This window comes from Sitophilus oryzae, unplaced genomic scaffold (assembly GCF_002938485.1).
Source record: "Sitophilus oryzae breed Bouriz unplaced genomic scaffold, Soryzae_2.0 scaffold_1604_pilon_pilon, whole genome shotgun sequence".
Lineage (NCBI taxonomy): Eukaryota > Metazoa > Arthropoda > Insecta > Coleoptera > Curculionidae > Sitophilus > Sitophilus oryzae.
In genome coordinates this window covers 1687839-1832017 of record NW_022146286.1, presented here as the reverse complement: position 1 = coordinate 1832017, position 144179 = coordinate 1687839, and the positions used below count along the sequence as shown (strand labels likewise).

The following is a 144179-nucleotide window of genomic DNA, read 5'->3' as shown; positions in this document are numbered from 1 at the left end:
AGTACGTCGATCTAGGGTCGCATTAGGCCAAAGGGGCCCGGGTGGCAATGTAAGGAGGGGCCTGTGTGGATTTTTTTGCGTATTTTTTCGCTTTACGTTTTGGTCAATTTTTCTCTATTATATACAGGAAGAGTCTTAAATAAGTGCAAATATTTTTAGGGGTAGTATATTTCGACCCAAGAAACACGATTTGGAGGTTTTTTGCGCGATTTTTTTTGAGAATTTGGAATTAAAAAAAATATTTGGAAATTTTTTTAATTTTTGGTTTAAAAACATACTTTGTTTGTAATATGGCAACATAGGTAGTAGATTAAATTTACAAGAAGGAAAATCCAATGATTCTCAAAATTATAGCAAAAAATTGGAAAATTTAAAAGTGAAATAACTCGGTTGTTTTGGATTTATTTGAAAAAACGGTAAAGAGAAAATATTATGTTTCTTTTATCGAGATTTACCAGCCCTGAAGATGTTTGCACTTATTTAAGACTCACCCTGTATAGAAATCAGGGAACTAACCTAATGCAAGGTAAACCAATGCAATGCAAATGCCATAATGCAATGCAAAAGCAAATATTGTTAAGAATAAATAATGAATTACAAAGGGGGCCCGCGAAGGCTGGGGCCCCCCTAATAGTTATATGCGTATATAATGTGCCCAGTCCGACCCTGCATTGATCCGTTCTGTAAATACGGGATATCCGTAAAGGGTAAGGGGAAAAACGAAATTCTGTATACGAGCAATTCATCGGCGTGCTATAAATAGTTTAAATAACCATTACTTACTCGTACAAGAAGTTCCATAATACCTAATCAGTTTTATTTTTATCAACGTTTTTTTTAAGTATGTAAATGATATATAATTTTTATAAAAATTAAAAAAATAAGGAGAAAAGTAATAAAAATTTAATAAAATCCCGCACTGTTTTCCAAGCTCGGTCTACTACCGTTTTATAAAAAATAAGATAAGCATGGAAGGATTTTACCATATCTTCTAAGAATTATAGGTTTAATTTTTAAATTATTTTCATATTCATTAAGTTCAAAATGCTGCTACTTCAGTTATTTAAAAATGCTTTAAAAATTTGGACTTGTATGTTTTGCTTCTAGACCGACGATATTATAAGAAATATATGGTTATGGTTATGAATATCATATGTTTTAAATTTAATTGATTATTTCTAAATCTGTTTCGGTAATATTCAATTCCATTTTCAAACAATAAAGGTTGCTATCTCTAGAAGTATATTTTTATTTCTTATTTCTGCAAGACGCATATCTGCTAGCTCCCTATTGTGTCTGAAAAAAGTGATGTAACACGAAATATTGAGTTTTAGGGTTCCCCAGCAAATAAAAATCTTATCTTTTTATAATATTAACGCATGAAAATACTTCCTACATGTGTACATATTTTTTATACCGTTTTTTTGCTCTCCTGTATAATTAGAAATAATGGAGTTAGCAGTTTATCACATTTCACCGACGATATTTTTAACACAACGTAGATTTTTATTTATTAAATTAAATTGTTTTTTATATAGCTGGTCAAAATATTACCTCTTCAACTTTGTTTAACGAACATGGGTTGTTATACTACAAAAAATTTATTTAATATACTTAAATCCAAGTTAAATATTAAACAAGAGGCCACATTATCGATTTTTGAAGTTTGCCGTCGTAACCCTCCTCCTCGCCCCTATCACCTCGCCCTTCTTCCACACCACAAAACCCACCAGAGTAAACATAAATCGTAATTTGTCAAAAGTTAAGGAAGTTACTCGTCGGAGAAACTGGCGTCGGTAAAACCTACCAAGACGCGAACTTTAAATAAAGTTGCCGTTAATTCGAGATCGTCGAGTGTTTTAATAGAATTTGATTCGGGCGAGCGTCGAACAAGTTGTTTTCGGTTGATGTGCGTGTATTGTTTAGTTTGTTTGCGTTAAATCGTCGCGTCTTCAATTAAACTAACAAAAACACGAACAGAAAATAAACATACAACAACAAAGTTGTCAATTTTAGGATACACTTTAGTTTAATATATAAGAAATTAGCACTGAAAATAAAGTTTAAATTTTTTACTTAACTTTTGTGTACTGGGTTTCCAAAATTCAAGACTCAACGTTGGTATCTATCTACTAAGATATGCTGATTGAAATATCCCTTTAAAAGATTATAAATTTGGAATACTTCCATACATTTTTCCGAAAGACCGAATATTCGCAGTTTTTTAAATGCTTACGCCCTGGATTTTTCATTGCGCATTTTAAGGGCTAAGTTATGCATATTAATGGTATGTTCTATAGAACTTATGAGTTAAAAGAGAGACAAGAATATATTTTTTGTAAGATCTTACTAGAAAATAACTAATGTCCGAAATTATTTTAATATCTTTGTAACTAATGTCTTAATTTAATGATTTTTCGCAGGTAGTTAACTATATTATATACATAGAGTATGATATTATGTCTTTATATAATGATATATAACGCTTAGAATAATTTTGGAATATAATCGGGAACAATTCTGTAGTCATATAATCATTATAACAATGCAAAGTTGGGATGACCGCTAATAACTACGTAATTTTCTAATATATGATACACTTTTATTTGATTTTATAACTACATAATTTGATAATACAGGATTCACTTTTATTTGTTTACTTTGTGCAAAAGTTTGCACCACAGATAATTTTTTTTAATATAATAAATCATTAATATATTTACTGTATATTATTTTTTAAAACTCAAATATAAAAAAGGGGACAAATACTTATACAGGGTGAGTCTTAAATAAGTGCAAATATTTTCAGGGCTGGTAGATCTCGATAAAAGAAACAGATTTTTTTTGTATTTGCATCCCTTTTAGTGTCGTAACCATAGAGTAAAGCCGTAACTATGGTAAGATCAGAGATTAAGAAATTATACCGGGGGAAAATTTGCGGTGAACAGGCAGTTCTAAAAAGTTTTCGAAAAATATACAGGGAAATATAAAAGAAAGTGCACGATTTTTAACATCTTTTTTGCGAAAAAAATCTTATAGACGTGTTCTTGGGGTCGAAATATACCACCCTTGAAAATATTTGCATTTATTCAAGACTCAACCTGTATTAGTGTATAAAATTTAAAAAAATCAATAGATATACTATCTGCCAATTTTATTTATCTAAAGAAATCAGAAAAACAAAATGATATTGAAATTATTTCTCTTCCAGAGGAACAAAAAGTTAATTTATTCGATAAATAATGCATGGAAACGATTTTGTTTTTTGAAAGGACCGAAAAGGACAAATACAAGTAAACGATAAGCATACAAAAAATATTTGAAACAATATACGTAAACATATTCTTGCTATACCCTAAGAAAACCTTTTAGCGCGAGTAAACATTATGGTCCTAAAAAACGTGTATTATTTAAATTGGGCTTTCCTTTACTTACTAAAACAAATATTTTCTTATATTTATTGATATTGTAATAAAAATATGGTGATTTTATTCATTTTTATGTCCATTAATAATAAAGTATTAATTAAATATTTATAAAAGTAAGTATTTTGTAGACGGTTTATTATTGCATTTGCAACTAGTACCATGTAGTTTAATAGTAATCTTCAAAAAGTACTTTTAGATTTTAAGATTAATTTCTCCTAGCCGATATTTCAATGGTTTTTTTTGTTGGAGATATTCTATGTTAAAAAGACAGTAACGAATTATAAGCATTTTAGTATTAAAGGTATGCCTTTGCTTTTGTCCTAATGAACACACTTATAAAATAGTCTTCATTGTTTTTTTAATGTCACTGTGTCATTGAAGGTTATATTATAACAGTCTGTTATATTGGTATTTTATATTGAAGATGGTATTGATTTACAACCAAACTAATTCGAAAACCATATGAAAAGGCATTCTTTTAATACTAAAATTATTTTAAATTGTTACTGCCTTCTTTAAAAGCGAATATCTCCAATAAAATAAAGCTATTAAGGTGAATTGTTTACCAAACTATCCAGAAAAGTTGCACTTTGTTATAAAATTCATTTTAAATTTCATATTTTGTTGTAGAATTCCAGAGGATGTTTAAAACTTTTGTTCAAATTTCAACATTATGTTTTTCTTTGTATACTACATGGATGGGAAGTTTAATTTTTAATTTAAAAAGATGCTAAAACTTCAAATAATTTAGTTATAAAATGCTTAAAATATCAACAAAAGCGTCCAACTAGAACAAAATATATTCAACTTGAAAACATGTACGAAAATGTTAGGGTGCCCGGTTTTTAATTTTAATTTTAGGGTTCCAGTCAGTTTATGAGAATATAATATTTCTTGAACTCGTATTTTTTACCCAAAATGGTTTTATGTTTTGAAGATGGGCTCTGTAATAAGTAGTAATAATATAATTTTATTAATTTTTTGATAATTGGACTTTTAACTTATTATCAAAATATTTCTTTTAACCTAGTTATAAAAACTAATATTGAATCCAGTAAAACGATTTTTGTCCAAAACTAGACCCCTTATGTTAAAATACAAACAGAAATTATTTTACTTAGAGTCTGCTGTTTAAACATGAAATATATTATTTTGCGAGATATACAGGGTGGTCCGTACTGTATTCCGGAAACTTCGGCAGCATATTCTGCAGATAAAAATAAGTAAAAAAGTTCGTATAAATGTATGTCCTAAAATGTTAGTTTAGGAGATACAGGGTGTTAAGGTTTCATTTTTATTTCGATTTTTTCCAATTAATTTATTAAGTAACGTTATATTTGGATGAAAATTGATATCTGGGAGTTTTTTGACATGAGAAATTTGATATTTATGTTAATATGACTCCTACTAGTAGAGGGCGCCACCTGCATATTTTTTAACTAGTTTGAAGTGCAATAACTTTTCGTCCGTCTTTCGTCAAACCTGTGTAATACTACTGAGTAAAAAATATAAATTTACGACGCTTTTTACGTAAAAAAGGGATCTTGGTAAAAATCGCAACGAGTAATGGTTCTCGAGATATTTGGAATTCAAATTATCAATACCTGTCATCAATGACATAAATTAAACGTGTTGACTAAATAGTTATTAGACTAAAATAATAAATTTAAAATATTTTTGTACCAAAAATTCAATAGAAACAGTTTTATCATCATTATTTTCGCAGAAAAAATTATGATTAATTTAAAAAAAAAAGTTCTCAAATTAATCATTTCAGTCAAATAACTATTTACTCAACGTGTTTATTTTTTGTCAATAATGACATGTATCGACTATTTCCATTCTAAATATTTTGAGAACGGCTATTCGTAGCGATGTTTACCAAGAGACATTTTTTACGAAAAAAGTCACGAAAATGTATATTTTTTTGCTTGGTAGTTTTATACAGGTACGGACGAAAAGTTATTACTCTTCTAAGCAGTTAAAACACATGTAGGGGGCACCACTCCCTACAAAGAGGAGTCATATTGACATCAAAATCACATTTCTCATCATTTCTCTCTCAAAAAACTCACAACAATTTTCATCCAAATATTGACGTTACCTACTTCATAAATTATTTAGAAAAAATTGAAATAAAAATGAAACTTCCACACCCTGTATCTCCAAAACTAAGCATTTTAGAACCATTTATACAAACTTTTTTACTTATTTTTATCTGCAGAATATGTTGCCGAAGTTTTGGAAATACACTTTGGATCATCCTGTATAAAATTTAAAACATTGAATTACGAAACCTTTTAATATTATTATCCTCTTTTTATTCTAGAAACTACAGTATTTAAAATTTACCCTGTTGTAACATCTGAATTTACTACCAAATTATTATCAAAATCCTTTTTTAACCTTCTTCTAAAAGCTAATAATAAAACTGATTCAAGTAAAACGATTTTTAGCCCAAACTAGACCCTTTATATTAAAACACAAACAGAAATTATTTTACTTAGAGTTTACTGTATAAACATGAAATATGATATTATTTTGCGAGATATATATAATTTAGTCATGAGCTTCCAAAGGGAATTGAGAGGGATATTGCTTAGGAGAATTTCCAAACCAGTTAGGATAATTAGATTTAAGTACAGTTCAGTAGAAAACCGGTTTCGCATTGTTAATTGGGACGATGTAATTCCTCTAAGTGTTCACGACGATATCTAGCTGACTGATCCACTTCAGCAATAAATTTGATATTAGTTAAAATGGAAAATGAATATGCTAAAATTGGACTATATTAATACTTGTTGTACAGGACGAGTTTAATAGTGTGGTTGAAAATCATTTAAATTGTCATATACTAACATACTACATCTCGTTTTTTTATCTGAAAAAATAAAAAAAAGTGATAGGGGTGAGCCATTTGTGAGACGCACCCGTTATAACTTTCCATTATAAATTAGATTCCAAATTTTTCAAGTGCAATATTTGGTTTTCACAATTAGGTGGTATATGATACGTTCTTTCTTATGATCAAAATTTTATTATTTCCTCTTATTTAAGATGGACGGTAAAGTACTGATGTTATATTTCTTGTAAAAAAAATCTGGGAAAATAAACAGAAAGCTAAAAAATAAGAACGAAAACTTAAAAGTGTTCACGACGATATTTAGCTGACTGATCCACTTCAGCGATAAATTTGATATTAGTTAAACTGGAAAATGAATATGCTAAAATTGGACTATATTAATACTTGTACAGGACGAGTTTAATAATGTGGTCGAAAATCATTTAAAATTGTCATATAGTAACATACCAAATCTCGTTTTTTTATCTGAAAAAATAAAAAAAGTTATAGGGGTGAGCAACTTGTGAGACGCGTCCGATATAACTTTCCATTATAAATTAGATTCCAAATTTTTCAAGTGCAATATTTGATTTTCACAATTAGGTGGTATATGATACGTTCTTTCTTATGATCAAAATTTTATGATTTCCTCTTTGTTAAGATGGACGGTAAAGTACTGATGTTATATTTCTTGTAAAAAAATCTGGGAAAATAAACAGAAACCTAAAAAATAAGAACGAAAACTTAAAAGTGTTTACGACGATATTTAGCTGACTGATCCACTTCAGCAATAAATTTGATATTAGTTAAACTGGAAAATGAATATGCTAAAATTGGACTATATTAATACTTGTACAGGATGAGTTTAATAATGTGGTCGAAAATCATTTAAAATTGTCATATAGTAACATACCGAATCTCGTTTTTTTTTATCTGAAAAAATAAAAAAATTTATAGGGGTGAGCAACTTGTGAGACGCGCCCGATATAACTTTCCATTATAAACTAGATTCCAAATTTCTCAAGTGCAATATATGGTTTTCACAATTAGGTGGTCTATGATACGTTCTTTCTTATGATCAAAATTTTATGATTTCCTCTTTGTTAAGATGTACGGTAAGGTACTGATAGAAGAACAGAAACCTAAAAAATAAGAACGAAAACTAAAACGTGTTCACGACTATATTTAGCTGACTGATCCACTACAGCAATAAATTTGATATTAGTTAAACTGGAAAATGAGTATGCTAGAATTGGACTATATTAATACTTGTTATACAGAATGAGTTTAATAATGTGGTCGAAAATCATTTATAATTATTTTTTTTTAATTTCAGGATAATAAAAAAAATAGGTAAGGCTTATTTTACCATACATTTTATAAAAATGTCTATGCATCTGTGGCGGATTTATCTCTTAAAAAAAGTCCTATGGGTATTTCGCCACTGTAAGAAAATCTAAAAAATAAAATAGTTATTTTCGGTAAACACTGCTGTGTTAATCCAACGGAGACCAATTGTCAGCAGTGGTTTACTTATAAATAAATTTGCCTAGCGGACAAAAAAAATGCTTAACGTTTCGGGAAGTATATCTTTTCGCATCGTGGGAAGCAAAGAAATACAAAGAAAAAAGAAAAAACTATTTAAAATATTTAAATGCAACTATTTGAGAACACTGTACTTTCTTTCAAAACAGATACGTATATAAAAACCGTTGACGTTCTGCTAAAATGACACTATATCAAGTTAAACTTCAAAATTAATAAAAAAATTCCATACATTTTATATTTATATATCTTTACTTCAATATTTTAAATATAGTAATTTTGTATTAAATTAAAGCAATTCCAGAGATTAGATTACACTTTTTAAAGTAGCTGTTTTACTTCTTTCAATGGATGTCAATGGCTTATAGTTGCTCAATTATTATTAAAATACTTTTCCTAGGCTATTACTTGACAAAATGTGTTATGCTATTTCTTCTTTTGGTTGACACAATCTGTAGGTGGGGTCAAAGCCAAATTTTAAATTTTATAATAAACTGAGTTTACGAATTAAAGTTGATATATTTATATACAGGGTGGCGCCCCTCATACGCCGCGGAGGCTCCAAGGAGAACGACAATTTGTATTGCAATGAAACTTTGTGAGCATACGCAGGTTAATTCAGAGCACTTTTTAAAAATATAGAGTTCTACAGGGTGTCCCCAAAAAAAGTTATACATCATAGTTTTTTTTGTAATGGAACACCCTATATATTAATTGATTTTCGGATTCTGGGAGAAAAATAAAAGTGAGTTTTAATATATGATATAATATGATATATGACTAAAATGTAAGGTTATTGACATATTTAAAATTTTCTAGAAATAAATAACAATTTACAATAAAAGCTACCTAAATTGGAATTTCTCCGGTATAGTCTAACATGTAATACTGTAAATAAAATTAAAAATTGATCCTAAAAGTTATACAGGGTGAGATAAATTTAATATTGAACATTGGTCACCTTTAAATGCATGTTACTCTTTTATTTTAAATGAAACACTCAGTATATTATTCCGATATTCAATGGAGAATTCATGTCTCTTCAAAATACTATTAAGGTTGCCTACCCTTCAAACAAAGATTTTCCTATATATTTTCATTTACATGATTTGATCTGAGTAGATCTTTATTGCTTGATAAAATCTAGATGGCTGTGATATGTCTAACGTTACTTCGACATAGCTGCCAATAATTAGTCTAACTTTAACAACTAATTATTTTTTTGTGTCAGTTAAAACAACAAAAAATTTCAGAAATTTGCCGAAAATGCAAACTTATCTTAAATCAGTGAGAATTGATATGATTCTATTAGTTGGTGAATGCACTGTGCATTCACTAATTAACAGAATACTTAAATGCTTCTGATTTTATCTAGTCTGTTTTTTTTTTATTATGGGAATATGTTAAAGGACAGTGTTTAAAAAACTCGACCAACTATTATCGACAACATAAGAGATTTGTTATTCTAGTTGCTTTTCAAGGTAGAACTCCACATATATGCCTTTTAAAATGAAAAGATCCTTTTGAAAAGACAATTATTTTATGCTGTTAACAGGAAATGAAGCATTTTCAGCATTTTATTTCATCAAGCTAATTTTTGTCACATAATTGTAGGTTTATCTCTAGCTTTAATTGTGTAATAATTAAAATATGTTTTAAACGTGTATCTTTTTATTACCTTGCTTATTTCACTCTACAATCTTTAATTTTTGTTGAATTAACAAACGGTATATTACAGGCACTCTAGATTTTTTCAAATAATAAAGATCTACTGACGCAAAACCATAAAAATTAAAATATCTAGGAAAATCTTTGTGGGGTAGGCAACCTTAATAATATTTTGAAGATATATAGATTCCCCATTGAACACCGGAATAATATACTGAGTGTTCAGTATAAAATAAAGGAGTAACTTACTTTTAAATGTGACTAATGTTCCATATTAATTTTGTCTCACCCTGTATGACTGTTCGGGTCAAATTTCAATTTGGTTTAACTTAGAATGGTTACTGTAATTAAATATCAGGCTATACAAGGTCAACTAAAATTTAGGTAGCTGTTATCAAAATTTAAAAATTAGTCTTCATTTTCACAAAATGTGAAATATGTCAAAATCCTTATATTTTAGGTATATGCTTCTTTAATAAAAGTACTTTTTTTTCGAAAATCAATTAATATATAGGGTGTTTCACTAGAAAAAACATAACTTTGATGTGTGTGAACTTTTTTTTGAGGACACTCTATAATTCTATATATTTTTATAAAATGCTTTCAGTTAACCTACATATGTATGAGAGGCGCCACCCTGTACAGTTGGCTAAAAAATTCATGAAAGCATTGCTAAAAATAAAAAAATATAGCACTTTAAATTTGACGAAAATTATTTCCAATGCGTTTTTTTGCATCTGAATGTATTTAATTTTGTTCTTTGTAATTACTCTTGACAAAAATCTCCTTCATTTCATTTAATGTTTCGGTTATTTAAAACCCTATTCTGATTACCTTTGACGTAGCGAAACTTTCCGTGTACCACGATTAACTTAAATTTATATCGCCAATACGAAAAAGTTTTAAATGTTCCCCCTTTACAGGCCGCGCATACTAAAATACTGCTGCTCATTATGAGCGCGAGCTCAAACTTGTTACCGGACAGACAATGTAATGGAATTTGCATCGCGATGCACTTTCTGCAACGAAAATTGTTCCGACAAACACCGTTAGAGAAATAAAGCGGCAGCTCGAACATTTGCATATTAAAATTTCTATTAGGGTTATTATTATACGCGATGTTTCCCCGGCGCCTAACGAATTCAGGTTTTATAATATCCGAATAAATCTCGTATCGTTAGGGAGAAATTGCAACATGAACTAGACGAGGTTGCGTAGAATAAAAATGTCACGAAATATTTGTTTTAAAATAAAACTGTTGTGTCAAAGTTATTTATATCATTATCTGTATTTTCTGATTTACGAAACTATATGACGTTTCGGAGCATATTCTGCAGATAAAAATAAGTAAAAACAGTTGCAAATGTATGTCCCAAAATGCTTAGTTTCAGAGATACAGGGTGTAGAAATTTCATATTTATTTTGTTTTTTTTCTAAATAATTTCTGAAGTAACGTCAATATTTAGATGAAAATTGGTGTCTGGGAGTTCTTTTACATGAGAAATTTTATTTTGATATCAATATGACTTCTATTTGTAGGGGGTGCACCGACATGTGTTTTAACTGTTTTGAAGAGTAATAACTTTTCGTCCGTACCCGTATAAAATTACTGAAAGAATATACAATTCCAGGATTCTTTACGTAAAAAATGTTTCTTGGTAAGAATCGCTACGAACAACCTTTTTGAATGAAAATAGTCAATGCCTGTCATCATTGACATAAATTAAACAAGTTGAATAAATAATTATTAGACTGAAATCATAAACTTGAAATGTTTTTGTGCCAAAAGTTCAACAGAAACTCTTTTACCATCACTTTGTCAAAGAAAAATTCTTGATTAATTGAAAAAAATAAAAAGTTTCCAAATTTATCATTTCAGTCAAATATTTAACTGTCGACTTTATTTTTTGTTAATAATAAAAAAAAGAATTCTACTAATAAACATTCTAGATATCTTGAGAACGGTTCCTCGTAGCGATTTTTACCAAGATACATTTTTTATGTAAAAAATTATGAAACATATTTTACGTAAAAAATTATGGTACCTAATGTATATTTTTTCACTCATTAATTTTATACGGGTACGGACGAAAAGCTGTAGCGTTTTTTTTATAAAACATTACCACTGCGAACGGCAGCTTTTCGTTGGTAGAGCAGTCGTGGATAAGGTATTTCACTGGAAAGAAACTAACTAACAATAATAAATCGAAAATACAAATATTGGGCGCCAGGCATGAACAGAGAAAGAAAACACAGTTGTTTATTACTTAAAACTAGTGACTATATTCATTTATGACGTATCCTGATGGTAAATAGCATTGTACAATTTTAATAATTATTATAGTGGTTATATGTCGAGTAAAAGCTATGTATGTAAATAATATTAAATATGTTCTATGAAAAGACTATGGAAAAATACAATGCGTGTAAAGTTATAGAAAATATATGAAAGGTAGCATTACTTTATTTAATTTGTTAAATTTTATGCGGTGTTAAATCTGATATGTTGCAACCCGTATGTCTGGTTATTCATCTGTTAATATAGCACAATAATAATATCTATAGAAAGTAATACTATTACAAGACGTAATGTAATGAAACTTACTAAATTGACATAAATGTTCTTAATAATCTAACCACTAAATATAGTCTGTACGATATTATTTAAAATGTACGTTATTATGTTAAGACTGAAAATCGACTGAAAACCAGAACCTAAATCTACACTTAGTTGTTCTTGAGGCTATCCTGTTTCAAAGAGTAGCAGCGTGAGGTGGGCTCATATCTCTGTACTGTCTGTCGGCGATCCTGTTGGCCAATACAACAAAAGGGGCCAGGATGAGGATACCATGAATCAATACAACCGTAACTACTGACTAGGCTTAGAAATGGGAATGAGACAGCATGGGGCTTAGGCTACATCCATACTGTGGCAATATGGGGACACTACCCGTACCTTGAATACTGTCCGTAACTTGAACATCCGTCTATAAGATAATGTCCGTCCATAAGATAATGGTACAGGGGAACACTACCCGTACCGTGGACCCTAAAAATATGAAACTCTTGTTTAAAATCAAACAAGAACTAATAAACAAAATGAACCTACCTCGAAATACTTCCGAGGGCTCTTATAATAAACAAAGAAACTGTCCTTTTTCCATGTAACATTCTGGAGGACAAAAGCAAAAGAACACCAATGTGCCAGCAAAATACAAATACGAGTTAAGGTGGGTCAATCCAAAACTCTACCCTAAAAATATTCAATAATAATAACGAATCTAAAAAAATAATAACTCATCTTTACCTGTAGCTTCTAAATAGCAGTCGATTCAAATTATACAGCAAGATTTAAACAGTTGCAATTTCTCTAAGTCAGGACTATTGAGATGGCCGACGGCCAAACTCAAAGTGAAGTTAAGCGCGGAGAGACCTTGGAGCGAGGTTGACAGAGCCTCCACAGAAGAGTGAAACGATAGCAGGGTTGCTGACTAGAGAACGTAAAAATTACGCCAAGCGCGTCAAATAAATTATCCGGCCTGGACGAGAGGAAAGGACGTTATCACTCCCCGGTGATGAAACGCCAGACATCATATATCATATACAAAGACATGTAACGAACTAAAAACGTTACAAAGCTATTACTCTCAAAACAGTTAAAACACATGTAGGTGGCACCCCTACGAATAGGAGTGATATTGACATCAAAATCAGATTTCTTATGTAAGAAAACTATCAGACACAACTTTCTTTAAATATTAACGTTACTTCAGAAATTATTTGGAAAAAATCGAAATAAAAATGATATTTCTACACCCTGTATCTCCGAAACTAAGCATTTTAAAACATACATTTATACAAATGTTTTAACTTATTTTTCTCAACCATTCTGCAGAATATTCTGCCGAAGTTTCCGGAAAACAGTTCGGACCACCCTGTATAACCTTCCATTGTCAACTAGATTCTAAATTTCCCAAAAGCAATATTTGGTATTCACAATTAGGTGGTACATGATACGTCCTTTATTTTGATTAGAATCTTCTCTTTGTTAAAAACAGACGGTAAAATGCAGGTTTGGGAGGGGGTATAATTACTGCGACTCTACGTGATCTAATCTGTGTCCCTCTTTCTTGAGTTATAACGAATTATAAGTCAATACATACGTATATCATGCGTTCAGCTTCACGATTTAATTACATCTCGTGATACTTTATTTGTTTATTTATTAACGAGTCGTTGTAATTTTCCCTATAGCTTGAAAATTTTTAAGTGCAAGCTAGAAACACTTGCATTTTTGGTAAAAATAAGTGGAATTGAGTCGGTGTTCGACAGTGGTCGCGCTATTAAAACTCCGCATTCAAAAATCGATATCTCGAAATTCAGTAGAAATAATCGATTGTAGTTTTTTTCAAAAACTTTCTGAATATTTCTGCTATTTTTTCTTCGCAGACAGTATGTGAACATCTTTATAAATAAAAAAGTTATATGATTGCCGAAAATTGATATGCACTAAAAGTAAATAGGTGGGTTTTTGAAATTTTTTGAATGTAAAAAACAAGTCTATCGATTCTTTTTATTTAAACATCTTGTGAAAGATCCAAACTTCAAAATAAAAAAAGGTTCAATATCTAAAGTGGTTCTTAAGTTATCGCGTGGTATGTGTTAAAAAGTTGAGTTTTTAAATTATCGCGATTACTGACATTTTCTCGTTATAAAAAAATGCACCCTGACGATATCTTTATAATTCAGATGCATTTCAGATGCTCAGAAACATATCTAATGATTTTATCTAGTTATCACTTCGAAAAAAAAGTTTTTTAAACATAAGCGGTTTACGATCGTGATTTTACTTTACTTTATCTTACTTTAAACTCTTTACTTTTTTTTATAAATTTGAAAATCTACAACTATGAAACTATAAACCCTGCCTGGATTCAAACGGTACATTGTGAGACAGGAAATTGTAGAAAGAAATAAGCCCCATAACATAGGATACAACATTTTAATGAACAGTGCTTTACATAAAATCAATAAAATGACAAATATACGAAAAATTCTGATTTCTTTTGAAAATCGACAACTATGAAACTATGAACCATTCCTGGACACAAACGGTACATTGTGAGACAGGAAATTGTAGAGAGAAACAAGCCCTATACCATAGGATACAACATTTTAATGGACAGTGATTTACATAAAATCAATAAAATGAAAAATATACGAAAAATTCTGATTTCTTTCAAAAATCGACAACTATGAAACTGTGAACCCTTCCTGGATACAAACAGTACATTGTGAGGCAGGAAATTGTAGAGAGAAATAAGCCCTATAACATAGGATAAAATATTTTAATGAACAGTGCTTTACATAAAATCAATAAAATGAAAAATATACGAAATAATTCTGATTTCTTTCAAAAATCGACAACTATGAAACTATGAACCCTTCCCGGATACAAACAGTACATTGTGAGACAGGAAATTGTAGAGAGAAACAAGCCCTATAACATAGGATACAATGTTTTAATGAACAGTGCTTTACATAAAATCAATAAAATGAAAAATATACGAAATAATTCTGATTTCTTTCGAAAATCGACAACTATGAAACTAGGAACCCTTCCTGGATACAAACGGTACATTGTGAGACAGGAAATTGTAGAGAGAAACAAGCCCTATAACATAGGATACAACATTTTAATGAACAGTGCTTTACATAAAATCAATAAAATGAAAAATATACGAAATAATTCTGATTTCTTTCGAAAATCGACAACTATGAAACTAGGAACCCTTCCTGGATACAAACGGTACATTGTGAGACAGGAAATTGTAGAGAGAAACAAGCCCTATAACATAGGATACAACATTTTAATGAACAGTGCTTTACATTAAAATCAATAAAATGTAAAATATACGAAATAATTCTGATTTCTTTCGAAAATCGACAACTATGAAACTAGGAACCCTTCCTGGATACAAACGGTACATTGTGAGACAAGATTGTAGAGAGAAACAAGCCCTATAACATAGGATACAACATTTTAATAAAAAATGAATGTGAGAAAAACGCCGCAACAGCACACCGTCGCATTTCTCTCACTCCGACTTAATAAGATCCCTATGCGATTTATTTCCACACGTGTAAATACCGAGCCAAAAGTAAGAGTTCCTACCTTAATACTCTACAAATACCATAATTCAATTAAAACCATTCCGATTCCGAAGAAACCACTTCTCCCAGGATTAAAGACACCTTTAAACTGTTTTATTTGTCACTGCGTCAATCCAAATTGTCCACGACAGCCGACAGACTAACACGACGCTGAAATTTCGAGATGAGAGAATGAAAAGCGAAAGACACGGCCAGCGATCAAGGGCCATTACGTCCTGTCACCTGGACACGGTCTTCGTCGTAAATGGCCGGAAATAGACTTTTTTCCAGCTGGTTTAAATCCTACTTCCGCTGACGTACAGTCTTTCGAGATTAAATCGGAACTTATGTCGCAAAAGTGGAAAGTGAAAACCTTTTCTTTTTTAAAGGAAATGTGAGTTAAATGGTTATAAATTACCAATGTAGATAACATATTTTAAGTTTGTAAATAGTTATTTTTTATACAAGCCCAAAAATATTTCGACCGAAAAATTAATTCACGAGCGATGAAATCGCGAGTGAATTAATTCAATATTTTTTGTATAGCGAATTGTAACAGTCAAATTTCCTCGCAACGACCTCTGTGTGCTAGCTCATAAATTATCGCAAATAACTCTTATTTTTGCATTATGTTTACTATAATTTTATTGTTAAATATTATTTTATTTAGTATTTTACCATTATGCAACCGGATATACACCGCGATATTATACATATATTGTCACTGATGCCGACCAGCAGTAGGCTTTTTGTCCATCTCTCTATATCTTTGATCATCACCTCCGTCACTTGTCACTGTCAGATCAAATCAAATGTTTTTGGATTTATTTATCCTTTGTTTTGGTTATTGAAATTTTATAATTATCAGATAAAATTTCGTAGTTAAATTGGTTATTTTTGATATGGATCGCAGTGTGCAATTCGTTCTTTTAATTGTGGAATTTCTGAGTTTAGTTCGTTCATTGACCGGATATGGAATATGGCTGAGGAGAAAACATAATTTTTTATTTATGCCTTTTTGTGAGTTGGACTAGTCAAGATATATAGTTCTCTATCTATATCCTAGAGGGAGATTTCCGGTTGAAATCTGATTTTGTGAAGGAAATCGAATCCTTGCATCACTTCTTGTGTACCCACCGTCCGAATGTCGTCGTGAAGAACTGGCTGCCGTTTCGTGAAGCATTACCTGTTGGTGAATAGCAGGTCTTCGTAAAGAAGGATTAAGACTTCCGAAACACATTTGGTCAGAGACGTGGTTGGATTTTGTTGAGTTTACATGGACCACCGACCAATTTCCGTAAGGGATTAAATCCAAATTTTTCCGACCGATATCCCGATTCCACGTGCCCAAGAAGTCCCCGAACAGTTCCAAGGTATGCTATAATTCTTCTGCCTATTCTAAGTCAATGCTCAACTGATTTTTGTTCATATTGTTGTCTGGTTTTCGACTTTTCCACGCCCATTTGGGCATAATCAAGAGGGCTACTGATACCGTGTTGTAAAAATAACGTAATTAAAGGCTTATTTTTTCGTATTTATTATAATTTTGCTGATATCTTCGGCTTGAAAGAAGATATCAAGATGCTGTTTTCGCTGACCTTTTTAGCTTTTACTACTCTTTACAATCAGCCAAAATTACATATACTATTGCATTTAATTTTTTTGAAAAAACGCGCAATGTTTGTTAATTTGTAAGACAACGCCCCCTAGCGTCTACGTTCAAAAGCTTATTATTATTATTTATATGGTATAATATAGAGTAAGAAACGCTCTTTTAAACGGGCCCTCGCTTGTTGGATTCAGATCATCGAGTCCAGAGTTATTAATATTTAAATAAAAACAGATCTAACCTTCCCCCACCACTTTATTTTGGTAGATAGGGGAAAATGGGTCTAACAAAAAATATTCAAAATTTACTGAAGATTAAGAAGCTTTAACTTATAGGACACCTTATCTAGGCAAAATTGTGTAAAAACTCCATTTTCTTATTTTTTGTTGCAGTTGCGCCCCCTAGCGGTCGTTCTACAAACTTGAAAATAATTTCCAGCAATTTTTCATAGCCTCTTTAGTTATAAATATTTTTTTTCCGCAGGCCCTACGGCTAATACTTTCCGAGATACAGGCGAGAGCTATTCTTAGTGGGACACCCGGTACAATACTGGTCAATGAAAACATTGATATTTCAATGTTAAGTATAAGCTATACCGTTTAAATTTCCGTAGTAATATAGTAACATCTAAACTTTGTAGATACAGCAAGCTCATAGCTTTCTTGAAGCAGTCATGTAGCGGTTACAAACCGAAAAGGTCAAAAATTTTAAACCCAGAAGATGTGAAATTTATTTGCACTGCTTTTTTGCATTTTGTCTACCCTTGCGGTTAAAGTACTATTTTATATACTATTTTTGATAGATATAAGGCAATTTTAACAATTGCTATGGAAAAAGTATAAAAGATTATTGAAGTGACTCATCTTTACGCGCGATGGGAGTAAAAATTGAAGGTCGTGACACACGAGACGCGAGAGGAAAAGTGGTAACGATCTTGGAGGTCTCTAAGTGAGCCAGGGGGCTGAAACTCGGAATGTAGTACTGTATATTTTAACAACGTTTCGTGCACTACGAAACCCCATCACCAATGAATTAGATGAAAAAATCGTCCGATTTAAATGAAATTTGGTATGTCGATAGATTGAACCAAGGCCAACTTGACCGTGTACGACACGTGCCACTGTGACAGTTGTTTTGACGTAAGAAACGTCGAAAATTGATGTCGTCCGATCGGGACCAAATATTGTGGGTAGGCTATGCGAGCGACGGTGCACACAGTACCATCATGCAAAGTTGGATACGATATTTTGTTTGCATCTTCACCAAGGCGGGACTGATGATTTGACATTGAAGAAAAATGTGGGTCGATTTCGGCATAATTGGAGACCAGCTACAGGATGACGCTCTCAACGTTTCGAACCCATACCTCTAAATTGACGAAATCATCAGGATTTTTCTTAATTATGGGTCGATTGGAACCAAACTCAGCACGTGGATATAGGTACCAGAATGAAGTCCTCAGATGGACAGGTGGGCAGACGGACAGACACACAGAAGTAAGAGGTTTCACTTCAAATATGTGCATATAGTGTATAGGGTGGGTAAAATTGGAAGCTTTTAAAGGGAAACACCCTTTTCTATAGGAGATAGACGAAAACTAATATCGGTGTCTGAACTCAATTTTCATCAAAAACATGATGGTGAAAACCGCACATCGATATCTATTACCGTTTCGGAGTTACGGGGTTTCTCAAAAATATGCATTTTTAACAAATCGCTGTAACTTTTTTGGTATGGAAAATTTTGTATTTCTATGGAAATATTTTAGAGTAGAATTTAATGATTTAAGTATAATTTTTTTAGAGTTATCAACAGAAAAATTGACTTTTTATTTGGGACACCCTGTATATTTTTGATTAACTGAAAAGAAATTAAAGCACACTTGATATTTTGTTATAATCCCCTTCGAAATACAGAATTTTTAAAAGTTCGCCACTTTTAACTAGTAGGCTTTGAACCCCTAATGGAACTCAAAAATATATTTTTCCAGCAAGACGAGGCACCGCCTCAGTACTCTTAAGTTATCAGCAAATTTTTGTAGCAAATTTCAAGAATAATTTAACAGCTAACCAAGATCACAGCCGTTGGCCGTCGAGGCCGCCGGACTTAGTGCCTATGGATATATTTGCGGAAGAATAAAGGTTCTTATTTTTAAATTGCCCGTATAATCTAGATAAAAATTAGATATAATTAGCAGTTATGAGAGGGTATCTTTCACCCCCACTTTTTTAATGAATTCCGCGAGAAATGTTCATAAACGGCCCCGTCTGTCCATAACAGAAGACTGTCGATATGTCGAACACCTGTAACAAAATCTCATGTCTTGGTTTGCCATTTATTTTTATTGTTATTAGATATAGTTTAAATGTTTTGATGTTGGTTAAATATAGTTTAAATTGTTATAAAATTCTTCATGTCTCATAGCAAATATTATTTTCGTTTTAATTGATGCTCACAGCTATATTTTTTTTGCATTACAGCCTGCGCCGTTCAAAGCCTACTTATTTAAAGTGGGAGAATTTTTATAAACTCGATATCTCAAAGAGGAATCTTACAGAATATCTAGTCTGCTGTATTTTTGGAAAGGTAATTTTGAATTCTTTTCAATGAATTAAAAATATACAGGGTGTCCCATATAAAAAATAAAATTTTCTGTTCATAATTCTTAAATTATTAATTTTAAAAAAAGTATATTTAAACCATTAAATTCTACGTAAAAAGGTGCTTTGGAAATGTTTTCATAAAAATACAAAATTTTCCATAGAAAAAAAGTTACAGCGATTTGTTAAAAATGCATATTTTTGAAAAACACCCCGTAACTCCGTAACGGTAACAGATATCGATGTGCGGTTTTCACCATCATGTGTTTGACAAAAATTGAGCTCCAGACATCGATATTAGTTTTCGTCTATCTCCTATAGAAAAGGGTGTTTCCCTTTAAAAGCGTCCAATTTGACCCACCCTGTACACATATATTTTTAATTTTAATTTCAGTAGTGTCTACACTTTTATGTTGGGTTGTACCTCTATTTATCCTAGCTATCTTCTAAACATTTTTAGCCAATAAAAATTTAAAATATACGTATGAATAGATTGAATGTATTTTTACTATTAAAACTAATTTAGCATCAAGGAAAAACAAAAACGAATACAAATGATTACTTAAGTGGTCATAAATTCCTAAAATTAATTTAAAATAATGAAATGGAAATTTATATACGGATTTTTTTCTATGGAAAAGTTGAACGTTTTATATTAAACTGTTGATTCTACCAGACGGGTTTTTTGAGATTCAAAAAACTTTGAATTAAATCTTCATTGTAAGGCGCTAAAAGATATTGCTCAATTTTATCTTAAACACAAATATAACGCTTATTTAATATATCTTTTTTGTTCATATCTAACTTAATTAAATTTTTACTTAGTAAACTAAAAATAAAGCTGTAAAAGTAGAAAAATTATCATTTGTTTTTAGTCGTTATAGTTATGTTTCCAAACATATTTTTTTTCTGGAACATGAAATTAAATAATTTTAATAGTAATTAGACAGCAGAAAAGAAAGACCGTAATGTCATTAAGCTTCATCATTTTTCATGTTTTGTTTTTTGTATGTTGCCTAATCTTAGACTCACATATTATGCCAAAAGATATTTTTAAATACAAAAGTAGCATTGTTAATTTGAATTTATTATTTGTTGTCTTTCCTTTGTAGGGTACTTAAAAAAATTACCTACAACGAACAGCTTGTATTGAGTAGTGCTCAAATATAATATATATGACCATAGTCTTTGTTTTAAACGCTAAGTTCATTTTTATTTGTTTTGTATTCCATTTTCCGATTATTTCCTAGTCCTTTGATAAATTATTTTTAGAATTAAAAGAGCTGTGTCTTTTACTGTACTGGTATTCATTCTAAGCTATTAAAATGATTAATATATAAAAGGCACCAATTATAAAACAAATATCATCATTATCATCATCATCATCAATATCAGCTTATTTAACCATTTCAGATTATGATATAGCCTTCCTCGCATATTTAGATACTCTCTTTGTAGTTGGGCACATTGTTGTCTATTATTGGTTATGTGGGTCCAAGTTATCCCTGCTAATTTCCTCATATAATGGTCCCATCTCAGGTTCGGTCTTCCTCTAGGTCTCTTAATTTCTCTTGGGTACAATGTTCTAATTTTTGTTGTCTATTTGTTGGCCGTCCTTCTTGCCAGGTGTCCTGCCTATTGCCATTTGAGGGATTTGATTATGCGGATGATATCTATTATCTGAGTCTTTTATCGTGCGGTAGAGCCCGGTCAAAAATCGATGGAAATAATGGAATAACTTTTTCACTAGTAAGTGACTACATATGCGTGTAGTAAACCGATCATTTATGAAATTCACTTAAAATTAACTAATTATATATTTCTACTTTTATTTACTATTTGTCAAAGATTAGATGTCAAAGAATTTAGATAAGTCAGTTTGACTTATCTACTTCAGTAACGTATCGAATGTTTGTGTTAATAAATAATTATTATAACTTATCTATTTTTATTAGAATTATACAGGGTGAGTCTTACATAAGTGCAAATATTTTAGGGTTTGTAGATTTCGATAAAAGAAACATATTTTCTCTTTACCATTTTTCAGATAAGTCCAAAATAACCGAGTTATTTAAGTTTGAAAATTTTAAAAAAATGATTTTTTTTGGAAAAATTTTGAGAGCCACCGGATTTTTTCTGTACTTGCTTCCCTTTTAGTACCGTAGCGGTAACCATGGTACCATCAGATATTAACAAATTATACCGTGTGAAAATTTACGGTGAACACGTAGTTCTAAAAAGTGTTCGAAAAGTATACAGGGATATTTAAAAGAAAATGCACGATTTTCAACACCTTTTTTTGCGAAAAAAACCTCATAGATGTGTTTCTGGGGTCGAAATATACCACCTCTGAAAATATTTGCGCTTATTTAAGACTCATCCTGTATAATTTTATAACAATTTTAATAACTACCAACCTTTATTGACAACGTAAAATAAAACAACAAATTATTCAATCTACCCTACATAATATGTTTACACGTTTTAAATAACATTAAAACCATTTTAGGTCCCCGTCGTGTTTGATTTAAGTTTTTTCATATTATGTGCTCCTTACTTAATCTTTTTATTCAAAGGTACATTGTAATGATATTTGACATAAAACGAAAAAAAAATAGGAAATAAATTTAATTACAAAGGTTTTTTTTATTTTTGTTATATCGCCATTGGTATTTAACGGTCTAAATATCACTGTGACATTTGAAACTTTCCCAGTTTTTGTGTGACGTTATAATTTGAGGGATCTAAATCGATTGCCAAGAAAATTAAGTTAGAAACATGAATAACAACAATTATTAGAAGGAAAAAAATGCCTTATGCCGATTTATTTACCAGTAATGGAAATATACCGGGTGCGTCAACAGTGGCTCACTTTTGAGACTCAGTGGCTAGTTTTTATTTTTTCAGATAAAAAAACTAGATTTGGTATGTTAATATATGACATAAATTAGGATTGATTGACGTATTCAATTATTTTTGGTTACTTGACTTTAAATGACTACAACTGTTAATTTTTAAAAAAATATATTACTATATATACTATTCAGAGTATATTTCTACTTTATTCTAAATAGAATAACATATCATATATGTCAACTTTTGATATTTTTGCTTAAAAAATCGTGTTTTAAATTTCAAGCTAGAGTGCCACGGTTGTGTTAAAGACACTAATATTTAATCAAGGAGCCTTGGAAAAATATATTTGATCATCTAATGTTTTAACCTGGCCGGTTAAAAGATGCCCACAATTTTTAATCATATCTCAATTTTTTCAAACGGAACGAAGGTGGCTTCTGAAAAAGCATTTTTTACGAATAATTTGGTACCACACACTTGGTATTTGGGTCAAGTTTTTGTTGAACCGCATATTACAATTTCAAATAAAGCATATGCGAAAATGTCAAAAGTTGATTGTTGAGAAAGTTGAGAGTTCAGAGTGTCATTTTCTATCGAATAAAGTAAAAAAATACCGAGTTGTTTAAAAATCAAAAGTTGTAGTCATTTCCGATATTTCACCATTCAATCCTTACCGTCTAGAGATTGACTTCGCCAATTATCATCGATTTTCATTCCCCAGCCGTCTTCTGACGCCGTTTCTTTTCGATCATACGGTATTTAACTTTGCGTTAAATTTCTAAATAATAAAAGGAAAATAATATCTTCGAAATAGGAATAAAAAAGAAATGTATATAAAAATCAAAGGCATAAAATCATGACAAAAACGTGGCGAAAAGAAAAACATAACCAACAATTTAACCGCAAGAATTACTGAAATTAACTAACGCAGCGTAAAATAAAGTCTTCATAATCTTGGCCTGTCCGTAAAAAACTCGTAACACAAAGGATTTTTCTCGTTTTTTTCTACATTAAAACGGATGACGTGGGGCAAATTTTTCGATGATTTGAACTTTCGGAAGAGGGGTCTCAAAAACGTATAAAACAAACTTTTTAAATCTGATGGAATGCCTTTTTTCAACGCCTATAAGCATATCCTTACCGTAAATTAAATTTCTTCGTCGTGTTTCTTAAGAAACCAGCAAGCAAGATAACATTAATAAACATTAATGATAGTTAAAAATTTAAAATTAAAATTCGATGTTCTGTTTGCAATATTTTTCTAAATACTTACTTACTGCCATTACTCGCTGACGAGTATTTGACACGCATTAGAAGATGGTTACGCAGAGATCGAAAAGCCTGATACGTGATGTTATCTTTCTTCCACACTGCGGACATTCAAAAATATCTTTACTTCTTTGCCTCTTTACCTTTTGTTTGCCGCTGTTAACTGAGTTTACAACCCTTCTCCATTGAGTTCTATTGTGAGCTGCTTTTTCCCACTCATTCTCCATGTTAATTCCCTTTAAATTTAAATTTTCGTGGAAAATGTCCTTGTTCTTATCCAATTTTTATAGCATTGTTGTGATTTTCCGGGGGAGTGCACATGATTTTAGTTTTATCGATATTCAGCCTAAAATCCAGAGTATATGTGTTCAGAATTTCTTAAGGCTTCTTTCGCTAAGGCACATCTCTGCCTAACTCCTGTATTTGTTATTGGAAGGGATCGCTCAGTGATCCATGATGTGACACTCTAGACTTGTTATTGTTATGGAGGCTTTTACATACTGTAAGAAATTTGTTGGGTACTCCGAACTTTTGCATAATTGCCCAAAGTGCAACCTTCAAGTCGAGCACAATATTTCCATCCTTGTCTCGAAGCAACTTATGGCACTTTTGACCCCCCTGTAACATTTTTGTGAGTAAAGCAGGAATCATAATTTTTAGTAACTGTATACAAGTTCAGTCTTAAATAACTGCAAATATTTTCAGGGCTGGTAGATCACGATAAAAGAAACATATTTTCTCTTTATCGTTTTTCAAATAAGTCCAAAATAACCAGGTTATTTTACATTGAAAATTTCCAAAAAAATGATTGTTGCTAAAATTTTAAGAACCACTGGATCCTTTCTAGGTTTTCTTTCTTGTACATTCAATCTACTATGTTGCCATATTATCAAGAAATTATCTTTTTTTATCTAAAAATTAAAAAAAAAATCCATTTTTTTTTCAAAAAATCCCGAATTTTCCAAAAAAAAATTTGTGAAAAAAAAACTTCATAATTGTATTTCTGAGGTCGAAATATACTACTCCTAAAAATATTTGAACTTATTTAAGACTCACCCTGTATAAATACTATAATTATATTGCCAATATACAATATCATTGTATAGCGGCGTTAGCGGTGGCAATATGTAAAATTATATGAAGAATGTCAATGATGTTCATTTTCAAGCCAACTGGACGCCGTTTTTTCTTTCGATCATACCGTATCTAATAATTATTATACCATACATAGTTTATGAATTGTCGCTATAGTCAAAAGTTTTTTAATTTCCGACTGTGACTCACTGACAATAAGTCTTACAAACTCCAAATCATTATTATTTGAATTACAGTAACGTATTAACTTAACGAGAAACTATACCATTTTCATCAAAAACATCAAATGGCCGGCATGATTTATTGTGCATTCCAGATAAGGGGAACCATAAGTTCTGACGGTTGTCTGAAAAAAAAAAGATTCTTTAGCCAACTCATCAAAGAAAACGAGAATTATTGTGCGAGACAGCCGTATAATATTCAATCAGATGAAAAGGTTCGGAATACCATATACGGCTATTGTTTTCTGTGGCTTAATAACTAACGGAATTTTAGCATTGAAGCATTGATATTGGTTGGTCAGTTGATTTTTGAGTTACACCTTGAGGGCACCTTAGAATTTTCGTGTATTCAAAAATTTAATATATTTTGTTCAAGTGGGCCGATTTTGATGATTTTTTAAGCAATATATAGCTAAATTATTTGACTTTTTAGTATATATATTTCTAAATTAAAAATGAAAGTTTACATCTGTCAATTATACGAGGGAAAACAAATGTTGATATTTTGGTAAAAGTTTGAAATACAATGATTTTAAAACAGTTGTTTTAAAATCATGTTATCATTTAGAATTCAACATTTTAATGAACGGTGCTTTCCAAAAATCAATAAAATGAAAAATATACGAAATAATATACGTGTACTGATTTCTTTTCGAAAATCGACAACTATGAAACTATTATCCCTTCCCGGACACAAACGGTACATTGTGAGACAGGAAATTGTAGAGAGAAACAAGCCCTATAACATAGGGTACAACATTTTAATGAACAGTGCTTTCCATAAAATCAATAAAATGAAAAATATACGAAAAGGTTCATAAAATGTTGCATCTTTTCTCGATAGTTTATTTTTTGGTTCATTTCAATAGCTTTATTTTTGTTGGAGATATCCTCTTCCGAAGAAGACAGACATGTACATTTTTTCGTAATTTTTACCATGCCTCTGCCCTTTTGGTCCTAATCAACAGTCTTGAAGCAGGCCTTCTTGACACAAGATTTGCTTCGTTTAATTAATCAATTCTTCTACAAAATATATTATTTTCTAATTAGTAAATTTAACCAATTCCTTTGTCCAGATACCATCACACAGCGCTTCAAAAATTAAAACTACCGCTTACACGGTTTTTTCTTTTAAAAACGAAACAGCCGAACATAGAGGAACATGACGCCTGCGATTTTTTTCTGAAATTACAGCCTCGGGCTGTAATCATTAAAACTGTACTGTTTTTTTTTAACGCAAATGCTTTTTTACTCAAAGCCGAGTCTGATGGGAATCTGAACTAGACGAAGCCAAAATTAGGCGTCTTATTTGTCAAATCTAATGACTAAATAGTTTGTTTAAAATTAACCTAGTTCTTTTAACAATGTAATAGAGTTTTAGCAAAAGGATTCATTAAAGTTCAATATATTTTGTTCTAGTTGGCCGATTTTGGTGTTTTTTAGGCAATTTGTAGCTAAATTTTTCGAGTTTTTAGTCTCTTTTTAAGTTAATGAATAATGTTCCCATCTGACTGTTATACGGGGTAAAACAAAATGTTGATATTTTAACAAAAGTTGGAAACGTCCTGTAGAATCGTTTAACAAAGTAAATAATTTATAAACAACTGTACCATCAAGACGCATCTTTCCTCGATAGTTTGTTTTGTGCTTCATCTCAATAGTTTTTTAAATGCTGGAAATACTTCCTTTTGACGTTTTAGCATTAAAAATATGACTTTGCTTTTAGGAGGCAATAAAGAAAGAGAGATGTAATATTATATTAGATTATAAATCCGGGACAACACCAGTATCAGGTCTAAGGAGAGACCAAGTTAAAGAGGTGGAGAAAATGGAGACCGGCCTCCACATCAAGGGTACCTCAGTCGGAGACTAGCTCCTCATCTGAAAAAGGGCACGGAGGGCTAAACCCCAACCATGGAAGGGTGTATACCCTCGTAGGAGGTAGATGCCCACTCCTCGGGGTCTATATCCCGGAAATATATTTTTCCAATGCTCTTCGATTAAAATTTAAAATACGATTTTTTTTAAGCGAGAATATCAAAGTCAACATATGATATGTCATTCTGTACAGGTTATCGAGTGATGTAAAAAGTACCAATGGTGTCATTTAAAAATCAAAACTTGTAGTCATTTTCGGTGAAACAGGAAGTGACCGAAAATAGTTGAATACGTCAATCCATCCTAATTTATGTCATATACTAACATACCAAACTAAATACTCCGAACAAATGAACACCTACCCCACTATCCTTCAGGCAGAAATTTACGCTATCGAAAGATGCGTACAATTTATCTTAGATAGGAACTATCGAAAACAGGAAATTGTCATCCTATCCGATAGTCAAGCAGCACTCAACGCGATCAACTCAGTAACCATCAATTCGAAGTTGGTCAAAGAATGCCTAGAGAAGCTCATAAATTAGGCAAAGAAAATAAAGTCCTCGTACTCTGGCTACCTGCTCACCAAGGGATAGAAGGCAATGAAAAATCAAATGATCTAGCTAGGAAAGGGGCGAACACTCCACTAACTGGACCAGAACCGTTCTGTTTTCCAAACGGGAACCACCTGAAAGCGGAACTGAAGAATCTGGAAGACTACATCCGTAACTTGGAATGGGTATCCTCCAACGATCTAAGACACTCGAAAAGTTCCTCAGAACTTATGACCCAGAAAACCAAAGGTTTTTCTTGATTTAAGTAAAACAATCTTCGGATTGTCACGGGGTTTCTAACAGGACACTGTCTCCTCAACGAACACCTCAGTAGGCTGAAGCTGAGAAACAACGGCGAATGCAGATTCTGTGGGGAAAATGGGGAAACACCAGAACACCTTATCACTGAGTGCGCCGAGACGACACCCATTCGTGCCATGAACTTTGGTACGGCTGATGTCGAGGATGGAGAGCTGGCCTCTGTGGAGCCGTCTCGGATACTGGCTTTTGTTAAAGCGCTGAGACTGTATGATGAGTTATAACTCGTTATAACTCAAGAAAGGGGAACACACAATAGATCTATAAGGTCGCGGTGATTAACTCCCCTCCTAAACGTTCTACATTCTACAACATACCAAATCTGGTTTTTTTAACTGAAAAAAATAAAAAGTTAAGGGTGAACCACTTTTGAGAAACACCCGGTATTATTAAACTTTAAAGTAGATGAAAATGTATTACTAGTTCTATTATGGGGCGATAACTATTCTTTATGCAATAATAAAAAACTATTATTATTTGAACGTACCAAAGTACGAAACTCTTAATTTGGTTGAGTTTCAGGATGTTATAAAAAAAAGAACGCGAATAGCTGGCTTAACAATAAGCGATGGGTGAGGCATATTCGGCAAACCGTTTAAGAATTTAATTTCTTTTTGAATAAAACTCGACACTTAAATTTAGCGCTGATATAACACCTTTTTTTTTAAATTTACCGTAACATTCCACTGACCCACATATTGTCACAATATACCGAAATTCACTTTAGTCAGAATTGCTGTTTAATGTTTGATTTTTGTTAGTGATTTTGAGTTACTCTAAACTTTATGGTGTAATCTTAGAGAGTGATATTTAACTATTTTTTTATAAAACTGAGAGTTTATATTAATGCAATATGATCGAAAAAAACGGCGTCAAAGAAGGTTGCGGAATGACAATCAATGATAATTTTGGCGAGGTCAATCTCTAGACGTCATTTACTAAAAACTGACATAAAACTTGTTAAAAAATACTATAGAAAGATTTAAAAAGTTTAACGTTTTTCTTGTGTTTTGCTTTTGTGCCCGGCTGTCTTTGACGCTGATTTTCTTTTCGATCGAAAGTATTTTTTAGAAAATTTTACCACCCTGTAGATCAACAGTTAAGCTGTTTAGGACACATATGATATTTTTTCGATCGAAAGTATTTTTTAGAAAATTTTACCACCCTGTAGATCAAAAGTTAAGATGTTTAGGACATACATATATGATTTTTTAAGAATCATTAGTATGTCGTTAAGGAACACCCTGTACATACATATAGCAGTTTTTTTTCTGCTTGGTATTTACTAAAATGATTTCGAAAAAAGATTAACAAATATCTACATAATTTGGAAAAAATAGCATAAAAAGATAATTACAAAAATACATCAAAAAGTAATTTAGAGACTAAATTAATTCAATTTTATAAAATCTAAAATAACGTAATCCTCATTTCACGCCATAGTGGCTCCGCCAAAAAAAAATCACACATGCTTGCTTATCAAAATATGTAATTATATAAAAAAAAATAAATTAGGAGAACATATTGATTTTAAGTAATATGTTTTTTTTTTCTGTGTTGATCTATATTAGGTTGGGCTGATTGTGCTTTCATATTAAAAATTAGGAAATATTCACGCTACTAGTATCTATTTTGTAAGTTTTAAAAATAGCCTTGATCAGCTATGATTGTAATATAGCTTTACGATTTTCGTTTGTTATTATTGCGTATATTTACTACCAGAAATCAACAGGATAATTAAGTTAACATGGAGTACTTATGGAAGAAATTCAATTAGAGTCTAAAGAAGAAAACATGTGACCAATGTGTACTACCAGTCATGACCTATGCATGCGAAGCTTGGACACTTAAAACGAACATTATAAGGAAACTGCAGGTCGCACAACGCTCAATGGAATGAAATATGCTGGGAATAACCAAGAGAGAGATATTCAATCAATTGCGTATTACCTATGTTCTAACGTATGGTGCGGACCCCCAACATTAACCAAGAAAACAGTAAGCAAAATCAGAATAACGCAAAGGGCAATGGAAAGATCAATGTTGGGGCTATCTCTGAGAGACCAAGTACCGAATATCGAAGTACAAGACAGAAAAAAAGTCATGGATTCCATAGAGAAAATAACTCGTTTGAAATGGAATTGGGCAGGGCGCATTGCAAAGCTAAACGATGACCTATGGACAAAGAAAATAAGAGAATGGAGACCAAGACATGATGCATTCAGGAGCAGAGGCCGTCCTCCAACCAGATGGCATGACGACTTAAGGCTTATCCACAGTAACTGGATGCAAATAGCTCAAGATAGGGGGTTATGGAAGCAAACGAGGGAGGCCTACGTCCAGCAATAGACTTTAGTGGCTGGTTGTTGATAATGATGATGAACCAAGACAGACCGTAAAAGAATAGAGTGGACACGACATAAGACCCAGTTAATAGATGTCATCCACAGAATCAAATCCCTCAAATGGCAATAGGCAGGACACCTGGCAAGAAAAATGGACCACAAAAATGACAACATGGTACCCACGAGGAATTAAGATATCTAGAAGAAGACTGAACCTGACAGGGGACCATGATCTTAGGAAATTAGCAGGGATAACTTGGACCCAAATACAAAGAGAGTATCTAAATATGTGAGGGAGGCTACACCATAAATGAAAATGGTTGAATAAGCTGAAAATGATGATATATGAGAGGTGCAGAAGCAAAATCGGCGATCTCTACTTTTTAATTCATAATTATACCTTAAAAATTGCACACAAGTAATATAAACATCAGATTTCATAAGAATCATTAAAAGTCGTCAGCTTTCATTATTGCATTATTAGAAATTTGTCTCTCCCGAAAAAAGGGTGAGTTGAGATAGCCGGTTTTAAATAAACGTTATCTCCGTATTATCTAAAAGTGGTTTTCTTCAAACTTATAGAGGGAATAAGAGAAAACAAATTATTTTTAACCTATCAACGACAGAAATCGGCCGTATATATGATAAAAATTCCAACAAACCTCTTTACATTATCGTTCCTTTCCCAGCCTCACAGCAGTACCCTTCTTCGTCTTCCCAAATCAATTAATCATTTTTTATGCGTCCCTTTTCAAAGCGCCTACTATCTCTCTCCCTCCTTATTCCAAATTACACAGTCTTTTGTCTCTCCATCTTTCGGTTTTCTTTTGTTTTCGTTATATTTTCGTTACCAGAGGCTACTAGACGTGGCTGCTCCTCTCCTAAACAAGCCAACAGACGTTCGAATATGTGTTGCGTTCTTTCTCCGTCTCGTTCCGATCTTTACGACGTATAGGGAGTTGTCTCTGTCGCTCTCGCGTACGAAAACGAATACGAATATACTTGGAAATAAAATATTAATCAAGTAGGGCCCGGCTTCATTTGTTTCTGAATATACATAAAATGATAAATGGACTTGAGGAATTGGTGTTTTTTAGAACGTTTTTTTTTCTTCTTCGGCCGGGCTGCGGCTTTATCGTTTATAAGTAATACTGGAATATAAAAAAGCCTAATATAAACAGTGTGCCATATACAGGGTGTCCCACTTAAGATGGATACAAGCCAATATCTTGGTTGTTTGTTGAGCGATCTTTTTCATTTTTGGCAGGAGGCTGTATGGCTATAAGACGTACATTTTGCCCAGGGTAAGAAATGTGATACCTACGTTTTAATGGGGTTTGATATTTTTCGAGTCAAGAGTAAACTACCCTTAGGACAGTATTTATTTCAAATCAAAGGAGGGGGTTAAAATTTTAAAAAACCTAACTCCAAAATTACAGTAGCTAGCGAAACGCGATTTTCAATTTAAGATTAGGAATAATATTTCCAACAAAATTTGTAATATGAAAATCAGTCAAAGTCGCAGTTTTTGAGATATTCCGTGTTTCCGTAGTCCGTTTTTGAGAAAATCCGTGTGGAGAACTCCAAACTCCCATCGGACGCGACCCCAGGTGGTGGATAGGGGAAATAACCGCGGACCAAAATTGGAAAAATTCCTTTACTTTGAAACTTCCTTTAAACTGAAACGACTGCCTACCATCTTTTTATTAACATATTTTAGTACGGGCGGCTATACGTGCCTCCCGGCGCCAATTTTTTCTAAGGTTGTGCACCCATAAAGTATTGAACCACGCGCCGCTACTGGTTATAATATGTACATATATTACTGCTTTATACCGAAAGTATGTTAAATATCTTCTAGTGTATGTTATTTATTTAAACTCCGATGGTGAGCGATTTTCACTCGAGAACCAAAACACACACAAAGCGAGAATTTACGCTGAAGTGGTTCCGTCAAGTGTTTTATTAAAAATTTTATTCGTTTCAAGTGGTTTCGAGACGCTGAACAGACTGAAATTCTTGTGTTTACTTTTCAGTTCCGTTTTATTGGTCTGGTACAGTTATTAACACAATATTTCGTTTGGTTAAATTTTCGAAATAAATAAATTAAAACGTATATTCATTTTGTTTTTGTTTATTCAGCGTATTTAAGAAATTTTCACCCATAATATGTGGGAAATAGTTATACAGGGTGGTCCGAACTGTATTCCGGAAACTTCGGCGGCATATTCTGCAGATAAAAATAAGTAAAAAAGTTCGTATAAATGTATGTCCTAAAATGCTTAGTTTCGGAGATACAGGGTGTAGAAGTTTCATTTTTATTTTGATTTTTTCCAAATAATCTCTGAAGTAACGTCAATATTTGCATGAAAATTGGTGTCTGCGAGTTTTTTGACATGAGAAATTTGATTTTGACGTCAATATGACTCCTATTTGTAGGGGGCGCCACTTACATGTGTTTTAACTGTTTTGAAGAGTAAAAACTTTTCGTCCGTATCTGTATAAAACTACTGTGCAAAAAATATACATTTACGACGTTTTTTACGTAAAAATGGTCTCTTGGTAAAAATCGCTACGAATAATGGTTCTCAAGATATTTGGAATCTAAATTATCAATACCTGTTATCACTCACATAAATTAAACATGTTGACTAAATAGTTAGTTAATTAGACTGAAACCATATATTTGAAATGTTTTTTGTACCAAAAGTTCAACAGAAACTGTTTTATCATCATTTTTTCGAAGAAAAAATTATTTATGATCAATTTATGATTAAATGATTAAAAAAGTAAAAAGTTCAAAGTTCAAATTTATCATTTCAGTCAAATAAATATCTACTCAACATATTTGTTTTTGTCAATAATCAATAATGACCTGTATTGACTATTTCTCCTCCAAATATCTTGAGAACGGTTGCTCGTAGCGATTTTTACTAAGAGACATTATTTACGTAAAAAGTCACGGAAATATATATATTTTCACTCAGTAGTTTCCTACAGGTACGGACGAAAAGCTATTACTCTTTAAAACAGTTAAAACACATGTAGGTGGCGCCCCCTACAAATACGAGACCCATTGACATCAAAATCAAATTTCTGTTGTCAAAAAACTTCCAGACACCATTTTTCATCCAAATATTGATGTTACTTCAGAAATTATTTGGAAAAAAACGAAATAAAAATGAAATTTCTACAACCTATATCTCCGAAACTAAGCATTTTAGGACATATATTTTTATACGCACTTTTTTACTTGTTTTTATCTGCAGAATATGCTGCCGAAGTTTTCGAAATACAGTTCGGAGCACCCTGTATACGGTAGAATGATAATGTTACACAGAGTGAGTCTTAAATAAGTGCAAATATTTTCAGGGCTGGTAGATCTCGATAAAAGAAACATATTTTCTCTTTACCGTTTTTCAAACAAATCCAAAATAACCAAGTTACTTTGAAAATTTCCAAAAACATATTTTTTGCTAAAATTTTGAGAGCCACTGGATATTTTCTGGATTTTCTTTCTTGTAAAACTGTTTAACTAAAAACTAAAAAAAAAAAGGTTCTTTTCTTCGCGAAAAGAACCTCATACTCGTGTGTCAGGGGTCGAAATTTACTACCCCTAAAAATATTTGCACTTATTTAAAACTCGCCCTGTATAAAACCATCTTATAACAGTTGTATACAGTTTTTATAGAACTGTTTGTATAAGGATCATTTAATTGTTTTTAGCATGTTACAAGAATTTCTTTTACCAACTTGATGATTAGACAAATTAAATGATTATGATTATACAAACCTTATACATTTTATTTTGCTACTTGGGATATGTCCCAAATTTCTTGTACACGCTGTATAACAGAATCACGATAAATTCAAGTCTGTTAAAATAAATGTTTTACTATTTAATTAAACGAGTGATCGCTTCAAAATCAAGAAATGCTGCACTGGCTCTGGGTTTAATAATATACGAACGAACGAAACATGAAACTCGATATTTTAAGAGTATAAACGTTTCTGGAAGCCATATGTTTGTTTTACGTCAAAAAACATATTTCTGTTTTTGTTATTATTGGAAAAAATAGTTTCGGTTATCGTGCTGATTTAGTTCAACACATATCTAGAAGTTGGCGTAGTGAAAAACACGTGTTATGTAGTAAATAAAGTATTTTTTTAATTTTTAATTTTACCTACCGTCCCCAACAAAAAAAATTATACCACCCTAAATCTTTTGCCAGCTTTGATGTTTTATAACTTTGGGGGAGTTTATTAATTAAGTAAGGGAATCAAGGGGTGAGGGGATCAAGCCGAATCTCACTAAATCTCACGCAGTGTTGCCAGAATTAAAACATTTCCTTCAATATCAAGGATTTACAGTCAAATTTCGTCGATTGAAGGGCTGAAAAATTTGTATCCAAAAAGAAGACAATATGAAGGTTTCTGGCAGTTTCGCACAAGAAAAATTGTTAAAATAATGTAGTAGGACTATTTATTGTTTTTCCTACGTCTATATTTTCACTTTAACGGTGTTTAATTAAGGATGTCTCATTTTAAAGCAATGTTGCTGTCAAAATGTCATCCGCAATTTGTAAGATTTAAATATTTAACAAAAAATCAGGTTTGGAAAAAATCATGATTTTAAAAAAAAAATCAAAAATATCAGATTTTTTTTATTTAAATCAGATTTTTTTGATTTTAATTCAAAACAATATTTAAATGGGATTTACAAATGACTAGGACTTATTTCCAATTAAAGTCCTATCCTAAATGGCTAAATCTATACCCCCATACCGATAACATTAACAATTCTACGGAGCGTGTGATTTTTCCACATCGGTCACCAATATATTCCGCAAAAAAAGTCGTTCGCTTCAGATCAAAAGGATTTTTTTTCAAACGTCTCAAAAGTATTAAATTTTGTCATTTTAACCCTTAGACATAAAAGTAAAGCACTGTTACGCCTAAGCACAGAAGTACAAAAATATATTATTAAACCAAAGTATTAAACTGATATTAAGCGTCAAATTCAACTAGTGTACAAATTGTTGCTCGATTACTGTTTACATTATTTTTGTAAAGTTTGATTTTGATTAAAAAAATATTTGTAATGTTTTAAAAAAATAGTATGTTCTATTGGGAGTAAAAATGTAGGTACTTTTTATGCCTCCTTGTAACGTCGGAATAGCTTTTCGATGCTTCAAAGGTACAGCATCGTCAAAAAAAGTATAATTTTTACTCCTAATAAAACAATACACTATTGTTCGGAAATAGTCTTAAGTCGAGAATGAAATTAGTATGTATTATCTAATGTCAAAGTGTAAAGTACTTACTGCAGATCAAAATGTCGGTAATAAGTCAGCTGATCATGGCGTCTCTTGCACGATTAATTATTCTTGGTTTAAACTTGGTCATTGTAAGCAATGAATTTCTTGAAACATACTTTATAATACTGCTGTCGAGTATCAATCACTCAGGATTTTTGATCGTGTTATTTTTTTAATGAAAAGTTTATTTAAATACATTGGTGTCCAAAAATTACCAGAAATAAGTTTTTAAAAATTTTCTCCTCATTAGAAAATAGGCAAAATACACGAAATTTGGTAATTTTTAACAAGATCGGGATTTTTTTGTGAAGTTGAAGGAATATGAAGATTTTTTAAAGTAAAAAAGTAAACTTTGGTACTACTGATATCGGAGATGGAGAACTAACTGTAAAACTGTCTTAGAGACTGACTTTTGTCAAAGCACTTGGACTGTGTGATGACGAGTAATATTACTAGTTTTAATAAATATAATTTCAAACAGACATCATTAAGTTTAGAGATGTACATTCAATTGGTATTAAAAAATCGATCAAGTGTCAAAAAAAATAAACAGCCAATGTAATAAATTCATCATTTTTCAAAGAATTCTATCTTGTAACCTGTCCAACGCTTCGGACAAGTTATATTGATGAGACAAGGATCGACTGTAACACGTTCATCAAGAGGAAGAAAGATACAGTTGACAACGAACCACTATAAATTAATATTTGAATACTAAATAACATAAGGAAGCTTGAAATAGCGTACAGATAGGGAGATATCGCAAAGACTACGTTATATTTTAAATTAAATATAATTAATTAAATTATATACATTATATTTGTTTGATACGGAACGCTTTGGTAAAATACTGGAAACGTCAAACGTTGACGTTTTCTAAATTTCAATACCTCTTTTATAAAATGTATCTTTTATGCATTTTTAATGTACCTGCGTTCTCTGCTTTTACGTTTGCTTCTTCTTTTCAGTGGAGTTTAATATTGAAAAGTACTTTATTAATAAACTGTTAAACTCGTTAGACAGCTCAAGTGAAGATTTGCAGAGGTCCAATATTAAAATAGATCAATAATAAATATAAATAAACAAATCTAATCAATATTTATATTTTATATTTTTATAGCTTACAAAACATTCACGATTACTTGTTGTCTTGTTGTTCATATTTTCTTTAAATCTTCCTGATTTTAAGAAACCATGGCTGCATGATAAGTTTAAATGTCCTAAAAAATCATTCTATTTAGTTAAGGAAATTTATTTACCTTTACTACCTACCTCCATTGCTTTTGGATGTAAAAACAAAATATTATTACAAATTTTAGAAATTAAATGAGAATTTCACTCGAACTTCCATTATTTGCTTGATTTCTGTCACATAAATGACATTGATTGACAAACAAATCCAGAAAAACCAGCCTTCTCGCGCTGGTTAGTTTGGTGACAGTTATAACCGAATTTTTCAGGAACCGTATTCCGTAACAAGAAAACTTTCAAGAAACCGATAGAAACGAAACATAAAACCATAACCAAGGTATAAGCAACGGAATACACCCTAGCTTATAAAACAATCTTTGAATAAGAAGACTAAGGAAGGAGCATAATGCTATCCATATATTAATGCATGGTGGGCGGAAAAAGGACTCTAGGGTGGGGATCCGTGACAGTTCTGTTTGACGATTTATTTGACACATTTGAAGTTGATTTGAAATTTTGTGGATTTGTCAGTCTTTACGGAGCTTATTTTATGTTATTTATTATTTATTTTACTACTGATAGTTGTATAAAGGTAGTAAATCTAGATGGAAATTGTGGCAGAATTTAAATTAACAGTGACACTATAGCGATTTATCGAAAAAGACTCTAAAATAGTTGGTTGTGTAGCGTACGGTAGATCTCGGCAAAAATTGAGTGAAATAATGGAACAACTTTTCGCTAGTAAGTGACTATATAATATACATACGTATAGTAAACCGATCATTTATGAAATTCACTTAAATTAACTAAATTATATATTAAAGATTAGATGTCAAAGAATTTAGATACGTTAATTTGACTTACCTGCTTCAGTAGCGTATCGGATGTTTGTGGTAATAAATACTTATTATAACTTATCTACTTTTATTAGAATTATATATTTTTATAACAATTTTAATAACTACCAACATTTATTCACAACGTAAAATAAAACAACAAACAATTTATTTTACATTTTTTAAATAAAATTAGAACGACACTGATAAACCGGAATATTAAGTCGGCCATATTTGAGGCCCATTGCGGTGTACCTAAGATTTTTGATATGCTCCTACCTTAGTCTTCTTATTCAAAGAAAACAATAAACTTTTGACTTCTAACCTCAATTTCTCTTGGCGGATGATAATCAAAGGCGAAAATGACATTACTCGCAAGTTTTGAAATATAATTAGTTGAAAAAGTTGTTGAAATTTAAAATTATTACTACTAATTTTGACGTTCTGAATGCATACATTCAAATTACAGGAACTAACTTCTACTACGAATTTTTGAAAGACGTCACAAAGTTTTACTTCATACGTATTCACTAAACAAGTAAGACGTAAGGTAGAACGTTACATGTATACGGGGCCTAAGACTGGTTCTCGCGTGTCAATGCGAAAACTCCAGAATTTCATTTGGTCTATCTAAATGTCTTTAAAGTAGCTTTGTGAAACTTGAAATAGCTCTTGTAACTCGTTTATAACATTGTCTAGTCTGAGTCATAGAACTACTAGATTTTTACCAGAATGGCCACACCTAGCTTAATACAAATATCAGAGAAATTTAGTTAAAAGACATGTCGAACACATTAAGAGAATAGCTTATAATTCTGTTCCTAGATATTGTATGGAATTTTATATCTATTTTACATCCATTTAAAAAAAATTATTCCTAATTTTTATCTGGCAATAAATATAAAGAAATTAATAATTGATATTTTTTATATCATGTTATGTATTTTATATACAAAACAAAAACTTGAATTAACCTGAAAACTTAATGAAAATGAACGTTTTTAGGTTAAAATCTTACGGAACACAAATAAATACAGGGTGAGTCTTAATATAAGTACAAATATTTTCAGGACTGGTAGATCTCGATAAAAGAAGTATATTTTCTCTTTACCGTTTTTCAAATAAGGCTAAAATTACTGAGTTATTCATGTTTGAAAATTCAAAAAAAATTGATTTATTTTTAGAAAATTTTGAGAGCCACCGCAATTTTTCTGTAATTGCATCCATTTAGTATCGTAACCATGGTAATATCAGAGATTAAGAAATTGTACTGTGCGAAAATTTGGCGGTTAATAGGCAGTTCTAAAAAGGTTTCTAAAATATACAGGAAAATGTAAAAGAAAATGCAGAATTTTTAACATTTTTTGCGAAAAATCGGTTATGACGATCAGCGGTTTGAAGATCGTCGGTATACCTTCCTATTTATCTCTCTTGTTCTCATACTTGAATGCAGTTTTCTATTTCACGGTCTTGGCAGACCGAGTTGTGTTATGTATACCTATACGTTATGTGCAAGAAAACCGTCTATCGAAATCTCTTCTTTGCGGTGAGCTTGTAGACGGTAAGAGGAAACCGGGTGGATATCTCAAAAGGTCCAAGGATATTTCCCATGAAAACTTAAAGGGGATAAACTTGCTGTATCAATGGGAGGAAACAACGCACAATAGAGGGCAATGGAGGAGAATTGTAAACTTAGTTAACAACAACAACCAAAAAGTAAAGAGGCAACAAAGTAACGAGACTTTTGAATGTCCGGAGTGCGGAAGAGAGATAACATCACGTATCGGGTTTTTCAGTCACAGAAAAACTCATGAAAGAAAACTCCTTGCCTAACCATCTTCTGATGCGTGTCAAATGCTCGTCAACAAGTAGTGGCAGTAGTAATAGAATAGTAGTATACATTATGTATTTACTTATATGCAGTGGCGCATTTGGAGATTGACTCTGGAAGGTGTAATGTTAATATTTCAGAAAATTACTAGATTTAAATATTAAATTTATATACCTTGAAAGGTATTGGGACTTTTAAACAAATAAACTTGGATTAACCTGGATTTTCTGTTTTGATTGGTATTGGTATTATTAATTTCTTTCAAAACGATTTTACTTTATGTCACACATTTTATATGTATAAACTACTTTCTAGGAGGGATAATTACCCCTATTACTCCTCTTTTATATGCGTTCCAGCCTTTATAACAAACTTACATTTTCTTTTCTTTTGATTTCAGGCAAAATCTTCGAAAACCTCTCCTTAACCTCAACCCCCAATCCCCACCACCCCCTCAGCGAGCCCCCCACGCCCCCATCCACTCCTCTCTCCCCCAAAACCCCCGCGGAATCCTCTCGAAGCACTCCCTTCACCCCCTCATTGTTCTCTAGTCAATTCTCCTTAATGGGATCGAAACTACCTCAAGGCCAGGCCTCAGAACACGTTCCGACAAGTTTGAGTCATGCCTCGTCCAGTTTGTTCGGGCAGCAAAGCACGAAAGGGGCGAGACAAAGCTTGCTTCCGCTCAATTTGAATGTGAAGAAAGAAGAGAATTTGGATGGTGCGGATGTGATTAGTCGGAGAAGGAGTGAGGAGCTGGAGTATTCGTACTCTGAGGAGTATTACAGAGGGAAGAGTGATGAAGATAGCAGGCGTTCGGTAGGTTTTCGTAGAATGATTAATGCTGTACATTGCTTATACTAATGATTTGGATTGCTTAAATTGTCAATTGGTGCATTCTGAGGTAATCTGATGAGGTTATTCGTAATAAATAATACATTAACCGACGCGACGGCGACGGTTAAAAATGAATACCTTAAAATTTTTGTGTATTCTAAATTTCAATATACTCGTACTTACCATACGATCGAAAAAAACATCGCCAAAGACGGCTGGGGAATGAGAATCCATGATGATTTTGACGGAATCAATCTGTAGACGTCAAAAATTTGCATAAAGCTTTTTAAAAATTAACTTTAATTGTAGAAAGATTAAAACGAACCTTGCCAGACACACAAATCTATTTCCAAAAAAATATGTTTTCTCGAATTTTAAACTACACCATTTAAAAATAATTTTTACTCAATATAAAAATAAATTCTTCTTAAGGCCAACTAACACTAAGCGCCATTAAAAAATAAGGAAGAGTGGGGCCAAGTAAATGACGTCTAGGGCTTGACCTCGCCAGAATTATCGTGGATTGTCATTAAAAGCCTTCTTTGATGCCGTTTTTTTTTCAATCGTATCGTAGAATATATGCCTCGTAGGCACATATATTACATTCCTGGTTTCTGTAATGCCTGTCGGGGCTTAGCCTTTGACAGGCAATGTGTAGGGGAATGTGTAGCTTTTCCTGCTACGTATACAATGTACAGGGTGACTCGAATTCGACGCTCATCATTGGGATTTCGGAAACCGTACGAGATACAGGATCGGTTAAATGGAGGCAAAGTTGCGCAATTTGATGCTCAATAAAATGCCGTATTGCATTTTTATTTTTTTTGCATAAAATATTCTGGTGATGGAATTTTCTGTATGAAACGTCGGCAAATATCAAAGTGACTATATATAGTGTTTTAAGAGTGATGAAAAGATTTAATTAAATTAAAAAAAAATCAGGTCCGTGTTTAAAAAAATTAAGTTGATGATCGCCAGAAATCGAAACGTCAGAGTCAATCTTTAATCACACAGAGTTATAGAGTAGAAAAAGTGACCATGATGTGTTTTTCATTTTAAGTTATCTTAACAAATAAAGCCAGGAATCAAAAGAAAACAAAATTGAAAATCCCGGTTTTTTTTTTCGAATATCTTCGGAAGTATTCGGAATTTTTCAAAATGCAATACGGCATTTTATTGAGTATCAAATTAACAATAATGGAGGCAACTTTTCCTCCATTTAACCGATCCTGTACCTTTTACGGTTTCCGAAATCCCAATGATGAGCGTCGAATTCGAGCCACCCTGTACTGTTATTGCTGAAAACCTTATTTATTCATCTTTATTTTCACTCGTCTTATTTATTCTAACCACCTTTTTTCTTTCAGTGTGTTACTTTCATGTCTTTTTTTGTTTATTCATTAGAAACTAAACCTACATTAACGGTAAGTATTTTTGTCTATAGATCATACCAAATAAACTTTTAGTGACGTGATTAAGCTTGACCGGCACAGCGTTGCCCAGTTTTACATATTTTCGTTAATCAAAATATTTTAGGAAACAAAAATAAGTAAACTATAAATATATAAACAGTTATTATTTACATCAACAAAACTCACCTTCTTAATAGCTCTTAAGGGACATAAAGGTCCATTACTACCACTTTTCTGTTCAATATATTCTAATAAGGTTGCGCTGAGTTAAAAGAGTTTATAAAAAGAATAATGTTGACTGCAAGGTCTGCTACTAAATTTTTGTAAGCTTAAAGTATCACAACAAAATTGATTTAAACCAAAATATCATAATACAAAACTAAAGTGTCAAAACGAATAACAATGTCAGGAAATAAATAAATAAATGTGGCAACTTGACATTTTTTACAGTAGAGCTACCGCCTGAAACCCCAGCGGGAAATTTAAATTCTCGTTAGTCAACTTGGCGCCGAATATATCAATGGTTGGCAAAAATGAATTTAAAAATAGCGCCCTCGATTACGTGACTAAAAGTTTAATTGGTATCGAATATATGTAGGTAAGTAATCAACCCGTATTAAAATGGATTTCAAAACTTACACTAGATGTTTTATATTTTCCCATAAGTAAGTAAATGAATAACATTTTGTTTAAAATTTATACAATGATTGGCCTAATCATCGCATCTAGTGTAATCTGAAACAATTTTATTGTTCTGGATTTTCGCATCTATTAAAACTAAATAATAAAACAAAATAGTAAAATATGGTAGTACCGGAATAATTTAAAATTATGTTTCTCACGGTGAGTTCAAAATTTACTGTTTTCTAAAAAATGTTTTTCTTCCGCATTATTCTTGTATTTTTTATCTTAAGGCAATTTGTTTCGAATTAAATGCTGATGATAGATAAGAGATCTTATTGTTTTATAAAACAGAGAACAATAATATTTATTTTTTCTGTGTGTTTGAAAATCTCTAGTAACACATATAAGTACCATACGATCGAAAAAAAAATGGCGTCAAAGACGACTGGGGAATGACAATCGATGATAATTTTGGCGGGGTCAATCTCTAGGCGTCATTTACTAAAAAATGACATAAAATTTGTCAAAAATTAACACTAATTATAGAGAAATAAAAAAAATCACATATCTATTTCCAAATTTTTTTTTTCTCGACTGCACTACATATTTATTTAAATAATTTTTGCTCAACACAAAAATAAATTACAACTTAATACAAGCGCCATTAAAAAGTAACGAAGAGTATGGATCAAATAAATGACGCTTGACCTCGCCAAAATTATCATCCCAAGCCGTCTTTGACGCCGTTTTTTCGATCGTATGGTAGCTTTAGTAACAAATATAGTGAGAGAGATATTAATTTGACAGGGCCTATGATTTTCAATCTAGCATCGAACAAAAAAGATATATTTTATATTATTTGATATACAGGGTGTCCCAGAAATAAGTATAAGTTTTTTAAGGGGTGGTAGATCTGGTCAAAACAAACATTTTTTCTCTTTACCATTTTTCAAATAAGTCCAAAATAACCGAGTTATTTTACTTCGAAAATTTAAACAAAAAATGCTTTTTTGTTTAAATTTTGGGAACCACTGAATCTTTTCTGGATTTTCTTTCATGTAAATTTAATCTACTACCTGTGTTGCCATATTATCAAGAAATTATGTTTTTTAACTTAAAACTAATAAAATATCCAAAATTTTTTTCAAAAAATTCCACATTTTCAACAAACCTCATAGGCATGTTTCTGAGGCCGAAATATGCTACCAGTTAAAATACTTGCACTTATCTCTGGGACACCCTGTGTTTTGAATTATAACTATTTAAATAATTGATATCTTTTGTATTTTGAGACTATTTGACGATCTTATTACATGTTATGCAACTATGAGTATCATTAAATTTCTTGTTTCTTGCAGGGATTTTTTTCGGGAAATTCGTTTTCCCACTTGAATAAGACTGAAAATTCCTCCCCACCTCCAGCCGAATCTCCTTTGAACGGTAAGTGAAAATATATTTCGTCTTTCAATATGTTTAAATGTTTCCATATTTTTTTACTATTTTTACTTTTAATAAGAAAAAATAAACCTGAACAGTACAGACTACAATTATTTCATTCAAAACGTTATATGTTAAAGCATGTGACGTTTTCTGCGAATTTAGACAAAAGCTTGCGGTTTCCAGTATTCAGCCGAATTTTCTACAATAAAAATAACAATGTTGCTGTTATTCTTCGAACTACCGATTAGGGGAGAGTAGCCTATATCGTACGACAAAGGTTTAAAAAATTGCCAAATTTTTCGGACTGGTTGCGATTATTGCGAGTATTTAGTTTGATCTTTTTCACATTTTGTGTCATTTTCAGATTTTTATTAGCATTATGTCAACTTGCTGAATTCTTAACACTAAACTTCCTATCTCGTGCTTACCATCTATAATATATCTGAAACGTATCTGCTAATTATACAGGGTGTTCCAGAAACAAATGCAAGTATTTTAAGGAGTGGTAGATATCGATATAAGAAACATATTTTCTCTTTATTGTTTTTCAAATAAGTCGAAAATAACGGAGTTATTTTACTTTGAAAATTTCTAAAAAAAATGATTTTTTGTTCAAATTTTGAGAACCACTGGATCTTTTCTGGATTTTCTTTCTTGTAAATGTAATTTACTACCTATGTTGCCATATTATCAAGAAATTATGTTTTTTAACTAAAAACTAAAAAAAATCCAAAAAATTCCCAATTTTTAATTTTTTTTTCGCGAAAAATCCTCACAGGCGTGTTTCTGGGATTGAATTACACTACCAGTTAAACTTAACCACTTATTTCTGGGACATCTTGTATAATAAGCACCCAGAAATATCTATATAGAATGTTTGGGAGGGGGGTTAATCACCGCGACCTTACAGATCTATTGTGGGTCCCCCTTTCTTGAGTTATAACGAACTCTAACTCATCATACAGTCTCAACACTTTTACAAAAGCCAGTATTTGAGACGGCTTCACAGAGGCTAGTTTTCCATCTCTGATATCAGTCGTGCCAAAATTTATGGCACGAATGGTTGTCGTCTCGGCGCACTCAGTGACGAGGTGGTCTGGTTTAACTCTATTATAGGTGTTTCCCCATTTTCTCCACAGAATCTGTATTCGCCGTTGTTTCTTAGCTTCAAACTACAGAGGTCTTCATTGAGGAGACAATGTCCTGTTAAAAACCCCGTGACAATCCTAAAATTGTTAATACTTAAATCGATAAAAATTTTCGATTTTTCCCGGTCGTAAGTTCTGAGAAATTTCTTCGAGTGTCTTAGACCGTTGGAGGATTCCCATTTCAGATTACGGATGGAGTCTTCGAGGTTCTTGAGTTGGTTTCCACATGGGAAGCAGAACGGTTTTGGATTCTGGTCCAGTTAGTGGAGCACCTCTTCTAGCTATATCTATATGTAGATCGTTGCTTTTTATCGCTTGGTGTGCTAGGACCCAGAGTAGAAGGACTTTATTTTCTTTGCCTAATTTGTTGATGGTTACTGAGTTGATCACTTTTAGTACTGCTTGACTATCGACTATTTCCTGTTTCCGATAGTTCCTATCTAACATAAGTATTATGTTATCCATGTAAGATATATTCCATCCAAGATATATTATCCATGTAACTTCACATTTTATTTTTTACGGTGCAAATATACGACTTTCCCCTATATCGTAAATATCTATCTAAAAATAATCCCGAAAATGAATCTATTAAGCGCAAGAATGCGTGGTTCGGCCGAAGTCGTCACAAAAACCGACTAAATTGACTTAAATTGCCTGTGACATATTTGATTTAATTCGGTTAAAGTGACTCCCAATTTATTATTTAAATTTTTTATACACATTCGTTCTCTTCTTCGGGCCAGAGAACGACTCGAAAACACTTCAATTTGTGTTTATTGCTATAATTTTAAAAAGCTTTTTATTTTTTCTCGCTATCTTTCCGATCATAAACCTTAATTTATCAATCTGAATCAGTAGCGGTTCCTTAATAAGCACGCGAAGCGCCCTCTAAATAAACTAATAAAAAATACAATACATGTAGCTTATGAACATTACCTACCATTCAACATAATATTTAAAACAAATGCTAAGTAATGAGTAATAAAAATATGTGTAACAAGCCTAAATCATATACAGAGTGAGTCTTAAATAAGTGCAAATATTTTCAGGGCTGGTATATTATTTCGACCCCTGGAACACGTCTATGAGTTTTTTTTTCGCAAAAAAAAATGTTGAAAATTAATTAATCTTTCAATTAATCATTTTTTTTTAATTTCCAAACTGAAATAACTAGGTTATTTTGGTTTGGTCTTAATCTGAAAAATGGTAAAGAGAAAATATGTTTCTTTTATCGAGATCTACCAGCCCTGAAAATATTTGCACTTATTTAAGACTCACCCTGTATATACTTACGTGGATAAGTAAATCCCTATGGAAACTGTCGCAAACATATCAACGACTTCCATTTATGTTCTTTTCTTGTTGCACATGCGGTGCTTCTACTCTATCTATCCTTGTAGAGGACCTATCGTCCACGCACCAAATTTGAATATTAATTTTAAAAAAAATTGTAAAATGCATATATTTGAACAATAAATTGAATGTTTACTCTTACAAAAATTAAATGATATAAAAAATACATTTAGCCACTCCGTACGAGTATCAATATTCTTAGGAAATCTAACCAGAAAGTATATGCATGTGGTTTAATACTGTATGATCGAATAAAAACGGCGTCAGCGATGGCTATGAAATGAAGATCGCTGTCATTTTATATGTAATTGTTATTTATATGTTCATTTCATAGCCATCGCTGACGCCGTTTTTATTCGATCATACGGTATAAATAAAAGAACAACTAAATACTTTACTGGCCTATATGAAAAGATAATTCGAGGACCTTTATATTAGAACTTCCACAAACCAAACACTTTCTAGTCATATTTAGGAGTATTTAGAAAGTACAAAAAAAAAAGAAATATAATTGGATAAACTTAAAACTAACTTCTCACTGAACACACTTGCATCCTTGGCTGTATAAAAGCGGGCGACAAAAGAGTAATTAATACAATTTTTAAAATAAAAAACACAAAAAAACAAGCGTGGACTCAATGGAAATTAGATTATGACAATATGATGACAATGAAAAGTTGATTTCCATAACAATGTATAATTTGTACTTTCTAAACCGTATAAAATTGTGATTATTATGGAAATACTTGAAACTTTTAATGCGCATGCGCAAAGTAAGGTCCTCGGAAAAGACAAACCTATTGAACGTGTCATAAGTGCAAGAAAGAAGGTTTAAAATGGCATATCGTGATGCTGGAGACATATTTTTTAATGTTAAACTTATGGCGTTGATTTATCCACGTAAGTATATATTATGATCTAGGGTAACGAGATTTTAAGTACTTGAGTTCCGCTTTAAGTTCGTTTCCACTTGGGAAGCGGAACGGTTCTGGTTCAGTTAGTGGAGTGTTCACTCCTTTTCTAGTTAGATCTTTTGTTTTTTTATTGCCTTCTATCCCTTGGTGCTACAGAGTAGGAGGGCTTTATTTTCTTTGACTAATTTGTTTAGCTTCTATAGCCATTATTTGACCAGCTTCGAGTTGATGGTCATTGAGTTGGTCGCTATTTCTTATTTCCGATAGATCCAATCTAAGTTAGGCTTTACGCATCTTTCAATAGCGTAGATTTCTGCCTGCCTGATTATCCCTGTTCCTCCTTTGGTTTTAACAGCTTCAGTATATCACGGTGTGGTATGGTTTTCTATCTGCTGAGCAAACGTTACTCTCTTCAAATTCTTTTTGTTGCTTAATACTATAGTGAGGTGTTTCTCAAAGTTGTAAATTCTTGATATGTCATTTTCCTTTTGAGGGTGTTCCAAGGGCCTAAACTTTCCTTCCTTAAGAGTCTATTGCGCTGTGCTGTTCGGGTCGCTCTCAAGGGTCTGGTGAAGCGGGTGTGTGGTCGAAGGAAATATATATTATATTTCAGAAATCTGCCTAAGGCTTAGCCCGATCCTGTCGTGTTAAGACACACCCAAAATTCCAAACACACGTACTTTGATTAAGGCTTCATTAAGATTTGCAGAGCTTCAGCATTTGCCATAAAATAGCGAGCAATTTGTTACAAAACCATATAAATTATATATCACTGTAATCACAAAACTTCAATCTATTTCCGTATTGAAACGGAATTTTAAATTATGTCTTTATTTTCGAGAAGATTTAGTTCAAATATAAGGAATATTTTGGTGATTTTTGACCTTCAAAGTCTTAAAAATAAAGAAGTTATCTAAAAATGTGCTACAATACTGATATAGTGTAATCCTTTATCTTTAATTTCCTTCTTCATTTGTGTAAAAATACCTAGCCAGTTTTACATAAATCTGCTACTTTCTCCGACTAGTGAAATGGACTCTTAAAAGATACTAAAGTTTGTTTTTCATTAGATGTCTAAAAAATAGTTACAAATTCTACCAATATTACTTTTGATAATAACTAATAGCTGAAAGCACTAATCATGGTTATATTGGCCGTTTTAGATGCATGTTATCGTTTCGAGCGTATTATACGAAACGTTACAAAGTTTCAAACGAGGCAGGCAGAATTACAGCAATAATAAAACGTAGCACAGTCAGAAAAAGCAAGGAAATTTATGATAGGCCGGATTTTTGCCCTGGGTATATCCTGTAAATTAACCCGTTTTAAAAATTTCAGTCCTCCAACCTCGTAAAGTTAACCTGTAAAATGCGACGTTTATGGGCTAAGGCAATGTTGTTTCTTTGTATTCCACATATCCTTTCCCGAAAAAAATCGATTTATTGACCGTTTTATTACTCGGTATATGTTTACACGATTTCTGTTATATTGTTTGTAATACAAAATTCAAGCTTTAATTAAAATTGTTAAGAATTTTGTTTTCAAACTTCACAAAAGTATTAAGTTTTGCGACGTGATTGACAATATAAAAAAGTCATTTTAACGCCTAGGCATAAAAGTAAACTGACATAAAGTGTCATATTCAACAAGTGTAACCATAATTTCTCGATATATAATTACATACAAGGTATTACTTTTAAATCGTTTTATATACACTCACCGGCAGAAAAAAACGGCCACTAAAAACTAGTCGCAATTTCAAAGTTGGATTTCTCGCGAACCACTCATTAGATTTTGATATTTTTTTAACTGTAAATTAATTCCTTCTTAACGGATGCTACGTCCGAATTTATTTTGAGCATATACAGGGCACAACAATAAGACGAAGTTTTTTGCCCGAACTTTGTAACACCCTGTAGGGTGCAGCAGCTGTAGTAGCTATTGCTAAATCAAATCACATTGTAGTCTCATCTTTTGTGAGCATCTTGCTTTTTTAATCACGACATTATCTCTGTTTGTATTGGAGATATGCTGCTTTAAAACAAACGTTTCTGAAAAATGCTTCGCAGGCAACACCGCGATTCATCCCTGAAACGGACTTTAGTCCATTACTCAATATCCCAATTCACATGCAAACTTGCATTCCAGGCATCCTGGACTATTGTTCGAGGTATACTCTGGGTATCGGACACATAACATTGACTTCGGCCATCCTCGATTAAAGCCAAAATACGAGCAACATCCGTCACAGATGGCATTTTTTAATTTGACAACCGTTGTTGTCATATTGCAAATAGGTACTCATAAATCCGTTTTCGCCTATGTCGCCTTGATTATTTACACATAAAACTTTCTGTCTGCGAAGCATTTTTCCGAGACGTTCGTTTTAAGGCAGCGTATCTCCAATACAAACAGAGATAATGTCGTGATTAAAAAAACAAAATGCCCACAAAAGATGATGCTACAATGTGATTTGATTTAGCAATAGCCACTACAGCTACTGCACCCCACCGGGGTTACGCCCCACACGCTTTGATTAAGGCTTGATTAAAGGTACATTCAGGCTGAGAGCGTCGAGCGTCGCGTCCGCCCCATTGAACTCAAACCCCGACGCTCAGCGGACGCTAGCGCAACGCCAAACGCGACGCTGTCTGCCTGAACGGCCTAATTTAAGTTAATTGAATTGATTCCATTTCGACAGGCGGACGCGACGACGCTCTCTGCCTGAATGTACCTTAAGGCTTGCAGAGCTTCAGCATTTGCCATAAAATAGCGCGCAATTTGTTACAAAACCATATAAATTATATATCACTGTAATCACAAAACTTCAATATATTTCCGCATTGTAACGGAATTTTAAATTATGTCATTATTTTCGAGAAAATTTAGTCCAAACATAAGGAATATTTTGTTGATGTTGACCATCAAAATCTTAAAAATAAAGAAGTTGTCTAAAAATTCTGCCACAATACGGATATAGTATAATCCAATATCTTTAATTTTCTTCTTCATTTGTGTAAAAATACCTAGCCAGTTACATACATAAAACGTTAAATGCCGAACGCTTATTTTAAGAAATATTTATTCTAATGAAGCACAAATTAATAGTACCTAATTATAAACGTTTTTTATACATAAAAAAAAAACCGGGCAGTACCCTCGCTGCTACATCCATCGCCCGAAAGATTTCTTCCATTCTTCGGGTAAAAAAAGCTCGTCAGAGCTTTCAGAAACATCACCGCGACGTGCCGTCAAATAAAATATCGAGATTTCCAGCATAATAGCTATCCGAGCCATGTCCGCGTAGCGAGACCCGAACGCACACACTTGTCCAAATATAAAAGGCTTTCATGAAAAAACCGGTGAAAAGAGTTAAGATTTCATTGGATTTCGGTACTTATGCCCAGACTTGATAGGAACCCTTTGTGTCCCCTTTGGTCGGGCTTACGTAATTCAACGAATCGAATTAAAAATTTGACCCTTCGGGAAACATCTGGCAGAGCGCGCTGCAGCTTCGAAATTGTAAAGCCGAGGCTAGTAGACGGATGTCAGTATTCGAGTGATAAATAAATCTACGGAGCCAGTTTACATTGCACTCTTTCATTTTATTGATGTTTTATTTTGATTTTCATTAGGGCTTAGAATTAAGCAAATTTAATCTTTATTTTTTTCGTTGGACTCGCCTTTAAACAAAAACAACTCCTTTTATCAGGATTGCTTAAAGGATAGACATATATGTAGATTGTATGGGAGGGGGGGGGGAGTTAATCACAGCGACTTTATAGATCTGTTGTGTCCCCCTTTCTTGACTTATACAGGGTGGTCCGAACTGTCTTCCGGAAACTTCGGCAGCATATTTTGCAGATATAAATAAGTAAAAAAGTTCGTATAAATTTACGTCCTAAAATGCTTAGTTTTGGAGATACAAGGTGTAGAAATTTCATTTTTATTTCGATTTTTTCGAAATAATTTATGAAGTAACGTCAATATTTCGATGAGAATTGGTGTCTGGGAGTTTTTTGACATAAGAAATTTGATTTTGATGTCAATATTTGCTATTGACTCCTTCTTGTAGAGGGCGCCACCTACATATTTTTTTACTGTTTTGAAGAGTAATAACTTTTCGTATATACCTTTATAAAACTACTGAGTAAAAGAATATACATTTATGACGTTTTTTACATAAAAAAAGTATCTTGGTAAAAATCGCTATGAGTAATGGTTCTCGAGATATTTGGAATCGAAATTAGCAATACCTGTCATCATTGACATAAATTAAACATGTTGACTAAACTGTTATTAAACTGGCATCATAAATGTGAAAGGTTTTTGCCCCAAAAGTTCAACGGAAACAGTTTTATCGTTATTTTTTCGAAGAAAAAATTATGATTAATTTAAAAAAAAATAAAAAGTTTCCAAATTTATTATTTCAGTCAAATAACTATCTACTCAACATGTTTATTTTTTGTCAATAATGACATGTATTGACTATTTCCATTCTAAATATCTTGAGAACGGTTACTCGTAGCGATTTTTAGCAAGAGACATTCTTAACGTAAAAAATCACGTCATCTTATACAATTACAGAAGAAAAGTTATTACTCTTCAAAACAGTTAAAACGCATGTAGGTGGCGCTCCCTACAAATAGGAGTCATATTGACAACAAAATCAAATTTCTCATGTCAAAAACTCCAGGCACCAATTTTCATCGAAATATTGACGTTACTTCAGAAATTATTTGGAAAAAATCGAAATAAAAATTAAATTTCTACACCCTTTATCTCCGAAACTAGGCATTTTAGGACATACATTTATACGAACTTTTTCACTTATTTTTATCTGCAGAATAAGTTTTCGGAATACAGTTCGGGCCACCCTGTATATTATTTTGAATTTATTTTTTATTTTTAATATTTTACAGTAAGTTATTACAGGTATCTGCGTTTAGCTAACGAAAATTGATAATTTTATGGAAAACCATAGTATTTTTCCATCAAAATAGCCAGACGTACTTTGTAATTTAACAAGGCTAGTCTATAAACTAGCCAAGTAAACACTTTAACTTGTAATAACAGATGCAATAACAATATATATTTAATTGAAGCCTATACGATCTATATTGATTTCCTAAACTAATACAAATAATTTTTATTTTTTGAACGTCCCCAACAATTGTTTTTTTATCAACAATTGTTCAACTTTATCTAAATAGAATGATTTTCCTTTGAATGCGCGTATTCGATTACTGTAAATTGCCAGTAATTTAGGAAGATTCCATAGACCACCTCATAGCCGGAGGTTAAACAATTTTAACATTAAAATATTAAACGAAATAAAAACAGCTATAAATAACTATCCATATGCAAGTTTATCACCGCGACCGTGTAGATCTATTGTACCCCTCTTTCTAGAGTTATAGCTCATCATACAGTCTCAGGGCTTCGACAAAAGCCAGTATCTGAGAAGGTTTTACACAGCTTAGTTCTCCATCCCTGATATCAATCGTACCAATGTTTATGGCACAAATGGTTGTCGTTTCTGAGCACTCAGTGATGAGGTGTTCTGGTATTTCCCCACACAATCTGCATTCGCTGATGTAATGTTTCTTAGCTTCAATCTACTGAGGGTGTTCATTGAGTGTCCTGTTAAAAAACCCGTGACAATCCGAAGATTGTTCTCACCTAAATCAAGGAAAATCTTTGATTTTTCTCGGTCGTAAGTTCTGAGAAATTTCTTCGAGTGTCTTAGACCGTTGGAGGTTCTTGAGTTCTGCTTTAAGTTGGATTCTACTTGGGAAGCAGTATGGTTCTTGTCCAGTTAGTGAAGTGTTCGCTCCTTTCTAGCTAGATCGTTTGCTTTTTATTACTCTTGATCGGCTGGCACCCAGAGTAGGAGAACTTTGTTTTCTTTGCTTTATTTGTTGAGCTCTCTATATGCATTCTTTGACCAACTTCGAACTGGTGGCTACTGAGTTGATCGCTCTTAGGGCTGCTTGACTCTCGGATAAGATTACTGTTTCTTTTGTTTCTGATAGTTCCTATCTAAGATAAGTTATAGACATCTTTGATAGCGTAGATTTCCGCCTGAAGAATTCTAAGGTATAGGTGCCCATTGGTTCGGAGTATTTAGTTTTCGGTCCAAATACTTCTATCCCTGTTCCTGCTATGGTTTTGGAAGCATCAGTATACCTACCACACTATGATATGGTCTAACTGCTGAACCAAACATTTCTCTTTTCCAATCTTTTTGTTTCTCGATACTACAGTGAGGTGTTTTTCAAAGTTGTACATTGTTGGTATGTCTTTTGAGGGTGTTCCAAGCCACTATAAAAAATATAAACAGATACATATTAATAATAAATATTTAAAAAAAAATCTATAAAAATTTCATTATTTGTATCATTACTTGGCTTTTAAAACATGTGTCATTACTTGATTTGACAAACTTTATATGCTATATTATTAAATAGCGTTTGACAATTTTCTATTACATATAAAATAACAAACGATCGCATAATAAAAAGTTAATACTTACGTTTTAACTATTTTGTATCATAAAGGAAAAAAACAGTACCAGTAACAGTACATTTGCATCTGATTAATAGATATATTTATGATTGAATTTTACGTGCGTTGAATACAAGTGAGCAATTGTAGATATTAACTGGCTTTAAATTATGATTTTCCGTACCACTACAATGTATATTGACGAGACATAAAATTATTATACAGATAGTTAGTTTGTCAATATGACTTTTAGGCTAAGCTTCTGGCTCACAGATGGCGACTGAGAAATATTTTCTACGCTTTACGATCTATAGGTACTTAATGGTACCTATAACAAGATATAAAGCTTATAACTTCTATGAAACATTAAAAAATATATCCTTTTTATAATATGTTTAATGTATTAATAAATTAATAAATAATACAGTGCCACTTTTACATATTTCCTTTTAATCAAAATATGAGCAATGGCCTAGCTACGTTGAAACACCGGTTCCCATTAGAACAGCGAAGTTAAGCTACGTAAGGCGATACTGGAGGATGGACGGGTGACCGGTTCGAAACTCTGTATCGTGCTGTTGTCCAAGGGAAAAGTGTAAAATCTATTGATACACAATGCTCATTCACGCCGGTTCGAGGCCTGATGAGATCGGATATCTCGTGAGTAAGAGTTAATTTAGACACTTCCTAAGTCGGTAGGCCACTGACCATGATATGGCCGAGGACCGTGGGTCGGATTCCGCGTAAACAAAGTAGGCCCCGTCCAGATTAGCCCTGGCAACAAAAAGGAGACGTTAACTGAAATCTTTACTTTACTTTTTAATCAAAATATTTTAGGAAACAAAAATAAATTAATTATAAATATATTACCAGTTATTATTTATATCAACAAAACTCACCTTCTTAACAGCACTTAAGGGACATAAAGAGCCATTACTACCGCTGTCCTGTTCAAAATATTCTAATAAAGTTGCGATGAGTTTTTTACGGCTATTAAGATATCTTGTACACTTCGCACCAAAAGAGGTTCTAAAAAGAACAATGTTCGACAACAAGGTCTGCTAGTAAACATTTTTAAGTTTGAAGTATCACAACACTATTTATATAAACTAAAACTCGTAATACAACACTAAAGTGTCAAAACGAATGACAATGTCAGGAAATAAATAAATAAATGCGACACAACTTGACATATTTTATAGCAGAGCTGCCGGTTAGTCAACAGGGCGCCCAATAGTCCATGGTTAGCAACAATTAATTTAAAAATCGCGCCCTCAATGACGTAACTAAAAGTTTATTTGATATGAACCGTATCTATACAGGGTGGCCCATCGAAAACGTTCCGCAAGGTATAACGGCCAGGGTATTTTTTTTTCATAAAATTCATAAACACGTCAATTTTGTTGGTGAGGGGGACAACTTTTATCCCAAAAATGATTGCAAAATCTTCAACCCTCTAAGCGGGGGTGTCATCCTCCAACTTTTTTCAAATGGGAAGGGGGTAAAATGGCGCCGCAATGAAAAGAGCTTTTATTCTCTATATTTCCCCGCTTTGTTTTTGAAAATCGGTGAAGTCATTGAGAAAATATGAACGATTGAAATTTGAAAAGTTTAAACATTTATCAGAGTAAATGAGAATGATAAATTCCTCCGACCAATTTGCTGTTTTTTCTTATTATTTCTAGATGTTTACGCATTTTTTCACTTGCCACAAGGTTGAACGATCAGTTGCGATAGTTGCTAGATAGCTGTTCTGTGACTTGTGTGTTGAAGTTCTTCTCAATATCGTTCAACTGACCTACAATAGAATTTCCAAAAATACCAGCCCACACGTTCAATTTCTGAGGGTTTTGTGTGTGCACCTCGTGAAAAACCCTGGGGTTGTCCTCAGCCCAGTACCGATAGTTGTGCCGATTAACTACACTGTTCAAAAAGAAGGTACACTCATCCGAAAAATACATATTAAATAGGAAATTATTATCATTCGCCACTCGTTCACTCATGGTTTCACAAAATTGCAAGCAACGATCAAAATCGTCTTCGTTGAGTTCTTGTACCAACTGAATTTTGTACGGGTGGAACTTTGTTTTTGTACGGGTGGAACTGTTTTTTTAATATCCTATGGACACTTGTACGATTCACGCCGGTCTCATTGGTTAATTTTCTTGTACTCAGCGTACTATCCATGACAACTTGGCCCAATACAAATACCTCCATAGCTTCATTTACTACAGGATTTTCCCTCTGCCTCTTTTTATTCATAACGGAACCAGTTTCGCGAAATTTTGTTACTAACTCGCGAACAATTATGCCATAAAAGTGTTTGTCAGGATGGCGTTCGTTGAATATCTGCGCAACCCGATTGCCACATTCATTATTTTTAAAATAAAGTTCGATTATTTCCACTTTTTCTGCAAGTGAGTACACCATAATTGTTAAAAAGTTTAACGATATTGAGAAGAACTGCAACGCACAAGTCACAGAACAGCTATCTAGCAACTACCGCACCTGATCGTTCAACCTTGTGGCAAGTGAAAAAATGCGTAAACATCTAGAAATAATAAGAAAAAACAACAAATTGGTTGAAGGAATTTATCCTTATCATTATTTACTCTGATAAATGTTTAAATAAACTTTTCAAATTTCAATCCTTCATATTTTCTCAATGACCCGATCGATTTTCAAAAACGAAGCGGGAAAGTATAGAGAATAGAAAGCCCTTTTTACTGCGGTACTACTTGACCCCCCTTCCCATTTGAAAAAACTGGGTGATAACACCCCCGCTTAGAGGGTTGAAGAATTTGCAATCATTATTGGGACAAAAGTTGTCCGCCTCACCAACAAAATTGACGTGTTTTTGAATTTTATGAAAAAAAAATTACCCTGGACGTTATCCCTTGCGGAACGTTTTCGATGGGTCACCCTGTATAATATATATACATGGTGGTTTTATTGGGATCTAGTAATTATGTCACTATTACATGATTATTGTTTATTTGTAATCTGTCCCCTGTAAACAAATAAATGCCAATGTCGGATTTATGAAGTTCATTATTCTCAAATTGAAAATATTCTTCTGGATTCCTTTTTATTTATGTATCTTTTAACTACCAGTACATATCTAAATATAAATATATAAAAGCTTAAACAGATATCTTTATATTGCGAAGAGATAGCTTAGCCTTTGCTTTTTACAGTGCTTAAACCCTGTGTGTCTGGTCTTTGAACATGAACATACTAAAAGCAATTAAATGTCAATTTTTAGCCATAAAAAGTTATAGAGAAAAGCCATAAAATCTTTCCGCAAAACCAGTTTTTATTGGCGCAACGATCATTTTCCGTTTTATAGATCGTTTGCCATTGTTACGTGTTAAAGGTTTTACCGAGAACGGTGATTTCTGCTAGTGGGAGCGAACGTTATAACGTAAACTTGTAGAAGAACAAGCGTGATAATATATACTTGTGTAGAATAATTATGAAAACGGCAAAATTATTTATTGGATATGCAGTCCAACCCCTTCATCTATTCCGATTAGCGAATATACAGGGTGGTCGATTAGTGCGAGGAAGTCCAATATCGTCGTTGTCGAAGATATGAAAAAAAGTTTTATACAGATGGTATATGGTTTATTCCGTATCCTAAAAATATTTTGTTATATATAAGGTATCCCAAAAAAAGTTATGATAAGTTTTTCTTAACTGAAAGGGGGTGTTCTTTAATTTTTCTGTACACAATTTGATTGGATTTTTGTTTAGTTTTTAGTTAAAAACATAATTCCTTCACAATATGTCAACATAGTAGATTAAATTTACAAGACAGAAAACCCAGAAAAGACTCAGTGGTTCTCAAAATGTAACCAAGAAATATACCTGGTGCGTCTCGAAAGTGGCTCACCCCTATTACTTCTTTATTTCTTCAGATAAGAAAACGAGATTTGGTATGTTAGTATATGACATAAATTAGGATTGATTGACGTATTCAGTTGTTTTCGGTCACTTCCTGTTTCACCGGAAATGACTACAACTTTTGATTTTTAAATTGCGTCCTCGGTATGTTTTTAGTTTGTTTTTACTTGTGTCTGAATAGAATGACATATCATATGTCAACTTTTGACATTTTCTTCTTTTGACAGTTGCGTCATCGAGAGCGCGATTTTTAAATTCATTGTTGCCAACCATGATCATATTCGGCGCTAAACTGACTAACTGAAATTGAAATTTCTCGCTGGCGATTCAGGAGGTAGCTCTGCTGTAAAAAATATCAAGTTGGCCAAGTGGCCATATTTATTTACTGAAATTCAAATTCAATGCAATTTGACAATTTAATTTTGTATTATGAGTTTTTCGTTTAAGAGAGTTGCGCTGTTACATGTGATATTTTAAGGTTTAAATATCTTACTTACCACATGTCACTGAGAGAGTTTTGACGTAAAAAACGTCAAAAGGTCATGTCGTCCGATCGCGACCAAATTTGGTGGGTAGGCTATGAGCGACGGTGCACACGGTCCCACACTGCAAAAAACTGCAAAGTTGGATAGGACGTTTCGTTTACATCTTCATCAGGGTGGTTTGGGTTGGGTTGGTTATAAGGATTTGATATTGAAGAAAAATGTGGCTCGATTAGGCTTAATTGGGGACGGGCTACAGGATGACGTCCGACGTTTTGCCGAACCTCTAAATGGACGAAATCATAAAGATTTTAAAAAAATCGTATTTTAAATTTCAATCTAGAGTGTCATGGCTGTATTATAAACTCTAATTTTTAATTAAGGAGTCGTGGAAAAATAAAAAATAGATTTGATCGTCTAATGTCTTGTCCTGGCCGGTTAAAAGATGGCCAAATCGTATTTTTATTCATATCTAAATGTTTTCAAATGGAACGAGGGTGGCTCATTAGCATACTTGGAAAAAGCATTTTTTTACGAATAATTTCATACCACACACTTGGTATTTCGAGTCAAAATATCCTTTTGAAACGCATGTTACAATTTTAAATAAACCATATGCGAAAATGTCAAAAGTTGATATGTCATTCCATTCAGAGTGTCATTTTCTATCGAGTAAAGTAAAAAAATACCGAGGGTGCCATTTAAAAATCAAAAATTGTAGTCATTTCCGGGGGAACAGGAAGCGACTGAAAACAATTGGATACGTCAATCAATCCTAATTTATGTCATATACTCACATACCAAATCTCGTTTTTTAATCTGATAAAATTAAAAAGTTATAGGGGTGAGCCACTTTTGAGACGCACCAGGTATATATTATTTTTAAATTTTAAAATAATATAACTCGGTTATTTTAGACTTATTTGAAAAACGGTTAAGAGAAAATATATGTTTCTTTTACCGAGATCTACCAGCCCAGAAAATATTTGTACTCATTTAAGACTCACCCTGTATAACCTTTATAACCGCGAATATCTGCGAAACCGTTCAAAATTTAGGGACATTTTAAATACAAAAAATGCTCATTTACATAAAAAAATAATACACAGGGTATTGCATTTAAAACAATTGAAATATAGCATTGTAAATATTGCGATGTTGGCGACGCCAAAAAAATCCTCTTTTTTTTGTTTAAAAAAAAGATGATGTAAATGTTTCTTCGCGAATTTATTTTGCTATCCTGTGTGTTAAGTTTACCAAAGCTTCAGTAAATACGAAATAGAATGTCAACACCGCATAGAGCTTCAAATAAAAATAGTGTGCTATATGCAGACTTTTATCTTGAATCCAAATCTGTATAGAAAAATGTGGGGTGCTTTTAAAAAAAACTTCAAACTTTATAATAACTTTTATTTGGGACCCTCCGTATACAACAAAGTATTTTTAGGAAATGCACCTTATTAACCTTACAACATTTTTATAAAGCTTTTTTCATATTTCTGACAACAATGACGATATTGGACTTACTCGTACTAATGGGCCACCTTGTATTCGCACTATGCGTATTCAATTATATTGTGTACTAAATTACGTAATCAAGGGCGCGATTTTTAAATTCATTGTTGCCAACTATGGACATGTTCGGTGCCGGGCTGACTAACTGGAATTTAAATTTCGCGCTGGTGATTCAGGTGGTAGCTCTGCTGTAAAAAAAGTCAAGTTGCAACATTTATTTATTTATTTCCTGACATTGTCAATTGTTTTGACACTTTATTTTTTTTATTACGAGTTTTTGTTTTAAATAAATAGTGTTGGGATACTTTAAGCTTAAAAAGGTTTACTAGCGGCCCATGCAGTCGAACATTGTTCTTTTTAGAACCTCTTTTAGTGCGAAGTGTGCAAGATAGCTGCTTTGGTCTTGGAAGCATCAGTATACCACGTTATGGTATGGTCTTTTACCTGCTAAGTAAACATTTCTCTCTTCCAATTATTTTTATTGCGTGAGGTGTTTCTCGAAGTTGTACATTCCAACAAAATCCCTACTTTACATGGTCATAAATAATTTAATTATTAAGGAACTACCTCGGATTGTATTAACTAAACAAGATATTGGCCGTCGAGCGTAAAACCGTTCGTTCTTAACGGAGTACGGAGCCCAGACGCTTGAGGTCGCTGTTGGCGTTTTGCCGAAAAGTCGTAAAGCGGGAGATATAATTTAAAAAACAAAGGATCGCTTTTGAAATAGATTCCTCATGGGTCTTAAAAAGTGGTTGGTCGCGTATGAGCGTGAACGCAGCAGTGGCACGTTTTCTTAAGATTCTCAGAAAAATGTGATATTTTTTAAGGTTTTTCATTTACTTCTTGATGGAAGCGGCAGCGATGCGAGTCGAGATATTTACTTGTATTTCACGCTGTTTTGAAAAGTATTCACGCTGTTTCTGTAAAGCAACTAAATTCAATATTATTATTAGTAATTTTATACCTTAAAAGTTGATTAATGAACTTTAATATTATTTTTTTAAACAAGTACATTTAACCATAAACAAGAAGTAGTACAACAACCGTAAACAAGAACAGAAATAATGTTCTCTTGTCGAAGTCAGAATAAAATCTTTCAAAATTTAAACTGCCGTCATTGAAAAAATACCGAAAAGTGTTTAAAGCGTCCATTTTCAAAGTAATTATTGCTATTTCGTGAGTTTAATTCAAATTTTATTTACTTAAACCCGTGATAATTGTGAAAAAGTGGCATTAACAACTTAAAAAGCTGTGTGAACTGTGAACTGCAAAAACCATCGTGGATCGTGGCATAACGTCGGTTTCCAATGTTTCATACATGGTAGAGGTATTTCATACATGTCCTTATGTAAAATAAAATTTCTTATAAATATGCAAAACAGTGTATTTTTTTTGGAAAAATTAAAAGAAAATAATAAATTTGAATTAATAATATTTGGCGACATAATTCCGGAACCGATCCGAAATTATCAAAAGCTTTGGGTCGCAACCGTTGCAAGAATTGCGCCAAATAGTGTTTACATTGTCCTTTTGGACCCTTTCCAATCTAAACTTGTTTCATTTATCTATGGTATGTCTTAAGTCGAATTCATACTCATCTGCGTCCGTGTGTCGTTCATCGTTCCGTCACTCCAATCATATTAAAATATGATCTGTTACTTTTAGAATAAACCAATAAATTCTACATTGTATAGGAGGGAAGAAGTTTAATCACCGCGGTATTATACATCTATAGTGTCCCCCATTTTTCAATTATAACTCATCATACAGTCCAATAAGGGCTTTGAGACGATTTAACAGAGGTTAGTTCTCCATCTCCCATATCAGTCGTAGCAAAGTTTACGGCAAAAATGGATGTCAAACTCAATGATGAAGTGTTCCGGTATTTCCTCATTTTCCTCACAGAATCTGCATTCGCCGCTGTTGCTTAGTTTCAATCGTGGCTAACGTCATATTCAAGGCCTGACTGTTTTGACAGTTCTACCGAAGTGGCCGAGAATTAGTAGTCGTAAACAAACCAATTGTTTTCATTAGTTTCGCAACAAATCTGTGTTTTTTACGCTTTTCTATGCTAATAAAATTATACTAAATAATTTTGAGTGAATAGTGAACTATCTAGATCCGATTCATAACATCGTACCCGTGAAAAAAACCATACTTTCGGTAAAAATTATTGTAACACCGGCGATGCCGGCTTGGTGTCCGGACTAGGAAATAGTTGGGGAATTTATATAAAAACATAATTAATAGCGTTAGTGTTAGTGTATAGTGTTAAACCAACGTAAGTGACGTGTATTTTTAGGTAAAACAGTTGTCGTTTCTTTATTTTTACTTTGTAAAATAAAAAATGCCGCGACATTGTTCTGTGCCTGTGCCTTGTAGCAGCAATTATAATAAGTACTCAGGATCTGTCTACATTCTCTTTCCCAACAATATTAACTGTAACTAAGTCACGTTCAAAACCTACAGAAGATGCTGTGCCTACAATTTTTCCAAATCAACCCTCTCATATGACTGTGCATGTTCCCATAAAGAGAAAACATCCCGATGAAAGAAAACAAGATTTGGAAATTCAGGATGAAATAAATATCGAAAATTATTATTGTTATTATGAAAAGGCAATATATTTTAAAGAAATTAAATGAATTGTACTTTATTTCAGTATTTTATATAAAAAAAATATGTTTATCTTTTTATTTACGATTTATGGAAATGGTTACTTGAGAGAGAACATCGAACTACAAATTACTTACTGATAATAGTTAATTCTACCTGATATCCACATTTTTTAAATATGTTAGGCAAATTTTTACAATTATTTTTAATTAAACTTTAAAATGTATTCTGCCCATATCATATACAATACATTTTCTTAACTTGTCGATAAAGTATAGTTTTCAAATTTTTTTAATATTTGGAAACTTTATCACAATATATATTATTACTAGCTGCTAAATACTCGCTAACGCAATTTTAGAACATGCTTTTTAATATCTGGATTTTATTCTGTTCATCTTATGCTGTTGTTTATTTCATATTAATATTCGTGTTTTAGATCTAAATTTTAATGCTTTTCAATTACTTTAACGCGATAAAAAGTTAATGTTATTTTTTAATACCTTTGTGTAAAATATTTTTCATATTTATATCTGGCAAAACTATCAATAAATACTATTATTTATGCAAAAACTATATGCAGTACCATATGGCACAATACAAAAGCCCGACTATTGCGGTGACGTCACAAATCGATGTCTCTGGTCTGTATCTCATGTTGGTTATGCTTCAATCTATTGAGACGTTCATTGAGAAGACAGTGTCCTATTAAAAACCCCGATATAATCCGAAGATTGTTCTTACTTAAATCAAGGGAAATATTTGGTTTTTCTCTGTCGTAAGTTCTGAAAAATGTCTTCGAGGTGTCTTAGACTGTTGGAGGATTTCCATTCCAGGTTACGGAGGGAGTCTTCCAGTTTTTGAGTTCCGCTTTAAGTTGGTTTCCACTTGGAAAGCAGAACGGCTCTGGTCAAGTTAGTAGTGTGTTCGCTCCTTTTCCAGCTAGATCGTTTGCTTTTAATTGCCTTCTATCTTTTGGTGAGCTGGCTAAAAATATATTACAACTAAAATAGGTAAATGAGACAGACCAATAAACCTACTACCAGTAACATACCTACAAAATATTCACAAAAATAATTGACAACAGAATACAAAACACTGCTGCATAAGCACGAGAACAAGCAGGCTTTAGAAGCTGCTTCAGCACGATTAATCAAAACAGTAAGAGAAACTTCATCAGCCGAACAAAAGAATACCAACTTCCACTGGCCATAGCCTTTAGAGACTTTGAGAAGGCTTTCGACTCAATATATCCAAAGGCCAATATCCAATATAAAAGAATCCCTAGCGAAACAAGGTATCGACAGGCCTTATATACAAACTCTCACCAATATATAGAAAGAAGCCCAAAGGCGAGAAATAAAACGATTAAAGAATTTAAAATCTGCGTAGAACGTCAATTGAAAAGTCCGCTTATAGTTGCGCTGTTATCAAAAAGGGGGAGCTAAGTACGCTGTATCAGGCGAAACCACGGCCGCCCTCCCGATATATACTCGAAAACAATTGCCTCGAAAAGGAAACGTCAAATAAACACAGGCGGCTCGTCCGATTCGCCGTCCGCCGTCTTTTTTTTGCTCTATTTGTCTCCGTTCTCGCTCGTTTTTGCTCTCGCCACCCGTCTTGCCCGTAATTCGTTTGTTTCCACGGCCTGCCTGTGCGACCGACCGACGTTTAGACGTAATCACGACAAATTGGATCCAATCGAGTGGCCGTAGAGAATCCGTATCTCACGACAATTGCCTGCCGCTCAATTCATCCAATTTAAGCTTTTTAACTATTCATAAAATTTCGTATTTATAAAGGTTATGAAGTGATGCATCTGCATACGCGTCACTAGCGAAGGGGAAATAGGTCGTTTTGAAACTCGTAGCTCGTAGTTACAGGGTGATTCAAAACAAATGATAAAAATTTTAAGAGTTGATTTGTTGCTCTGTTTTACGACTAAAGCTTGATTTTCATGCGTCCGTTATCCGTTGATACGATGGTCCGATTAGTTGAATTTAAAGATTTTGATTGGTTAGAAACGGTTAACCAATCGCCTTTAAATTCAACCAATAAAATTAATATCGGACCATCGTATCAACGGATAACGGACGCATAAAAATCAAGCTTAATACCGAAAATGGAGAAGTAGCATCTGTAACAGCGTCTCAGATACTGGCTTTCGTCGATGTCCTGAGACTGTATGACAAGTTATAATTCAAAAAAGGGGGACACAATATATATATATATATATATATATATATATATATATATATATATATATATATATATATATATATATATATATATATATATATATATATACCGGGTGTTGCATCGTCGAACGGGACATAGGAAATCCCATGTAAATTTTAATGGGATGAATTATTTTAGAGAATAATTCTATTTAGGTTTATTGAAGAGCACTAAAACCCGCATTCAAAAGAATAACTTTAGTTATATTTGATTAGTTCGTTTACGAGTTATCGACGATTTCTTTTTAAATATTTCTCCTTTCTTATGGTCCTGTATTTACTTATGAGCACCAGTCAAGGTAAAAGATAACTGTCAAATGAAGTTGTCATTTCAGAAATTTACCTATTTAGTGCTTTATATTATTATTGAAAACTCATTTCTACATCGGAAATCTTAAAGATGTATTTATAAATACAAATTAATATGAATTAAAGTAAAATAAAGTAATCAATTACAAGGTTAATTATAGTATTATTACAATATTCAATAACTTATTAATTTAGGTACTATTAAATGGTTGGAACTTTAGGATTTAATAAGATGTTCAAATATTCCTCCATCGACTGCTAGACAATAACCCAGGCGATCATAAAATTCTCTTCTTACATTCGCTAGTTGGTAAACTGAAATTCTATTGCATTCGGCAGAAATAGCATATTTTTTAACTCGTCTAGATTTGGGTATTTTTTATCCTTGTATATCCTGTTTTTTAAATGGCCCCAGAGAAAGAAATCATTTGGCGAAATATCAGCAGACCTTGCTGGCCAATTTATTTTTAATTTTTATTTTTTCCGTTAAAACTATTGTCTAACTATTCCCGAACAGCCAGGGTACTATGTGCCGGGCAGCCATCCATTTCGTACCTACCAAACTTCCTGATTTTCCCTAGCGGCATCATGTAAAGCAGGTCCATAGGCCCAACTACAAAGAGAGTATCTAAATATGAAAATATGTGAAGGATGCTACACCATAATTGGAAATGGTTGAATAAGCTGAAAGATAATGATGATAGTTCAATAAGGTCATATATAAATATAAAATTATATATAAAACAAGCAAAGAGGAATTTAGATTCGCCAGACAACTACAGCTATTACCAAGCCCCGGACAAAAGGCGACCAGAAGAGAGTCTCCTCTGCTGTTTTATTTGCGTCTAGGCGAAGCGTTTTCTAACCTTTTGCTGATATATTTCTAATTAGATTTCCAGCTAGCGGCGTCTTTCTAATTAAAGACGCCGCGGATTCAAAATAATAGCGTAGCCATTTGCCAAGTTTCACCGATTTTTTCCCAAATCGAAATGTTAAATTTTTGGCTTACACACAGAAATCCAGCTGATCGAAAAATAACTTTAACCAGCGGCAAGCGGGCCCGTTCACAGAATCGTTCCGTATGCCGATAGCGTCGGCTATTTTTACGGTTTTGTCACGTTTTGGTATCGCAAATTTATTGAAATTGAACTCAAGTAGGTACCAAGTAATGGCACGAAGCAGTACCCCAACGTCTTGCTTGTTTTAATAATTTTTATTTAAATTTTTTAAATCTTTTATAACTTTAAAATTGTCTTACTTTTAGTTCTTGAAGTTGTTTTGATCTATTCTTTATTATTATTGAGTTGATCTATTCTTTATTATTATTTTCTTTTAATTTTTTAAATAAAACACAGTATTTTGCATATAAGAAACTTTATTTTATATAAGGATATGTATGAAATACCTATCAAATATTGGAAACCGACGTTATGCCACGATCCACGATGGCTTTTGCAGTTCAAAGTTCACACAGCTTTTTAAGTTTTTAATGCCACTTGTTCCCAATTATCACGGGTTTAAGTAAATAAAAATTAAATTAAACTCACAAGATAGCAATAATTAGTTTGAGAATGGACGATTTAAACACTTTTATATTATTTATTTGGTATTTTTTCAATGAGGGCAGTTTAAATTTTAAAAAAAATTATAATTTTTGAAGATTCTACTGACTTTGACAAGAGAAAATTATTTCTGTTATGTTTCTGTTCGTGTTTGCGGTTGTTCTTAGCAACCGCTGTAGCAACCGCTATAGCAGCGCCCTACAACTTGTGCGCTCCAAAACAATTATAAGTTTTGGCGGCAAGCCGAGTATTCCAATGTAAACTTGCTTCCTTTATCTAGGCTTTCCCTGTAATTGAATACCAAATACCGTATGATCGAATAAAAACGGCGTCCAGTTGGCTGGGAGATGACGATCGATGACATTTCCCATATAAATTTACATATAAAATGACAGCGATCTTCATTTCATAGCCATCGCTGACGCCGTTTTTATTCGATCATACTGTACTTAAATGGCACAAAAAAATGGGTTAGACTTCAATGCTTCAAAAAATGTATCAATGTCAATGTCATAAAGTTTAATAAATTACTGGTGGACGGAGTATTTTACCGTTGTACAAATTACTATTTTTAAGGGCTTCATTTTGGAAATAACTTAAGAACGGTTTAGGGAGTGAATTTAAAAATTGATAGGTACTAGCCATATCTAACAAAACAAAGTAAATTTCAATCTTTAAATCTAACGGAAAGCAAAGCGTTTTTTTAGTTATAGAGACTATATTATATCCCTCAAAAAAATCATATTCCTCATGCCCATTAGGTACTAAAAATACAGTCAATGTTTTTAAGTCTTTTAAAGGCACATTTTCGCAAAAATAAATCCATTTTTATATAATTATATTCTGTAAACACTTGTTTTACGTAAAAATGTAAAAAATACGACAAAAATAAAATTAATGGTAATTTGATAGAAAAAAACGCGATTAAATAGTTCCTATATGAAATAAATCAAAATAAAATAATTATAGTATCCATTTAACAAGAAAACGAGCAATTAGTTTTTTTTATAGACACATTAACGATGTTTGTTATTAAAACTAAAATTTTTCCAATTACGGGAATGTAATTTATATGTTTTTTACGTAAACTATCGGGCAAAAACAGGCTAATGTAGTTATTGTAATAGACAAGTTAAAAAGTGCTACGTCCGAATATGACATGTGATATAATTATTGTACATATTATTTTCATTTATTTAATTATATTCTAAATTAGATATAATGTAATTAATATTAAAACCAGGGATATACATACCGGGGATTAATACTAAAAATATTCTTTTTGTATACAGGGTGTGCAAAAAAAAAGTTATGATAAAGTTTTAAGTTTTTTTAAAATGCACCCCGCATTTTTCTGTACAGATCTGGATTTAGCACGATATTTTGCAAACAGTATGCTGTGTAGTGTTACCATTCTGTATTTCTTCTTTTTGTCTAATTTGAAGTTTTAAATTACAAAAATGCATATCGGACACCCTTAACCGTATTTACTGTAACATAGTAGCGTAGACAGCATAATAAATTGCATTCAGTCATATCTTTGAGTCATATATTAACAACTTAAGGTATGTTGACATTTACCTGGTTTTGAATTGTTACCTGTTCAGTTTTAATTAAAAATAAATGAATTTTTTCTTAATTTATTCAAGAAGTTTTCAGTCGCTTTGCATAATTCCTAATCGGAATTAAAGACTGTCTTTTGCGACATATACAGGGTGCTACAAATTCGAGGTACGAGCATTGGTATCTCGGAAACCGTAATAGATACGAAGATGGTTAAATTGGGGCAAAGTTGCCTCCTTGGGATGTTCACCAAGATGCCATCAACAAAGTTTTAAAAATTTCAAGGATTGCTGAGTTTTTTGGGAAAACGGATTTTTTGGAAAATCAATTTTATTTTTTCCTGTCGTTACTTTTTAGAAAATTAAAAAACTAATTACACATTCTCATAGCCACTTTAATACGGCTATCTGATAGTATTTTTAGATTTTCAAATTAGCTGATAGTTTGTGAGATACAGAGGCCAACTTATTTTTTTAAAATACGGACCTGCATTTTTTATTTGAAGTTTTGAAAGAACTCGGTCTCCTGAGTAGAATGATATGCCACACTTGATACTTTTCTTTTATTTTGGGTACCTTAACAACAAGAAAACTATTTAATTATTTTTTAAAATAAATCCGACTCTGGTTTTTAAATTATTTAATCTGATTATATTGCTCGCAATAATATTGATCAGCGCTAATTAAAATTGAATAAGGAAAATCGAGAAAAATTGAAAGATTCAAATAAATAATATCCAGGTCAGCAATTTTAAAGATATTATTTTTAACTTTTCTCAATTTTTCAATGAATTTGAAATCGAGCATCGTAGTTATTATAAATAAATCAACTTCTACAAACTAGTTTCTAATGCTCTACATGTTCGAAAGGGTTACAACTTACAACCCTCCCTAATGCACAAATTTATTTTTTGTTCAATCTTATTTAAAGCTCTTTTACACATATCTTCTTCTTATGAAGGACAGGAACCTCCTGGCATATTATACTGTTCTACCATTTCCAATCCATCTTCCGGCGAAATGATTTGATTGTTTGTATTATATTTATATTATTTATATTATATCATTTTTTATTATTTTATTGCATTTGATTTTCCGTATTTAATGTTTTACCCCACGTTGTTTAGTTTGAAAGATTATCAGTATTGTAACGATGAATAGATTTAATATTAGAAGAAAACAGAGCCGGACTTGAAATTAGTTTAAATAAATTGTATTCAAATGTCCGAAACATAAAAAATATTAAGTGTGGCATATCATTGTACTCAGGAGACCGAGTTATTTCAAAACCTCAAATAAAAAATGCAAGTCCGTATTTAATAAAATCAAGTTGAGCTCTGTATCTTACAAATTATCAGCTAATTTGAAAATCTAAAAATAGTATCAGATAGCCCTAATAAAGTGGCTATGAGAATGTGCAATTAGTTTTTTAATTTTCTAAAAAGTAACGACAGGAAAAAATAAAATTGATTTTCAAAAAAATCCGTTTTTCTGAAAAAGCTCAGTAATCAGTGAAATTTTTGAAACTTCTTTGATAGCATGTTGGTAAACATCCCAAGGAGCAACTTTGTCCCAATTTAACCATCTTCGTATCTATTACGGTTTCCGAGATACCAATGATTGTACATCGAATTTGTACCACCCTGTATATTACATCCCCAAAAAAATTTAATGATCCAATTGCGTTAAAAACTATTATGTATCGTCGCTATTCCCGATAGCATACGAAGCGCCAATTCGTATCATATTTCGGAAATATTGTGACTAAAACGCAACCATCCATAAAATTTGAGCTCCCCGCGTCCTTCCCCGCGTCCTTCCCCGCGTCCTTCCCCGCGTCCTTCCCCGCGGTCCATACGTTCATTCTTTCCAAAACACATCCTTTCAACCAGACTAGAATTAGTGCGTGGCCTTCTTTCCTTTCGTTTATTACTAAAGCCGGGAGTAAAATTTCAACCCTTCAAATTTGCTACGGGCTCTCTCACCCCTTTTTTAAAACGCCAAAAGAGCGCGTTAGTTTGAATCATGCAGCCTATATGGGGGCACCAGCAGATTTTAAAGGATTTCGTCATTGCCCACACGGCTTGTCTCGTTTTTAAATCTTTATTGTGTTATACTGTTGCGTTTTATTACTAGTTTCTATGTGATTAAGGCTTAATTCCGTTTTTTAATCAATACATGAACTATAGAGTGTGTTTCATCGTGCTAATCTGAAGCCTAAAAAATATCTTGAAAATTTGGAAAATGATGAATAAACGTTTCACAATTTATTTTACAGAAAAACTGACATTTTTTAAAGAACTCTTTAAAATCAAGCAAACTAGTCTTGGTAAATATGTTCTACAAATTCCTTTTTTAGTTGCTATAAATAATTTTTTATAGATTTTGATAGATGACGAGAAATAGATTTTGATGTATTAAAAAAAGTTTTTTTTCATCAAATTTTGATTTTTCGTTATTCTCTCTCTTGTTCCTCTCATAATTCTATCATATCATATATTCTATCTACTCTTCTTCTACTAGAATGTAGAATATTTTTGTGGGGGTTAATCGCCACGAGCTTACAGATCGGTTTGGTTTGGTTGCCATAGATGCTTCCAACGTTGGAACCAACGTTAGAAGCATCGTGTAGGAGACACATTTGACAATTGTAATATTGTCGAAAACTGTGTCAAATGTTGGTTCCAGCGTTGGAACCAACGTTAGAAGCATCGTGAAGGACCTTCTTAATTGTCAAAATGAAATGAATGACAATATCACAGTCCAAGAGGATATGTTATGTATAATTTACTGACGGAATCACGGAAGAAAGAAATTTTATACTTTACCCTGTATTAATATCTAGTGGTGCAAGTATTTTTCGGCCAAGAACGCCATTAAAGTAAAACTGCTAATCGCAATGGCCAAATTTCTGAGAATAAAAATAAAACTACCGATCTACAAACGTCACTATTGTTATACAGTACGTGGTATTTTTTGTAGAATACCTGCCAAATATTTCTATCTCTGCTGAAGCATTCGACATTTTAAATATGCTCTGTTCGGTAACGATCGGTAAAAAAAATAGTGGCAGTGGTCACGGTTTTTAATAGGTGTAATCCATTGAAAAATCGATATTATTATCACATGTGAACTTGAAAAAATGTTATCCAAAATCATACGATAATAGCAGTTTTATTTTTTCGTGCATTTTCTTTTAAATTTTCCTTTATATTTTAGAAAACCTCCTGTTCACTGCAAATTTTTCCATGGTATAATTTGTTAACCTCTGATGGTACTATGGTTGTACTAAAAGTATGCAAATACAGAAAAAATCCGTTGGCTCTCAATTTTTTTTTAAATAAATAATTATTTTTTTAATTTTCAAACTTGAATAACTCGGTTATTTTGGACTAACTTGAAAAACGGTAAAGAGAAAATATGTTTCTTTTATCGAGATCTACCAGCCCCGAAAATATTTGCACTTATTTAAGACTCACCCTGTATAATGAATAACTATTATTATGCATAATTTTAGAAAACACAGAATAGTAATATTTCTATAGTTAGTAAACTATTGGGATAAATAATACACTTAAACACACGTTGACAAATCTATTTATTTTTTTCTAATATTGTAATTTTCTGATTGTGATTCAGTATGACACATGAAAAATTAAATACATTATGGGTGGGCGTATGCAATACATATTTTATCTGAACGTATTTGAATTGTATGTTTATTTGAATTAATTAAAAATAACAATTAATTCGTTTCCTGTAACTGGAGAGTATTTTTATAGAAAAAAAACATGTTTACCACGTTGTATGATATCTAATAATAATTTTATTAAAATAATATTAATTGGAAAGTTACTAGATGATATTCCTTAAAAGATACTTATACCGTGCTGGCAACTGTTACTTTTGGGTCGGTATTTACATGTGTGGAAGTAAATCGCATAGGGATCTTATTAAGTCGGAGTGAGAGAAATGCGACGGAGTGCTGTTGGGGCCTTGCCGGTACGCCTTTCCCTATCAAGTAAAGTAAAATCACGATCGCAAACCGCTTATTTTTAAAAGACTTTTTTTTCGAAAAGATAACTAGATAAAATCATTAGAAATGTTTCTGAGCATCTGAAATGGAAATATAAGGATATCTTTAGGGTGTCATTTTTTTTATAACGAAAAAACGTCAGTAATCGCGATAATTTAAAAACTCAACTTTTTAACACAACACGCCATAACTCAAGAAACACATTAGATATTGAAAGTTTTTTTTTATTTTGAAGATAGGATCTTTTACAATATGTTTACATAAGAAAAATTCGATAAGGTTGTTTTTTCCATTCAAAAATTGTAAACAACCCATCTATTTACTTTTAGATCATAGCAATTTTCAGCAGTCGCGTAATTTTTTTATTGATAAAGATTTTCACTTACTGTCTACGAAGAAAATAGAGCAGAAATATGAAGAAAGTTTTTGAAAAAACTACAATCAATTATTTCTAATAGACTTCGATATATCGATTTTTGAATTCAGAGTTCTAATAGCCCGACCACTGTCGAAAACCAACTCAATTCCTCTTATTATTACCAAAAACTTGCACTTAAAAATTTTCAAGCTATAGGGAAAATTACAACGACTCGTTAATAAATAAACAAATAAAGTATCACGAGACGTAATTAAATCGTGAAGCTGAACGCATGATGTACACCTTTCCCTAGAACTTTAAGTACTGACAGAGGTACTGATTGGGTCGACCGGTCAACTGCGACAAATCTGCTATATCCCCATCCACGTCTCTTAGCAATGTGCACATTTTTTTTTTTTTTTTTGTGAGGGGGTGGTTGAAAAATCTTTTATAGACGAATAGTGATCATTTCCATGACCATCTCGAGAGAGATGGTCATAGAAATAACCCCTAGACAGTGTGGGACTCGTGTTGATACCCACTAAAAAAAGTCCACCTCCGAGGAATCAGCCGCCGATGAATGGTCAACTATTATTGTGTTGCGCGCGCCTTCTGTTTTGACGTTACTACCTAACCTATTATTATTTTCGATTTCGGTGTTTATTTTATATTTTTTGTGTTTGAATTTGAAATTAACTGACTATTACCTTAAATAATTCACGTCTATCTGAAAAAATCATAACTAATGAATTAACACCCTCCAAATAACCACGCTAACCAACCCGCCAAATAACTAAAAACAATAAACAATGCCCTCACCCTAACCTGAAAATATCTCGACCAATAGGAAATGGAATGCATACACGGATGATTTGTGGCTTCTTGTGCCGTAGACATAAATCATAGGTGCACAGTGCACAGTTTCTCGATTCATTATTCTCTTTGTTCAGTACATTATAAACGCATTGTACTCTTCTTACATACGGAAATCTCGACCCAAGACTAACCTTCGCCAGCCCTTAGTAGTTATTTTTAATCAGATGTATAAAAATAAAAGTTTATGGCACGAACGGTTGATGGTTGTCGTCTCGGAGTAGGTACTCAGTAATGGGATATTCTAGTGTCTCCCCATTATCCCCAAAGAAAATGCAATCGCCGTTGTTTCTTAGCTTCAATCTATACTGAGGTGTTCATTGAGGAGACAGTATCCTGTTAAAAAAAACCATATCAATTGATTGTTTTCCTTAAATCAAGGAAAATCTTTCATTTTTCTCGGTCATAATTCCTGCGAGTATCTTAGACCGTTGTAGGATTCCCATTCGAGATTCGTAAGACTCTATTACGCTGTACTTTCGGGTCGCTCTCAGGGATCGGGTAAAGCGGGTGTATGGGCCGAAGGAAATATATATTATATTTCAGAAATCTGCCTAATCATGTCGTGTTAAGCCACACCCAAAATTCCAAACACACGTGTTATAATTAAGGCTTGATTAAAGATTGCAGAGCTTCAGCATTTGCCATAAAATAGCGAGCAATTTGTTACAAAACCATATAAATTATATATCACTGTAATCACAAAACTTCAATCTATTTCCGTATTGTAACGGAATCTTAAACTATATCTTTATTTTCGAGAAAATTTAGTCCAAATATAAGGAATATTTTGTTGATGTTTGACCATCAAAATCTTAAAAATAAAGAAGTTGTCTAAAAATGTTCTATAATAGGGATATAGTATAATCCTTTATCGTTAATTTCCTTCTTCATTTGTGTAAAAATACCTAGCCAGTTTTACATAAACCGTTAAATGCCGAAAGCTTATTTTGCTACTCGTTCGAAGTAGTGAAATGGACTCAAGTTGATTTCCATTTGGGAAGCAGAACGTTCTGGTTCAATTAGTCGAGTGTTCGCTCCTTTTCAAGCTAGATCGTTTGCTTTTTCATTGCCTTCTAACCCTTGGTAGAATTAGTTCTTTCTCAATAAATTTAAATAAAATATTTAAACGATAATTTTAAAAAGAACATTTTTCTATATAACTAATTTTTTCATAGCGAAGCCCAACAAACAAACCCTTCCATTTCCCACAAAACTCAACAACACTATTCAGCTGACTGGCTGTAAGCTTCGAGCGAGCCTTTATTCGTATTATGATTTTAAAAAAGGGTTAAAAGATAAATAAGAAATGCCCGCTTTGAATCGGGAGAGCATTTTCTTTCAGAGGATTCCGTAATTTTAGACCCCATTATTTTTGTAGGCTCTTTTTTCTCTACTGGTAAAATTGTATTAAGAGCACACGTGTGCGAATAGATGAAAAAGGGGTTCGATTTAGGCAGATTCCGGATTAAAATTTAACGATGCAACGGCGCACATTTTTAATTAGTTGTTCAGATTCTCTGTTCGTTTTTTATACTAACCAGGACCGTACTCATTATAATATATTTGAAAGGTACACTGAAAAAAGTAATTTATGTATTTAATAACAATATTGAGGATTATTTCTTCATTTCTTGCCACAGATTATTGTAGTAAATTTAGCATCCGTTCTTTAGTTTGACAACTCGTTTGTAAAATCGCTCTATGACTATGGCTAATTTGTGGCATATATCGAAATATGTTATAATGTAGCTTTATATTCGCCAATATTCTTTGTGAATATTGGCTATGTAAATGGTTAAACTATGAACCACCTATTCAAAAAATTGGTTAGATTAGAAAACCAATAAAACATAAAATTTGATAAAATAATGATATATCTGTTTTCTAAAAAAGTATTAAAGTATAGTCTGTCCAACGAGAAGATCCTTGACAGTGATAGATGTGTCTGTCATTTTAATTTCAATGTAGTTTATTTTATTTTACAAAGAAATAAGTTGGTACAACTGGAACGCATAGCAGGAAATAGCAGGAAATTAATATATGTATTTAAAATTTGACTGACAAGTAACTTCAAAATATTGTGAAAAAAACTGTATAAAACTGAAAAAATGTTATCGAGTTATTTTATTTAATAAAAAACGGTATGTGTTAATACAAAACAAACAAAAACAAGACACCACATACCAAAAAATATTAAAAAGAACTATTTCTTACTTTCACGCTTTATGAAACTTCCCGCATTTATGATTATATTTATCAATATAACTTATGTACAAATACAAATTTGTAATATTCCGCAGGAATAAATAAAACAACATAAATAAAACAAACTATTTTATTAATAATAGCACTTACCAAATTTTATACCTCACAGGTTGATTAATTAACATTAATCTTAATTTTTTTTAAACCAGTACCTTTTGACATTATTTTTCTGCAGTACTAAAATCCATTATTTACCTATCGTGTGATGTCGATATTTTACAGCTACTCCAGTTTTTAGTATGTGTTTAGTATGGTCTTTCTACCATATTCGAGATGCACTTATCTACGACGAGATGGTATACGAACTTTATTGATAGTAACTTTATTGGTGTATCTGTATAAGACTTTCTGCCTGGGCAGCGAGTATTAACCATAAACTGTGCTCTGGGTTCTACAGTTAATTTTCACTCGATTTTTCCTCCACTTGACTTCAAAAGACACAAAACACACGTAATAACACGAATCAAAATGCATCATCTTCCAAAACGCAGGGTATTTGACAAAAGTTGTCACAAAATTATAATGATTATAACCTATAATTTGGCAAGACTTTGACAAACGTCAAAAATCTAAAGGCGAGTTCATACGCATCGGCGTCCGTTTGTCGTTCATCGTTCCGTCAAACCAATAAAATTGAAATACGATCTGTCATTTTTGAAATAAACCAATAAAACTGGTTTGATGACGACGCATGACGAATTTATATTTAAACCCATCCATAGTTAACTTAAAAATTATTAGAAACTTTTTTTAGTAAAATAAATAGATTGGTATGGGACGTCATCTGCTTTTCTTCTGTCATCGTCTGTCGAAATCTTACCTGAGAAAAAAAACAGAGTATATCTTTTTATCCATAGCAACAACCGCCTTACTTGAAAAATATAAAATATACCTGGTTTTTCGGCGGTATTCATGTAAATAAATACATACTCATAAACATTTTATGGACATCCTGTATAATATTTCAAAACTTACTGTAAACATTTAAGCAGAGTAAAACAGTTTCTAAAGAGCATTCATTACCGTTTCATAAAATTTCAGTATAATAATATATTTTTAGTTTAATTTTTAAATTATCTAATTAATAACAATTTTTATTAAAATAATATATTCTACGAAAATTACTGTTACCACTTAATTACAATATCGAATAAAAATAAGTTTTTTGCATTATTTTTTATACACGTGTAGACAATTATCTCTATTATACCGAATGTAATATAACGCAGTTCTGGCAAAACAAATTGTAGAGGTAAATATCAGACATATTTTAATGATTTTCTGAAAATTGTGCATCAATCATTTTCAAGTGCTGCCTGGAAATCGTATGCAGTAAAATGCATAATTATAGAATAAGTCTTTAAGATCGAAATATACATCCTCTGGTATGTTTTAGTTAACTGGATATAGTAATTTTAAATGTGAAAAAGTTGTACGTACTTAAAAATAAAGACTGAAAACCGCATCTACTGAAATTTTTTGTCTTTAAATATTGCAAGCTAATATTATATTTGTAGTTCGTGAAATCAGAATACTAGTCAAAGATTTGTCCAATGACAGAATACAAGGACCAATAACACTCGAGACTCGAGACTAAATTTTTACCATACCTCCAAGCAGTGCCGTATCATATATTCTTCTTAACTTAGCTGCTTGAAGAGATATTTATATTTTTGATTAGGGAATGCAATCCCGCAAATGCTGGATCCCGCAAATGCGGGATCCCTCTTAGGTTCCGCGGGATCGAAGTTGCGGGATTTATCGTGCGGGATCCGCGGGATTGACACATTACTACTGGGTAACCGAATCGATCTCGATCAAGGTCAAACCCCTTCGTTCGGGGCCGATGAGTCGACGCTCGGAACCCGGGGGACCCGTTACTGGTGGACAATTTCGTCAAATAAACTGCCGGACATAATTATCGGGACAAGTAAAATTTTAGGGTAAATTTAAAGTTGAATATCTCTTGAAGTAAAAAAGATTTTGGGATGCGGTTTGGACCAGGTTTTAGATGCATTTATTGTGATTAAGATGCTATGTGGTTTTCGAAAATATATTTAGCGAATTCTCGTATACAGGGTGTTTTATAAGAGAGTGAAAATTTGGTTAAGAATCTTTTTTACCGCAAATTTACGAGTTTTAAAAAATCGAAAATTTTACCAAGTACGACTATTCTGTATTGAAATTAGAAAAAAACAATTTGATCGGTTTTTATTTTTTTTTTGTTTTAAGGAAAATAAATTTTTTTTCGAACAATATGCATTTTTAGTCATACGTATGGTCCTAAGTGGTACAAAAAGCTTTGTACATTCTGCATATGCCAAAAAATTATTAATATAGAGTGTATCTAAAAGCAGATAACTAACACAAGTTAAAAAAAACTTCAACATCAGAATAATATTTTTATTTATAAAATAAGTAGATAAATTATAATAAAATTTAAGTTTATTTAATATTAAATATAATTTTTGAACACCCTGTATAAATCGGTCCAAATTTCTGTACAGCTAGTTTAAGATACACGCCATATCAATATATTGTAGGCCTATGCAAAATGTACAATGCCTTTTGTCCCATTTAGGACCAAATGTATGACTATTGTTTACAGTCCCGCAATTTTGCGGATCCGCGGGATTGATTGCTTTAATCCCGCGGGTTTGCGGGATTGAGATTTTGGTGAGGGATTGCATTCCCTATTTTTGATAAATGTTTTTTACTACACCTATTGTGTATGCTGCTTATTTAGGTGGTATCATACTAATTAATTACAAAAAAAACGTATTAAAATATTAACAAAAGGTACAAAACTAGTATCTACGTATAGCACATATCAAGTACACATACACAGATGACCAATGCGTGTTGTATAAAATTGATTTTAACCTCATATGAATCTTATCTTATAGTGATCTAAGCCCCCCCAAAAGACTTGAGCCCCCCTAAAAGTATATGTCTAGTGGCGCCCCTGTCTGTGCCCATATTTGAAGTGAAACTTCTTACTAACAGCTATTAAATTGACATTTTCTGTTTCCTCAATAGCCTGTAAATTTTGTGGAATACCACCCAAAATACACACTTTTATGCAAATGCCCATAGCAAATACCTAATAATGTTAACCCTTAAATTTATTTAAGAAGAGAAAAATTTTTGAACCTAACCAACAATTCGTATTTATAGTGATTTACAGTATTTTTATTAAATTATACGAATATTCTCGTTGATTATTGGTTTGAAATAAATATGACAATGTTCTCCAATGAAAATGCGTGTTGCTTAACTCTAATAATTCTAATTCTGAGCTAGCAAATGAGCTAGCACAATGATGCTTTACCTAGACCGTTATTCAATAATTATAAAATTCCATAAGAAAACGCTAAAAAGATAAAGTGGGCTGTTTATTTACCTATGAAACGTAACTCCTGGGTCTTTCTTATCGTTGCGGCTTTTACACTTGAAAGGGGCTGAACAAATCACCATTGTAGTAAAGTTTATACAAAGTTCACTACACACAACAAACTATAAAAATCGCTAAAATTTTCGCTGATGACACATCCGTTCCTCCAATAAAAATGTCGTCTAACAATACAAATTCTGCTTTAGCCCGTATATGGGCATTACGTATTTTTGTATTCTTTAGTCATTGTGCGCCCCTGTTGTACGCCTAGCATTATTTAACTGACATGTATAAAACTGAATTAAACGAAAAAATGTCCAGTTTAAACTGAAGTTTAAACTTTAGATTTATCTTAAGTTTTAACAGCAGGTATAAAACTAGGCCTTAACGGTATGAATTTAGCCGGTTCAGCTCTGGTTTTAAGATAAAGATTGAGATTATAGATGTACATATTACCAAAGATTGAAAAACTTGGCATAAGCGAATAGATGTGAGCCAGAAGCCGTAGATATTGTAAATATCGAAAGTAACGTATTAAAATTATTTTCGGATTCCTTAAGACGTGAAGTTTTGGGATATGGCGAGCAGCCGCCTCTATAACGGAGCATAAAAAAGATAACTTTTATAGAAACCAGACATCCTGTACGTTTTATATTTGGGAATTTGACTGGCAGTGCACTTGTAAACTGGAGAGTTAATGTACGATAAAACACAGGTCGGAAAATTATTATGTACTTTGTTTTACATGAAAATATATTAAATTTTATTTTATTTAAAAAAAGAAGCCGGTTTTTCAAGGCCCAAACCAACACTTCTCAAAATTAGGTCAGAAAGTAAAATTTGACAGATACCCAAGACAAAAAGGGTAAATAAACTCTGATATCATAATGCATTTACCCAAAAGAGAGATCTATATACAAGTTCATACCAAATAAACTTTTAGTCACGTGATTAAGCTTGACCCCCACTTTTATATAAGTATTTTATTTTAATCAAAATATTTTAAAAAACAAAAATAAATTAATTATAAATAAATAAACAGTTATTATTTACATCAACAAAACTCACCTTCTTAACAGCACTTAAGGGACATAAAGGTCCATTATTTTACCACTTTCCCGTTCAAAATATTCTAATAAAGTTGCGATGAGTTTCTTACGGCTATTAAGCTATCTTCTACACTTCGCACTAAAAGGGGTTCTAAAAAGAACAATGTTCGACTGCGAGGTCTGCTAGTAAACATTTTCAAGCTTAAAGTATCACAACACTATTTATTTAAACCAAAAACTCCTAATACTAAACTGAAGTATCAAAACGAATGACAATGTCAGGAAATAAACAAATAAATGCGGCCAACTTGACATTTTTTACAGCACAGCTACCACCTGAATCCCCAGCGCGAAATTAATTGTTATTAATTTCCAGTTAGTCAGCACGGCGCCGAATATGCCCATGGTTGGCAACAATGAATTTAAAAATCGCACCCTCGATTACGTCACTAAAAGTTTAATTGATATGAAATATAGTAAAGTATCCCGTAGTTAAAATGTAATCGTCTCACTATCACTTCGGAAATAAAAAGCGGCAATCTATAATATTAACCAGTAGAGAGACAGAAAACAGATATAAATCTACTCAAAAAATACCTACTCATTAGTATTTTATTGTCGCAACCATTTTACAAAATCACTGGAAATATCTTTTTTATGTATGTATGTACATCCATTTGATTTTAATAAGTGTCAATCAAAATTACATAAAACCAATTTAATGTCACACTGTATAAGCTGGAAATACTAGTTTTTCAATCTATCCTCATGATATATGTTTTAGCACACACGTCGTTATTTTGAAAATTAACGTATAAAACACAAACGTAAAACGTATGATCCTTTCATTAATGCTACCATACCGAGAAAAAAAAACGGCATCAAAGACTGGTAGGCAAATACAATCGATGATAATTTTAGGGAGGTCAAGCCCTAGATGTCATTTGCTTCGCTCTTGCTCTTCTTTATTTTTTAATGGCTCTTATACTGCCAATTGACTTTAAGAACGTTGTAATTTATTTTTATATTGTGTAAAAATTATTTTTAAATGGTGTATAGGTTAAAATTCCAGAAAAAATATTTTTTTGGAAATAGATTTGTGTGTCGGAAAACGGGGGGTTTTATATCCTTTTTTAATCTTTCTATAACTAATGTTTTAATTTTCACTTAAAAAAACTTTTTAGATGAGTTCAACTACGGTAGCGAGCGTAGTTTTAATCACCGGTTTTGCTAGTGGGGCATAATTGGAGCCATTTCGGCTATAACGAATTTTTTTAAGGGTACATAATTATAATTTTAGAAGATGTTCATAAAACATTTAACCATTAGTTGATTAAAAAAATATACCATTAATATTGCAAATTATATTTTATCCTCTCATGTAACGAGCACTTTGTTTACTCACTTGTTTCGTCGAACTGCTTGAATCCAGTTTTGCTATTGATCAAATCGGTGTGAGAACTATGAAGCTATAAAATAGTTTCGGGGAGAGTTGAATATCCGGGAAAGTTGTGTTATTGAATGTTATTGCACCTAACAACGCCTTAATTACGCTCTCCTTTACGCGTTACCATTTTTTCGGCAACTTTATTAACATTTGAAATTGTCACAACACAACAAGGCGCCTAGTTCGAATTCTCAGTGAAAACTTATTTTTTAGTACCCGAAACAGCATTACATCACACAAACCTCGTTTTTTTTCCATAACAAGGGGCCGTCCTCTGCCGGAAACACTGCGACCTGTGAGGCCTATTGTGTTTGTCCCCCTTCTATATCTGCACCCATTCTCCTATCCCTGTGCCCTGCACTAGCTTATGCAGGTCCTTGATAGGATGGGAGCATAGTTCCTCCGGTTCTAGCCTAGCTTTCCCAAATAAAGAGTGCCGCTTGCGATCCAGAGCCTCGCAATGACATATTATGTGCTCCGCTGTTTCAGGATCTTTATCGCAGAGTCTGCAGCAAAGACTTCCTTGATACAGGTTGAGCTTGTTCAGATAACACTTGACAGCCATGTGTACACAAACCTCGTACCTGAGTGTGTTAAAGTCTCAATAACTGCACTAGCAAAAAACTAAAATACTTAAATATTATGACAAAACCACGATTTCAATATTATTTTAATGCGATCAACATGACGGCAGCGTGAACTATATATATAATGATAATTTCAGATTTTTGTCGTTGAGGCGCTGTGATCGGAATTTGTCGAAATGAACTGAAATTCACTCAACAATTACCTTTTTAAAATTCATTCATCCAGAATATTTTAACTTTTTAATCTATGATTTTAACGTGTTTTGAATTATATATTGGATATTATTTATCACAAAAAGATACTTCTAACATTTTTTTTCTTTTTTTAGCCATCATGCAACAATCAATGGTCACATCTATGCAGCATCGTGACACTATGTCATCTTCAGGACTACTGATAAGTAAGACATCTCAAATGGACTATTCCAAATATGTAAAGAAGTTTTCATCGAACTTGGAATGTGGAAATTCATACTGCAAAGACTTAAATTACAGGTAAATACCCATATCCATTTTAAAAAAATGGCCTAATGACATATATTAATAGTGGACTCTGAACATAAACGTAGTTCCAAAGTGCTACAAAAGTCGCCAATTCCTATATAAAATTCGCTACAAATTATGTTACTGCAGCAAAATCCCTCCTCATTATTATAATTTCCAGCTTATTTAATTAAATTTGCAATTATGGTGTAGCCTCCCTCACATACTCTCTTTATACTTGAGTCCGTTGTTGTCCATTGTTGGCTATGCGGGCCCAAGTTATCCCTGCTAATTTCCTAATATCATGGTCCCATCTCAGGTTCGGTCTTCTAAGGTTTTTAATTCCTCAAGACTCATTTTTCAAGACTTCTTGATTAAAAATTGCTGGTTTTAACACATGGCACTCTAGATTGAAATTTAAAATACTATTTTTTTAATCAAAAATTTAAAAAATTGATATTCGATATGTCATTCTATTCAGAATCAAATAAAGCAAAAAATACCGAGAGTACCAATTAAAAATAAAAATTTGTAAGAATTTCCGATGAAACAGGAACTGACCGAAACTAATTGAATACATCAATCAATCCTTATTTATGTCTTATACTAACATACCAAATCTCGTTTTTTTTATCTGAAAACCTAAAAAGTTATAATTGGGATAAAAACACCTTGTATATCATTTCAATTAATTGAGTTTATTTTGATTTTAGGGAACATTTTCATTGTCTGGACTGCAATTCTCGGGTTTTTATCAAAAAGGAAGAAATGATTCGCCATTTTAAATGGCACAAAAAGAGAGACGAATCCCTACAACATGGATTCATGAGATACAGTCCTCTAGACGACTGTAGTGATAAATTTTCTAACTGCACGCACAACAAAAAACAAACTCACTATCACTGTATTCAGGAAAATTGTGACAAAGTTTATATTTCAACTAGTGATGTACAAATGCACAGCAACTATCACAGAAAAGACAGTGCTATTATGCAGGAAGGCTTTCAAAGGTATTATTTATTATTTGTTTATTTATTGGCCAATGGTAAACCATTTTATATTTATAAATCTAGTAAAAAAGACATATATAAATATATAAAAGTATAGAAAGGAACAATGGTGCAAATGCAATCTGATATTAGATATACAGGGTGGTCCGAATTGTATTCCGGAAACTTCGGCAGCATATTCTGCAGATAAAAATAAGTAAAAAAGTTCGTATAAATGTATGTCCTAAAATGCTTAGTTTCGGAGATACAGGGTGTAGAAGTTTCATTTTTATTTCGATTTTTTCCAAATAATCTCTAAAGTAACGTCAATATTTAGATGAAAATTGGTGGATGGGTGTTTTTTGACATGAAAAATTTGATTTTGATGTCAATATGACTCCCATTTGTAGGTGGCGCCACCTACATGTGTTTTAACTGTTTTGAAGAGTAATAACTTTTCGTCGGTACCTGAATAAAACTACTGAGTAAAAAAATATACATTTGCGACTTTTTTTACATAAAAAAGGTCTCTTGGTAAAAATCGCTACTAGTAATGCTTCTCGAGATATTTGAAATCGAAATTATCAATAACTTTCATCATTGACATAAATTAAACATGTTGACTAAATAGTAATCAGACTGAAATCATAAATTTGAAATCTTTTTGTGTCAAAAGTTCAAAAGAAATTGTTTAATCATCATTTTTTCGCAGAATTTAATTTAAAAAAATAAAAATGTATTATTTCAGTCAAATAACTATACTCAACGTGTGCTTATTTTTTGTCAATAATGACATGTATTGACTATTTCCATTCTAAATATCTTGAGAACGGTTGCTCGTAGCGATTTTTACCAAGAGAGATTTTTTATATAAAAAGTCATGAAAATGTATATTTTTTTAGTCAGTGGTTTTATACAGGTACGGTCGAAAAGTTATTAATCTTCAAAACAGTTAAAACACATGTAGGTGGCGCCCCCTACAAATAGGAGTAATTTTGACATTAAAATCAAATTTCTCGTGTCACAATACTCCCAGATACCAATTTTCATCCAAATATTGACGTTACTTCAGAAATTATTTGGAAAAAATCGAAATAAAAATGAAACTTCTACTAGTATCTCCGAAAGTAAGCATTTTAGGACATACATTTATACGAACTTTTTTACTTATTTTTATCTGCAGAATATGCTGTCGAAGTTTCCGGAATATCAAAGATATATGAATGGATAATCTGGAGATAACTAAAGATACTTCTTTAGTTACAAAGAAGTATCTTTAGTTATACTAAAGATAACTAATGATACTTCTTTCCAATCTGATTCTAAATGTATTAAAAGACACCCCTAAAAAGTCAAAGTTCTTATTTCCATTTACGCATGATACAAGCGATAATTAAGAGGCATATTCTGAGAATGCCTCGTATTAAATTTACCATTAGCCAGCACATTATTATGCCTCAAAATGCTAGGGTTAACTGCAAAGTTTATTGTTGTAGTAAGTCACGAGAAATTATAACAATTTAAAAATAAAACACATAATAACCAAAAACATTCTGCTATCTTCTAATGAACTCAACGCAAAGTGGGATTTGCACTGTATCACTTTTATTGTGTATACAGAGTGTCCCATTTTCATTCAGTAGAAGTAGAAAGATGCCGTTTTCATTTCAAGTCACTTTTGTTACTTTTTTATAAAATTGTGAAAAAAAAGACACCCTGTAGATAATATGTTTTTGATTAATAAGGTTATTTTTGTTTGTTATTAGATACCGGGCGACTGAAGAATGCGGCGCATCATACTGTGCGTTTTTTGGTCAAAGAACGACTCACTTCCATTGCAGAAGAACTGGATGCAGATTTACCTTTAAAAATAAATCAGATATGGGTAAATATACAAAATAATGATAGTAAAATACCGAATGATAAAAAAAAGCGTCAAACCGTCTTTTTTTCGATCGGATGGTATTTCATAAATTTAATTTCACCTTTTTTGTTTTTTTTTAGAAAAACATAAAACGTACCATATAAAAGATGAACAACTTTCGCGGGATGGATTCAAAAAATTCATGAAAAATGAATTATGTCCTTTTGAAAATTGTCGGTTTTCAAAAGTTTGCAATCATATACATTGTATCAGACCGCAGTGTTCTTATGTGCTTCACAGTTCTGGGCAGTTGTTCTCCCATAAGAGAAAACACGAAAGAAAAGATAGTGAATTAGCTTACAGGTAAATATATAAAAATCATATCTCATATTTATTGACAAAAATTATTCCATACAACGGAGTATTTTGAATGAACTTTTAATGTTACAGGAAATATAAACTAGCTCAAAGTATGATGAAGACTCTGTCTGATGGGGGAGTACCTCCAGGCCAGTTAAATCCCTTCAGTTCCTTTGCTAGGGACTACGAGGCTCAAATTGACCTAGCTAACTTTTATAACCAACAAAACTCAGTTTCAAACATGTCGAATGTCTCTAATACCGAGAGTTTAAGTGATAGAAACTCTCCATTAAGTTACAACGATGAGTCTGAAGGTATGTTATTAATTTATCAATTTCTTGTTTTTCAGTGTTTATAGTTAAAACCTTGTCCTATTTTCATGATTTTTTTATTAAACTGTAAATAAATCTATTACATATATAATTGATAAACTCAGATTTTTTAAACTTTAGTATTTGGCCTATTATACAGAGTTAATTGAGGGGTTGTTTTTTACCGTAACTTTAAAACACCCTGTGCAATAATTTTGTGAGTGACTTTTCCTAAAACATTATTTTTCGATCGGAACCATGTCTCCTTAGCATTTTGTTTTTTGACTCATGCCAACACATGGCTTGGTTAATTTTTTAGAGCGTAATGAACTTGCCATAAACATTTTGCAATTTTTTCAACTATCGTATTATTTTATGATGTTATTTTTTAATATTACGAGGTGGCTTTTGTCGTAATGTCATATCGACACTGATTAGAATTCTATATTAAAATTTAAAAATCGTTAAAACGCAACGATACAGGCTTGGTTTTAAAAAATATTAGTAACACTAAAAGAACTAAGGATATGAAAAACAATAACTGTAATAACTAAGTCTACAAACAAACCAAAAACTTGTGAAAAATACTCTAATACTTGTATTACCTCCCTTGGCTGTTATAACTGTCTACCAGACATCGGTTCATACTATTAATGAGGCTGCAAATATATTGTGTTATGTTTTCCCATTCTTCTTCAAGGACCAAGCGAATATTCATAATTTCGGCCATCTTCAACAAGATCACTGACTTTTGCACAATCTTCGACACTAAGAACCATATTCAATCGTGCACAACAATAATCGCCAAAGCCATCTAGTCACTATGAAGAATAACATCAAATAATTAAAAAAATTGCATAATATTTGTTGCAAGTTCATTTTGTTCTTAAAAATTAACTAAGGCATGTGTTGACATATGTCAAAAAACAAAAATAAAACATGGTTCTGGCCGAAAAATAATGTTTTAGGAAAATTAGCTCACGAAATTATTGCACAGGGTGTTTTAAATTTACGGTAAAAAGCAACCTTTCGATTAACCCTGTATAATCAGTCAAATACTAAAGTTTATGATAAACTGAGTTTACGAATTAAAGTTGATATATTTATATACAGTTTGCTAAAAAAAATCAAGGAAATAGGGCTAAAAATAAAAAATTCCAAATTTTAAACTTTTCCGTTGCGTTTTTTGCATTTTGAGTGTAGTTATTATTTATTTTAGGTGCATTAGCAATGGATCTTAGCGCCAGTGAAGCTTCCAATTTACCTTCACACGAGGACACGTTCAATTGTGATGATTTTTGGCGAAAATATTGCCAGTTTGTGCCAGAAAACCAGCCGTGTAATTCAAAAAATAACTGTGAGTACAACTTCCAAGAGCACTATCATTGTATCCAAGACAACTGTGAACTAGTGCTGCTATCTAAAGAGAATGCCAAAGAACATTCCAGGAACCACGAGCAACAGGAAATTATAACAGGTATGAACGTGGACGAAATTATACAGGGTGGTTCAAGCAGTGCCAATGAAAGATTAGAATTTTGAACTGTTTTTTTCGAAAATTTGTATTTTTATGTAAAGGTACCTGCGTAATCGACCTAAATTAGTTTCAGCGTTACATTGTTGCCGCTTCTTTGATAAGTAGCAGTGTCTTTGTTATTTTAAATGGGACAGCCGGTATATTATTAATTTTTTTGGAAACTACTTTCATTTTTTGTAATTTTTCTATTATACACTTCTATCTATCTCAACAGTTTTCGAGATAAAAATAAAATATGTATAGAATTAACAAAAATATAATCTTGAATAAGCATTAGTAAAAATAAATTTAAAAATCGCTCCCTCGATTAGCTAACTAAAAGTTTAATTGATATGAAATATACTCGATCTGTCTAAAGTAACCCATTAGATATCATACAAGGAGGTAAAAAAGATATTAAAGATTTTTTCCAACAATATACTATGTCCCTATACCTAAATTTCTCGGAAACCATTTTAGGGCATATGTTTATAGGAACTTTTTGCTATAATTTTACCTGTTGAATCACCCACCGGTTAGGTACACTATTTTTTAACACCCTGTATATTTTTTTACAGATAATTTCTTTTCGATATCTGAAATAAACGAGCCTTGTGAAGATCAAGCCTGTATCTACCAGAACAAAGAAAGGCACTTTCACTGTAGCATAGATAACTGTCGAGAGATAATACTGTCATCTGACAAACCTTTTCGAAGATTAGAGCATTACAAGATGCATCAATACAGCCAAAAATTAAGTCTGACCAAGGATCCGCTCACTGCTACCCATCTGGCTACCAGCATAGACGGAATGTTCTGTAGGAAGCGGGGGAGGCCACCGAAGAACCGGGTTATTGAGGTCTGGAATGATTATAACGCACTGGGCGGATCACAGAGCATGATGGATAGTCCTCAAGCTATTTTTACCAGTTTTAAACTTCCTAAACCTTCAACGACTCTTTCGAGTGGTAAAGATATCGAGCAACAAGATGAAGAGGATGAAAAGTAAGTTATATCTGTATGGCAACTAAAAAAAAATACTTTAAAATTTTCTTGTATTTTTTAAAGTTATATGTTCTGTTCTGGTGTACAGATTTTAGAGATTTTTAAAGCAATTTGTAGCTAGTTTATTTGGCGTTTTAGCCCTTTTTTGATTTGGAAATTAAACTTCTTATCTATCTTCCTCTTTTATATACAAGGGAAAACAAAATGTTGATAGCCGACATATACCGGGTAAGTCTCAAAAGTGGCTCACACCTAACTATTTCATATTTTCAGATAAAAGAACGAGATTTGATATGTTAGTATATAACATAAATTAAGGATTGATTAACGTATTCAATTTTTTTCAGTTACTTCCTGTTTCACTGGAAATGACTACAACTTTTGATTTTTAAATGACACCCTTGGTATTTTTTTACTTCATTTGATAGAAAATGACATTCTGAATAGAATGACGTAGCATATGTCAACTTTTGACATTTTCAGTTAAAAAAATACCATTTTAAATTTTAATTTAGAGTGCCACGGCCATAAATGTAACGACATTTTGACCCGAAGTACCAAATGTGTGGTACCAAATTATTCGTCAAAAATGATTTTTCAAGGCATCTTTTAACCGGTCAGGACAAGAGACGAAAAACATTAGTCGATCAAATCTATTTTTCCTAGGCTCCTTGATTAAAAATTAATGTTTTTAACACATCCATGGCACTCTAGATTGAAATTTAAAATACGATTCTTTTTTAAGCGAGAATGTCAAAAATTGACATATGATATGTCATTATATTCAGTGTGTCATTTTCTATCGAATAAAGTAAAAAAATACCGAGAGTGTTATTTAAAAATCAAAAGTTGTAGTCATTTCCGGTAAAACAGGAAGTGACCGAAAACAATTGAATACGTCAATCAATCCTAATTTATTTCATGTACTAACATACCAAATCACGTTTTTTTTCTGAAAAAATAAAAAAGTTATAGGGGGTGAGCCACTTTTGAGACGCATTTGGTATACAAGAAAATTTTAAGGTGTCAATTCCTTACAGTATCTACATATTACTTTAAACACATTTTTTTTAGAAATATGCAAGTGGCTACCAGAAGATCGCCGTTACATTTTGCCCCTACTACACCGGATTTTTCAAACATGCTGAAAACGTTTGACAGTTACAGTGAGAACACTAAATGTCCCGATACTCTCTGTCCCTTTCTCGGGATGTCACATTTTCATTGTAACAAAAAGAGATGTTTCTATGCTACAGATAAAAAAGATTTCTTAATTAGCCATACGAAAGACTTCCATGAAAATATCGAAATACTGAATAATTTCGAATTCTACGATCGAGTAGTCGACTGTAGACTGGCAGGGTGTGCATCAAACAAAGTGAATAGGTAAGAAAATAAATAGTGAAACTAAAAATACAGTACGCTTTGTACAATTATGTTTTAACAATATTTTTGTGTTATTCTAGACATTTCCACTGTACGAGACCCAACTGCAACTATAGTTTCGTCCAATACTCCCAGATGGCAGTTCACAATCAAAAACACGAGGGCTCAGTAGATAAATCTCTAAGTTTTCCTTCGATCAGAGTAAAGAGTGAAGAACTGTTGGTTGAAAAAGAACATGACACTAAGTCTGGAGAGTATGGCATTGTTAATTTAAGCCAAAGTCAGAATGGTGGGGAAAGCAATAAAGTTTCTGGTAAGTCCTATATGCATATACAAAAATAAAAAAATATATTCTTAAAAGTTTCTTACTTATATTTTAATATTTTTTTCTATATACAATTTCGTCACACTAAAATTTTTGTCATTTTTATTACCTACTTTATAACTTTCTTATTTTTCATTCTATTTTCATGAATTTTTTACCAGTATGTTGATCGATTTATTGTAATTCTTTTTTATTATGTTAATTTTTAATAATTATTATCATCACATAAACATTTTTGAAAGTTTACAAAAAATGTAATCTTTTATACTTTTAAAACAGTAAATAAAACTGTCTTAATAACAACACTGAAAGTACAATCAGATTTAATTACAATAGAATTTAATAATTTATCTTTGCTGCTGGCTGAAGTAATAAAAAAATCTAATATACAAAATAACCCTCATTGACGTTTTTAACTTCCTAAGAATTAGCAAATCTCAAAATCTATATCAATGACTACATCGTTGTTTAAAATCACTAGTAATGCACGTTGATAGATCTTTGTGGATGAATGTTATTTAAAGCTAACATCAAAGTTGTAAATATATAGTGTAAATTATTGTTTCTAGTGGTGAGGGCTTCTGGCACATTTTACCCTATATCTACATTACCAGTAACGGTGGACCAGCCACGTTCACCGCCTAATCATGTCATTTTGACAGGTACGGAAATAATAACAAGACCCTAGCTGTCACTTTAACATTAATCCGAATAATACAAGTCGTTTATCAATTAATATATTGCTTTAACGTTCTATACTCACCATTTTAACATTTACTAACTATACTGGCTATGAAAATATATAAACTTCTGTAATAAAAGAGTCCATGCCTCATTTTGAATATTCCACTTTCGTTGTTGTAGAGGTAGCTACACACGTACAGTTTTTCTCAAGGCTAAATCACAGGCGTTCAGAATTCTTTGTTCAAATGACCTACACATAATTAGATTAGATTTTTTTGAGGTAGAATGTGGAATGTTTGGGAGGGGGGTAATCACCGCGACCTTACAGATCTATTGTGTGTCCCCCTTTCTTGAATCTACTCTTCATACAGTCTCGGGACTTTTACAAGAGCCAGTATCTGAGACGGCTTCACAGAGGCTAGTTCTGCATCTCCGATATCAGTCGTACCAAAGTTTGTGGCACGAATAGTTGCCATCTCGGCGCACTCAGGGATGAGATGTGGTGTTTTCCCCATTTTCCACACAGAACCTGCATTTATCGTTGTTTCTTAACATCAATCAAGTAAGGTGTTCGTTGAGGAGACAGTGTCCTGTTAGAAACTCCGCGACAATTTGAAGATTGTTTTTATTTAAATGAAGGAAATTTTTCATCAAAATTGGGATAAATTTTTTCGAGTGTCTTAGACCGTTGGAGGATTCCCATTCCAGGTTACGGATGGGAATATGTATGTTAAAAACCGCTAGAATCCGCTAGGAGCAATATTGAGAGTAAAATTTTGCTTTGTCGCCTATTTTTGTACCTTTTAATAAGGCTTCAATCACCTGATGAGACGGATTTAACGTGACTTCGAAGATTTTATGCGATTCTAGATCTAGGTTCTTTAAGAATGTATAGTTGCACTATTATTGGTGCACATTTTGAAAAGTATCATTGTTTGTCGATGTGCCTGCACAAATCAGGTTTGTCCAAAAAAAGGCGGCATGTGCGAAAAATCTGAGCGCCTGTGGGGGCCTGTGACGTTCAGGAACGCAAGGCTTGAACTTCGCTTATCCAATCTTTGAGAAAAAACTGACTACTATACTATGTGTGGTACTACCTTAAGACATAGCATACACTACAACAAAGTCTTGTTTTGAAAGAGACAATAATTTCTTCACACATTTCCCAAAAAAACAACGCATATTATTATCCTATCCCGGCATGTTTTTCCATATCCAGAACTTTAGAAAACATTCAGTAATACACCACCATACTCGCAAGCATCCAATACTCATAAAAATAACAATTTTTCAGATAGTCCCATTCAAGATTTTGATGCCCAATCAACATCTTCAACAACCTTGTACAGCCCAGAGATCTCATGCAGTCGGCCATTTTGTAAATTGAAGCGAAAACCGCATTACCATTGCAATGCCTGCAATCAGGCATTCTCCGAACTGGATAAGCTCGTACCGCATATGGCCAGGCACAGTTCGGGGGCATTGCAGAATGCCTCGTGCGTTTTGGACCAGGAAGAGAACATCAGAAGTGGGAAAAATGATGAGCTGCGTAGTTCAAGGACGGAAGGAGCGATTAGTGTGGCTAATTTATCAAGTCTACAGGGTGGTCCGGTGAGTCTTGAAAGATTTAAAAATAGTATTATAGAAAAAAACTAGTTGTCGATATTATAGTATTACTGTGTAAACCATAGGTGTAAACCAAAGACATCTAACTAAAGGGGAGAGACATCACTCTATTTGTTTACAATCAAATACGTTTAGAATAAAGTATACGTAGGGTACCGCTTAAAATCCTGTCCCGATATTGAAGGACGGCTATAGAATTTCACTGCATTTCCTACATAAGTCTATTCTTGTATTGTAGGAGGTTTGACTAAACAAGGAGGAACCTATGTCTTGAAACCATTCGACTCGATTTTCTGTCCTCCTTCAATACTGGGACGTAAATCCTCTCATTGCTCTTATGGGGAGGCCGTCGTATATTTTATTTAAACGTATTTGTTTACAATCATACATACTTTAACACGTTTATACAGGATGATTCACGGCCATGGCACATTAAACGTTTATGGAGATCCGGTGATAGGATTTCCTGCATCTGTCTAAATTATTTTCAGTGTTACAGTGTTGCCGCTTCATACTAAAACATGATAGCATCTTCGTTACTTTAAATGGAACGCCCGGTATATTATTACATTTTTCGAAACTTCTTTCATATCTCATAATTTTTCTATTATGCTAACCTATACCTATTTAATAGTTTTCGATATAAAAAATAAAACATATGTAAAATTGACAAAAATATGATCTTGAATAATAAGCATTGGTTAAATTATAAATTCGGCATATTGAAAGCTGAAATTTGGTTTATAGGTTAAGGAAAGTCGACATATTTCTGTTTAAATCAACCAATTGGATAACAAACAGGGGGATCAAAAAACATATTTATTTCTGTTTGTTTTAAAATAGCTCAAATCATTATTATTTTAAATTCAAGCCTATGCATATTATTAAAAAAATCGAAACACAAATAAAAATGCTTTTCAACCATATATCATGTTCCTATACCTACACCTTCTTGTTTCTTCAGTAAAGCCAAAAGATAATAATTCTGTTATAGTTGTTTCGTTTAAAGAAAATCGTTATCATGAATCATGACAAATATTTAAACTTTATAAGTATCAGTTAGACTTTACTGGCTAAATTTGCTAAATTATCGTGGTAACGAAATTCTTGAAATGAAACTATAATAAAAGTAAAGTATTAATTTTTAAATGTAGGTATCTACTGAAGAAACCAGAAGGTTTAGGTATAGGAACATGACAATATATCGTTGAAAAGCAATTTTATTAGTCGTTTGATTTTTTAAATAATATCCATAGGGTTCAATTTAAAACCACGAATATTTCAGTTCTTTTATAAGAAAAGGAAATAAGTTTTTTTTGCCTTCTTGTATATGATATCCAATCGGTTACTAGAGTTATTTTAGACAGATCGAGTATCTTGATTTCCCTTAGCCTATAACCCAAATGTCAACTTTCAATATACCTACTAGATTCATGATTTGACCAAAGCTTATTCCAGATTATGTTTTTGTCAGGTTGTCAGGTATTTATAATATTTTTTTTAATCTCGAAAACTGTGAGAGATAAAGGTAAAAGAGACAGGTATAGGAGTATATAATAATTATAAAAAACTAAAATGGTTTCCGAAAATGTAATAATATACCGGTTGTTCCATTTAAAATAACAAAAATACTACTACATTTGGAATGAAACGTTAACGCTGTGACGCTCCAAATAATTTAGATCTGTGAAGCAGATAATTTTATGTAAAAATAAACAAGTTTAAAAAAAGTAATTCTTGATAAACAATCCGACCCCCTATTTCACCAAAAGGCGTAACTGAAAGATCAAAAAAATCAGATTCGCCACTTAAGTCTTCCCTAGAGGCACAACTTTTATCTCAAGAAGTGCTGTAATTGTATCTATAACGGTATCAAGGCAGTGATAGTATTTGGATACGGTATCAAGGCAGTGATAGTATTAAGTAACTTTTTATTTTGTTCTCTCCTGACGAATTTACTACATGCGAGTGATTGTCCCTCTCTGTTTATGTAAATTAAAAACACATTTCAATAATAAATCTTTATTGAACATTTCAGGTATCCCTTGAAAAAACAAACATATCCACGCCCAAAGAACCATCTACCCCGGAGACACCCTATTTTTCCACGCCTACTTTCGATGCCTATAACCATTTTAGCCAATTTCCTCCGAATTTTGCCACCCAGATTGCCATCATGCAACAACAGAATGCCTTCTTACCTCAGAGCCTATACCAGCAAGGCGTTCCGTCTCAGCTGATGTTTCAACATGCCCAGTTAATGCAAGGTCCTCTGTTAACCCATCAGAACCATACCTTTCCGGTAAGTTGTCATTTTATTAACGTTAAAATGATTTAGTTACGCAGTGGCGTGCTGTGACATTTTTAGAAGGGGAAGCGCTGCTTTCCCCGCTTCCATGAACCGCACGCCCCTGTAGTTACGTTATATTACTCTGTCGTTAAAAATATTATTGACCATGAAAATGTATCAAGTACAAACATAGTATAAGAAAAATAGTACTTTTACATTATTATCAAACCTTTTAATCTTCTTCTGCCACTAACTATAACCATCTAAATTTTAGAGTAAAATAGAATTTATGAAATAGCTAAAATATATTAAAAAACTGTAAAAACATTAGTGTGAAGAAGGTGTGAAGCAAAAAAAATATTTCCATAATACCTATAATGCAGTTCTTACGAAATAAACTTTTAGTTACGTCACAGAATATCTAGCTACGCAACAGAAAAATACTCGAAATGAAAGAGCTAAAATTGCACAAATAGAATACTAGATGGCGCGACAATATCATAATCAGAATATAATTAGAAATTTTGAACTTTCGGTTTTGGATCGACGGCTCGTGGACGGCCTTATAGCTCGGCTAAATATGCACAGTTGCCAGATTCAAAAAGACTTAAATTGGCATCCCATTCTTTTTATTGTGTATAATACAGTATGTGTTTCTATTCTTCTTTTCTTGTCAGATACACTTATATTAATTATTCCTTTGGCTATTAAAATAGTTTTAAGTATATTATTACAAAACATATACATTTTTTCATCATATTACAATGTCACCGAAAATACGTAGTATCCCAAGTTTAAGCCCAATCGAATGCCATGTACGTAATATAGTACTATATTATGGTACCAGTTGATATGCTTCATGGTACCATAATAATGCAATGTCATCAAAAATACGCAAGTATATATCAAATATGAGCTCAATCGAACGCCAGGAAATGGTATTGAAATATGGTACTATATTAAGGTACCACTTTATATGCATTATAGTACCATCATATTACAATGTAACCGAGGATACGTAGTATAACAAGTTTAAGCCCAATCGAACGCCAGGAAACGGTATCGTAATATGGTACTATATTATGGTACCTCTTATTATGCTCCATGGTACCATAATATTACAATATCACCGAAGATACGTAGTATCCCAAATTTAAGCCCAATCGAATGACATGTACATAATATGGTACTATATTATGGTACCAGATGATATGCATCATAGTACTATCATATTACAATGTCACCGAAAATACGTAGTATACCAAGTTTAAGCCCTATTGCCGCCATGTACCTAATATTGCTATATGGTACTATAGAAGGTACCACTTTATATGCTCCATGGTACCATGATATTACAATGTCACTGAAGATATAGTATACCAAGTTTAAGCCCAATCGAACGCCATGTATCGTAATATAGTACTATATTATGGTATCACTTGATATGCTTCTGAAAAAAATGGCGTCCAGTTGGCTGGAAAAGGACGATCGATGACATTTCCCATATAAATTTACATATAAAATGACAGCGATATTCATTTCATAGCTATCGCTAACGCCGTTTTTTCCCGATTGTACGATATGAACTTGGTAACACAATCAACGTCAGGAAGTGGTATCATAATAGTTGAACAATACTTATTATATTGTCGCCGAATTACAATGAAACAGCTCTGATTTATTTTAATATGTTTAAATGATGTAGCAAATTTGAAGGTAGGCTTTATCAGGAAGTATTACGATATGAATTACACAATGGCAACACTGCACAAAATTCTTTTAAATTTTGTTTGTAGAAAACTGCTTTCTTTTAAATTTATTGCCCTCTATTATGTAGTAGTGAAACTACCACATCAAAATATCTGATTTGGAGACAGGCTTTTAAAGCCTGTCTCCTTTTGCTACCTACAGTTTTATACATGTAACGAGGCTTCTGTAGCGTAGCTAGATATTCTGTGGTTACGTGGTATAAGCTTGACCGGAACAGCGTTGCCGACTTTTATATATTTTCTTTTGATCAAAATATTTTAGGAAACAAAAATAAATGAATTATAAGTATATAAACAGTTATTATTTACAACAACAAAACTCACCTCTTAACGGCACTTAAGGGACATAAAGGGCCATTACTACCGCTTTCCCATAAGTTCCGATGAGTTTTTTATGGCTATTAAGCTATCTTGTACATTTCGCATTAAAAGAGGTTCTAAAAAGAACAATGTCCGACTGCAAGATCTGCTAGTAAACATTTTTAAGCTTAAAGTATCAAAACACTATTTATTTAAACCAAAAACTCGTAATACAAAACTAAAGTGTCAAAACGAATGACAATGTCAGGAAATAAATAAATAAATGCTACCACCTGCATCTCCAGCGCGAAATTTAAATTTCAGTTAGTCAGCCCGGCGGCGAATATGTCCATGGTTGGCAACAATTAATTTAAAAATCGCGCCCTCGATTACGTAACTCACATTCTATTAAAAATATGTTACAAAATAAAATTAACTAGCTACTTATATGATAAGCTACAATAAAATGTTCTTTATCTTTTAGACTGAAAATTTGACGTCACCTTTAGCTGCGATGGCGGCAAATTTAAACAAGAGAGCATTGAGTCCACACGATATGAGTCCCGATGCCAAAAAAGCGAGAATTCATAACTCAATGAGGATTTTGAAGGATGAGCCAGTTCCCGCAGGGTATCTAAGGTTTCGGTTCAATGAGGTAAGTTTTTCTTTTTCTTAGAAATAATATGATAACCGAATATGAAACCGACGACAATAATTGTCCGCGGTTAGTATAACACTTTGTAATTCCCGCGGTACATAGATAATTTTATTTCTTACTGAATTTAGTATATTTTGTCACATTTTAAAAAACACAAATGTTGCATTTATTAATCTTCCGGTATATTTGTATTAACGCTGCTGGTAGGAACTTTGTTTGTTGCCAGGTATTACTTACCTACAAAATGTTTATTTTATTACAGGACTGCAAGTACCAACATTGTGGCTATCGAGAGCACCAAACGCATTTCCATTGTCAAAGACAGGACTGTGGGTACTCGTTTTGTGATAAAACAAGATTCGTGCAACACACGGCAAGACACGAGCGACTTGACACCCTTATGGGAGGTGATTTTCAACAGTACAGAGCCAATGTGGCTTGTGGAAGGCAAGACTGCGCTTATACAGCAAACTTAGGTAAGTCTAAGTGATATTCTGGGGCTAAAAAAAGTTATTAGAATAGTTTGTTCAACACCAAGATGCTTCTAATGCGGACAAACATGATTGAAATGGTTGGCTATTCTGATTTTGCTCTATTGGTTGGCAATACCCTTAAATAAATTCAAATATTTATTGGCTGTTAACGCCTAGCATCAAAACAAAGCAAATATTAAATAATGTAATTAATTTTTTGACGATATTTAAATTCGTATCCATAATTTGTTTCTTCTTCAACACTGAAAGAAAATTTACAAAATTAAAAAGATTCTACAAGTTTGTTCATTACTTTCGGATCGCCAAAAAAATGTGTGTGCACTATGTGCGCATATTTGAATCCTTTAATTTAATAGCTGTTAGTAAGAAGTTTCACTTCAAATAGTGCACACACCATTTTTTTTGTTGGAAAAATCTAAAGTGTGCTAGATTATTTACCATCTCGGTTTACCATCTCGGTATTGAACAAAATGTAGATATTTAACCTAATCATATTAAATCTCCTAATTAAAACCATTTTTTACAGGTTCTACCCAAAACAAGGCTTCGCACTTTCACTGTCTCAAATGCGACTTTGTATGCACTGACACAAATAAGGTAGTGGCCCACAGAAGACAGCACCAAAAACTTGACAGTATCCAGGCTGCTGGATTTGAAAAGTTCACCCCCAGTCAAATTTGCAGAGTTCAAAACTGTCAGCACAGTGGCAAACAGACGCACTACCACTGTCTAAGTTGCCAGTACGCTGTTCTAGGGTTAGCTCAAATGAGCGCTCACAAATACAGACATATCGAAGGTTAACATAGATAGAATTAAAATGAACAAATACTGAAATCAGAACGATATAATTAGTACTCCTATAAGGTTAGTATACAGTAAAATATACCATGTAGCCCGATTATACCGATTTGGCCATCGAAACTGTGCGGTCTGGATTTTAATGTGTAAGACAGTCATGTCGACAGCTTAATGGAAAATCAAATGTATTAAAAAGAGATAAAAATTAGGTCGACACATTTCTTCTATCCGTACACATTTTCCTACAAATGTAAAAAACCGGCAACACTGTATGCCGCTTTTGATTTTGTCTCTCTGTCTGTCAACCGGTCATTTATATTATTCTTTGTCACACTCATTAAAATGCAGACCACATAAATTGGATGGTATAATAATTGATAAGTTGATTTTTATATACTCTATCATTGTTTATAGCATTCTGCATGTTGTTGCCATCGCACTCCCTTGGCAGATGGTTAAAATCTTTACTAGCCTTATAAGAATATTAGTTATATGCCTGAAATTAATTTATCGAGAATGAAAAGTTACTGGTCAGTTACTTTCTTCGATTAGAAAATGAATTGGAGATAAAATTTTGACCTCAAAAAATACTACTAATGTTAGAGAGTCTGTAACAATGTATATAGGTATAGAGACAAGAACATGTACAAATTACTATAAATTAAGAAACTGAGTGACTCAACTTTTTGTATATAGAACATATATATCTGTAAATAAGTAATTTTAAAAAACTTATATAATACCTCATATATCGAAAAAAAACGGGTGTTTTAGATTATATACTCTCACCAATGGGATCTTGAAAAACAGTAATATATACAGAATGAAACTCTATATTTAAAAGTGTAAGAGTCTCTATCCTAAATAGTTAGAAAAAATATACAAACCGGAATCCAACTTGAAATATCCTGTATCGCTTAACGTGTTTCCGAGACTCCAATGGTGATAGTCGAATATTTTGAAACACCCGGTATATAGTTTAAACTAAATCGAGTAACTGAGAGTATAAAAAATATCAACTTTTTGGCGTAATGTATTTAACGAAGAGGTCAATAATTACAGTTTTAAAACTAGTATTAAATATTATAATAAAATCTTGTGTATACTTTTTAAAAACCAATTTGTGATAATATAAAGTTGAAAACAAAAAGTTTTAAACAAGTTATAATAATATTCTAAAAGAAAATAATATTTAAATTATATTCGTATATATAAAACTATATTAGGGAACAAGTTTTAGATTTTTTAAGTTATATGAAACGATCAAAGACAAAATCTAGTATTTTCTTTATAAGATTAGTAGTAAGTAATATTTTTTTTGATTTGATCATTTTTTTCTTTTTTTTGTGTAGATTGTTATACATAGAGAGGCCTTTTTCAATAGATAGAGTTGTGCCTTAGATAAAAAGACATATAAAATGCGTGCCTTTTTTTCGGTACCGTTTTTTAGATACAGTTTTTTAGATCCACCCTGTATATGTACTGTGTGTTTGTTTCAACTATTCGTGAACGTTAGTTTGTTGAAACGAACCATTTAACTGTCATTCCACATACAACTATACCATATGTGCCATATACAATGTAATACAAAAGTGTTTAGAATTTTAAAAATATTATTTTGTTTTTAAGAAGCATTATATTTATCGAACAGTATGTGTCATGAGGTAGTTTTTTTATTAAAAAACTATTCAGTTTAATTTTGTAGGACCTTTCCTCGCTCTTTTTTTCATTTATTATTTATTTTTCGCTTATACCTTACTTCATTTTACAATGTTATAATGTTTTATTTCGTGAATCGTTTGCCATAATTGAAGTAGGCCGTGAAACAAATATTGCTTTATTATCTTGTTTTGTTCATTAGCTAGTCTTTTTTTTCTTTCATTTTCTTTTATTTTGTATATATAATACCCTAAATTGCATAGCAAAAAAACTGGTAAATCCAACAAAGTTGGAGAGATTAAAATTAAAAATTTTATGCTTATTTCCCTGTACGTATAGTTTTTTAAAAGATCATAAAACATTTTTGTGTTTTGTATTCCGATAAAATTTTAAATTTATTGGTAATTTTGTTTAAATTATATAGGTATTTTTAAGATCTACATTTTTTGTATGAATCTTTTATTTAGGAGTGTAGTTTTATTGTATGTATCTATTTTACTGTGATTATGTTTTTTAACTATCAGTATTTAATAAAATACTATTTATATTGAAAAAAAAATGAGTTTCATTATTTGTCCTATTAATTAATATGCAGCTTCTTCCTCTAGAAAATGCCTAGAACCTTGTGGTTGGTGAGAAAGCTCCTAGCCTTGTATCAACCAAGCCCCTCGACTGTGAAGGGCATGGAGGGCTAAATCCCAACCGTGGGAGGGTGTATATACTCTCGGAGGAAGAACATCTGTTGTCAGATGAGGATGGGAAATACCCTGTCCCGCCTACAACAGATATAGCCTCATGTATGATGAGTTATAACTCAAGGAAGGGGGACACCCCCTCTCACTCTTTCTACTAACATTTTGAGAAGTAGCACAGACTAACTTAATTATAAGTTATATTAATTAATAAGTTAGTCTGTGATGGTCTGTGTGATAATATATATTCCTCATTTTTGCTTGTTCAACATCACTTTTATGGTATATATATGATCGAAAGAAAAACGGCTGGAGAATGACAATGGATGATGATTTTGGCGAGGTCAATCTCTAGACGTCGTTTACTAATAAAAATAAATTAAAATCTTCTTGAGGCTAACTGGCAGTAATCGCCATTAAGTGGACGCGCCAAGTAAATAACGTCTAGAACTTGACCTCGCCAAAATTGTTATCTATATGATATGGACTTTATGTTATTTGAATAAAGTCTGTCCAACGAGTCAGGCGAGATTTTGACAGAAACATTAAAAAAATGACGGAAAATACCGTTTAGCTATGAATTAAAATGTCACTGTCATCCATCCTCTCGCTGGACAGACTATATCATCTCAGAAGACAAAAAATAAGCCAGAACACAGCTTCAACACATTCACTCTTCAGAGCTGCAACAAGTCAGTTTAAAAAAAAATAAGTCTTAAGTCATGAGCCATTTCTAAAATCAAAATGATTTAAGTCTTAAGTCAAATTCAACATAAAGTTCAAATGCACGGGGGTGTCACTTGTATGGGAAAACAGGCAACAGTCAAATTTAAACGTGCCAGGACCAACGACAAAGAAAGCAACATCTGCCAGGCATTGGCTTTCTTTGTCACTCACATTGCTTAAATCATGATACCGCGGCCATTTTGCCAACAAAGAAGCTGGCCGGGCTGTCCTGGCAATTGATTTAAAACAATTTTGCTTTTTACAATATTAAATTACCATTTGGATGTATTTAATGCGATTATTCAGTTCACTGGTAAGTCAGAAATTACACACAAATACTTTATTCCTAAATACAACTAAGATGTAAACGTATTTTTGTATTTTTAGATTTCAACTTTGCAAAGACCCGCCGATAAAACTTGCCTGGCAGCGTACCTGTTTAACTAAACGTATTATTTCCTGATAATAATATCAAAACACGTAAGTACCTCTATAATTTATGATGAAAAATGATTTTGATTATGTTTTATATTATTTAAATACTTTCTAACCTCAAATAATAGTAAGATCCTTGTTTATATCGCACAGCCCGTTCAAAACTGTATTGTCTTCAAAAAATGTTTACAAAACAAACAATTATTACAAAAACAATGTCCTTTTAATCTGATTTATACCTCAGAAGGATGCCAGTAAAATTTTATTAAATCAACATTATATTATTTGGCCATTAATATGCAAAAAGGAGCATATTGCCTTAACTTAAATTTTCTTTTACTTCTGACAATGTTCTCTATATTCTCTATTTTGAGTTAGTAAACTTTGAAGCATGTGCGATATATAAAATACAAATATATCCAAGGGTATGATCTGATAAAAGTATTTTTGATGCATTTTTTGGTTGTTTATGCACGTTGGCTTGGTTTATGTTTTATTCAGCTTATATTTATTTGGTATAACAGTTTTTTTTGCCTTTGAATGGCATGCATTGAGGCTAGATAGTGTTTCATTAGATCATTAAAGGAATTTAAATTAGCATATATTTTTGTGATATTAGTGTGTTATCATGATACAGGTAGTTGTATCATAGTGCCTTATGCATGTTATTTACCTATTATATACTTATGTATTATCAGTGAATAGATGATAACATACTACTAAAATGTCTTTTTAATAGTATGTTTATCTTTCCAACTCACTAGTTATTTGCAAAATGTATTTTGAACTAATTTAAGTCATTAATTGATCATCTTTCTTTTTCAGGTTCCGGGATATTCTTTTTCATTGTTAAAAAAATATATATATATTTCAATATTATTGTAATATAAATCGCAGCTCTAACAAATAAATGATATTGTTTACTATAATAATGTGTAATTTATTTACTATGAATTTTCTCTGAAAATAATAAGTCTTTAATAATATCATTGCTTTGCTGTATAAAGTTAATAGACATATTTTTTAATACATTAATTTATATAAAAGTAATAAAAAATATGTTTATTAACTTTAAACAATAAGTCAGTGATACTTATAAAAATGGCTTTTTTAAAATTTCCCCTTTTAAGCCCCGCCCCTCCAATTCCCCTCAATTTAGCTAGTACTGCCAGGCGACACCAGATGGCGTCTGTTTCCATTTTTTAACATGAAGTTAGCATTTCTTTAATGTACCTATTCTCTGTTCAAATGATTTAAGTCTTTGACTTAAATCATTTTATTTCAAGTCAAGTCATTTTTATAAGACTAAAATCAATATAAAGTTATTTAAGTGGTTTTTATGATTTAAGTCTATATTTTTGACTTCGCAGTTATGATGATCTGGAATATAAGTTAGTAAAATGACTTAAATTAATATAATTACCATCAAGTCAAGACAACCAGAATTCAATTTAAGTACCTTTTTAAATGTTAGTATTATTAATTTTCTTGTATTACCAATTAGGCGATTTTCTTACTATCATATTGTCAAGGTGTATGTGGCGCCATCTGTCGGAGGAGCGAGTAACTAAAAAATTGTATTGCTGGTTGCCTACATTGTCGAGAAATCTGAAGACATTTTTGTTGGGGCGCCATCTCTTAATCAAGTTGACAAATAAGCGAATCAGACAATAGAATTTACTAGTGGATGGCAGAAAGCTACCGATAATTTTAGAACGTTCCAGAATTCCAACATACGAGAACATTCGAAACCTTTTCTATGCACCTAACGATCTATGGACTATTCTAGAAATCTTTAGCTGTAGGTATAAAAGCCGGCGGCTGTGGCCTAGAGAGGGCAGTTATAAATAGACGAGTGCAGTTGACACGCTAAAATTCAAAATAAATTGTTAGTTATAGACAGGGGGGTGACAGTAAACCGGAAAATTGGAAACAGTTCTGGCGCGGTCCTACCCAGGCAGAAAGCATGGCCTTCTAGACTGTCCTAGACAAAAATCTGAATATTTCTATATGATTTCTGTCAATTTCTGCTACGGAACATTTTTATGCACGTCGGCGTTCTGTTCTTTTGTCTTTTATCTGTGTGTCAGCGTCAGCTCCCGAGGCCTCTGGCAAGGTCGGGCACCATTTTAATTTTTGCCGTTTAGATTTGATTGGAAGTTTGTTTCTGATATTTCGGCTGAAATTTATAAGTACAAAGATGTTTTTTGGTATAAAGTTCCTTGTTAACACTTTAATAAAGTATATATGATATTAATTACATGAAGAAAATTATGAAATCGACGTTTCTGCGTGTAGTAGGTATGGGCCATATTATATGTAAAAATAGATAATATGTTAACTGTTTTTATATTTTTTTAGCTTTAAACCCAAGGATCTTGGGATATTCTTTGCCAAGGATTTTTCCGTATCTCTACTTTAAAGACTGATCGGTGATTTGAAAGCAATTGAAAGCAAGTTATACAAGGTAAATTATGATTATTGAACTATTATTAGCCTACATTAATTTTCTACAAGATGAACAGAAATGCGTAATTACATATCACATAGGTACCTATTATGTATTTTCATAGCAATAATGCTATAAATCTATGTATGTAGATTATTTTTAAAATACAAATTAGGTATTAGATGTATATGTATTATATTTTTTATTAATTTTATTTTCATTCAAGTCCTGTTTGATTTAATTCACAAAAGTCTTATGTACCTATATTTATGTTTTTTACATATTTTTTTGATTCCAGGTTTTGTGTGGGTTCCGGTTGCCTTTTTCCTGCTTCCAGTTATTTAGTTTTATGCCCGTGAAGCTGTGAAAACATTTATTTATCTTCAAGTTTCTGTAAGTCAATGCACTGTTACTTTACTAATTCAGTTTAACACAGCATCTCTGATATTATTTAAATATTTGATATTGATACAGTAGTTTATTGGATTATAGCTCTTTAATTGTGTTGATTTGCATATTTACATTGCTCTAAATTCCAAATAAATATTTTTGAGTAATTTTGTTGTATTATTTACTACTAGAAAGAGTAAAAGTATATTAACCCTCACTTAAACCTCCTGAACAGCCCGCCATTAAAAACCGGAAACGGAAATAAATTTCATAAAATTGAAATTGTCATGTCTATGTCATGTCAAATGTCCCAGCCGCCATATCTGAAAATTAGTTACCCAGGCAGCCACGCTGTTTCCATAATTTAACATTGACTTGACACTTCTTCTTGTTTTTATTATTTTATGGTTATAGATCGTTTGTAAATAGTTCTATAAGTCTTTTATCGTTATTGTTTTTGTTAATTAGTGTTAAATAAATAGTGTTTAAATAAATTGTGACTTTCTATCCACACGGAACCGACGAAAAACGTAACATTAGTATAAATTGTGTGTAAATAGTAAATTTAGAAAAAAATTAATTCGTTAAGTATTTTAGTTGAGATTAGTGGACCCACGGAATCCGTAACAATATTATTAATATATTGTAGATACAGATGAGAATAAGACCACTTAAAACAAAATGTTTTATTTTCAAATTAACAAATATAATCAACAATAAAAAAAATCAACATAAAAGCATAAAGAACATAAAAACAGAACTGGTATTAAATTAAATTTTATTGTATTTATTATTTATACAGAATGACCCATTTTCCCGTGTTCTACACGGTTTTTCGTTTATGAGCAAGTACAAAGATATGCTTTTCACATTACTATGCTACCTTTTTATGAAACTAAAAATGGTACACACATTTGTCTTGTCCCTCCATAGTGTCCCTCTTAATTCTTGAAATACAGGGCGAAATTGAAATTGTTACATTTTTCGACTTGCCCCAACTCTCGGATATTATAACTTATCGAAAAGGTGAAAAACGAGCTTCATAGATATTTCCAAGTAAAATCCAGTGGCACAACTAAAACCAAGATACGAAGAGCGTCAAAAAATTAACATTTTAAAATTATTCGCCTTGTATTTCAGGAACAAGTTGTGAAAAAGAAATGCTGCTGTTAAAAATTTAACATAAAAATATATAAAAATCTAACGTAAGCCTTTATAAAACTTTAAGATTTAAATCATTTTGATGGCTTAAGCGTTTTATAAAAAGACTTAATCTTTTTAATGACTTAAATCTTTTCTAAAAAGACTAAAATATTTTTCTGTTTCAGAAAAAAGATTCTGATTAAATCTTAAGTCATAAGTCAGCTTTCGAAAAATGACTTAAATAAAAAAGACTTGTTTTCTGTCAGCTTGCAGCTCTGTCACTCTTGAAATAAAACACAAATAGATACATAAATACACCCGTGTATTTACACTTTTTTGTTTTCATCTTAACATAACAGAACCATTCTAAACAGATTCTTGTACAGGAGGCTCGTATCCCTCTGGCCGGTCCACCCTCGAACCCGCATCTCCTGTTGCACCCTCTGTTCCCTTCGCGTCGCCATGGAGCTCCAACAATTTGGATAGTTCATAACGCGGCTTCTTCAATACCTGAAAAACATTAGACATAATTTGTAAAGGGTTTTAAAACTTTGTCAAAAAATTCTAAATCAAAGAAAATCTTTTATCAGAAAATTATAAATTGCGTCGTTAGGGAACAAGAAGGTATCTTCATGTTTGTATCAAAGCGAGCTGAGTGTCTCATCATTTAAAATAAATAATAAAATAGAAATAAAGTATCCTGATTTAAGCACAGTCTCTACACGTAACGTTTTACGTTGTACTGGGTGTTCTATTTTCGTGTATTTTATGGTTTTTCGTTTATGAGTGAGTAGAGGTACAAAGATGCGTTTCGTGTATTTTATGGTGTTTTTCGTTTATGAGTGAGTAGAGGTACAAAGATGCGGTTTTCACAAAAAAAGTAGTACAGTGATACTACTTTTTTATGAAAGTAAAAATACTATACACAGATTCTTCCTAGTCCTCTTGACACTTAAGAGTCTTAAGCTTCATTCAGAATCTCGCAATTAGTGGAATAAATTAGTGGTTTCAATTACACTTTTTATACTTATACTTTTTAGTTTAAGATCATTTACAATGTCTAAAAAACACAATTAAAATTAATAAAATGTCCTAGCAACAGCTTGCTGTAATAAATTGTATCCATAGACAGAGCCTAATATTTAGCATATAAAACAATCAACTTTTCATTTTTAACCACAATTTCTCTTGAAGGATGATAATCAAAGGCCAAAATGACCATTACTCGCAAATTTTGAAGTATAATTAGTGAAAAAATCAAAAGTTTGATAACTTTTTCTACTAACTCAAAAAGACTACGACTAATTTTAACGTTCCGAATGCTTGCATTGAAATTAAAAGAACAAACTTCTGCGCTAATTGAAGCCACTAATTTACTCCACTAAAAGTGAGGTTCTGATTGAAGCTTAAAATTTGATAATTTTTTCTACTAAATGGAAATGTCTACTACTAATTTTGACGTTCTGAATGCTTACATTGAAATCGCAATTAGTGGAATAAATTAGTGGTTTCAGTTAGTGTAGATTTTGTTTTGGTTTGGTTGCAAGTTTGTTCCTTGATCAAAAGTTGATTGTTTGATAAACTAAAGATTAGATTCTTTTTTTTCGAAACAAACTGAAGAGAAAGTTTTAGGGAATTAATTTTCACAAACATTTTACTTTTCATTATTTATTCTCTGAAGTAAATATTAACGGAGATAGCGCATTTTTTAGTTTGTCAATTAGAGATTTCCACCCCATTAAGAGCTCGAACACACTGACGCACCGGCCAGGCCGCTGCTATCTGTAAAACCATTAAATCAAATGATACAGCACACAGAACACACTAAAGAAGAACGCTAACTCCCATGCATTTTTTAGTTTCAAAACAGTTTCAAATTTGTAGAGAAATCTGTCTTTCTGAAACAATATTTTCTAATTGGTAAAACATAAAAATCGTTAGATCTGACAACTTTGTTTCGTAAGTGAGTTCGAGCTCTGATTAAACCAATCAACTATAATAGGTACCATATGATCGAATAAAAACGGCGTCAGCGATGGCTATGAAATGAAGATCGCTGTCATTTTATATGTAAAATTATATTGGAAATGTCATCGATCGTCATTTCCAAGCCAACTGGAGGCCATTTTTTTTCGATCATACTGCATAATAGGTTTTCATTAAAAATGTATTTTCAATAAAAACAAACAAGTATAAATTTAAGCATTAAAAATAAAAACAAGGATTGTTTGAATAAAATTATGTCCTTATACATACAAGAAAATCTGCTATGACGCCATCATGAGTGCCATTTTCATCAACTAAAAAACAAAAGTTTCTGCAACTGATTTCATAACACTTATCATGTAGAACAATTAGAGAACAGAATCTCTTTGTAAGTGCAAAAAATAAATTTTAGTTGATCAGCAAAGTGATATGAAAACTGCATCTTTCTATCTCTACTCATAAACAGGAAACCCCATAAACCACATGAAAACGTGACACTTTGTACAATAATTTGATCAGACCAAATAAACAGAATTACTTTATACATATTTCATCTCTTAATATAATTAACTATGCTAATTTTTTTGAGCAATAATTGTCTTACCTTGACTTTCCTGACAAAAACATCATGCAATGGATAAATGCCTTGACACGCCTTTTCGATGTCTTTAGCCATGCTGTCCGGCAACAATTTATTAACCACTTCCTTAAGGTCGCTACCCTGTACGTCACGTGTAATGATATCGACCATCTTTTTACGAATTGCTTTAATCTATAGAAATATAAGAAAAAATCATTAATATTTTTGATATATACCTGTATTTTTTTTAGTGAATAATATTTAAATTATTCAGACAATACATTTAAATTAGGGAACAAATGTTTCTTCATATTTGTATCAAAGCGAGCTGAGTGGATCATCATAACAAAATAAAATTTTTTACTTAATTTTATTACTTTTTTTAATCTTTGAACTTACTTGTGTATGTTGGGCATAGCACGTCTTTCTTTGACTCATTTGATCCTTTTGCGTAAAACCAATGCAAAACACCCTCAAAAGATAGCCATCGGATGTTTTAACATCAGCTGAAGCTTCAATAAGCGATTGCCATTTCTTTACCATCGATCGAAGTTTGTCAGTGGTCAAATCCATTCCATGGAAGTTTGTCAAGACATAGCGTCCTTAAAATAGAACTTCCATTAAAAAAACAACTTAATTTGAATCTATTTTAATATACCTTGAACGTCCTCTGCAATAAGACGGAATTTCCTGAAAGACCTTTCTGCATCGTTGTCATTTTGTAAATCGGCTAAACTTACTTCGAATACACGACCTTTAAGACCTTCTGATGCGATTCTGGTACCCTGTGTCCGGTTTACTAGTGTTTTACCTACTTGCCTCGTAGCAAACATAGAAGGTGCTTTCACATCGTACCAATCTTTGCGGGTAAATGGATCAACTCTGTAACAGAACAGTAAAAAAATAATAAATAGGACTCATTCCTAACAAAATAACTGATTATTATTATTTATTATTGTTAAGCACATCAATTACAGTATAAACATATTTAATAACTATACTTCACATATCACCCAAACCTATGACCAAAATATCTCTTTTTATAAGAAACATCTTAGAATTATTCCTTCACGTATATATAAAATTGGAATTGTTACATGATATTTAATTTATTTTATGTAATATTTTCTACTTACACCTTCTTTTTAACTCCCTTTTTGCCACCTTTCGATAAGCCCTTATTTTTACCGACCGCCATTATTGACACTTTAATGAAAAAGAAACCATAGAAAAAAGTGGAATGACATCTGTCCAGCCCAGCCTGTCATTTGTCACCACGCAGGGTTGGCACAATAATGTCGCTCGGTGACTTTCCAGCAGGGTTCGGAAGTAGTTAATTAAGACGTAATTTACCTGATTAACTACCTATGATTAAGACGTAATTTACCTGATTAACTACGTGTCATTTTCTACATAGAAAACTACGTTAATAACTATGTCTTGATATTATGAATAATTTTCCATTGTATGAGGGTACGTATATAGATAATATGTAAATATATTAAAGCCATATTTTTTCTTTTCTTAGCTTCAACTTATTATAACCTCACCTCAAACCTTTAAATATTTGATATAGGTTACATAAACTCCACCCTCTTCATTTTCTACATTAATGTAGTATGTGTTTTTAAAGCACATGTAGTTTTCCGAACCCTGCACCAGTTTCCAACCTTTGCCACTTGACATAGGTTACATAAAAACTACATGTTACCTCTACATAAACTACATTAACTACATGTAATGTAGTTTATGTAGAGGGTGTAGTTTATGTAACCTATGTATGTAACTTTCAAGTATCAAAGATTTGAGGAGTTTATAATAAGTTGAAGCTAAACACATAATGTATTTAAGAAAACAGAAGAAATATGGCTTTAAATATAATATTTACATTATATTATCTCTATTACACCTCATACAAAGGAAAATTATTCCTAATATCAATACATAGTTTATTAACGTAGTTTTCATGTAGTTAATGAACGGGAAAAGACATAGTTTTTGAAGATAAACTACACGTAGGTAATCCGGTAAATTACGTCTTAATTAACTACTTCCGAACCCTGCTTGCAACGCGGTTCAAAAAAGTTGAGTAAAAAACATACAAAAAGGTAATACCGTAAAAAATAATGCATTTTCTTATTTTATTTTGCACATAATTTTTACTTATTGCAAAATTTCCTGTAACAAATGTAACGAATTCAACATTTGATTCATTTGTTCCTACCTCTATATCTGAGAGAAACTAAAATACTTTATTTTATATTTCTCTACGCTTTATATTATATATCTCTATGCTCTATATCCTATATCTCTGCAATGTAAGAAATTGTTTTTTACGCGTATATGAAACATGTATGAAACCAAATGAAACATAATTTTATTATATTTTTCTATATATCTATAATATTTCTTTATATAAAAAAGCGGTAAAGCTTTGTTTTGATTTGTAAATTTTATTTAGCCCTTATTTTTCTCAGTATGGTAAGAAGAAAAAGCTACGAAGCATTTTTTTTTAAGTAAAGCCTTTCATATATACTGTGATCTGTGATATATATCAATTTAAAGAATCTAGTGATTTTTGTTTTTGAGATTGGTACTCTTTTTCAATAGTTATTTTTGCTTTCAGTTTGCAGTTTTGTTTACTTCATTTCAGTAATATGTCAGTAATTTCGGTAATTTCCTTCAATTTTCGGTTTTCGGGTTTTTGTGGGTTTTAAAAACAAGAAATTCATAAAGTTAGTGTTTCTGGAGATATAAATTAACTCCAAACAAACACATCAACTAACTTCTAGTTATTTTCATTACGGTTATTAACATTAAAAGCATATGGTAAGCTAAAATTCCTATCGGCAAATATGGCTCACAGTAGACATGAAGGCGTTTCAGTTACACACCAATTTCTTATAGATTAAACACATAATTTACTTTAAATTGTGTCTTTTAAGGCTCATACAATATTACTGGTTCAACCAGGACCAAATCCGGAGACACGGACGTATTCTGATTATGAATCTATTAATGAATGCATGGAAGGCGTTTGCCGAATCTACGAAGAACATCTCAAGAGGAGGAATCCTAATACACCAACAATAACGTACGATATTTCACAATTATTTGATTTTGTCGACCAAGTAAGTATAATTTTTAACTTCATTAAATTTTTATGACTATATAATTACTTTTAGCTATCAGACTTGAGTTGCTTGGTTTATCAAAAATCGACCAACACATATGCCCCATATAATAAAGACTGGATAAAAGAGAAAATCTATATATTGCTTCGACAAGCGGCAGGACATGGGTTATAGGTACCTAGTTTAATTTTGTATTTTTTTTTTGTAATTCCCAGAATAGGGCTTTTTATGTTACAATATCAGTTTAAACTACAAGTTTTGTAAGAGATATTAAAGTAATACATTTATTTTCAATGAAAAACTTATTTTTAATATGTTTTTATCCAGAAACAATATTTTGAATTGAAATTTATTATTTGATTTTAGTTTATTAGTAAATTCCTATTTCAGTGAATTAGTTGATTGTTAAGTAGGAAGTTTTATTTCTCCAAATTGCTTGGTTTGGATGAAGATAATAAAAAAAATACAGAGTGGTTTCGAATTGTATTTGGTAAACTTCGGTAGCATATTTTGCAGATAAAAATGACCAAAAAAGTTTGTATAAATTTATGTCCTAAAATGCTTGGTTTTGTAGATACAGGGTGTAGAAGTTTCAGTTTTATTTTCACTTTTTGGAAACGGAAGGTAGCTGGTACGGAAGGTATAGTGAGAATCAACCTTAATTTCTGAACTAATGTCGTTTTACAATCCAAATAATTTTGAAAACTGTTACTCATATAGCAATTTTTACCAAGAACCATTTTTAAATGACTTAATGACACTAATAATTTTTTTTTTAAATAAAAGATTATTTTTAATATGCTTTTATTTACAAAGATAAAGAATTAAACATTTTCATTTGATTATTTTGTACAATATTTAAAGACCCTTATTGTATATTATTTAAAGAATGTTCTATAATTAAAGTACAATAATGTCAATCTGTTTAATATCACTTTCCACTAGAATTTGTTGTATACTCTCAGAAAAAAGTTCACTTCCACAAATAATAAATTTAATATTTTTCGCACTTTTTATAAAACTTTCAATATTACATTTTTTCAATTTACAATTATGTACTATTTCGTTATATTTTTTAGAAAAAGTCTTATTAGTTGGATTAGATATAAACAGTTCGTATTTAAAATTCCAGTAATGTGCCAGGCTATAGATTTTATCATGTAAAATTATGTTATCGATAGTACAACAAAAAGATAAATTTATCACAGTATAGCATTCTTCATTTTCTAACATTGCACATAATATACTATATACAGGAGCTATTCCTGTACCCTGTGCAATAAAAAGAATGTTTTTCCATGAAAAATTAACTCTAAAATCACCATACGGACCTCTCCATAAAGTTTCGCTACCCTTTTCCAATAGTTTTAAATATTTTGACATCTTGCCGTTCTCATATATTTTTACAACGATTGTGAATTGTAACGAAGGCTGATCTTCAATAAAAATAGGTGTATAAGCCCTACAGAAAGATTTACCATCATCTATAGGGCTTTTTAACAAAAAATATTGTCCTGGTTCATAGAATAAAGTTAACTTGTCTTTTTCACATTGAGAATCATTACTGTTTGAGTGTACATATTCAAAAGTATATAAATAACTATCAGTTGTATGTTTTTCTATATTTAACAGTTTGAATACAGTATAAGATGTGGACGTTATACAATTACGTTTTTCACTAATGATTTGAAAGTTTTTGTATTTCTTGAGCTGTGCTTCGTATACATCAAAAATACATGGATTACATCCGGAATTACAACAGTCTGAATCATTGGGTTTCACAGGAAAATTCATTTCTAGGACAACACATGATCTACATCTAAATATTAGAATTTTTTGGTTCAAACCATAGTTCAAGCACGGCATATAAATCACAAGTGGTTCAAGCTCAAACTAAACGATTAACTGGCACTGGACATATCAACCTAAAGTGCAAAGTGATCAAATAGTTTTATAGACTTCCTAATATAATATCAATTCCAGTGGGAAGTTCAAAATATTCCTGCAAATTCAAAGTATTTAATTTTTCTCCCTGTTTTGTATTATTTGCATTAAATTATTTATTTAACATTGCTTATGGATTTAAAACAACGAAAAATTTGGCACTGACAATGACAATCACAGATGACAATGTTGTCAAATTGAACATTGAACACAACATATCTAAAGCAGAATAAAGCCCTCCATCAGCAGAATGCAGAATGGTCATTTTTTTCTGCATAAATAATGGTATGTCACCTTGGGTCTATCTAAAAGAAAATATTCTACGAAACAAAGTTTGTATTAAATGTTTATTAGATTTATCATGATTTCGTAACGATTCAATTCATTTTAGACCATTTGTAGACTTACAAAAATATTGATAGATTAGTTTCAGGATTTCGCTAATAAATCTTGGCAACCTCGAAACGCTTTAGTTCAAATTTTTCTCACTTTCTACAGTGGCGCCACATACATTCTTCTTCTTTTTCCCAATTTAGGTCTAAAAAAATCGTAACCACAGAGTAAAAGCAATGTTCTTGTTCTTTAAATTTATGATTTGAAGCATAAACAACCACAGATTTAAGTCGGCCTTGTGGTCGAAATGATTGCGCCGCATTCTAGTAGACGCAAGGTCGCCGGTTCGATTCCGGCCTCGGACATGGGTGTTAAATGTGTGTGTGAGTCTGTATTTGTCCAATTTTAAACGCTAATTAAATAATAAGAAATAAGCTGGCTGAATGTCGTAATAGACAAGTGGCCAAAAATAGAAAAAAAAAAAAAAACACAGATTTGATTAAGATTTCTCTTCTTTCTTCTTAAATGGCTTAAACCTATATAGGTCATTCGGCCAGAGGCCAGAGTTCCTTGGGCCAGAGTCAAGAAAAAATATAATCAAAAGGAACGAGTATGAAGCGTGTCTAAATTACAATCTATGGTTAATTATTAGACAAAGAAAACAACAAAAATAATACGCCTAATTTTTCTATTCAAAGTACTCCTAACGTAGTATCAACAGGGTTCGGAAGTAGTTAACTAAGACGTAATTTACCTGATTAACTACGTGTAGTTTTTCTTCAAAAACTACGTCTTTTCCTGTTCATTAACTACATGAAAACTACGTTAATAAACTATGTATTGATATTATGAATAATTTTCCTTTGTATGAGGTGTAATAGAGATAATATGATGTAAATATTATATTTAAAGCCATATTTATTCTGTTTTCTTAAATACATTATGTGTTTTTAAAGCTTCAACTTATTATAACCTCACCTCAAACCTTTGATATTTGAAAGTTACATACATAGGTTACATAAGCTACACCCTCTACATAAACTACATTAACTACATGTAATGTAGTTTATGTAGTTTTTCAAAGTAACATGTAGTTTTCCGAACCCTGAGTATCAAGTGGTATATTCATTTGCCCACGTTCATGCTCATTCTCACTACTTCTATATCTCTGCCAAAGAGTAGATAAGACTTGAAAGAAGTCTTATCTACTCTGCCAAAGAGTAGTAAGAAGTCTTATCTACTCTTTGTCTCTGCTATATCTTTGTATTTAACTCAAAAATGTTCACAACCCTGTTTGACAGTTTCGTATCTAATATTTATTGATCTATGGGCTTTGTGTTATTGTTTACTTTTGTATTGTATGACTTTTGTACAATTTTTTCTCCGTTTGTTTGGGTAAAAATTTCTACAAAAAGAATAAATTTAAATAATCAGTTTGTAGCATAGCTCTTAGGGAACGTGAGTACATTATAAATTAATTAGTGACTATGGTGAAGCGCGATGTTTCATTATTAAAATCTGATGTGTAAAAAGAATATTTAATATATTGTAGGTACTTAAAAACATGTTTTCTGAAGATCACAACAGATACTATCTGCTGCAGCAGCATCAAAGGTACATATTTTATGGTATATGCTTAAACTATAAACATTATTTGTTTTACTCATGTTTTACTGCATACCAATATATATTGTTTGCTAAACAAACTATTTGTTCTTAGGCGGTCCTGTTTAATAGATAAGAAAACCTTACTTATTTTAATATGTGTGATACTACCTGTTACATTATTTTGTACTACTTACATGATATTATTTGGGATCTATGAAAAACTCAGCTATCCGAAATCAAGCATTTATGGGTTCAATTCAGATGGTGAGCAGTGAACAAATATACAATCGGTGCATCCCTAACCTGAACATAGGAAATCCCATGTAAATTTTAAAAATGAATAAGTCTTTCCCATTTTATGTTACAAAAAAATATGGATTTGAAACTTTTTAAAGAACTTCTTAAAATAAAGCAGATTGTTCATTTTGAATAATTTATTCAAATGTAAAAAAGTAATAATAAGAATAAAAACACTTTTATGTACCTCTAGATTTGTAAGGAACCCTCATCATTTTTAACTTTTTTTGTTACCTATAATTTCCTATATTCAGGTAGGCGATGCAACACATGACCACATAAACAACTCATTTAGAATTACACAGAACATGTATTTTTTAGAAATGATCCATAAGAATGTACACAGGGCTGTTTTGTATAGCAATTACAAATACTCTCAGAACTATTCTGATATTCCTGATAACTCCTATTTAGATGAACACAGTATTAATGAATTCAAATTAATATGTTATTATAATTTTCCGAGTGATTCAAACGATCTTCAAGTAAAGGATATTGATCCGTTTTTGTGTACACATATAAATGTTGCTTTTGGAACTGTTCAGAATAATAGTATTTATTTAGATAGTGATCAAATAGGTAAGTAATACTAAACATCATACTAAATAAACTTTTATTCACGTGATTAAGCTTGACTGGCACAGGGTTGCTGACTTTTACATATTTTCTTTTAATCAAAATATATCAGTGGCGGCTCGTCAGGGTAGGCAAGGTAGGCGGCGTCTACCCTAAGATTTTGGCAGAATTTAAGCAATTTATTACATTACATTATTTACTATTAATGTTGCCAATACATAAAAATACTGTTAATACACGGAAGTGTATTTTAATAATCAATATTATTTTAATAATTGTGGTCTTGTCATAGACTTAAAATAAAATATAGACTACACTATTTACATCTCAACGCGGACAAACAACCTTTTTTGTACACATGTTTACTTCTGGGTACAGTCGACCGAGCCTTCCTCATCCAGCCTATGTTGTCACGTCTTTAATATTATCAATATTTTTTTTCTTGTTATACACATATATTGAGATATTAATACTACAGTTTAATAAAGTAGGTTTTAATATTCCATAGATGTATTAAATAGTCCTTATACTACTAAATTATAAGTCGGATAATGTTTAATAAGTATAAGTTCTTTACAATATGACAACACCGATTAGAGGCGAAGGAGCCTATTCATTCATTTATTACCTTGTAGTACGTGTCGCACGTGTGCGGTAAAGCTTTGTTGCCGCTATCTCCCCGGCTGTATTAACGCATTTTCTTAGCTTGTAGTCCTTAAGTGTTTATTTTATTGACTTTTTCTGTTCAAAATGATATAAAATATGGTTCGCCAGTGCCAAATTTGAAAAAAAGAATTGACTTAAATAATCCATTTAAGTCTTGAAACGACTTTTGACCGGTACAACAGATCTCAATTTACCCATTGGCAGTCAGTGGCGTTGTTGTAGAAAGGCGCTTATTTAAATAATATTTTAGTAAAATGTAAAATCTGAATTTTTTGTTTCACATTACATTAAGGTTTGCTTACTTACATTGTAACAAAATCATAATGTTTTTATTTAAAATATATTCCGAATTATCTTCAGAATCTAAAATAACATACAATAATTTTAAAATGATATTACATTATGAAACAATATTTTTTAATATACCGGGTCGTCTCAAAGGCTTTCAATAACTTTTGTTTTTTTTGTTACTAAAAACAGATTTGTATGTTAGTAGGTATATGACATAAATTATGATTTGAAACGTATTCAATTGTTTTAGTCTCTTCCTGTTTCAAACGAAATGATTACATCTTTTGAATTTAAAAGGCACCTCGGTATATTGCTACTTTATTCGATAAAAAATGACACTCTGAATAGAATGACATATCATATGTCAACTTTTGACATTGTCGCTTAAAATATATAACATATTTTAAATTTCAATCAGTTTTTTCAATCCACTAAGTTTTAATCAAATAGCCTTGGAAAAAAGTTTATGATCGTCTAATAGGTTTCGTGTCTTGTCTAGGCCGGATAAAAGATGTACAAGATCATATTTTTAATTAATAACATACTTGACTCATTAGCATATTTGGAAAAGCTGTTATTTTTGCTTTAGTTTTGTCCTAAATTTTTTTATGAATATATTGATACCACACACTTGGTATTTCGAGTCAAATTGTCGTTATGAACCGCGTGTTACAATTACAATTAAACCATATGCGAAAATGTCAAAAAGTTGACATATGATATGTCATTCTATTCAGAGTGTCATTTTCTATCGAATAAAGTAGAATTACATACCGAGGTTGCCGTTTAAAAATTAAAAGTTATAGTCATTTCCGGTGAAACAGGAAGTTACCAAAAACAATTGAATGCGTCAATCAATCCTAATTTATTTCATATACTAACATACTAAATCTTGTTTTTTGGGTTGAAAAGTATAAAAAATTATGTAGCATGAGCCACTTTTGAGACGCACCCGTTATAATAAAGACAGTACCGAGTTAAATAAATGTAGTTTTTATTTTATCCACTTCCTATCACCTTCCTTGCTTTAATGGAACAGATTTATGTTTTCTCCAATTTACATAATAAGACATCACTTAACCAGAAAAAAATTACAACAATCATACAAAACTAAAGTATCCAAGACGAATGACAATATCAGGAAATAAATAAATAAATGTGGCAACATGACATTTTTTACTGCAATAAAAATTCTAAACTCAATTCAGACGTATGGATCCAGCGACATAGGCGTGCAAATTTAGGGTTTAGATTAAAAAAAATAAAAAATTTAAATTAATACCGTAAAAAAAATTTCTGTCAAATTAGAATAACTTTAGTTAGTAAATCTAATTGTTATTCATTTATGTTATTACATTTCTAGGATATCTTCGTAATATTACTAAGCTGAAAGAAGTGAATAAACAGTTAAAAATATTATTGTCCATTGGTGGTTCCGGAAATGGAAATGGTTATCCTGAAATGGTCAAAAATCATACAAACAGAAAAATGTTAGTTTTTTTCTAACCCTTTTTAATCAGTGGTAAATAATTATTTGTATTTTTTAGGTTTATTCAATCAATATTAAGTTATGTGAAATTGTATAACTTAGATGGTATTGATTTAGATTGGGAGTTTCCGGTACAGTATCCGAATGGCGACAAAAAGCAAAAAATGCATTTTACACAATTATTAATCGAAATTAGAGAGAACATAGCTAGGTAGGTACTAAGTTTTATCAAGGAAAACCAGCAATTTTCAAATTTCAAATTCATAACGTTGAACTTGAAATTATTTTTTAGACAAAAAAAATATGCATATCTATTGACATTAGCGGTTGCAGCCACGTCAACAATTGCGGATATGTCTTACGACGTGTCATACATAAACGAGTAAGTTACTTTTAAAATGATAATAACTAGAGATGAGCAAAACTGCGATTCTCCAATCACAATAATTGAAACTGCGATTGCGATTTTTAAATCGCTGCGACTGTAACCTGCGATTGCGATTTTAATATTTAAATATTGTACTATGGTATATAATTGTCTGTGTATATGCTATAGCTTAACAGTTGTTGACATATGATATGCGATTCTATTCAGAGTGTCATTTTCTATTGAATAAAGTAAAAAAAAAATTGGGTGCGAGGGTGCCATTTAAAAATCAATAATTGTAGTCATTTCCGGTGAAATAGGATGAAATGATTGAAACGAATTGAATGCGTCAATCAATCCTAATTTATGTCATATGCTAACATGACGTTTTTTTATCAGAAAAAATAAACTTATAGGGGCGAACCAGTTTTGAGAAACACCCAGTATATTATTAATCTTGGCCCTAGAAAAACATACTTTCTCTATAAATAAATAAAATCAGCGAAAACATTCAGTCGCAGTTTCCTATAAAATGCTTCAATGGACCACAAAATTATATTCGCAACAAAACCGCAAATCGCAATTCCTAAAAATCTCGCAAATAGAAGATTATCATGGTCCTAGCAAAGTTTACAGAATAAAATATTCTATAAACTTTGGTCCTGGTTTACAAAATCACAATCGCAGAAAAATCGCAACTCGCAACTATAGTACTATTTTTTATTGGTTGCCTAAATTGAAACTCAATCGCAAATAGGAAAAATCGCAAATCGCAGTTTCCTATGAGAGCCAATCGCAGGTTGCGATTGCGATCCTAAAATCGCTGCGGTTTGTTACTCATCTCAAAAGGTGGGTATTCACCTACAACAAAACACTCCGAACGAACCAAACGCGCCGCGCGCGCTGTATCAAATTTGTGTAGTCAGTACGTTGCGCCGAACCGAACCGAACGCGCCAAACATTTTCCGAAGCTTGTCGGTAAACGGGATTTGCTCAAGAGAATAGGTTCGTTGGCCGGTGTTCAGTGGATACGGCAGTTTTGAACGTTCGTTGTGTTTGTGGTGTTTTTAAACTGTTCCTAGCTATGGAATGGAACAGAGAAAAGTGTTTAGAGTTATTTGATGAGTTTGCAGCCTATTTTATGGGACCCGACAAATGGGACAAATTATAACAAAGTAAAGAAGCATGATGCTTAGGTGGCAATTGCTAATAATATAGGGTGCACCGTAACTAGGACATAGCATAGAGATTCTCAAAATCCTCTGAAGTCATCCTTGTAAAATTTTTCATATTCATATAATCTAGGTCACTATATAAGTAAGGCCATATTTTGACGGCGCAAAAAGAGGCGTCTTGCACACATTTTTCGTTTTTTTCTTTTTTTCTCTTTTTTGTTACCCGCTAATGCCTTTATAATTAAAAAAGCACCAGCTGCTATGGTAATATTAGATGCATCCATGTCGACAAACACACTAACACTGATTACTGGTGGGAACGCAACAAACACCGCAAACAGGCGGAACGCTCCGCGCAAAATGTTTTGTTGCAGGTTGTCCAGAGCGCGCCCGAAAAATGTTTTGTTGCAGATTGTTTGGAGTGCGCGGCGCGTTTGGTTCGTTCGGAGTGTTTTGTTGCAAGTGAATACCCACAGGCCTTCGGACTTGGCTTTGAGGCCGGGCCTTTTACCCAAAATACCATAGATTTGCTTGAAAGGTAAAGTCCGCGGATATATTTCCGCTATGGTAATTTGGGTGAAAGGGCCGGCTTTGAGGAAATACCATAATAAAAAAGGCAAGTCCGCGGACTTTGCCTTTCTCACAAAACTATGGTATTTCGGCCTTGAGACTCTCTAGCAGCTCTAAGCTCTCTTGCAATATAAGCTATAATATGTTTTTTTCGAAAAATTACTGAGTTATAGCTAATTCTTATCTTTTTTGAGTAATTTCACTTAGTTGGTATGGTATTCTTGTTCTATTATAATTTATAAAAACGATCATATTATGGTATATATATGATCTAGGAGTTTAGCTGGTAAACCTGGTTTTGCGATGGATTACAATCTTATAAGATGACAGCAAGAATGAAAATTAACAACAATTTTTATTTCAGTTACGTGGATTATATAAATCTCATGTCGTACGATTATCATTTTTACACATCGCTAACTCCATTTACTGGTATAAATGCCCCATTATATTCGGGTTCAAACGAAAAGTATTATATGGCCACATTGAACATTAATTATTCTAGTCACTATTGGAATTTTATGGGAATGGATAAGAGTAAAATTGTTATTGGATTGCCTACTTATGGACATAGCTACAGGTAATGTTATTCATATTAATTATTAGGTGGCAACTACTAAATCGCTCTATAAGCCTTATTTGTTTGATTTATTTTGAATAAATTTGAAACTTGCGTTCAAAATAGTAATAATACGTCTTCCATATACAGGGTTGTTCACGCTACTGGTTCATTAAAAGTTTTTTAGGATTTGATTCAGATACAAATTTGAATGTTTCAATATTGGGACGCTCTATTATTTTATTTTATGTCAGAAATGACATTTGAAGATCGAAAGATAATTCAATATTTTTTATGGGTTTCACCTTTGAATAAAAATATTAAAGACGGAGCATATAAAAAATCTTAGATCGACCGCGACGGTGACCTAAAATGGCCAACTTAAATTCCGGTTTATCAGTGCCGTTCAAATTTTATTCAAACCGTGTAAAAATATGATGTAGGGTAGACTCAATAATGTGTTATTTTCTTTTACGTTGTCAATAAAATGTTGGTAGTTATTAAAATTGTTTTAAAAATATATACTTCTAATAAAAATAGATAAGTTATAATAATTATTTATTAACACAAACATCCGCTTCGCTACTGATGCAGGTACATAAAATTGGTGTATCTAAATTCTTTAACATCTAATCTTTGACAAGAATTAAATAAAAGCAAAAATGCAAGAAAAATATATAATTAGTTAATTTTAAGTGAATTTCATAAATGATCGGTTTACTACATATACAGGGTGTCCCACTTAAGATGGATACAAGCGAATATCTTGGATGTTTGTTGAGCGATCTTTTTCATTTTTGGCAGGAGGCTGTATGGCTATAAGACGTACATTTTGCCCAAGGTAAGAAATGCGATACCTCATAGACGTACGTTTTAATGGGGTTTGATATTTTTCGAGTCAAGAGTAAACTACCCTTAGGACAGTATTTATTTCAAATCTGATAAATTATATTGAATCCTCCTTACCCAAGATACTTAAGTTCTAATTTTTATTAATATTTATACAGGGTGTGTCATTAAAATAAGACATTTTTATTATTATTATTTTTTTAAGTACTTACGACGCCACTGGATAAACAACTGGTTTATTATCAATAACCAATTATATCCAATTATCAATTAATAATCCATTTAAGTTTGGTCGAAGATGATGACATTTAGTACATTATAGTTTTATAAATCTTTGTTTAGAGCATATTTTCCAAAGTTAATAATGATTGTTTTAAATAACTATTTGGATTTTTTAAAATATTCCTCAATAAAACGAATAAAAATCATATTTCAGATTCTATTGAAAACAGGGTTTTTAAATTATTTTGTAACTCGTTTTATTCATTTGTATTAGCAAACTTAAAAAACAATTTTTTAAAGTAAACAAAATAAATCGGAAATATTTAGTTTTTTTGTATCGTATCTTAATTATTATGGAAGCTATCTGAAAACTTAAACCGATTGTTAATTGATAATTGGTTTTAATTGGTTATTGATAATAAACCAGTTGTTTATCCAGTGGCGTCGTAAGTACTTAAAAAATAATAATAAAAATAAAAATGTCTTTTCATTTTAATATATACACACCCTGTATCAATATTTATCAAAATTAGAACTTAAGTATCTTGGGTAAGGAGGATTCAATATAATTTATCAGATTTGAAATAAATACTGTCTTAAGGGCAAGAACGGTAAAATAATAGGATTGCTCATCCTCATAAGACGTACGTTCGCCTCTTCCCGCGCTTCAGCTGATAGTTGTGACGTAATTGTAGTCCTTGTCATGATAGTGTGTATTATTAGTTGCCTATGGTAAACTTATAAAAATAACAGCTGAGAAATTTTGAGTTAATTATTTTGTCAATTTTAAATGTGAAAAAGGTGTTTTTAAAGTTTTAGAGCTATAGAGTTTATAAACACGTTCATTTTGTGTTGTGGATTGTGACAAAGTGCTTACTAAGTGCCTACGATATTGTTTATTAATTATTTTAAAGCAAACTATGGAAGTACTCTAAAAAAGAATGCCTGGAAAAGATGATGCTGGGAACTGCTGTTCTTAAAAATGCAGTATCCGAGTATTTAATATGATTTATACAGTTAATTTTCTATACTGCATACATATAAGGTGTTTAAATAAACTAAATAATGAACGTTTTGCATCCGGCAACCAATAATGCACGTGTGTGTATTATTGGTTGCCAGATAAGGACTAATAACCATGAAATGTACTACAATGACGTCACAAAGCGATGAGTTTTCGCATGCACCTGGCTGACACTTTTGGCTGAATGAGCAGTCCTATTAGGTTAACTGTTCTTGTCCTAAGGGTAGTTTACTCTTGACTCGAAAAATTTCAAACCCCATTAAAACGTACGTCTATGAGGTATCGCATATCTTACCCTGGGCAAATACCCCTATAAATAAACGTCTTATAGTCATACAGCCTGCTGCCAAAAATGAAAAAGATCGCTCAACAAACAACCAAGATATTGGCTTGTATCGATCTTAAGTGGGACACCCTGTATGTATATTATACCGATTTGGTCATGGAAACTGTGCGGTCTGAATTTTAAGTTGTCAGACAGTAATGTGAACAGCTTAATGGAAAATCAAATGTATTAAAAAGAGATAAAAATTGGGTCGACACATTTCTTCTATGCGGTATTGCCGGATTTTGCATCAAAACTTCAAACCACACAAGTTGCATCTTGGGTTGGAACTTTATTTTTCACTATTAGTTACTCATTTTACTACAGCTGTAATAGATTATATTTAGTTTAGATATGTCTTAACTGTCATTTTTTCTAGCCATGAAAAACACAACACGCAACCAAACGCAACGGGGAAATTTTTCGTCAAATTTAAAGTGTTATATTTTTGTTATTTTTAGTCCTATTTTCATGAATTTTTTAGCAAGCTGTATATAATTATATCAACTTTAATTCGTAAACTCAGTTTTTTTATAAACTTTAGTATTTGGCATATTATACAGGGTCAATCGAGGGGTTGTTTTTTACCCTAAATTTAAAACACTCCGTGCAATATTTTGTGTGTAGATTTTCCTAAAATATAATTTTACGGTTGGTCAGGTTAGGTTGTTATTATTACCTTATATTTTGTTTTTTATTCATGTTAATACATGCTTTGGTTAATTTTTAAGAGCGAAATGTAATGATAATGAAAAAATTGCAAATTGATCGCGATCAGTTCATTTCGGTATAAAAATTAACCAAGGTATGTATGGACATGAATCAAATGCTCAGGAGTCATGGTTCTGACCGTAAAATTGTATTTTAGGAAAATTTACACACGAAATTATTGTACAGAGTGTTTTAAAGTTAGGGTAAAAAAACAACCCCTCGATTATTATTATTATTTATTAAACGCTTCGTTTATAAATTAAAGTTGTTATAATTATATACAGTTTGCTAAAAAAATCATGAAAATAGGGCTAAAAATAACAAAAATATAAAACTTTAAATTTGACCAAAAATTTCTCCGTTAGGTTTTTTTGCATCTGGGTGTATTAATTTCTACATTGCTAACTGTCTTAGTTTGTTGTTTTAGATTACGAAACGCAAGAAACCACGACATATACGCACCGGCTTCCGGTTACGGCAAACTAGGCACATACGGCTTTGCGTCTTACACAGAAATCTGTAATTTTCTGCAGACAAACCATATTACGCCAGTGTTTGATATGGAAAACTTCAGCCCATACGCCTCTAAATATTACGAATGGATATCCTTCGAGGACGAGCAAAGTCTAACCTACAAAGCCGAATTTATCAAGAACCACAATTTCGGAGGTGCAATGGTGTATTGTTTAAACACGGACGATTATACAGGTATCTGTAAAATGGGAAAAAATGGTGGTTCTAATTTTCCTCTTATTAAGACAATTAAAAATGTTTTGGGTGATAAGGAACTATAACGGTGACGGTGATTGAACAGCAAAGTAAGAAAAAAACATCTAAATAAAATAAAGTTGTAAAATAACTACAATTTGGGAAAACTATGTAACCAAAGAATAATTGAAGTAACTTAAGAAAATTATATTTTATATTATACAGGGTGTGAAAATACTAGTATACCAATCTCACTTTATTCAAATTCCTACTAGTTACCTGTCAAAAATTTACTTACATCACGATTTCACCAATACTAAAATATCTTGAAAACCTTTTACTGTGTTGAACTAAACGAAGAACATCTTTCTTACGTAAAAAACTCCCAGCATTTTAATGTGATCTTGAAATTACTGTATCCATTAAGATATAGATGATATATTACTGTATCGTTTCAGAACTGGTAAGGACTTTTACACTGAAGTTACACACTGGTACTATTTTTTTTACTCTGTATAAGTATTATCTATCTCGAATATTATTGTAGTAACCTAAAAGCGTTGTTTGAAATAGTTATAAACATGGCTCATGCAATTCTGTACTGTGTTCTCTTTTTCTTAAATTAACCTTAATCCATATACAGAGAAGACCAGGCTACTAGTAACATAGCAAGTTGCCGGACGAATTTACGTTTACCCGTTTTGCGTTCGTACTCGAGAGTCACTGCAGGCTAGTCGGCTGGTCAGGCAGTACGCAGTTGCAGTTGCGCTTGGACGGGTCGGTCATGACAGACTAGGAATATGAGTATTTATTATTTTTATTTTCAGTGTTTACCTTCACTTAAGGTAACATTTAAAATAAAAATACTTAAATATTTATTATTTGAGTGTGTTTACAAGCCAAAACTAAAAATAAATAAATTCTCTAAACCCAAAAAAAACTATAATATTACTCTAAATAAAAAAAGTTATAACAAGTGTTCAAAAAGACCACCTTCTTGTGCTAGGCAGAAGCCTAGGCGTTCGTAAAACCCCCGTCTGACATTGGCTAACATATTAGGGCTAATAGTTTGGAAAGCCTCTCGTATTTTTACTTGAAGCTCATCCAGATTATTAGCCCTATTATGACCATACACTTGGATTTTACATAACCCCACAAAAAAAGAAATCATTGGGAGGAAGATCTGGTGATCTAGCGGGCCACAAAATAGTTCCATATCCACTAATTAAACGGTTGAAAAGTATTGTTCAAATATTCTTGAACAATACGGGCATTGTGGGCAGGGCAACCACCTCAGCAGTTTGATTACTTGAAAACGTGGGATTTTGATCCGCGGTAGCACAAACGAACACTTGCTTTAACTCCTGTTCTTCATTAATCAACACATCAGGCTTTTTGTGTTTTTGTGGGGACACGCACCCATGTGTTTCAAAATTATTAATAACTCTTGATATAGTAGGTAAAGATAGAATTGGCCTGTTTACAAAAGTTTGTGGAAAAATTGTTTGTATATCCCGATAAGACCTATTTTGGAAATACCATTTTACAATTTGAATTTTATATATTACTGTATTATATACTTAAAAATAAATTTTACACGAGAACTGTCGCGAGAATCTACGTATTCGTTTTGGCTATTAAAACACGAATAAATACAAATTCTGAAACATTCTTATCACATATCGACCTAATTTTATTTTATCGCATTTTTTCGCCTGCTTTTTATCCGGCGGACGGGTATACACTAATTCGTCCGGTTCTGCCTATGTTACTACTAGGGTGGTCCGGTCTGTATAGTTCATATCAAATAAACTTTTAGTCACGTGATTAAGCTTGACCGGCACAGCGTTGCCCACTCTTACATATTTTCTTTTAATTAAAATATTGTAGGAAATAAAAATAAATTAATTAATTTAAATTATTTACATAACAAAACTCACCTTCTTAACAGCATTTAAGGGGCATAAAGGGCTATTACTACCGCTTTCCCGTTCAAAATATTCTAATAAATTTGCGATGAGTTTTTTACGGCTATTAAGCTATCCTGTACACTTTGCACTAAAAGAGGTTCTAAAAAGAACAGTGTTCGGTTGTAAGGTCTGCTAGTAAACATTTTTAAGCTTAAAGTATCACAACACTATTTAAACCAAAAACTCGTTATACAAAACTGAAGTGTTAAAACGAAAATTAACTACTATATGGATTATCCCCTATACCTGCAATGTGTTGAAATTGTACTCGAGTCAGAGACAACTAGATAACCGGTCCACATAAGTTCTTCTGGTAGGCAAGCACTGGCGTACTGTGCAACACCAAAAATAGATTGGTCATTGTCGAACGCAGCGCAAACGAAAACCATACGAATGAATAGCTGATTGAGCTGATGCTAGTGTCTAGTCTCTTACTGGTCTAGTTATCCAATCGATAATTCAAAATCCACGCTTGCGCACTATGTTTCTGCTTGAGTAACTGAACGACTTATGCTAATTCCTTCAGATGATTTATATACCCATTTCACCGACTCGGCTTCACAGAATGAAGTTAGGAGGCGATATACTTTAGTTAATAATTATATGCCTTACATACTAAGGTTATTATTTATTTAATTACAAAAATGAGACACAATACAAAGTAGCTTGATCTATCTTTATAACTGTTTCAATAAAAACACGTTAAAAATGATGTGATTATAGATATATGTATATGTGATTTATTACAATTAAGATCTCGTAATAATTTTTGATATAATATTGTAAATATCAACATTGTATAGAACGATATTTAAAGAAGTTTTCAGGACTGAATGAATTCAACTATGTTTTATAGTTTACTATTTATGCAGCAAATAGCAGTATTGTAGTTAATAATATAAGGGCTCGGAATAAAATATAAAGTTATAACTTATTTAGTTGGGTTTGTTTTACTTTATAAATTATCATTTTAAAGTAAAAGTTTATATAATTTATTGATCTTGATTTCTGTGCAATTTTTATGATAATAAGTCTGTGATGTAATCTTGTACCATTTATGGAATTAAACTTATTAGGTTCTAAGTTACTTATAAATATTTTAAAAATAGCGTGAATATGCATTTATTATAATAATGGAAGGGGTGGCTGCAATAACCAGGCAACTCCACTTTTTTTCGAAAATGTGATTTTTAATGAATTTACCCTTTAAAGAAATTGGCCGATCGTTTCCTGCAACAATCAGTTCTCTCAATATAACAGTACATAAATGGCGACGTTAGTTGTACCTGTCTTGCTCTGGATTTCCAGCAAGAACCGAGCAGCTCTTTTTCGATTTCCCACAAATTTATTAAAATGGAGATGCCTGGTTATTGCAGCCACTCCTTCAATTATTTCGAAAATTATACCAATCAACCATAATACCCTAAAACACTTTTTAATGTTAATTTATTAAATATTAAACTGTTAACAGCAGATTAATTACAACTGTTTTTATAATTAAAACTGATTTAATCAGCTTCTGATGATGCTAATATTAATCAGTGATGTGTGCGTGTCGATTGTTATGTTTTATTGTGGTTAATTTCTGTAATTTTCTAACACTATAGAATCCAGTCTAAGTTATAAGAACATGCCACGAGCGTCATCACTTAGGCGTCGTTTGTCTCGCTTGCACTGACGCGTCCTTGATTAGAATTAAGAGAGAAGGCGATACCTGTTGTTGTTCTGTCACAAATTACCTATAACAGATGCGAAAGAAAGCGACTGCATCGGAAACCGTTCGGCAAACCCGACACACCTATTGAGTGGTGTAAATACACCAATCGTTTAGTCCGGAAACCCATGCTGTGTCGTATTCGCTTGCTGGAGTGACATAGTGCGTGGTTATATGTTCCTTTTTAAAAACGCGTGTAGGATTTTTGTTGAACTTTTGAAGTGTTATTTCTAAGTTTTGGTAATTTGTATATCTTATTTAAAATGGTATACAAATGTGTTTATTTATAAGGAAAAAAAAAAGATATTTATAGTATAAAAAATTAATTTATTTAACAAAATTTAATTAAAAATGTGACAAAATAGTTACCTTTCTATTGGTTCTATCGGACTTTTTTCGACTATATAAATCTTTATTTGTAAACTTTAATACATCAAATATTTTCAATCTAATAAATCATTTAATGATGTAAATAAGAGGAAATTTCTCACATGGGTGGTCAAATTTTATAGTTTTCATTATATCAAACAGCCTCTGAGAAATGTTTTCAACTCAAAATGCCTTTAATTATGTTTGACTACATCATTAAAAAGGGTCTTCAAATACATCAATGTGATATTTGTCTAAAATTTGCAAAAGAATCCGAATCTCTGGATAACTCGAAATTATTTACCCATTTAAAAGCCTTTGATCATGAAAGTGGAAAAATTTGTTCATTTTATTTACAGGCTGGAAAAATTATTTATATTAAATTTTGATGAGTTTTGCACTGAAGAAAACATTCAGAGGCTGTTTGATATAATGAAAACTATAGAATTTGACCACCCATGTGAGAAATTTCCTCTTATTTACATCATTAAATGATTTATTAGATTGAAAATATTTTATGCATTAAAGTTTACAAATAAAGATTTATATAGTCGAAAAAAGTCCGATAGAACCAATAGAAAAGTAACTATTTTGTCACATCTTTAATTAAATTTTGTTAAATAAATTAATTTTTTATACTATAAATATCTTTTATCTACAACCGTTTAGTTATAACGTTTTTACATCACTATTTTTTTGATATTTCAATTACGTTATGAGACACATAACACAACTAGTGGTGTTATGAATCTATAACACAACTAGTTTTTATAATAATGAAAAACAACTACGAATATCTAAATATATTAATTTTTGATACAAATTCCTACTACTAATTATTATAAATATTAATAACACATTTTTTACACTTCTCCAAAACAATTCTAATTTTTAAAATTATTTTTCTGGGCAAAAAGTGCTCGCGTTTACTTGACCGGGCAAACTGACTTTTCAGAAAAAAAAAAAAAAATATAATTAAAAAAATGTGACAAATGTCATAGTTAAAGGTCTAAAGGTGGGCGACTAATAAACGAAAATTAAAACAGCATTTTCTTATTTTTCGGTTGTAGATAAAACGTTGTACATGACACGTGCGTTTAAACATGATTACATCACTCGTGTGATTAGAACGACTCAGTCTACGAACTCGTCGTTCTAATCGTTCACACTCGTTGTTGTAATCATGTTCATAAACACACTTGTACTGTAAATAACTATTTTTTCCTAATCTCCTACGAACTGATATAATATGACGAGCAATCTATTAAATTACTGTGAGATTATATGCCTCGATTATATATTGGTGCAGATTATTTTCACCCAAACTATACATTGATGCGGATTGTCTATGAACTCTTTCTGAAGGTCACAGAAACCTGAATGCGTAATTCGGTGTTCTTTCGCATCTGTTATAGGTAATTTGTGGTTCTGTGACGTTCGTGGCATTTTCTTAGTTGGTTTGTACTCTACATTGATTAAAATATGTACAGACTTTCTTAATTAACAGTTTATATTTATATTTGTATATAGGAGCTTAGCTATTTAAAAATACGATAAAATATAGCTGATATGAAGGAAATCCTGTGTTTTATTTTGAAAATACAACCAATATCCTGAAATCAGAAGTGGGAGGTCATTGGACCGTTTTATTATAAGGAGGGGCGGCAAGGGTATAGCAAGCGCATAATGAATACAGGGACTACAAATCCGCCAAACTGTTCCGCGTTAGATTCCTATCCATTAGATTCTCCCCAAGAATCATTATTCTTTTAGAATTAAAATCCGAGGACACCCGTCTATGTCCCAGCAGACCCGAAATCTGGCAGTGCCCTCACTGGACTGAACAGCTTACTCCTACCTTCTCAGCTTCCAGCTTCTAAATTTTTGGAGATTTGCCCCTTACTATACGATAGAATCAGGGCCGATTTACCCATAAGAATGACAGCTGCCGAGGGAAGCAATTTGTTTTTGAAAATAACTTGGAAAATTATATATTCGGAAATAAAAGGACCACAGTATTGTATTAATTTTTTAATTATTAAATCAAATATTAAATATTTTTAGCATTATTAGTGTACATAATCGAATAGTAAGTTTAAGTTGCATAAAAGAATTATATTATTTGATATTTGTGGGTTTCGAATTATGTGTTATATTTCCTAATAAAAAACTTCTAACTAGGAATCATTATACCAAATTAGTTCTCACTACACCTTTTAAGTTGTACCGTAACTCATGATGATCATGATATTATTTTATTGCATTTAATTTCAGCGACTAGTTTGGTATATAAACATCATTAGCACGTACAGACCTTTGATATACTAAAAAGTAAAATTTTCAAAATCATAAGTGTAAACTGAAAAACAGAACTAGATTTTAGTAAATTAAAAAAAAATATTTATAAACTAATAGCACGGCACATAAAACAATCGGCACGCCAACTCTGCTCAGATTCCTTTGTTTAAAATTTCTATAAAATTTGACCTTGACGGAGCCATTATCGTTTCTTAGTCAGGACCGGATTAAAACGTATCAAAAAATTTCTCAGAAAATACGACAGGGTCGTATTAAAAAAATACTGTAGTTGACTGAAACTGAATTTTATTTACACAATACTCTTGTCCAAACAAATGAATCCTTAACCGCGCATACTTCTCGACAAGTAAAAATGAAAAAATCAGTTAAATATTTCACTGTAGAGAATAGATAATTAAAATTAAAAAACATGCAACTAACAAAAACATGCCAGGAGTTACAAACAAGAATTAAAGAAATACCAATAAAATGTTTATTGAACAATATAAAGAGGCTACGTACAAATTATGCCCATCAATGGGCGTAGTAAATTTTATTAATATTCAAATTTCACAAATTAATAAATCCACAATTTTTTTGAGAAACTTCTATTTTTTACATGGAAGGAAACAAAGTAGGTACCCCATTGTATTTTATACGGTTACAAAGTGAATTGGTAAACATTTTAAATTCAAAATGAACAGAACGCAACTTGTACCTTTTGTGGGCCTTATTTATATCTTCAAAATGTATTGTTAACTTATTTTAGATATACTCATTTTATTTACTTTTATAATTATATTTAAATTAATAGTATAATGATTTTTAAATTTAATTTTTAATGTCTAGATACAACATTAAATTTTACTAAATATTTAACATTAAATCTTACTAATATTAAAGTTTGTTAAGATTTTTAATTAGATCTTCTTATTTAGCTGAATGTCCTAATATGTATACTACTTTTTTTTTCACAACTAAAATATGTTAAAATAATTAATCACATATATACATACCTAATAGGATCTCTAGGAAACAGAAAGAAACTTTTATTGAACAACAAAAATAAAACTACTAAAACAAATTATATTACATTATAATAATAATAGCTCCCGTATATAGCGTTTGACGCCTTGGGAGTAGCAAGGTACAGCTTGCCATACTAGAGCCGTTCGGTATACAAAGGAAGGTAATGTGCAAGGAAACACGGTTAAGGCACTACGCTTCAACCGCCTATTATTTCTCGAAATTTCGCGTTACCTCAGGATTGTGAATCCCAAGTACTTATTTAAGGCTGAGTCGACCTAGGTACCCAAACTATTTTTATTTTAATAAAAATTGACGACTGATGAAATGCAGGGTGTGGGATTCGAACCCACTACCTTGAGATTGGTAGACAAGAGCCTGTACCTCTACGCCACCGGGCACCTTTTAGCAATTATAATACATAAGAAACGAAAATAAAACTAGAAAACCCAAATATATCACTCAAGAAAAAATCAAAATAAATTAAGTCTCACGCTACTGACCGAATCTGCCGTAACTGTGTGTTGTCGCTGAAAAAACTACGACACTGGTTACTTTCTGTTGATGGAAACGCAAATGGCGGCGTGCGCGAGGATATGCGCGTAGCGTTCCCGCCAAAGCGAGTCGGCATGCCGTGTGATTTATATGCCGTGCTAATAGTCTTTACTAAAGGTGAGTTTATATGCATCCGTAATGCGTCGTCCGTCGTTCCGTCATGCGTCACTCCAATCATATTTCAGTATGATCTGTCATTTTTCAAATAAACCAATAAAATTGAATAAAATCGACAACGGACGACGCATTACGGATGCATGTAAACCCAGGCTAAGATCCGGTTGCAGGATTATTATACGCTCATCATGTTTTTAATCAAAACCTAATTTCAATCAAAAAGTTGCCGCAACTATATTTAATTAATAACAATAAATGATTTTGAAGACGACATGACGTTCATAACATTTTTGATTAGTATGCTGTTAAAAGTGTATTCCCCTATTCATAAATATACGTAAGAATTAGGTTTTGATTAAAAATATGATGAGCGTAAGTCCGTAAATCTACGGATTAATCCGTAGTCCTGGCAACACTGTCTCCAGCAACCACCCACTCTGTCGACTGAAGGCAAAAGTACCGTACAGTATTCTTTATCTGCTGCGCTGTAAACGACTATCAGCGCGCAGCGGCGCAAAGCTAAACTAAATCTCTGACAGGTTGACTAGCAGCGACGGTATCGCCAGCTACACCTCGGACAGATTTTGTGCCACAAAATCGCACATAAGGTGGCGTATTTTCTTATTTCTTTATCTTATTTCTTCAATCAACGATACTACTCACCTGTAATCCAGTTTCCCTGCGAATCACAGAATTAAAACCTACTACTACGCATGCAGGTTTATACGTTTGAGTCAAGAATAATGCATACGTTTTAAGATTTTTCTTGTTCCAAGCATAACACGACATGTTTAACAAACTCTCGTGGATATAAGAAATCTATAAGTAAAAAATTGGTATACATGGTGACCCATTAGCGCGAGGAAGTCCACTATCGTTGTTGTCGAAGATATGAAAAAAAGTTGTATACAGAGATGTTGCCTGGTTTTATAACGGGGCATATCCTGAAAATATTTTGTTGAATACAGGGTGTCACAAAAGAAAGTTATGACAAAGTTTTATTTTTTTTTTTAATTGCATCCCCAATTTTTCTGTATACAATTGGATTCAGCATAAAATTCTGCATATAGTACATTATTTTTATTTGAAGCACTATGCGGTGTTGCCATTCTATTTGTTATTTACTAAAACGTTTGTTAAAAACACTATGTATCTAGGAAAAGTGGTTAGAAACAAGAGTGAATTTAACTTTATTAATACTTAGCTATATTTTCCTAAACACCAAGGATAACAGAATATATAAACCCGCTAGGGAAAATTTACATTATCTTATATAGGGTAAGTTTTATGATTTCGCCAACATTGCAATACTTAAAATACTATATCTCAATTTTTTAAAAGCAACATCCGGTATATTATTTTTATTTTAGATGCAGAATAAAAAAGTATTTTTTTTTGTAAATACCAGATAGTGATGGGTAGATATGTATAGTGGTCATACATTTTTAACGATTTTACAGATATTCGCGGCATTATATTATATATTACATGTATGGCAACACGACATAGTGTAATACCGCATAGTAAAATGGCAACACTCATAGTGCTTAAAAAACAATTTAAAAAAACTTAAAACTTTATAATAACTTTTTTTGTTGCACCCTGTATACAACAAAATATTTTTGGGATATAAACCATGCAAAATCTGTATAAACCTTTTTATCTTCGACAACAAAGATATTGAACTTCCTCGCACTAATGGGCCACCCTGTATATATAACATTTTCATTTATTTTGCTCTCTAAAATATACCTCGTCTTCCAGAACTTGCCCAGCATTGTACAGAATTAACGCATCACTTATTATAGTAAAGATTAATAGAGCAGCTATGATGTATCCTTCAATCTAAAATTTGGTTGGATAAAAATAATTGTTTATCTTAGAAATGTCAACGATAGAGAAGTCCATTATCTCATTTGTTTCGAGGCTTACAAAAATATGTTAAATATAAAAGTTATAGGGAAGATTAAGATACACATTTTAAAATTGAAATAAAAATGAAACTTCTACACCCTGTATCTCCGAAACTAAGTATTTTAGGACATATGTTTATATGAACTTTTTTACATATTTATCTGCAGAATATGCTGCCAAAGTTTTCGGAATACAGTTCGGACCGCTCTGTATACACCCTGTACAGAGGAAGATCACCAAACCGTTACGCATTGGATGGCCCAAATGAAGACAATAATAGGTCATAGGCCTCGCGCAGACGAGGCCAGTACTGCTGCGCAAGACAAAATAATATGGGGAGTCAGTAAATGCGTTTCATAATGTCAAAATCAATATCTTATCTTCCTTTAATTATATCATGATAGAGTAGCAGGCAGGAGGAATAGAAGGAACTAACTATAAATAACTGTTTTTTCGATAGTACTCACACTTTCAAACGCTAGGGTACATACCATTACCAAGGGAATAAATGCAAAACCCATGTACATGCACAGAGCCCCAATGCTTTTCACATACGGGCAATGGTTAAACTCTTTGACATATCTAAAAATTATTTAAATAAATTAACATTTAATAAAACAGACTTTTTTGTGTCAAGATATATACATACGAGTAAAAAACAAAAGTTTCAGCCATTAAAGTTCTAAACTTAATTTAGTTTAGCATTTTCCTGAAAGTTTAACAGTTAGAGCTTAAATTTTAAGTCCTTACTAATACCATAACGTGGTATACTAATGCTTCCAAAACCAAAGCAGGAACCGGAATAGGAATACTTGGGTCGAAAACTAAATACTCAGAACTAATGGGCACCTACTCTAGCATCCTTCGAGCACAAATCTACGCTATCGAAAGATGCGTACAACTTATATTAGATAGGAACTATCGGAAACAAGAAATAGCCGTCTTATCCGATAATCACGTAAAAAAAATTAATCAACTTAGTAACCATCGAAGTTGGTCAAAGAATGCCCAGAGAAGTTAAACTTATTAAACAACGAAAATAAATATAAGAAACCTCATACTCTGGGTGCTCAACAAATTAGGCAAAGAAAATAAAGTCCTTCTACCCTGGGTGCCCTCTCACCAAGTGATAGAAGGCAATGAAAAAGCAAACGATTTAGAAAAGGAGCGTACAGTCCACTGTTTTGCTTTCCAAGTGGAAACCAACTTAAAATGGAACTCAGGAACCTGGAAGACTCCATCGGTAAATGGGAATCCTCCAACGGTCTAAGACACTCGAAGAAATTTCTGAAAACTTACGATCGAGAAAAATCAAAGATTTTCCTTGATTTAAAAAGGGCTTTTAACAGGACACTGTCTCCTCAATGAACACCTCAGTAGATGGAAACTAAGAAACAACGGCGAATGCAAGTTCTGTGGGAAAAATGGGGAAACACCAGAACACCTCATCACTACCTCATCCAGACGACAACCATTCGTACCATAAACTTAGGTACGACTGAAATCGGAGATGGAGAACTAACCTTGTAAAACAGGTGTGTCTCAGGTGCTTGGTTTTGTCAAAGCTCTGAGACTGTATGATAAGTTATAACTCAAGAAAGGGAGACACAATAGATCTGTAAGGTCGTATTTATATGCAGTTTTGCTTGTACGTGTTTGCATTTCTGATACTGATGACTTATAGAAAGACCCTAGATATTATGTAGCGAGCATAAAAGTTTTTGAGAAACACTACGCTCTATATAGTTAGTTAAGAACGGACGATTGAGAACGGAATAAAGAAGCTATGAACGAAATCCAGTATTTTATTTGGAAAATACGTACTACATTGTGACATCAGAAGTGGGATCAACCTACTAAAAGTACAACAAAAATAACTTATAGACGTGTTCCTGGGATCGAAATATAAACCACCCCTAAAAATATTTACACAGATATGACTCACTCTGTTTAGATTATGTTAAAAGTTTGTTTAAATATACGCTGTTTCTATCAACTTGGTGTTTTTTAGGAACGTAACCTACGCGTAAAACGAGGGATTCTTGTTTTATAGGAAACATATTATAATAAAAAAATAATTAACGTATAATTACTCCAATATATTCAATTGGGAAATGTAAAACATTTTCATGTCTCTGGAGACATTGTTTTGATACTCTTCATTCCATATTAATGCTCTCCATTTTATATTTGATTTCAAATTTAGATGTCGATTACTTTGCATATTGTCTTTAAGTAAAATTATCTACAAAAGAAAGAATTAACTTCAATGAAAAGTAGATTTTAAGGTAGGTTCATATACACGCGAATTGCGAATATTGTTGTTATTGGTCAATTTCGAAAAAATACAGAGGCGGCAAAAATTAAATTGTATTGTGATGAATTAATGTCTTATTTCGCTGTTTAACACCAAAGGTTCCAACCCTCAACTGTAATCTCTCAAAACACAAAAACGAATTTATGTAAATTATTCAAAATGAACAATTTACTTTTAGGTTACTGTTTTTTTTAAGTTTTAAATAAATTTTTCTTTAAAATGAAATGGGAAAAACTTATTCATCATTTTTAAAATTTTCATGGCATTTCCTATTTTCAGGTGGACGATGCAACGCACGTTATATTACCTGTATCAATGGATTTGATAGTATGATTAAGCTAGCCTGGCACACCATTTCTATAGCGGTGAAACCAACACTAAACCATATAAAGTGACTACACCAAATTACATAGTAGCTTAATCCAAGATTTTGTTGTGCGTATTTTAATATAGGTGTCTTTCTACTTCCTTCTGCAAGATAAATTTAATAGATACCGAATGATCGAAAAAAAAACGACGTCAAAGACGGCTTGGAAATGACGATAATAATTTTGGCGAGGTCAATCTCTACAATCTCAGGCGATTTTCATTCTTTGACGCCGTTTTTTTTTTCGATTTTATGGTATTTACGTCATAAAGTATGAAATAAAATATTCTTACATGAAACTAAAATCTACAGAGTGATGCAAGCAATAAATGGGGTAGTCACACACACACACACACACACACTGTCATTACTCGCTGACGAGTATTTGACACGCATCAGAAGATGGTCACGCAAGGCGTTTTCTTTCATGAGCTTTTCTGTGACTGAAAAGCCCGATAAGTGATGTTATCTGTCTACCGCACTCCGGACATTCAAAAATCTCATTGCTTTGTTGCCTCATAACTTTTTGGTTGTCGCTGTTAACTGAGTTTACAATTCTTCTCCATTGAGTTCTATTGTGAGTTGCTTCTTCCCACTCACTCTGCATGTTAATCCCCTTTAAGTTATCGTGGAAAATATCCTTGTACCTTTTGAGTTGTCCACCCGGCTCTTACCGTCTACAAGTTCACCGTAAAACAGAGATTTTCGTATACGGTTTTCTTGCATTCTGCATACGTGACCAGCCCGTCTTAAGCGGGATTTTGTAACCATGACTCCAATACCCTCGCAGTTAGCTTTTTCAAGGACCGATACGTTTGAGAAATGATGGAACCATTTGATTCTTAAGATTTGTCTAAGGTGTCTCTTGCAACTCGTTTAATGCGTTCATGTGTCGGCGGTACGGCACCCAGGTTTCGCTCCCATACAACATAGTGGGGATTATTATTGCTCGGTACACTGCAAGTTTCGTTTTTGTGCTCAAGTCATGGTTGAAGAAAACCCTGTTTTTTAATTTTCAGAACGGTCTTGAGGCGCTGCTAATCCTGTGTTGAATTTCAGAATCGATATTGGCCTTTTGAAAACACAATGGCCGAGGTAATTGAATTTTTACAAATTCAATAGAGATATCAAAAAATAAAAAATACCGTTTCTATAATATCGAGGAGGAATACATATGACGTATTTTTTGAACCACCCTGACCTACCCCTTAGGCGGCACCCCTACTCACTTGAAAATCTTAAATACCAACTCTCCACTTGTGGCGTCTTTTTGGAAAGCCCATGAAAAATGCTAAACGTGATGACGAACGATGATCATAAAGTTTTTAGGGTGAAATTGAAAAAATACCCCTTACGCGCTTACACGAAAAATTAGGTGGACATTAATGAAAAAAGTGATGTTTCAGTATAAGTTACAAATTGGGACCCAGCTAAATGAGGTAAATGAGGTATTTTTCAAACCACCTCGACCCACCCCTAGGTGTCATCCCCTCACTTCAAATCTCATCAATGCCATTTTGAAACCATTGCCATTTTGAAGCTAAAAATAAAAAATGTAGATAATAAAAAAGGCAATACAAAGATGTTTTACTAATCGTTCAGCCTAATTTTACGATAACGCAAATTCTTCCTTATCATCTATTTTTTAGCTTCAACAAATAGGAGTGCATTTTCAATACTCTTCTGACAGATGTTCGAGGTATACCTGTGATTGATGCCAACTGGCGTGTTGATGCTTCTGGATTGACCGATACCTGACCAATAACTTCCATCTGCATTTCTTCATTCAGTATCCTGGACCCTGTCCTTTTTTATTTTTGACCGATCCAGTTTCTTGAAACTTTAGAATCAAATCTCTAACATAAACGTAACATAACCATTTCCAAATAGCACATATCTTCAGCACCATAAAGAAAAACTATTTGAATTCTTTCTTCCACAGTATAAACCATTTTTCTTTCAAATAAGCGAATCAAATAAAGGTTTAAAATAACACCAAATTTGCAAACGAATGAAAATCGATAGAAGACGCAAAGATTTTTTAAGAAAACGTTTTAAGATTCCTGTTTGTTGAAAGTAAAAAAATAGTTGATAAGGAAGAATTTCCGTTATCGCAAAATTAGGCTGAACGATTAGTAAAACATCTTTGTGTTGCCTTTTTTATTATCTACGTTTTTTATTTTTAGCTTCAAGATGGCAAGGGTTTCAAAATGGCATTGATGAGATTAGAAGTGAGGGGGTGGCACCTAGGGGTGGGTCGGGGTGGTTTAAAAAATACCTCATTTGACTAATTTAGCTGGGTGCCAAAATCACTTTTTTCATTAATGTCTACCTAATTTTTCGTGTAAGGGGTAGTTTTTCAATTTCACACTAAAAACTTTATGATCATCGTTTAGCATTTTTAATGGGCTTTCCAAAAAGGCGCCATAAATGGGGTGTTGCCATTTAAGATTTTCAAGTGAGTAGGGGTGCCGTCTAAGGGAGGTCGGGGTGGTTCAAAAAATACGTCATATGTATTCCCCCTTGATATTATAGAAACGGTATTTTTTATTTTTTTGATATCTTTTTTGGTTTAAGAATTATAGCCATTATAAGTTTTCAATGGCCCACCCTGTATACAAATTTTTTCACATAACCAGTTCTTTAAAAGTTTTTTTGGGCTACAAATCTTAAAAAATAAATCTAATTTTTTCGGCTAAGGACATATTGATTTCAATTTTTAAAATATTTTCACTTTCTGGTACTTTGGTTGAACAGGAAGTAGCTACAACTTTCATTTTGTTTCAAATTATTTATTTTTATAGGTAGTATATTTGGACCTAGAACGTCTATGAGGTTTTATTGCGATGATAACAGTTTTTTTAAAACTTGGTATTTAACGGTATTTTTCGAAAAAAAATTGTAATTTTTACTTAAAACAGCACGTCACTCAAAATTTAAACAAAATTATATTTTTTAATTTTCAAAGTAAAATAACTCGGTTATTTTGGACTTTTTAAAAAAATATATGTTTTTTTTATTGAGATCTACCAGCCCTGAGACTATTTGCACTTTTGTAAGACTGACCCTGTATATTTTATGAATTTTGGATACTACATGAAAATCTAAACACATTTTTTATTTAACCGTTAAAAATATGTTTAATTTAATGTCAAAAATACGCCATTTATAGTATTTTATACTATTCGTAACAATGACTAAAGAATATAAGGACATGTAACGCCCATATACGGGCTGCAGCAGAATCTGTGACCTTAGACGTCTTTTCTTTTGGTGGCAAACAATGAGTCATCAGCTGGCCACCAGCAACAATTTTATCAATTTTTAATAGTTTGTGTGTAGTGAACTTTGTATAAACTTTATTACAATGCTGATTAGTTGTTCAGCTTTCAAATGTAAAAGCAGCAGTAACAAGAAAGAGCCAGGAGTTACGTTTCATAGGTAAATAAACAGTCCGCTCCACCTTTTTAGCGTTTTCTTAAATTTTCTTATCGAATTGGATAATTATTTTTCTGATATTATATGTACTTGATGTGTGTACTTTTGTACCTTTTGTTAACATTTTAATACGTTTTTTTCGTAATTAATTAGTATGATGCCATCGCCTACACCATAGGCGTAGTGAAAACATTTATCAAAAATATAAATATCCCTTCACCTAGCTAAGTTAAGAAAAAAATATGGCCACGGCACTGTTTGGTGCCATGGTAACAATTTGCTCTCGGGTGTTATTTGTCCTTGAATTCTTTAGTCATTGATTCGTAATCTAAAAAATAAAGAAAGGTAAATCATAATTTTAGGTATTATGGTAAAATAATATAAATTTAATATTCAATTACTACTGTTTTTCTATTAAAATTGATCCCATTAAAAACATGAAACATAAGAAATATGTTGAATAAGTTAATACATATATCCGATATCAATTAAATTTTAGTTACGTAATAGAGGGCGCGATTTTTAAATTCATTGTTGCCAACCATGGCAACATATTCGTCGCCGGACTGACTAATTGGAATTTAAATTTCCCGCTGGGGATTCAGGTGGTAGCTCTTGCTGTAAAAAATGTCAAGTTGCCACATGTATTTATTTATTTCCTGACATTGTTATTCGTTTTGACACTTTAGTTTTGCATTACGGGTTTTTTATTTAAATGAATTGTGTTGCGAACTTTAAGCTCAAAGATTTTTACTAGCAGACCTTTTTACTTAGAACCTCTTTTAGTGTGAAGAATTATTTTATGGTGTGAAGTGTCAAGATAGCTTAATAGCCGTATAGCCGCAAAAAACTCATCGCAACTTTATTAGAACATTTTGAACGGGAAAGCGGTAGTAAGGTATAATTACCAGATATATTAGAAATATAGCAATTATAGTACGCCTTCTTGATCACTAAAAATTAATATTCTTGCTTTATCCACAACGAAGAACAGGACCGTGCCTACAGATTTACTTACATTGCATTATTTGAGTTATTAGAATTTTTAAAAAATAAAGAAAGGCGAATTATAGTTCCATATATTATGATGAAATAATAAAATATATTTGGAGTGAATTTTCTAGTGTGTCTTTCAGACGAACCAATCTCTTTAAGCAGCTAAAAGTTAGGAAAAAATGTTGCACGGCACTGTTTGGAGCCATGGTAACAAATGTAACAATTTGGTGTCGGGTGTTGTTGGTCCTTGTATTCTTTAGTCATTGGCATAACACTTGTGGTTATATTGGAAATACGTTAATTTTTTGATGCGCAAAGTAAGGTTTTCGGAAAGGAATAATTTATTGAACGTTTCATAAGTACATAATAACAAAATGACATGTAAAGTTTTCATACTTTCAAGATACTTTCATAAGTAAAATGACCTGTCGTGAAAATGGAGACACCCTTTCTATTCTAATGCTAAACTAATTGGAAAGCCCGTAAAAATTTTAGGTCGCGAAATTATTTTGGGTCGCGACCGTTGTACGCGATCTGGCGCTGCTATAGCGGTTGCTAAGAACAACCGCAAAAAAAACAGAAATAATTGTCTCTTGTCAAAGTCAGAATCTTCAAAAGTTATAAAGTTTTTCAAAATCTAAACCGCTCTCATTGAAGAAATTCCGAAAAGTGTTTATAGCGTCCATTTTCAAAGTAATTATTGCTATCTTGTGAGTTTAATTCAAGTTTTATTTACTCCAACCCGTGATAATTGTGAAAAAGTGGCATTAAAAACTTAAAAAGCTGTGCTGTGAACTGTGAACTGCAAAAATCATCGTGGATCGTGGCATAACGTAGCTTTCCAATGTTTCATAGGTATATCATACATGTCCTTATATAAAATAAAGTTTCTTGTATGCAACACACTGTATTTTATTTATAAAATTAAAAGAAAATAATAATAAATTTGAATAAACAATATTTGGCGATATAATTCCGAAAAAAGCCGAACCGCTCCGAAATTTTCAAAAGCTTTGGGTCGCGACCGTTTCAAGAATAGCGCCAAATAGTGTTTACATTGTCATTGAGAGAGATATCTGTTACTGTTAAAGTCCGATGTCCGGTTAATGTCGACATTAACATGTTAATGTTTGGGTTTGGTTTTGTTTTTGGTTGTTTTATTGTGTGGTATTCTCGAGATTAACCAGGTAATGTCGATATTAACCGAATATCGGACCTTAACCTAACATATCCACGATCTAGGTATTTGACAAACGATGATGATGTAGGTAGGTAACAGGTAACGTTGAACGTTGAATGATTGCTAAACAGTATTTTTTTACCTACCTCCAAA

At 32.1% G+C, this 144179-nt stretch overlaps 5 protein-coding genes across 6 annotated transcripts; 3 read left to right on the top strand and 2 right to left on the bottom strand.

The window, feature by feature from the left end:
• Positions 1-39960: 39960 nt before the first annotated feature.
• On the top strand, positions 39961-100260 carry LOC115880014 (zinc finger protein castor homolog 1-like). Of its 2 annotated transcripts, XM_030897117.1 has the most exons (17): positions 39961-40376; positions 43789-43870; positions 82329-82494; positions 83196-83492; positions 85238-85356; positions 85476-85698; positions 85786-86009; positions 87226-87483; positions 88101-88527; positions 89602-89913; positions 89994-90226; positions 90808-90900; positions 92217-92533; positions 94587-94850; positions 97392-97562; positions 97828-98041; positions 98586-100260. In XM_030897117.1, exons 1-17 carry the CDS (start codon positions 40122-40124, stop codon positions 98858-98860), a joined length of 3930 nt encoding a protein of 1309 aa, XP_030752977.1. In that variant the 5' UTR covers positions 39961-40121; the 3' UTR covers positions 98861-100260. The 2 variants fall into 2 exon arrangements, with proteins under 2 accessions (XP_030752977.1, XP_030752978.1); XM_030897118.1 differs by lacking the exon at positions 90808-90900.
• A 6396-nt stretch (positions 100261-106656) lies between these two features.
• On the bottom strand, positions 106657-110190 carry LOC115880016 (40S ribosomal protein S3a). Its single transcript, XM_030897120.1, has 5 exons — positions 110054-110190; positions 109576-109799; positions 109317-109519; positions 108942-109109; positions 106657-106861 (listed from the first exon to the last, which is right to left on the bottom strand). The coding sequence occupies exons 1-5, from the start codon at positions 110113-110115 to the stop codon at positions 106718-106720; spliced, it is 801 nt and encodes a 266-aa protein (XP_030752980.1). The 5' UTR covers positions 110116-110190; the 3' UTR covers positions 106657-106717.
• Positions 110191-111548: 1358 nt separating this feature from the next.
• Positions 111549-112347, top strand: LOC115880017 (enhancer of rudimentary homolog). The gene is made up of 3 exons (XM_030897121.1): positions 111549-111746; positions 111863-112048; positions 112103-112347. Exons 1-3 carry the CDS (start codon positions 111744-111746, stop codon positions 112223-112225), a joined length of 312 nt encoding a protein of 103 aa, XP_030752981.1. The 5' UTR covers positions 111549-111743; the 3' UTR covers positions 112226-112347.
• A 502-nt stretch (positions 112348-112849) lies between these two features.
• Positions 112850-114451, bottom strand: LOC115880027 (NADH-cytochrome b5 reductase-like). Its single transcript, XM_030897138.1, has 2 exons — positions 114404-114451; positions 112850-114300 (listed from the first exon to the last, which is right to left on the bottom strand). Exon 2 carries the CDS (start codon positions 113915-113917, stop codon positions 112952-112954), a length of 966 nt encoding a protein of 321 aa, XP_030752998.1. The 5' UTR covers positions 113918-114300; positions 114404-114451; the 3' UTR covers positions 112850-112951.
• Positions 114452-115671: 1220 nt separating this feature from the next.
• On the top strand, positions 115672-126488 carry LOC115880022 (chitinase-3-like protein 2). Its single transcript, XM_030897132.1, has 9 exons — positions 115672-115786; positions 115881-115942; positions 116049-116200; positions 116555-116812; positions 119130-119256; positions 119314-119466; positions 119548-119637; positions 121732-121947; positions 125485-126488. Exons 2-9 carry the CDS (start codon positions 115893-115895, stop codon positions 125849-125851), a joined length of 1413 nt encoding a protein of 470 aa, XP_030752992.1. The 5' UTR covers positions 115672-115786; positions 115881-115892; the 3' UTR covers positions 125852-126488.
• The last annotated feature ends 17691 nt before the right edge of the window (positions 126489-144179 follow it).

Coding starts and splice junctions, on each gene's coding strand:
- LOC115880027 (XM_030897138.1), bottom strand. CDS start 113,917: ATGCCGTGCTTGAACTATGGTTTGAACCAAAAAATTCTAATATTTAGA.
- LOC115880014 (XM_030897117.1), top strand. CDS start 40,122: ATGGGATCGAAACTACCTCAAGGCCAGGCCTCAGAACACGTTCCGACA. Junction 85,699..85,785: donor GATAGTGAATTAGCTTACAG/GTAAATATATAA, acceptor TTAATGTTACAG/GAAATATAAACTAGCTCAAA. Junction 97,563..97,827: donor TAAGGTTTCGGTTCAATGAG/GTAAGTTTTTCT, acceptor ATTTTATTACAG/GACTGCAAGTACCAACATTG.
- LOC115880016 (XM_030897120.1), bottom strand. CDS start 110,115: ATGGCGGTCGGTAAAAATAAGGGCTTATCGAAAGGTGGCAAAAAGGGA. Junction 109,800..110,053: donor AAGGGAGTTAAAAAGAAGGT/GTAAGTAGAAAA, acceptor GTTCTGTTACAG/AGTTGATCCATTTACCCGCA. Junction 106,862..108,941: donor TTTTTGTCAGGAAAGTCAAG/GTAAGACAATTA, acceptor AATGTTTTTCAG/GTATTGAAGAAGCCGCGTTA.
- LOC115880017 (XM_030897121.1), top strand. Junction 112,049..112,102: donor TATTTGATTTTGTCGACCAA/GTAAGTATAATT, acceptor AATTACTTTTAG/CTATCAGACTTGAGTTGCTT.
- LOC115880022 (XM_030897132.1), top strand. CDS start 115,893: ATGTTTTCTGAAGATCACAACAGATACTATCTGCTGCAGCAGCATCAA. Junction 119,467..119,547: donor ATTAGAGAGAACATAGCTAG/GTAGGTACTAAG, acceptor ATTATTTTTTAG/ACAAAAAAAATATGCATATC. Junction 119,638..121,731: donor GACGTGTCATACATAAACGA/GTAAGTTACTTT, acceptor TTTTTATTTCAG/TTACGTGGATTATATAAATC.